Source organism: Aotus nancymaae, unplaced genomic scaffold (assembly GCF_030222135.1).
Source record: "Aotus nancymaae isolate 86718 unplaced genomic scaffold, 86718_ANA_hifiasm-v0.15.2.pri h1tg000051l, whole genome shotgun sequence".
Taxonomy (NCBI): domain Eukaryota; kingdom Metazoa; phylum Chordata; class Mammalia; order Primates; family Aotidae; genus Aotus; species Aotus nancymaae.
The window spans coordinates 24,142,312-24,284,668 of record NW_026988465.1 but is presented as its reverse complement, the minus strand read 5'-3'; the positions used below and the strand labels follow the sequence as shown (position 1 = coordinate 24,284,668).

Below are 142,357 nucleotides of genomic sequence, written 5' to 3'. Positions count from 1 at the left end.
TGGGGAATACTTCCCAACTCACTTTGAGGCCAGTTTTACCCTAATACCAAAACCAGATAAAGAAAGGAAGGAAAGGTGGAAGAAGAAAGGAAGAGAGGAAAGAAAAAAAAGAAAACTACAAACATCCTTCATGAATATAGATGCAAAAATACCTTGTACAATATTAGTAAACAATTCAGCCATTTTATATATAAGAATTATTTAAAATAAGGCAGCAGGATATAGAAGTGAGGAGGAAAAGGGAGGAGGAGAGGGGAAAATTGATAGAATGAAAGTTCACATAGAGGCAGCCAGAATGAGCAATGTACATAAGAGAAAGATACAGCAACTGAGGATAAGAGAAATCTTATCAAAGGATGCAGAATGTGGGGCCAAGTAGAATATTCATATAGTAGAGTTCCATTAATTTGCTCAGAGCTCACTATCAGTAGCATCTGTTCCCTAATCAAGTTGTAGATGAGAAAGTAGCCCCTGCTGCAGAGGGGTCTTGAGACTCCCCTTTGACATTATTCCGTTCTTGACATTTTCTCTCGCTTTTTTGTTCGTGTTTGTGTTTTTGTTTGTTTGTTGTTGTTGTTGTTGTTTTTGTAAGAACTCGGAGGAGAGGGACTAACCTTGGCTTGAAGTTTTTCTTATATATATTACATTTATAAGACTGTCTTCCAGTACAAACTTTCTTTTGTTCAGTGAATACTATCATACACGCTGATAAAACTATTACATTGATATCCATGCTATGTGAAATTTTTTGGTAGGTGACTAATATTTTACTGAAAATTCCTTTCCTCACAAAGGCATTTCCTGTGATGTGTTCCTACATAATTTTTTTTTTTTTTTTTGAGACAGTCTTGCTTTGTCACCCAGGCTGGAGTGCAATGGTGTGATCTCGGCTCACTGCAACCTATGTCTTTCGGGTTCAAGCAACTCTCCAGCCTCAGTCTCCTGAGTAGCTGGAATTACAGGCACTCGCCACCACGCCTGGCTAATTTTCATATTTTTAGTAGAGATGGAGTTTCACCATGTTGGTCAGGCTGGTCTCCAACTCCTGACCTCAAGCAATACACCAGTCTCAGCCTCCCAAAGTGCTGGGATTACGGGCATGAGTCACCACGCCAGCCCCTACATAATCACTTCTAAGTTGTGCTACTCTTCTCTCACCAATACAAGATTGTTCGCACAATGGGCATTAGAGAAGGTTCTCACTGTGTCTCTCTGTAACAGGCTCCAAAGTACTGCTTCTTCAGGAATTCTCTGCTCTGAAATCACTCACTTGGTCTCAGTTTTCATACCCAAATCTGAAACAAACAAAAAATACAAGGGCCTGTTCTTCTCTGTGTTCATTCATTTAAGTCCTTACCTTTCCAGATCAGAAAGAACACAGAATAAAATAAATAAAAATCCTTTCCCTTGTGAGGCTTACATTTCAGTGGGGGAGACAGATAATAAATTTGTTTGAAAGTATAGAGTATATACTATGAAGAAAAATAAAGTAAGATGGGATATAAAACACCAATGGGTATGTATCATAGTTTTAAATAGGGTAACAGGAAACAGCTTATTAAAAAGATGTCATAGAAGGTGAAAGAAGGAAACAGCCATCTGGATATCTGAGCATAAAGCCCTGCAAGTAGAGGGAACAGCAAATGTGAAAGTTCTGTGGCAAGAGTGGCTTGGTGTGTTTAAGAATGACAAAGAGTCCAGTGTGGCTAGAGTAAAGTGAATGAGAAGACAGCAACAGGAGATTAGACTCAAGAGGTCATGAAGGGCCACACTATGTGGGCCTTGTAGGTCACTGTAAGGACTTTGGCTTTTACTATGAGTGAGATGAAAAGCTACTGGAAGACTCTGAGTAGGCGCAGCATGATTTAACAAACAATTAAAAAGGATTCCTCTGGCTACTGTATTGAAAATAGGCTGTGTGAGCAATGTGGGTGATCGAGAGAGACAAGGATGAAAACAAAGAGATAAGTTAGGCAGTACTCTACAGAGATATGGCGGCAGCTTGGTTCAGGGTGAAATGGTGGCAAATGCTTTGATTAGAAAAAACTTGAAGTAAAGCCAACAGGATTTGCTGATGGCTTAGATATTTTTAATTTTGGTTTCCATACATTCATTGTTCACTGAGGAATTTCAGACTATGAAGTTGTAAGGAAATGATCAATGATGGAAACAGGCTTATCAGAGAAGATGGACAGTGAACGAGAGTATTAGAAAGTGGTTCTTGAGATCTCAAATCTCCAGTTCCCGGGCAGGAAGCCAATGTTCTGAAGGATCCACTGTGTTCAGCTAATGCAATACTACTCCAGGATCTGAATAGAAAAGGTAAGAGTCACATGAAAGAAAGGTCCAGTCTCAACCCATAAACTTAGCATGGATCCACATCCAGACCCAGGGTTACCTTTGTTTCTTCCAAATTTCCCAAACAGAAGATGTAAGTCAGGTTGTGTTTTATTTACAAAATGAAGGTACACCAGGAATTACTGTTAATTTTGTTAACTATGATAGTAGCATTTTGATTATGTAAGAAATTGTCCATGGTTTTTAAAAATGCATAATGAAATATGCAGGAATGAAACTTCATGATGTCTCAGTTTTATTTAAAATATCAAAAGAATAAAATGAAGAAAAAAGGGACAAATAAAGCAAATGTGGCAAAATTTTGATAGTTGTTAAACCTGAACAATGAGCATATAGGAGACCATTTTACTAGTCTAATTTTGTGTATGTTTTAAATTTGTCATAATTAAAAATGAGTGAACATTATATCAATTTAAATATTTCTGAGAGAATATTAAAATGAATTTGATTGGCTTTATGATCTGAGATAAAAATTAAAACATTCCCCAAACCATAAAAGGTATAGATTTAAGTGTCTTGAGTTCCCTCAAACTCATTTTCTTAAATCATATTATCCTATGATTATCTTTCTATCTCCTTCATATCCTTTGCCATACAACTTTTATGTATTTATTTACTTTCAGAGACAGGGTCTTGCTCTGTCACCCAGGCTGGAGTACAGTGGCATAATCATAGCTCACCCCCTACTGTGGTGCAGCACACTTCCTATGTTGCCTGTGCCCCTGCTAAGCTGCAGGAGTTAAGCAAGTAATGTTAGCAGTCATGTACAGACTGGGTGCAAGTCATTCAGGAGAAGAACGTTGCTGCGCAACCTGGTCCTGCCCGAGTGTTCCAGTTCATAGAGTACCTGCTGCAGTTGGTGGAAGTGTAAAGCCTTTTCTGTTTGATAAGAGAACTGGCCCAGGTACCCGGCTTGGTGGGGGACACCAGCCAACCAAAGTCCATATACGGACTTGGCAATCCACTGGTACCTGCAGCCAGATCCAGGCAAGGCTGCACAGACAGCTATGAAAGCTGGTCAGTGAAAGGGAAACCTGTTTTTGCACCTTGGCATTGGCTGCTTGGCTCTCCACTTATGCACTGTGTATATCTGTTGCATGCCTGAGGACATTCTTGGGGTGGATATTTTACATGGCTTGGCAGCCGTGCCGTCTACCATGGACTTGATGGACTATTTGAAAAGGGAACTGGGATGGTGCCACTGTGTGGTGGACTTGACCAATGCATTCCTCTCAATCCACATCGCTCCAGAGAGCCAGGAAGAGTTTGCCTTCATGGGAGGGCGACAGTGGACTTTCACCGCGTTGCTGCAGGGCTATATGCATAGCCCTATTATATGTCATTTTCTTATTAATGATGATGTTGTGTTAACCTCTGGTTCTTCTGCAGGTTTGGAAGCAGCAACACCCCTCTTGCCAGGGATTGGGATGATGAGGGTGAAACAGCCTTTCTGAAGGCCTAAGCCCTGTGGGTAGTTAACCAGGGGTGCCCATTTAAAGTAGATGTGCATGTAACCACAAATAGTGTTGGCTAGGGCCTATAACAGTGTTCGGAGCACTTGGAAGTGCCAGCAAGCTTTTAGTCCCAGCTATGGAAGGAAACTGGGCCCCAGTGTTCATTAATAAAGAAGCAGTTAGTAACTGTATATGCTGCCCTTCAGGCTCATAAGAGTGTGGCTGGACGGGTTACAGTCATGCAAATGACTCACCCAATAGCAGGATGGGTACGTTCATGGGTAACCCCCAGACTGGGACAGCACAGACATCCACTTTAGCGAAGGGGGAGCCTACTTAGAGCAGTGGAGTATGCTGAGTACAAGTCCCTTAGAAGCAGAGTTGCAAGAGGTCTTGAGACCTATCGTCCTAATACAAGATAAGGCCATGGGGCCTGAAGCACCCCTAGACCCTGAGCCTTCACTGTTAGGAAGGGTGTCCTCCTATTCCTAACAGGTCATGGTACACAGCTAGATCTAGCTGGGTGCTACTGCTGCCTGGTCTGCTGGTGCAGTCCAGCCTAGTACTGACACCATATGGTTTGAAGCCAGGTGTAGATAGAGAAGCTAATGAGCTGAACTCAGGGCAGTGTGAACAGTAATCACCGAGGTGTCTATGGTACCTGCTATGGTAATCTGGGCTGATAGCTGGTCAGTTTATTGAAGCCTATGTGTATGTATCGGGCTTGTGTGCCCAAAGCCTATGTGTCAGGCTAATATGTTAAGCCTGTGTACGTATATTGGGCCTGCGTGCCTAAAGCTTATGTGTCAGGCTAATGTATCAAGCCTATGTACAGGCCTGTGTGCCCAAACCCTATGTCTCCCTCAGCCTGGGGATGGAGGGTAAGGTACGTGGATGTGTTATGGTCAAGGAATAGGCTGAGGCGGACATCCAGGCCTGCATGACTCAGCAAGTTTGGCATGCAGGTGCATACCTTCACTTGTTATATAACCTGTTTGTGTAAATTCATATTTGGATCTGAGCCATTATTGTCTGTAAAAGGTATAATTGCCCTGCTGACGCTGTGCACAGGGCCCAGCTCAACATGGCTCTTGTGCAGGTGCTGGTGCCCAGAGAGAGAGTGAAGCTACTGGTCCCTGAAAAGGAGAATGACCAACTGGCAGATGGGCAGATGGGGAGTCAGGAACAAGCTCATGCCCAGAGAGAGAGTTAAGCTGCTGACCCTGAAGACGAGGGAGAGCCAGCCCTGCAGTTGTGTGTGGGAGTGGCTCGTTCAAGCAGCCAAGACAGGGCAGACAGTGTGAGAGAGCTGATGTAAGTGAGCTAATGTGAGTAAGCTGCTGATGAGCGCTGCTGCTGAATAAAATCATCTTTCACTTGCCTACAGTCCCCTGAGTATTCTTTCAGCTGTTTGCCCATCCACCTAGTCCCTGCTAGACCCTGGCATTTCAACCTGACACCCTCTAAATGCTCCATGATATGCTCTTGCTTATGCACTGTGTTCTTATCCAGGCCCATGCTGCCGGGTTGGGAGAAGCTGGCTGCAGGGTCCTTAGCCCTGACGCATGGAGCACAAAAGCCCCAGAGCAGGCCACATAGGAAGGAGGTTCAGAGCAGGGATCTTATCACCAACATCCTGACGATTTCCGCTGCATGACGCAAAGCCCTGTAACATTTTTACTTTATAAGCTTTTTAATATTTTAAACTTTTGACTCTTTTGTAATATCTTAGCTTAAAACATAAACATTGTACCCTTATATAAAAATACCTTTTCTTTCTATCTTATTTCTATAAGCTTTTTTGTATTTTTAAATTTATTTTATTTACTTTGTAAACTCTTTTGTTAAAAACTAGGACACAAACACACATTAGCCAAGGCCTCTGCAGGGTCAGGATCATCAATGTCACTGTTTTACAGCTCCACATCTTAGCTGACTGAAAAGTCATCCAGGGGCAGTAAGATGCACGGAGCAGCCATCTTCTATGATAACAATGCCTTCTTCTGGAATACCTTCTGAAGGACCTGCCTGAAGCTCTTTTACAGTTAACTTTTTTTAATAAGTAGAAGTACATGCTAAAATATTAGGTTGGTGCAAAAGTAATTGCAGGTTTCTTCTATTACTCTCAATAACAATAATCACAATTACTTTTGCACCAACCTAATAACTGTAAAAACTATGGTATAGTAAATACACAAACTAGTGACACAGTGCTTTCTTATCAAGTATTACATAGTGCTATACTTTTTTTTTTTGAGACAGAGTCTCACTCTGTTGCCCAAGGTGGAGTGCAATGGCATGATCTTGGCTCACTGCAACCTCGGCCTCCCAGATTCAAGCAATTCTAGTGCCTCAGCCTCCCGAGTAGCTGGGACTGTAGGCATGAGCCACTACACCTGGCTAATTTATATATTTTTAGTAGAGACAGGGCTTTACCATGTTGGCCAGGCTGGTCTCCAACTCCTGACCTCAGGTGATCCACCTGCCTTGGTCTCCCAAAGTGCTGAGATTACAAGTGTGAGCTGCCGCACCTGGCCTTTAGTGCTATATTTTTATATGACTGGCAGTGTACTAAGTTTGTTTATACCAGTATCACCAAAAACACATAATTATGCTATAATGTTACTAGGTAATAGATATTTTCCAGCTCCGATTTAATCTTATGTGATCACTGTCATATCTGCAATCCATCATTGACCAAAATATCCTTGTCTCTTCTGGCACCCAGTAAATACTTTATTACTTAATATACTCTACCTCCCACTCCTGCAAACCTCACTCCATCCTAAAAACAATCTTCACATCTGCCTTTCTGGATCTTCTTCTACTATGGACTAAATATTTATTCACCAGAGAACCTGCTATATATACTAGGTGTTATAAAATATATTTTTTATATCATGTAATTATACATTGTATAATTACATGAAGACCAATGGAGGAATTCATCCTAATTCTAAGTGTTAGAAAAGCTTTGTTTTCCTTGAAGAATGGACATATTTTTTTCCTTCTAAAACAATGTAAGCAAATTACCTTCTCATTTTGGTTGCCAGAATACTCAGTTTGTAGCCCTAACTGAATACCTGTGTAGGTTATCATAACTTGTCCTGATCTCTTAATACTCATTTGTATGTGTTTTTTTTTTATTTTTTTGTATCTTGTTCGCAATCTTGAGTCATTTTTTACATACAATGAAGTTATAATAAAATAGCTATTGCCTATTATGATAAAAGAAATACCTTCTAGCTTATTTGACTGTGATCCTAGTTTTCCGTTACTGGTAATGAAGTTAAAAACTCTGCAGGGAATAAAATAAAAACTATAGGCAGATGTGAATCAGTAGAATTATAATAATTAGAATTTATTGAGCTTTTACTATATGCCAGGCACTGTTTTATTACTTTACATGAATAAACTCACTTATTCCTTACAATAGTCTCATGAAATAGAAAGCCAAGAGGTCAGCATCCCAGGAGACCTAAAGGAGTCAGTCTAAATAGTCAGTTATATACATAACTCAAGGAAAAATAAAATGGGCCAAAATACCTATGAGGTTACCTCATCATTCAAAAAACTAAAAAGATTATGCTGCTAAATTAAACCCTATGCGTTTAGATTAAAACTAGAGTACCGGCTGGCATTGTACTACGTATTATATGGGGCTTATAAAAGATTTGGGATGATTTACAACTTCAAAATGGCTAATGTAAAGAAGGTGCCTAATATAGGACAATAATCCAAACCATCACTACAAAGGATTTCTAAGAAGGTAGGGAACTGAAAGTGTCACAGAGTCAGGATATGAGCGTGGCCTTTAAAAAAGGGTAGGGTTTCTGGAATACAAACAAGAAAGCAGAACATGTAAAAGTGCTAAGGAATAGTTTGAAAAGAAGCCAAGTGTGAGAAGAGGGTATAGTAGGATAAAACCAGGCCTGCCTGCATGCATTATCTTTGAGAAGAGAAAGTAAGTAAATAAGTAGATTGAACTATGAAATACCTTTACGTTAAAGAAGTTTACATTTTGGGCAGAGCTCACTGGGAAACTGCAGCCTATTTTTAACAAAGTAGTCGTTTAGTAAGGAGCTAGATAATGGTAGTGAGTCAACAGCGATCAATTTAGTAATCTACGTACAAGGTACCATGAACTTGGAAGCAGCAGTATAAAGACGTCGATTATTAATCTATATCAAATAAAGGCAAGCTGTTTGATACAAAAGGATAAGGAATCAGTGAGCAGTAATTACAGGGCATTTAGTGTCTACTCAGCACTTTGTGATGTTTTATATCAATCAAAAACAAGATTTCTGGCTGGTGTGGTGGCTCATACCTATAATGTCAGTGTTTTGGGAAGCCGACATGGGAGAACTGTTTTGAGTCTAGGAGTTCAAGATCAGCCTTGCCGACATAGTGAGATCTTGTCTCTACAAAAAGTGTTTAGCATTTTGGGTGTGGTGGTGTACACCTGCAGCCCTACCTACTCAGGAAGCTGTGGCAGGAGCCCGAGAGTTCAAGGCTGCAGTGAGCTATGACTGTGCCATTGCACTCCAGCCTGGGCAACAGAGCAAGACCTTCTTTCAAAAATAAAACAAAAACAAACAAACCAAGATTTCTGTCTTCAAGAAGTGTATAATCTAATTGCACTACCTCAAGTTTTATAACTTGACGAAATGAGATTATTCTCGCCTAACCCTCGCCGCATATCACAGAGCTGATCATTGACAATCAGAGAAGTGCTGGGAGGCAGGAAAAGGTAGATGAGCACAGAATCATGGATCCTGAAGGAAGCTTAGGCTTTAAGGCATAACAGTGACAAAAAGTGCCAATTCTGCAAATGTCAAGTAGGAATAGGACTGAGAAACAGGTACTGGGTTTGTCCTTGAGAGATCAACCTTCCAAGATTAGTGAGGGTCAAAGCCACAGAGTATAAGTTTTATGAAGTCTGTAAATAGAAGAAAAGGATTAAAAAAAAAAAAGGCTGAGCAATTGGCAACTTTTTCTCCCAAGATCATGAAGAAATGTCTCCAAGATTTTTAGAACATTTTTGGTAAAAATGTGATAAAGTAACACTAGGATGTTAGGCATTAGGCACATTAGTAAAAAAATGAGTTATATTTTGAGGAAAAATGCTACAGCAAGAAAGGTGAGTGAAAGCGGAAGATGAGAAAAATCTGTCTTTTCAAGTCAAAAGAATGAATTTGCCTCAACACTATTATCCCCAGACTGGTGAGAAGTTTTTAGTCCTGTTCTGAAGCCAGATCTCTCACTTCTGTTACTAGAGCCAGCAAGTATGAAGACACACACACAGGATTTTCTCTTCATGTGAAGGGGCTGATGTGGTTAGAGAACAGAGCATTAGCTGGCAGGTTGGGGATGCATGCTTGATGGCATGATTAGTGGAGAAACTACAAGGTGTCAGGTAGCTTTATATTCTGAAGTTGGAGCCTTTCAGAATATTAGATTGCATATGTTAAGTTTTTTGAGTCATCTCTTTGTTTTATTGCGAAATCATTTGAGAAAAGAAAAAGAAAAAGGGGAGGGAGAAAAAGTAAGAGGGAGGGAGAAAAGGAAGGGAGAGGAAAGAAGAATAGATTGACAGAAAGGAATGAAAGCTTAAAATGGGTACAGGTATCTAATAAAAGAAAATTAGAACAAGTACATATATATACTTGAAATACATGTATTTCTATGGTGGGAGGTTAGGTATGTGTGTTCTTGTGTTAACATTAATAAAAGCTCAAGATATTACTCTTAGTATGTAGGTGCTGATGTCTGATGAGAGTTGAACTCTGACTGAAGGCTTTTCCGCAGTCATTACATTTGTACGGCTTCTCCCCGGTATGAGTTCTCTGATGAATAATAAGGGATGAGCTTCGACTGAAGCCCTTTCCACACACTCTACACTCGTGGGGCTTTTCTCCAGTGTGGATTCTCTGATGTTCAGTAAGAGATGAACTTCGACTGAACACTTTCCCACAGTCTCTGCACTCATAGGGGTTCTCCCCAGTGTGTGTTCTCTGATGTTCAATAAGCGATGAGATCCAACTGAAAGCTTTTCCACATTTACTACATTCATACGGATTTTCTCCAGTATGTATTCGCTGATGCTGAATTATGGTCGAACGGTCACTGAAGGCTTTCCCACATTCATTACATTTGTAAGGCCTTTCTTGAGTATGAGTTCGCTGATGTTGACTAAGGTTAGTGCTTCGGCTAAAGGCTTTTCCACATTCACTACATTCATATGGTTTTTCTCCAGTATGGATTCTCTGATGTAGACTAAGATGTGTGCTCCGGCTAAAAGCTTTTCCACAGTCATTGCATTCATAAGGTTTCTCTCCAGTGTGAATTCTTTGATGTTCAATAAGATGTGTACTTCGGCTGAACGATTTCCCACATTCATTGCATTCAAAAGACTTTTCTCCACCACGAATTCTACTGTGTATAAGAAGGTCTGATGGGTAACTAAAGGCTTTTTCACATTCATTGCATTTACAAGGTTTTTTTTGTGAGAAAAGTCTTTGGTGTTTAATTAAATCTGAATTATCTTTGGAGTTTTTCCTAGATACTGGGGATCTGTCGCCCTTTGGAATTTTCTGTTGTGTGTCAAGGTTTGGGCTTAGACTAAGTTCACGGGATTCGGGGCCTCCCTCCTCCATGAAAATTTCTTTGAGTGTCACTGACACTTTTCTGATCACTGTATTCTCAAAAGAGGATTTCTTCTGTGCAGGACATTTTGTCTGCCTTGAAAATTTGCCTTCATGTTTATAGGCTTCTTCATTTGTAGGACCCTGAGCGGTATTCCCTTTGAGGTTTTCCATTGCTGACCCTGAAAACTCTAGTTCTTCGGAAACAGTGTGATTGGTGTTGATGCTTTGGTTCAGTTTATATCTCCCTATATGAAAGATATTTAAAGTACAAATGTCATCTGTATCTACCGTGGAGAGAAAAGAAAATAAACCAGCAAAGACAACTAATTTGAATTCATGCACACTAGCAACTTTAAAAGGATAGTGGAGGATCAGTGAACAAAGCCAGAAAAGATAAGAGGCAGAAGTTTTGCAGTGGGCATGGTGAACACAGAGACAACAAGAAATATGGAAAGAGTTACTGGGTAACATGCTAAGCCAAACAAATGGAAACGAGCAGGTGTAAGCTGATGACAGGGTGTTGGGCATTAAAAGGTAAAATGACCTATTATGGTAGCTTGTTAGCCATGGAAAATGAGAGCAACAAGAAGGATGACAAGAATCAAGACTCTCAAGTGTAGGAAAAAAGGAAAAAGAAAGATGGCTTGATCAAGCTTGAATGCAACCGTTTTCCTGGGATTGAGACAGAATAAACATTTCAGAAATGATAACTACCATACTGCTAGCCCCATTTGTCCCTCAACCTTCTTCCAATTATTATACTTCAGGTATTCTTCTAAAGAAGCATGCAGTCATAGACTATCAGAGATTTAACAGAACTTAGACATCATCTACACCAACCCACTCATCTGACAGAAAACAGACTGAGTCACTTGCCTGCATGATCCAACAAAGTGCAAGGGCTTGGACTAGAACTCATCTTGCAAACATCAAACTGGTGGTCTTCTTATGACACTACTCACCTAGACAGCTATTTCTGGATACTGCCCTCTTCAACTTCCTGAAGATTCAGCAACTACTGTTATTCGTCCTCCAACTGGGTCCAATTCACATGCTGGTGTTCCTGCATATTAGAAATGATTTGACATAAGGCTGCTGGTGCTGAAGACACAGAGCTATTCGAGCTCAATCCCAGTGTTTTTATCTACAGAAAAGGCAGAGTGAACTTGCACAGGATCTATGGCTGGAGGGGCTGGAGATAATGAGTCTCCGAAAGGGACTAAAATTAGATGCCAAAAGATGGGTTACACACACACACACACACACACACACACACACACAGATTACATACACGACACATACACATCATAATTACTTATGACACTTGTTACTCCAGATATCTGAGCCTTGCTTTGGAGCCAGTAAATCTGATGGGGCCAAGGCACTTGTATTTTAATAAGTTCATGTGACTTGACAAGTGGAATGTCCAGAAAGAACCTTAGAAATACAATCTAGGGTGTATGAACAAAGTGCTAGCTTAGACTGTCTTCTACCCTCCAACATTCTACTCACAGCATGCAGGTATAAAAGAGAAACTCAGCTTTCCATAGAACAAAAGACCCCTTCTCTCTACAGAGGGACTGAAACTTCCCAAAGATCTCAAGCTTCCCAGGTACTAGACTGCTAGCTTTCCCAGATGGCTCTTGTTTAAAAAGCAAACACCTCACAGTCATATTGCCTGGCACCAAGTAGTGAGTTTATCTCCACAATGACAAGGTTGTTTTCTACTTGTATTATAAGAAGGGAGAGCAACAGGGAAGCAAGGCCCTCTCCTGGAAGACCAACCTATCAAGAGTGTCCAGCAGAGCATCCTGGCTCCAGCAGCCTTTGTCAGAAAAAGGGCTATCTGGGAACGTATGCCTTTTCTTCTTGCCCATCCCCAGACTCTAAATTTCCTCATTAAAGCTTGATTAACCCCTTCTCTTGTTAATTCACTTGGAACCCTTGTGTATTAAAGGAGGCAATGAACTGTATAACAGTTCCCCAGATATTTCTGCTCACAGCATAATTTGAGATCCATGAGATTAGGGAGTTAATCTAGCTTCATAAAAGTCTTTCCTTTCCCATAGACTGAGACCTCTCAGATGTGGAGGTTAGCCTTGGAGGATATGCACCAAGAAGCCATACATGGAGAACTTCACGTAACATGATGATGCTGTCTGTGTTCAGCTTTGCCAAGAACATGCCTTTCAACTGAAGACAGCGAAGACAAAAAGCCCTACTACTAGGTTGACGCAGGAGTCAGAATTTCTTGTTGTAGAGTATCACATTAAGATCCCATTGAGGCTGGGTGCAGTGGCTCACACCTGTAATCCCAACACTTTGGGAGGCCGAGGCAGGTGGATCACTTGAGGTCAGGAGTTCAAGATCAGCATGGCTAACATGGTGAAACCCCGTCTCTACTAAAAATACAAAAATTAGTTAGGCGTGGTGGTGCACGCCTATAATCCCAGCTACTTGGGAAGCTGAGGCTGGAGAATCGGTTGAACCCGGGAAGCAGAGGTTGCAGTAAGCCGAGATCACACCACGGCACTCCAGCCTGGGTGACAGAGTGAGACTCCATTCACTCTCATGCTTATTAATATTTTAATGATTGTTAAACTGTGCCAATTTGATATGAGATTATGTATAATCAACTAATGTGTATACACTGTGTATTAGGCTGTTCTTGCATTGCTACAAAAAATATCTGAGGCTGGATAATTTATAAAGAAAAGAGGTTTCACTGGCTCATGGGTCTGCAGCATGTGAAAGCATGGTGTTGGCATCTTCTCAGCTTCTGGTGAGGCTTCAGAGAGCTTTCACCTATGGCAGAAGGTGAAAGGGGAACAGGCATATCACATGGTGAAAGCAGGAGCAAGGCAGGGGAGTAGATGCCACACACTTTTACACACCTGATCTCACAAGAACTCACTCATTATTGCAAGGACAGCACTAAGCCATGAGGGATCTGCCTCCATGATCCAATCCCCTCCCATCAGGCTTCACCTCCAACACTGGGGATTACAGATCAACATGAGATTTCATGGGGACATATATTCAAACCATATCATTCTGCTCCTGGCCCCCAGGTCTCATGTCCTCACATTGCAAAATACAATCATCTCCTGCTCAATAGTCCCCTAAAGTCTTAAGTCACTCTGGCATTAACTCGAAAGTCCCAAGTCCAAAGTCTTATCTGGAGATGAATTTCTTCCACCTATGAACTTGTAAAATCACAATTTACTTACTTCCAAGATACAATGGGGGTGCAGGCATTGGGTAAAGCTTTTGGCTGATTTCTCCCATTGTAAAAGGGAGAAATCTGCCAAAAGAAAGGGGCCACAGACTCCATACAAGCTTGAAATGCAGCAAGGCAGTCATTAGATCTTAAAGCTCCAAAATAATCTCCTATGTATCGTCCCACATCCAGGGCACAGTGGTGCAAGGGGTGGGTTCCCAATGCCTTGGACAGTTCTACTCCTGCAGCTTTGCAGAATTCAGCCCCACACTGCTCTCCCACGTTGAGTACCTGTGGCTTTTCCAAGCACAGGGTGTAAGCTGCTGGTGGATCTACCATTCTGGGATCTGGATGGTGCCCCTTTTCCCACAGCTCCACTAGGCAGTACCCCAGTGGGGACCCTGTGTGGGGCCTCCAACCCCACATTTCCCCTCTGGACTGTCCTTATAGAGGTTCTCTAAAGGGGCTGTTCCCCTACAGCAGGCTTCTGCCTAGACATCCAGGCCTTCTCAAACATCCTCTGAAATCTAGGCAGAGGCTGCCAAGCCTTCTTCACTCTTGCACTATGCACATCCACAGGCTTAATGCCACATGGAAGCCACCAAGGCTTACAGCTTCTACACTCCAGAGCAGCAGCCTGAGCTATACCTGGGCCCACTGGCACCATGGCTGGAGCTCGAGCAACCAGGATTTAAGAGCAGCCTCCTGGAGTGGTGCAGGGCAGTGGGACCCTGGATCTGGCCCTAAAATCCTTAGTCCTCCTGGGCCTCTGAGCCTGTGATGGGAGGCATTGCCTCTTAGATCTCTGAAATGCTTCTGAGGTCTTTTTCCTATTTTTTTGACTAGTAGCACTTGGATCCTTTTTTTGGTTATGCAAATCTCTCTCACAAGTGGTTGCTCCATGACCTGCTTGAATTTCTGTCCTGAAAAAGCTTTTTCTGTCTCTGCAAATTTTCCAAACTTTTATGCTCTGCTTCTCCTTTAAATATAACTTCCAACTTTAAGTCATTTCTTTGATCCTACATCTGAGGACACACTATAAGAAACAACCAGGCTACATACTGTTTTGCTGCTTAAAAATTTCTTCTGCCAGATACCCTAAATCAACATTCTGAGGTGCAAACTTCCATAGATCCCTAGGGCAGGGGCACAAGGCAGCCAAGTTCTTTGTTAAGGCCTAACACATATGACCTTTGCTTTAGTTCCCAATAAGTTCCTCATTGCCATCTGAGACCTTGTCAGACTGGACTTCACTGTCAATATCACTATCAGCATTTTTGTCACAACCATTTAACCAGTCTCTAAGAAATTCTAAACTTTCCCTCATCTTCCCATCTTCTGAGCCCTCCAAACTCTTCCAACTTCTGCCTGTTACCCAGTTCCAAAGTTCCTTCCATATTTTTAAATATCTTGATAGCCAAGCCTGCTCCTCAGTACCAATTTGCTGTATTAGGCCATTCTTGCATTGCTATAAAGAAATACTTAAGGCTGGGTAATTTATAAAGAAAATAAAGGTTTGATTGGCTCATAGTTCTGCAGGCTGTATGACCAGGGTGCTGGCATCTGCTCAGCTTCTGGGGAGGCTTCAGGGAGCTTTTACTCATGGTGGGAGGCAATGGGGGAGCAGGCATATCATATGGCAAAAGTAGGAGAAGAGAGAGGTGGAGAGGTACCACATACTTTTACAAAACCAGATCTCATGGGAACTTACGCATTATAGCAAGGACAGCACCAAGCCCTGAGGTATCCACCTGTATGATCCAGTCACCTCCCATCAGGTCCCACCTCCAACATTCGGGATAACAATTCAACTTGAGATTTGGTGGAGACACATATTCGAGCCACATCATACTGGATAGGGCAAGAGTCTCAAAGTGTATTTGTTTTTGCATTCAAATAATCTCATTATATATACAACTGTATTATGCATTAGATGTGTTTGTGTATGTGACATATATGATAGACACATAGAAACCCCACTAGGGAAAGTTTCTACCTGGAAGAAAAAAAAAAGAACTTGTGAAAGGAATCTAACTTGGAAGTACAGTCTCTAGAAATGGACTTTCTAAGCATTTCATGAATATTGACTCATTTATTCTTCATAATAACTCCGTGAGAGGGGAATTATTATTCTCACAATACAAATAAATAGTGTAAAGTACAGAGAAGTTAAGTAATTTGGCCAAAGGTCAAATAATAAATCCTAGATTCAAACTCATTATACTATGTAGTATGTGTTGCTTCTCAACAGACAGGGAAAGAATGCCTGAGTCACACTTTCTGTTTACGGGCTTGTAAATGGCCAAGAAACTAAACTCCACATGTCAGAAGGATATCAGCATGACCTTGACTTCAGAGCGCCGTAGGGGTGTAAAGAGTGACTACCTCCCAAAGGCAGTCCCTGAAAGGCTGCAGTAAATCTCAGCCACACTAACAGGCCTATCTATGTAACCTATGGATTAAAGTCTCTGGCCTTAGCCAGACATGATAGCTCACACCTGCAATCCCAGCACATTGGGAGGCCAAGGTGGGCAGATCACCTGCGGTGAGGAGTTTGAGACCAGCCCAACATGGTGAAACCCCATCACTACTAAAATATAAAAATTAGCCAGGCATGGTGGCACACACCTGTAGTCCCAGCTACTCAGGAGGCTGAAGCGGGATAATCACTTGAACTCGGGAGGTGGAGGTTGCAGTGAGCAAAGATTGCACCACTGCACTCCAGCCTGGGTGACAGCGAGACGCCATCTAAAAAAAAAAAAAAAAGTCTCTGGCCTCCACTGAAGCGCAAGTGGCATCCTCACCACAATTCAGGGAAACATCAGACAGAGGCCCAGAGCTATATGCATTGACTAGGGAATCTGGATTTTGGTCATAGCTCCGTTTGTAGCTATATAGAAACCAGGGAAAAATAAGCAATCTAGTTTTATGTCTCCTCATCTGTAAAATGGAGATGCTGGACTTGACTGGTCCAAAGCTATCTGATTCCCAGTAGTGTAACTTTAGATCCCAAACTTTGAAGCACATAGCCATCTGTCTAGACTAAGGGGAGAGGACTAGAATGAATCTCCTCTTTTTCAAATCCTCAGAGACATGTAAGATCTCAAGGTACATAACAGGCCAAAAAAGGCCTGTGTTCATTAATCATCTAATGATGAATTAGAGTGAAGGACTGTTGAAGATATTAAGGGCAATCAACAGGCAAATAAAGAATAGTCTCTTTGGCAAAATTTGGCAGACTCACCTAAGAAGGGAAGTTCCTTTAAGAGAAATAAATGTGTCTCTGTTTGGCAAGATGAACACTTTCAGAAAAGAGGGAAGAATACTTAACTCATGTGGGATATGGATCTTACAGAGACGCAGACAGTTGCCTTTCCCTCTTCTGCCTTCTCTTGGTTTTATTTTTTAAAAAGGCAGAAATGGGAAAAGGTCATACTCTAAGGCATCCAGAACTTCTGTCTAGTGATGTCCAGATCTGGCCTGTTGAACGCAACCCTAAGGATTAAGAAGTAAAATGAATGCCCCAAAGTAATCCCTTCTCCTCTCAGATAAAAAGAAAATGACAATGGACATTTATGTCTGGGTTTTAAGTTCATCTTTTACGACGAAAGATAAAGAAGACAGACCTAAGTCAAATCCAAACTTCCTCTAAACTCTTCAGGTGATCCAGCCTCTGACATTCTCTTCAAATGGGGCATGAAATCAAAGACACTATGGCACTGGTCCCCTTACTTCTTCCTGAGGGTCAAAATAGAAGACAGATGACACTGCTTAGAGCCGTGCTTCCCTGGTCAAGTCACCTTTCTGAAAAATCTTGTCCCATATTATAAAACACCATTATAGCATGTGCTTGTCTCTTCTTACAAAGCTTCTGTGAATACTGCAAGTTAAAATATGACAAAACATTTACAACAAAGAATATCATATATAACATAAGGGAGATGATGCTATTGCTATGCTTATCTCACATCGATGAATTTGAAAACTGTGATGGTGTATGTTTAAGGAAAGATGCTGTCCTGAGGATTTATGAGGCTCCCTTCAGCAGCTGCTGCTCTAGAGCATGGTGAGAGGCATTCTTTTTCCTGGCTTTGGAGGATGTATATGAGATGGGAAAGGGAAACTTAGTGAATGTGACAAAAGTTTCATGGATAGCCCCTAAACATATTTCAGAGAGGCCAGGAGGTTAGGGCTTGTCTCCACAATGTTAGGGCCGTACCTTTATTCAGATTCCATCCAAGGGATTCCTCCACTATGACGTGGAAAGTTGCCTCCCCTTTTCTCCTTTCTTCCTCATACTTTCATTATTTAGGTTACCTTACTGCCCTCTGGATACTGTATCCCCACAAAAACATTATTCTCTTAAGTGGTAACAACAGGCTGCAGTCCTAGCAAATCTGGTAGTTAGCTCTTCCTTTATGTGGCTCTAACTTTCTAGCACTAACAGCGTTGGCCACCACTGTTACCCCAATTAGCTAAAATTCTTTTGACAGTGTCACTTTCTCCTGTAATCAATTCCTGATCCAGGAATAATTCTCCTTTATCTTCTACCCCCTTCAGAAAGAAGAAGGTTTTGAAGGTTCTGGAATAGGGCTTCTCCAGGTGCTTTGTTTTGTGGCTCTAGGCTGATTGCTTCCTAGAGCCTTTGCCAATCCACAAAGCAATCAGCAAAAGTGCCTAGGCAGCCTCAGTTTAATCACAGAATAAGGAAAATCTTGTCCTACCAAAGGTGATCTTCAGGTAAGAATCTTCACAGAAATTGGCTCAAAGCACAAACGCACCCATAAAGCACAAACTCACACACAAAGATCCACAGTAACTGTCAATATACCTACCAACAAATAATTAACAACTACTTTATTTTAGTTCCAACCTTCATCATCAGAACCGTAAACTAAGAACTGGTACTCACTAGTCTCTGTAACTTCAAGCAAATACTTTTTTTTTTTTTTTTTTTTTTTTTTTTTTTTTTTTTTTTTTTTTGAGACGGAGTCTCGCTCTTGTTACCCAGGCTGGAGTGCAATGGCGCGATCTCGGCTCACCGCAACCTCCGCCTCCTGGGTTCAGGCAATTCTCCTGCCTCAGCCTCCTGAGTAGCTGGGATTACAGGCACGCGCCACCGTGCCCAGCTAATTTTTTTGTATTAATAGAGACGGGGTTTCACAATGTTGACCAGGATGGTCTCGATCTCTCGACCTCGTGATCCACCCGCCTCGGCCTCCCAATTTTTTTTTTTTTTTAAGATGTAGTCCCACTCTGTCACCCAGGCTGGAGTGCAGTAGCGTAATCTCGGCTCACTGCAACCTCCACCACCCAGGTTCAAGCGATTCTCCTGCCTCAGCCCCCTGAGTAGCTGGGACCAGAGGTGCGCGCCACCACGCCTGGCTAATTTTTGTATTTTTATTGGAGACGGGGTTTCATCATGTTGGCCAGTCTTGTCTCAAACTCCTAACCTCAGGTGATCCGCCCACCTCGGCCTCCTAAAGCGCTAGGATTACAGGTGTGTGCCACCGCCCCCGTCCGAGCAAGTACTTTATGTGACTCCATTTCCTGATCTGTAACATGGGGATAATAACAATACGTTATTTCATCGGGTTGATGCGAGGATTAAGTGAGTTAATGCAGTTAAAAACTCTTGGAGCAGCGCCTGCACTCATAAGCAACTGAGAAACAACCCAGCACGGAAGCAGGGAGGAACCCTCCCTCGCCCAGCTAGCCGGGAAGCAGGGCGCAACCCTGCTCTTGAATTCATCTCAGGGATACGCAGGGGAAACCACCGCTGCCACTGCCGCAGAGGGACCAGGCCGGCCCGCGCGTCAGACGAGCGCTGGGGGCCTCTTGAAGACCCCTCGCCACATGGCGTCCCAACCGTGGACGTGCCTCCTGACCGGACCTGCAGCTAAACCACCCGCGGCGCTTTCGCCCGTTTCCTTCGAAGAAACCGTGTTTCCGCTTTCCAGAACATCCAAGACCACCCACCCTGGTCCCGGGGCCCTGCGCGCCCCACTCACCGGCCGCCTCCGGCCGAGTACCCCGACAAACCCCGGACGGGTCCCGCACTTGGAGCGGAACCGGCGTGCGCGGAGCTTGGGGAAGTCGGAAGGATTAAAGAGAAACCCACGCGTCGAACCGCTGCTCCGACGCCCCTCGGGTTTCCTAGGATCGCAGGCGCTCCTCCATTCAGACTGCAGCTGATCATGCTCTGCTCCGTGTCCGGGGACGATCATGGTCTAGCAGCCGCCTGGACCTAAGTCTCCTGACACGGACGACCACTTGCAAAACAGGAAACATATTGGGAGTGGGCAACATAGCGGCAGCGGTCGCAGCTTTGCGCCTGCGCCGGAGAGCCAGAGCGAGCCGGGCTGTGGTGGGATTCACTTTCCTGGAGGTTTTTGCAAAGCCACTCCCCTGGTATGTGAAAGGCTGAGAGGCTCGTGCTAGAGGCAAGAGGAAGGGGGTCTGCGAGATCTCCCGAAGACCACCTTAATACACTGCAAAATACAGCCCAGACCGGTAGTTCATAGAGTTTTAAATACCATACACAAATAAATCACCAAGCGAGCTTGTAAAAATACAGCTTCACAAGGTTTACACTCCGAGACTGACTCACTGGCCTGGAAAATTACATTTTCAACGGGCATCTCAGTTGATTCTGATGCAGGTGATCTCCAGCCTGTCTGGAGAAACTGACTCCATTGCACAATCTAGATGTTTAAATACAGTTAAATGCAAGACACTTCTCAAGTTTCACCAAAAGAAAAAGATGAATAAAATCAGGACACTACCCTAATCTAGTGGATTTTTAAAAATTCTATTTATTTTTAATATAAGGCAATGAAGTTGCACAATTTGCCCTGGGAGTTTAGAGCAGGGGAAACTTACGGAGCGAGGTACATGGGAGTGGTTTGGCTAATGGAAGATTTAATGGAAAACATAGAGGAGGGCAACCGTACAAATAGTTGAGAAACTAGAAGAGTAGAAAGCATACGCAAAGCTGTGGATTTCATATATGACAGCTGTGCACAAGTACCATAGAAACATCAAGTAACTGTAAGACATGAGCCATGAAGTATAAAGGAGCAGGATCCAAATTATAAAGCTGGAAAGAATTAGATAAAATCTAATTTTATCAGTTCCTATTTTTAAAACTTTCAAATTGTGGTACTACGTTTAACACTAAAGTTACCATTTTAAAGTAATAAAGTTTTTAGTGTATTCACAACAGCACCATCACTATCTAATTCTAGAACATTTTCGTCATCCCTAAAGATGCCCATTGAACAGTCTCTATTCCCTGCTCCCCACAGTCTCTGCTAACCTTTATTTTACATTATGTTTCTATGAATTTTCCTGTTATAGATACGCCATATAAGTGAAATAATACATTTGTTCATTTATGTCTGGATTATTTTTAATTAGCATAATGTTTTCAAGGTTCATTCATATTGCAGCATGTATCCTTCATGCCCTTTAATGGCTAAATAATATTCCATTGTGTATATGTGTGTGTTTATACATAAACAGTATATAAATATACATACATAATATTTTGTTTATCCATTCATATCTTGTTGAACACTTGGGTTGTTTCCGCCTTTTGGCCATTGCGAATAATGCTGCTATGAATATTGGTGTACAAGTGTCTGGGTCACTCTTTTCAATTCTTTGGGTATAGAGCTAGGCGTTGAATTGCTGAATCATATAGTAATTCTGTAATCAGCTTTTTTGAGGAAACATCAAACTGTCTTCTACAATGGTTGCATCATTATACATTTTCACCAGCAATACAGAAGGATTCTAGTTTCTCTACATCTTTGCCAACACATTAATTTCAGTTTTTGTTGTAGTTGTTGTTGTAGTATAGCCATCCTAATAGGTATGAAGCTTTATCTCATTGTGGCTTTAATGTGCATTTCCCTAATGGCTAGTGATGTTGAGCATCTTGTTGTGTGCATATTGGTATGTCTTCTTTGGAGAAATGTCTGTTCAAATCCTTTGCCTATTTTTGAATTGAGTTTTGTTGTGTTGCACGAGTTTTTATATATTCCAGATATTAATTCTTCTTCAGATAAATGATTTGCAAATATTTTCTCCCATTCTGTGAGTTTTTTCTTTCTTTTGATAGTGTCCTTTGATGCATAAAACTTTTTAATTTTTATGACGCTCAACTGATCTATTTTTTATCACATGTGCAATACTTGAGAATTACATTGTCTACTAAAGATTTTTATGTTTTCTTCTAAGAGTTTTATATTTTTACTTCTTAAATTTAGGTCCTTGATCCATTTTGAGTTAATTTTTGTAGATGGTGTAAATACTACAACTTTGTTATTTTGCATTTGGATATCCAGTTTTTCCAGCACCATTTGTTGAAAATACTGTCCATTTCCCATTGAATGGTCTTGGCAGTTGTTGAAAATCAGTCCATCAACCATATAAGTGAGGTTTATTTCTGGGCTTTCTTTTCTATTTTATTGATCTGTGTATCTATTCTTGTTCCTGTACCACACTCTTTAGGTCACTGTAGGCTTGTGTAAAGTTTTGAAATTATGAAGTATGTGTCTTTAAACTTTATCCTTTTCTTCAAGATTTTCTTTGATTATTCAGGGTAATTTGATTTTCCATATGAATTTTAGGATGGGATTTTCTATTTCTGCAAACAAAGGTTGAAATTTTGATAAGGAATACATTGAATCTGTATATCAAATAGTATTATCATATTATCAATAGTCTTCCAATCCATGAACATGGGATGTCTTTCCAATTATTTATGTCTTCTTTAATTTCTCTAAGCAATGTATTGCAGTATTCAGTGTACAGGTCTTTCACCTCCTTAAGTTTATTCTGAGGTATTTTTATGCTATTTCTAATATGTACATATTATATATATTTTACACTATTTCTAATATGTATATATTAGAAATATATATATATTCAATGCCATAAATTCCCCCTAAGCACTGCTTTCACAGCATTCCATAAATTTTGATAAGTCGTGTTTTCATTTTCATGTAGTCAAAAGTATCTTTTAATTGCTCTTAGCATTTCTTCTTTGACATGTGTTATTTAGAAGTGTATTGCTTAATTTCCAAGTATTTGGGGGATTTTCCAATGATCTTCCTGTTATTGATTTCTAGTTAAATTTATTGTCATCTGAGAGAAGTCACTGTATGATTTCTAATCTTTTAAATTTGTCAAGGTATGTTTTAGGACCCAGAACATGGTCTATATTGATTAATGTTCCATGTGAGTTTGAGAAGAAAGAGTATTCTGCTGTTGTTGGATGAAGTCTATAAACGGCCATTATATCCAGTTGATTGATGCTGTTGTTGATTTCAACTCTATCCTTACTGATTTTCTGCTGCTGGATCTGCCCATTTTTGATAAAGAATTTTTGAGATCTCTGTGATAGTAGATTCATCTCTTCCTTCTTGAAGTTCTATTAGCTTTTGCCTCATGTATTTTGACAGTCTGTTTTTAGGTGCATACACATTAAGGATTATGTCTTCTTAGAGAATTAACCGCTTGTTCATCATATAATTCCCCTTTTTATCCCTGATAGCTCTCCTTGCTTTTGAAAGCTACTCTGTCTGAAATTAATATAGATATTTTTGCTTTCTTTTGATTAGTGTTAGTATGGTATAACTTTATTGATTTATGTTTTATCTATATGTGTCTTTATCTTTAAAGTGAGTTTCTCAGAGATAACTTATATTATTTCTTCACAATTTCTGCCTCTGTCACTGTAAGAGCTTTTTTGAGTTCCTGGAGGACTCACAAAAGCATGGGGAGGTGGGGGGGTGGTCCCTTGATAACTGGGTTCTCCTAGAGTTTTTAATCTCTCAGACTTATCCATGCTAAGTCCCCAGCAATTCATCAGTTAAGAGTTGAGGTTTTCTTGCATTGGCACTGGTTCCTGAAGAGGTTTGTGTTCATGGGTTTTTGCTCTCAGAAGCCAAAATACTCTTTTTGTCTGTCAGTCTCTCCAATTTTAGGGGCAGTGGTTTGCCCTGTGACCATACCTCTCTGATGAAAAAGAGTTGATAATTTTTTAGCTTAAACTTTTAACTTATTAGGATGAAGTGGTGACTTCCAGCATCATACATGCAAGACCAGAAACTAGAAACGTTTAATTTTATTTTCACATTGTTCATAGCAAATGCATAGAAATACAACTGTTTTTTTGTGTGTGTTATTTTATATCATGCAATTTTGCTAAGTTCATTTATTATTTGTAACAATATTTTTGTGGTTTCTTTAGGATTTTCTATATATATAATCATATCATCTGTAAACAAAATTTTACTTCTTTTTTTAAATTGGATAATTTTTCTTTCTCTTTTTCTTTTTTGTTTTGTTTTGTTTTTGTGACAGTCTCACTCTGACACTCAGGCGGGAGTGCAGTGGTGTGATCTCTGCTCACTGCAACTTCCACCTCCTGGGTTCATACAATTCTCCTGCCTCACCCTCCTGAGTAGCTGGGATTCCAGGCACCACCACCATGCCTAACTAATTTTTGTATTTTTAGTAAAGATACAGTTTCACCATGTTGGTCAGGTGGTTCTTGAACTCCTGACCTCAGGTGATCCACCCACCTCAGCCTCCCAAAATGCTGGTATCACAGACCTGAGCCACTGTGCTCAGCCAGTATGTATCTATTAAGTATAATTGTTTTATATTGTTGTTCAAGTCCTCTGTTTCTGTATTGATTTTCTGTCTAGTTGTATCTATTATTGAAAGGTGAGTATTGAATTTCCCAAATATTATAGTAGAGTTTTCTATTTCTTCATTCAGTTAACTTTTGCTTTATATTTTTTGGCTCTGATGTTAGGTGTGTATATATTTACAATTGTTATAGTATTGAATATTTTGTCAGTATATGAAGTCCCTTTTTATCTCTTGCAAGTTTTTTTTTTTTTACTTAAAAGTCTACTTTTTCTGACAATAATATTGCTACACAAATTGTCTTTGGGTTACTTTTTACTTTGAACCACTTCTGTCCTTATATCTAAAGTGAATCTCTTGTAGATATCATATTGGTAGATCTTGTTTTTTATTTAATCCAATCTGCCAATCTATGGCTTTTAGTAGAATATAACAAGAAATTGAGTTATATTCAATGGAATTACTGATAAAGACATACTTACTCTGCTATTTTTCTGTTTTCCATGTGTCTTGTGTTTTTGTTCCTTGATTCCTACGTTGCTGCCTTTTTCTGTTTTTAGCATACCATTTTGCTTCCCTTCTTCTGTCCTTTTCTGTATGTACTTTTAGGTTTTTTTTTAAGGGAATACCTTGAAAATTATAATTAATGTCTTCAACTTACAATAACCTAGCTCGAATAATGCCCACTTGGTTTTAATAATACACACTTTTCTCATACACATCCCCATATTTTCTCCTCAATATTGTTATTGTCAGAGATTACATCTTTTTTTTTTGAGACAGAGTTTCACTCTTGTTGCCAAGGCTGGAGTGCAATGGTACGATCTCAGCTCACCACACCCCCTGCCTCCCGTGTTCAAGCAATTCTCCTGCCTCAGCCTCTCGAGTAGCTAGGATTACAGGCATGCGCCACCACGTCCAGCTAATTTTGTATTTTTAGTAGAGATGGGGTTTCTCCCTGTTAGTCAGGCTGGTCTGGAACTCCTGACCTCAGGTGATCCACCCGTCTCGGCCTCCCAAACTGCTGGGGTTACAGGCGTGAGCCACTGCGCCCAGCCGAGATTACATCTTTACTCATTGTATGCTCATTAACATAGATTCACAATTATTATTTTGGGCCTTTGTCTATTAAATCACATAGGAAAAAGAAGTTTCAAACCATAACAAAAGCATAATACTGGATTTTATACATACCTCTGAGATTACCTCTCCTATTGTACTTTGTACTTTCTATTGCTTTGAGTTACTTTCACTTAATTTCATTTGAGTGTCCTTTCATTTCATTATAAAGGACTCCCTTTAGCATTTCTTATAGAGCAAGTCTACTGGTAATGAATTACCTCAGCTTCTGTTTATGTGGAAGCATATTAATTTATCTTTTATTGCTGAAAGATACATTTTCCAGGCACAGAATTCTTGATTGACAACTTCTTCCCTTCAGCTCTTTGAGTATGTCATCTCACTGTCTTTTGGCCTTCCTGGTTTCTGATAAGAAATCAGTTGTTAATTTTATTGAAAAACACTTGTACATTATAATATCTTGTCATGCTGCTTTCAAAAGTCTGTCTTTAGTTTTTGTCAGTTTGACTACTGTGTCTCTTAATGTGAATCTCTTTGGATTTATCATGCTTATGATGCATTAAGCTTCTCGGAGGTGTATATTCATTGCAAATTTGGGAAATTTGGATCACATTTGGTACATTTTATTATTTCTTCAAATATTCCTTCTGCTCCTTTCTCAATTCTTCCATGATGTTCCACAGGCCCCTCAGGCCCTGTTAATTTTTCTTTTTACTCTGTAGACTCAATCTTTTTTTTTTTTTTTTCTTAGAGATAGTCTTGCTCTGTTGCCCAGGCAGCAACAGAGGCTCAATGCAACCTCTGCCTCCTGGGTTCAAGCAAAAGAGATTCTCCTGCCTCAGCCTCCCAAGTGGTTGGGATTACAGACACCTGCCACCACACCTAGCTAATTTTTGTATTTTTAGTAGAGACAGGCTTTCTTAATGTTGGCCAGGCTGGTCTCAAACAGATTTCTTGATGTTTTTCCCATCTGATCTAATCTGCCATTGTACTTCTCTAGTGAATTTTTTATTTGAGTTATTGTTCTTTTGAGCTTCAGAATTTGTTTCTTTTTATGATTTCTCTATATTGATACTTCATTTTGTTCAGACATTATTTTTCTGATTTCCTTTAGTTCTCTACTCATGCTTTCCTTTACCTTTCTGAAAATATTTAAGATAATTGATTTAATGTCTGACTAACAGTTCCAATGTCTGGGCTTTCTTGGGGATGGTTTCTGTCAAGTATATATATATATGTATGTATGTATTTTTTTCCGTAAATGGATCATGCTTTCCTGTTTATGTATATTATGTTTTTTTAAAATAGAGACAGGGTCTTACTCTGTTGTCCAGGCTGGAATACAGGAGTGCGATTTCAGCTCACTGCAGCCTCCATCTCCTCGGCTCATGTAATCCTCCTGCTTCAGCCTTCCAAGTAGCTGGGGCTACAGGCACATGCCACCATGCCTGACTAATTTTTATATTTTTTGTAGAGACAGAGTTTCACCATGTTGCCCAGCTGGTCTTGAACTCCTGAGTTCAGGCAATCTGCCTGTCTTGGCCTCCCAAAGTGTTGAGATTACAGGTGTATGTCACCATGCCTGGGTATTATGATTTTTTTGAGAACTCTGCATTCTGAGAATTACTTTGTAGTAACTGTAAATCCAGTTCTCCCACTTCTCAGGGATTGCTTATTTTTGCTTGTCAGTGCTGGCGCCACTCAGATGTGAGTTTTCCAAGTTATTTTTCCAAAGTGTATATTCCTTGCTTTGTGTGGTCACTGAAGTTTCTCTCCTACTGCCTCTGCAGTCAGCCAATGACCCAACAAAGTTTTCTTTACATGTCTGTTTTCCTTACATCTAAGTTTTCCTTACATATCAAAGAGGGTAGATGAGGGGGAAGTACTGTTCCTTGAAAAAAAAATTTTTTTTGAGATGGAGTTTCACCCTTGTCGCCCATGCTGGAATGCAATGGCATGATCTCGGCTCCCTGCAACCTTTGCCTCCTGGGTTCAAATGATTCTCTTGCCTTTGTCTCTTGAGTAGCTGGGATTACAGACGCCCACCACCATGCCTGGCTAATTTTTATATTTTTGTTAGAGACAGGGTTTTACTATGCTGGCCAGGTTGCTCTCAAACTCCTGACTTCAGGTGATTTGCGTGCCTCGGCCTCCCAAAGTGCTGAGATTATAGGCGTAAGCCACTGCACCCGGCCATTTCTTGAAATTTTTTAGACACTGGGAAAGGTTTCATCCCTTTGGAGTTGAAACAATGGCTACCCTCTGTGCTGACTCCTCAACAATAAACAGTTATAATCAGCAATGAAAACAATCATGATTTTTAGAATACAGTCGTTACTGCTCACCTGGCACTAGCAAGGCCCCACCTGGCATGAGGCCACAGTCCCCGCTGGCTGCCTGCCACGGCACTGGCTAATGGATGATGGTATGTGAAACAGGGATAGTAATCGCTTCTCGGCCTTTTGGCTAAGATCAAGTGAAACAGGGATAGTCATCAAAATTTACCAACCTCTTCATCAGTCTCTGCCCTGGACTCTGTAAGTGCTTGACTCAACTCCAGAATTCCAAAATAGTTGCTTCAGACAGTACTTGCAGCTCATTAGTTGTTTCATTTCATGGAGAGACAGGTTCCTGGACTTTCTTACTCTGTCATCTTGTGTGACATTATGGTCATTTCCTTTTACAAATGATGAGATGTACAGTGAAATGACATGCCCAGAAAACAAGACTAGAATTAAACTGTATGTTCTTTAAGGGGAAGGAGTCTCCTAGATGTAAAGAATTTAAGCAGCAAAAGGAGAGTAATTAGTTGGAAAACAGAGACACAAAAACAATCTTGTTTTATCTTAGGTGAAATGGTGTACATGATAATTAACTTTCTTATTTCTATGTGATTTTTTAAAGACTTTTTGCGTTTAACATTTCTGGACTGCAGAGAAATTTGAAAACTATTTGCAAGCAATTTCTGTGAATTGTGAAATGGGACATGTATGAATCTCTGTCATACTTACCTTTAAGATTTCTTCTATTCCTTTTTTTTTTTGAGATAGAGTCTCACTCTGTTGCAGTGGTGTGCAGTGGTGCAATCTCAGCTCACTGCAACCTCTACCTCCTGGGTTCAAGCGATTCTCCTCTCTCAGCCTCCCGAGTAGCTGGGACTACAGGCACCTGCAACCACGCCCAGCTATTTTTGTGTATTTTTAGTAGAGACGAGGTTTCACCATGTTGGCCAGGCTGGTCTCAAACTCCTGACCTCAAGTGATACGCCCACCTTGGCCTCCCAAAGTGCTGGCATTACAGGCGTGAGCCACTGCGACAGGCCGATTTTTCCATTTCTGTATCTGTTTCTTTATGTGAAAGAAACTTTTGAAATTTAACTTAATAAAATAAAGCTTTCTTCAGTCAACTATGACGGATGACAAATCTGGCTCTACTGCATATTGAAGATGAATATTTAACCAGGATAAATTTCTTTCAAAATCATTAGGAACTTTAAAGAAGACATGAAAACAGAAACTATGATGCCATTATTCATTACAGTGACAAACTAATATGTATGTATAAAGTCATCCTTTTCAAAACATATATTAATGTAATTAAAATATTAATCCATATTTTGAAAATTTTTTGTACTATATTTTAAAAATTTTTACAGGCATAATTGTATGTGAAATTCAATAAGGAAGATTTCACTTCAGGGTTATTACCGGAAATAATTTTTCTCCTATAGAGGAAGAAGGTGTTAAAAACTATCTGCTTTGGATGTCAAACATGCTTGCTGAAGGTACGCAGGTTATCTTCCTAAACAACGTAAAAGGAACCTGAGACTATTCGGTGTACTGCAGGCGTTATTCTTGCAGAAGCCGAGGGTGTGAGAGGATAGACCAAGACCACCCCACGGTGGGCAGGAAGACGGGCACCCAGAGCGCTCCCAGCACGACCCTCGGTTCCTACGAACTACAAAATTAAGAGCGCAGCTGACGGCAGTGGAGCCAATCGGTGACCTTGGTCTCGAGCTGTTGTCATAGAGACGTCGCTTCCGGCGCCTACAGTGCGTCATCTTTCGTGGCCAGCCTTCGGGCTCCGGCCCACCGGCCCGCGTTAGCCAGAGGGGGTGGAGCGTGTGATGGCAGTATGACTGATGTCGCCTGAAATACTGGTTGACAGAACACTTTTCAACTAAGGAAAAGCGAGCTGTCTGTGGAGAATGCCCCATTCTTGGTCGGGAGCTTGCAGCCCCGCCGCGCGTGGGAGCTTCTGGAAGGCTCGTGACGCAACCTGGCAATCGGCCGGCCTTATTGTGACATCTCGGGTGCTTCCGTCAATGTCGGGGTTGGTTTGAGGGGGGTTTGCACATGTAACATTAGTCTGCCCTTTCCATTCTCTTCTTCTGCTTAGGTTTTTACGGAGGGAGGAATCAGCAGGTTGGCACCAAAAGATAAGCTTCTGGGAGGCGCCCTGTTCAAGCCATAGACTGGGACAAACTCTGTGTGGCTGTTTCTATCTGGGTGGTTTAAGGGATCCGTGCTTATTCTTTAATAACAACGCCCATGCACCAGCATTGCGTCCTTAATGGGTTTTATATAAATCGCTCTGTCATTCTTGTGACATCCTGAAACTGATAGGATTTGGGGATGAAGGCTGCAGGGTCCTTTCTCCAGCTGTGAGTGAAGATCCTATCCATAGAGATTCATTCTCCTAGTTGGACAGTTATTGTTTGTTTGAAACTCCAGGCCCAGGGCCATAGACATTAAATACTTACCAAGAGTGAAAGCATAAGCAGTATTTTTCAAATAGAATAGAAAATACTGGAGTGCAATACTTCGTAAAGCTCTTGTGTATTCGATGTGTGTACTGGTTGTAAAATGTATTTTGTACTGTGTGGTCGAAAGTTGAAAGACAAAGTAACGCTTCCGGTAAGCTGCATATCATTCAGTCCAGTAGGAGATCGACCCACAGACCTCCCTTTTTTAGACTTCAGAAGTTGACCTCTGCCTCTAAAGCAGAAAACTGCTTCTTGAAATTATCAAATGAACTAAGTTAGCTGGTGTTGAGGAATGCTCTGAGTAGCCTACCAGAGAAGATTAGCATTTACATGGGGGCACAATATTCAAAGAGGGAAGATGCAGTGACTAGTGTTTTTCAAATGTTGGGACGATTGTGAATCATCAGATTAATTCAGCAGCTTGTAAACGGTGTTAAAAGAGAAACAACAAATATGTCTATCAGAAGAGCTAACATACATAATAAGAATAACCTGGAGTAGCAAATATGTATGGTGAGAATAATGTTTTGTGAAATTTTGTTCCAGTTAGATACAACACACAAACACACAGTAGTTTGTAGTAGATTGCTCCCTTCCTTTCTTTTCTCTTTTTCTTTTATTTTTCTTCCTCCCTCCCTCCCTCCCTCCCTTCTCCTCCTTCCCTTCCTCCTCCTCTTGTTGTAGAATGTCTTATATGCAAGGTTCTTTGAACTGGCTGCACCATAGGCCAAATCCTAGTCGAGCCTTGGCAACCCCCCGTGACCCACACGTACACCTCTGGATGGCCTCCCAAAACCAAGTCTGAAGTAAAAGAAGGACTAGCTCCTGCAAAGCCCGATTAACTGACCTTGCAACATTGTACCATTGTTTCTACCTCAAGGGTTCCTGCCTTAACTGATAACCCAACCTTGTGACTCTGGACCTTGTGACACCCCCACTTCCCCAAAACACCCCCCTCAGCTTACAGAAACTTCGCTGAATTGTAACTTCTGTAGCTTTCCACTGCCTACCCCAAATCTATAAAATCAACTCCTATCACACCACCCTCTGCTGACTCTCTTTTCGGACTCAGCGCACTCGCACCTGGGTGAATAAACAGCCTTGTTGCTCACACAAAGCCTGTTTAGGTGGTCTCTTCATTCAGAACACCCCTAACATTATGAGGATGGAATTATCTTCCCCATTAATCTTAATTTTTTTAATGTATTATTAAAAGACTCAACTACAAGAAAACAGAGCTTTGTACAATTAATCACCTAATACCAATTACTCACTTTCAACAACCAGGAATTTTCTTCTGTTGATCATGTATATTTGCTTTTTGGGTTTTTTTGGCACAGATATTTTGAGAGGTAAGGTAAGGCATATAGAGGGAAACTGAGACATCATCGTTAGCAGAAAGGGGGTCCCGATCCAGACCCCAAGAGAGGGTATTTGGTACCTCCTACAAGAAGGAATTTGGGATGAGTCTGTACAGTAAAAAGTAAGTTTATTAAGAAAGTAAAAGAATAAAAGAATGGCTACTCCATAGGCAGAGCAGCTGCTCAACTAAGTATACTTGTTATTTTTTGATTATATGCTCCACAAAGGATGGAAAATTGATGAGCTCTCTGGGAAAAGGTTAGGCAATTCCTAGAACCAAGGGTTTCTTCCCTTTTTAGACTGTATACATCATTTGAGTAACTTCCTGATGTTACCATGGCATCTGTAAACTGTCTTGACGCTGGTGGGAATGTCTTTTAGCATGCTAATTAATTAGCATATAACGAGCAGTGAGGATGACTGGAGGTCAGTTTCATCGCCATCTTGGTTTTGGTGGGTTTTGGCCAGCATCTTTCCACAACCTGTTTTATCAGCAACATCTTTGTGACCTGTATCCTGTGGCGACCTCCGATCTCATCCTGTGACTAAGAATCCCTAACCTCCTGGGAGTACAGCCCAGTAGGTCTCAGCCTGATTCTACTGAGCCCCAGAGCAGATGGAGTTGCTCTGGTTCAAATGCCTCTGACATCATCTCATTTCAGACAGCCTAAAGTCTTAGGACAAAGATGAAAATGCAGTCTAGGTCTTCAGAGACTTTTTTCTGTGGATCCTAAAACTTGTATTTGTATTTGTGTAATATTTTATCAATCACTTCATTTAAGGAAGTCAGAAAATATTTTTTCCCTGTATTCTTTTTGGGCTAGATGTGGAGGAGTTTTAACTCAAAAGAAAGAGTATTTTTAACACCTCCCTACCTACCTACTCTGTATGAGAAATCAATAATATCTAATAAATATATGTAATTTATTTTTAAAGAATTTACTAGTAATCAAGGTCTCGGATTTTTTTTTCTATGTTGCATTTATTTTACTTAACATGAACCTAAACATTTTCCATCCCACTCCTCCAAAGTCCCCACTCAGAAGGTGATATTTAAGCAAAGACCTAAAGGGGATAAGGAAAGGAACAGGGCACATATTTGGGGGAAGGAGTTTCCAGGCAAACAGCAAGTGCAAAGGCCTGAGGCAGGAGTATGCCTGATGTTTGAGGAAGAGCAAGGGGGTCTTGAGGGGAAGAAAAGGGAGAAGACCCCTCACAGGCAACGAGAAGCACTTTGGCTGTTACACTGAATGAGAAGGGAACCCTGGGAGAGTCTTGAACAGAGGCATTACTGCTGCGTTTAGAATACATAGTAAGAGGGCAGTGATAAACAGAAGCAGGAAGACCAGTGAGGAGCCTATTGTGAAAATCTGAGTGAGATATGATGATAGATTTTCTAGTATGGTAGCAATGGAAGTTGTAAAAATGGTTAGGTTATGGATATATATTTTTTGAAGCTGGAGCTCATGGGATGTAGGATCTGAAGGAAAGAGGATTCACAGATGATGGCACAGACAGACTGGCTGTTTACTGAGATGGGGGAGATTCATGGAAGCCTGTAACAATGATCAGGAGTTCATTTTTTGAAAAGATAAAAATTGCTTGTCAAGAAAGCAGTTGCAGACCAGGTGCGGTGGTTCACACCTGTAATCCCAGCACTTTGGGAGGCTGAGGTGGGTAGATCACCTGAGGTCGGGAGTTTGAGAGCAGCCTGGCCAATATAGTGAAACCCATCTCTACTAAAAATACAAAAATTAGTTGTGTGTGGGGGCGCGTGCCTGTAATCCCAGCTATCTGGGATGCTGATTTAGGAAAAATGCTGGAACCTGGGAGGCAGTGGAGGTTGCAGTAAGCTGAGATTGCACCATTGCCCTCTAGCCTGGGTCACAGAGCAAGACTGTCTCAAAAAAAAAAAAAAAAAAAAAAAAAAAAACAAAGGAGGTAAGTCTGGAGTTTGAAGCAGCAGTCCAAGGTGGAAAGAGGCATTTGTGTATCTATGGTGTTTAAGGAATGAGCCCTGAGTATGCTAATATTTAAGGAAGGCTCACACAAGTGATCGTTATAATTTAATATGTAATAAGTGCTATTAATATAACTAAAATAATATCAGGAATCATAGGCATATTCCAGGAGCTTCCAAAACCGCTCTTGGGGAGTCAGCAAAAGCTTTCAGAAAGAGGTCATGGGTTATATCTAAACAGATCTGAAGGACAAGTAGGAACTGGCAAATAAGAAAAGGGGAGGACCGTCCAGGGAATATGCAACTGCAAAGTCCACAAGCAAGAGAGGACATGGAACAATCAGGAATGTCACTGTCCCTTCCACTTCAACTTCTCTGTCACACTTGTTCTGTCGGAGGAAATACTACAGGAGCTTTTGGAATGTTAAATTGGAGAGATTTTTAAATTGGGGTTTGATGGGCAATATTACATGGTTTCTAGTCACTTCTGTGTGGAAGAAAGTTATTTGGCAGATAGTCATGTAACTCCTAGAACATACCAACCCAGAGGCAGCCTCAACAAAAGCCCAGTTCCCTGAAATATGCTCCGGTTTTCAAACACAGGAACTCCTGGTTCCTGTCAAGACAGATCCAAACGTTATCGAATTGGAAATGGAATTGTGAAAGTCTGGCTCCCTTGCATGCAAAGAAAACCCTTTGAGATTTTTGACAGGAGGTGGTTAAGACACACCCCAAGGCAGAGGTGTTAACTCCATAGCTCCCCCTGTTCTTCTCAACCAGGATTTCCTCGGGGGCTTTGCTTGCCAGGCTCCTCCTCGATTCTCTCTGTAGTTCCTCCTCTGAGCTCAAGCAAGATTTCGAAGAAGGGATTTCAAAGGTTAAATGTTTGGCAGATTGAGACTGCATAGAGCTGGAGGGACTGATGACACCTGCTTCCTGAGCGGGCCAATTTTAAAGAGGCAGAAAAAGGGAGGAGCGAGTAGGGAGGAAGGAATGAAAAAGACTCAGGACAGCAGCATTCAACCTCAGAGGCTGAGAGCTCAAAACCATCCCCCTACAGGAAACTCGGAGTTTCACTAAATCTACTTCTGTATCTTCCCTAAAAGTCTGAGAATCAAATCAGTGATGGCCCTCCATGGCAAGGTATCACTTGATAAATTTCTGGTAGTTGTTTGCCTGTGACACATTTGCCCCAGGCCTACCTAAAAATTCTCTCCTCTCAAGCTCCCAACATGGAAACAATTGGGAATACTAAGTCAGGCCCTCTGTCCATCACGGTGGATGCAATTTCATGGAGGATGGGGAATTACAAATTCCACACTGACTCTCATTACACCTTTCAGTAAAGGGGTTTTCAAATTGTTATTTGCCTGCTATGTTTTGATTATGTACTAGCAGTAGGTGCAAATATAACACAATCCAGAAAAGCTATTTTTAACACACATTTTGGGTAACAGGAAATAACATTATACTTCAATATTCATACCTATATTTGGTGCAAAGAAGTATCATGGAAGGATCAAGAAAAAACTACAAAATGACATTGTACTTGGATAAAATTCTATAAAAGGCATGGAGTGGCACTATGAATGCTGAGAAATAAAGGATCAATGTAAAATCTTCCACAACTAAAGACAGGGCACTGTTCACCTCTCTCTTTTAAAGGGATGTTGGTAACTATGAAATTACTATTGTTTTTAGCTTTCTATGATACAAGTCACTTTATCCTTAAGAAAAATTTAAACTTAATGAAAAATGTTAGATGTCCACTGAAAAAATGTGGCAGGTATCATGTTTGTCAAAATTCTTTTAGAGAGGCAAGAACACCCCAGAGCAGTGAAAAGTACAGAGTAGGCCCACTATGACTTGCTTTTTTCTTGCACCAAGAAAAAAATAATGGGAGATTTTATCCGATTTGTAAGGCTCTTACCATTGCTCTCCACTGGCGGCTTCCCACTTCTCTCTCTCTGTGTTTTAAACTGTTTCTTTGTTCATCTGTGTCTTTTTTTGGTTATTTCTTGTTGCCTAGTGAATAGGACAGTGCTGACAGATTCAACAAACATCCCATAAATATTTATTAGGAGCAGTTATTTTCTTGTTTATTTTTCTTTCCACAAACCACATAAATAAGAATTTTTTTAATGTTACTTATATTCCTTTTTTATGAATCTGCAGAAAACATAAACGAATGGTGGTTGAATTGATTCTGTGGAAGTTAAACTTCTACTGACTTACTCTTCTCGATGTAAGAATCAATGTGTGCTACCACTTAACTGTGATAATCATTGAACCTATTTGTAGAATTGAATAAAACAGTTCTTCAGGGAGCCTGGGTGGCTCGGTTGGTGGAGGATCAGAGTCCAGGGTTCAAGTCCCTGTCCAGGTGCTGGGAATATGACTTTTATTTGCTTAGAGTATGGAAACATCAAGAAATCAGTTAAATTTGACCTTAACCAGTAGCAACGATTTGAGGACATAGGACTTGGTGAAGAGTGTTGTATTATGTTTTGTTTTTGTTTTTGTTTTTTGTTTTTTGAGACGGGAGTCTCACTCTGTAGCCCAGGCTGCAGTGCAGTGGCACGATCTCAGTTCACTGCAACCTTCTCCTCTGGGGCTCAAGCGATTCTCCTGCCTCAGCCTCCCAAGTAGCCGGGACTACAGGCGCACGCCACCACACCGGTTAATTTTTTTGTATTTTTAGTAGAGACAAGGTTTCACCATGTTGCCCTGGGTGGTCTCCAACTCCTGAGCTCAGATGATCCACCCGCCTCGGCCTCCCAAAGGGCTGGAATTACAGGTGTGAGCCACCGTTCGCGGCCTGAAGAGTTCTTAGACATGACATCAAAAGTAATTCGTAAAAGAAAAGTTGGTTAATTGTGTGCGTGACCAGCAATTGGATGAGAACCCGTGGGCTCCCAGAGCAAGGACGCTTGCCACTTTAGCAAGGAAAATGAAAGAGGGCAGTCCTCCAGTCTTAGTGTGGTCAGGGAGATGGAGTAAATGAGGAAAAAAATACGAGCATGCTAGCCTTAGCCCATGTTCCTCATCCATCATCATCCAAAAGCTTACATTACTAGTGATAAAATATTTGCAATATTCCAGAACCGCCCTGTCTAGCGTCATCACAGAGGAAGCTGCAAGCTGGAGCTGCTGTTCAGGGACTTCCTAAAAGCTCTGTTCTCTGATTGATAGAAGCCACAAGAAGAGGAAGATCTTATCTTTATTAATTTATTATTATTTCTTCTTGTTTTTGTCAAAAGGGTTTCAAAACGGATCCAATCGAAATTGTAGCTGTCATGCAATAATTTGAGCTATACATTTGGTTTATCCTCTTTATTCCATGGGTACCGTTTTTGTTCTGCTTAAAATCTTGTGCCTTTGCAAGCAACTAAAAAAAAACCCTCTCATTTGATCATTACATATTTATACATGTATCAAAATATCACTCTGTACCCCATATATATGTACAATACTGTCAACTAAAAACCTTAAAATTACACTAGTAACACTAACAGTTTCATAACAGTCAAAAGTTGGAAGTTGTCAAGCTCATGGTAATGGATACAAGTTTTGCAACGTTCAAATTTTTGCTAGAAAGCCCCAGTCTCACCATTGGTCACAAATCCTATCAGCTGTTTTCCTTGAAATTGCAGGCTCACTTGGTTAATTAAAAATAAAATCATGTCTGCCAAATATCAGGTCTTAACAGCCATAGCTTGTTAATCATTCTTTCAAATAAAAATGGTGTTTTCTGAAAAAAAACACTAGTTATGCGTGTAACCGAATCGGCGGGAGGAATCTTTTTTCGGGAGATAACGTTGTGCTGAGGTATGCAGCGGAAGTCCTATATATACACTTTCTACTTCGCCACATAGAACACACACAACTCTAGTTGAACTCTAATAAAATTAATCATGATTACTGCATCAAGGGAAAAAAAATTCTTCTACGGTTGTCTATAAAATGTTTTGACAGAAACAAATGAGATGGCTAACACGATTCCTCTCGGTGGCAGCTGCGTTCGCTCCACGACTCCCTAGATGGTACTCGAGAAGATTACACCTAGTGATTTGCTTGGCGCCCTCCTCCGAGGCTCACCATGATAAACGAGGGCTAAGAGCAGTAGAAATACTTCCAAGCTCAGACGATCTTTGGCAAGGTTGGAAAAGCGCAGACCGGGAGGTTATGGCCTGAGAGCATCCTGATTATCGAGTAGCGAATCTTCTACTTCTTTGGCAGAGATAGGGATGGTGTAAACAATCAGATACAAAATGAAATAATTCAAAAATGAAAATGCTGTTGGTACTGAATTTGAATGACTGAAAACAAGAACAGTGGAAGCCAGAAATCAGTTAGCAGAGTGGCGCAGCGGAAGCGTGCTGGGCCCATAACCCAGAGGTCGATGGATCGAAACCATCCTCTGCTAAGAGTTTTACGGCAGGCTGCACTTGCAATATACAAACAACTCTCTAAGTTATACGTGAAAACTCCCATTTCTGCACTGAGGTATATGCTTCTTTCCCACCCCTGAAATCTCGCCGTTTCCCAAGAGTCACCTACTTCATTGTGCCATGCCAGCCTACATGGTAGAATTCCTTTTCTTCCTAGTGTCGGCCAAAGAACAAAAGTATACACTCAGCTGAGATGCTCTATTTTTTAAAAGAAATTCCTTCCTTCCCTGGTGTCGGACAAAGAAACCAAAGCATATGCTTAGCTGAGATGCTCTCACTCTTTCCTTCTCTCTCTCTTTTTTTTTTTTAGAGACAGAATCTCACTCTGTCGTCCATGCTGGAGTGCAGTGGCGCGATCTTGCCTCACTTGCAACCTCTGCCACCCAGTTTCAAGCGATTTTCCTGCCTTAGCCTCCTGAGTAGCTGGGATTACAGGCGCCTGCCACCGCGCCCGGCTAATTTTTTTTGTATTTTTAGTAGAGATGGGGTTTCACCATGTTGGCCAGGCTGGCCTTGAACTCCTGACCTCGTGATCCACCCGCCTCGGCCTCCCAAAATGCTGGGATTCTTTTGTTAATACATTGTATGAGATTTCACCATGGAGATGACAAAACCCACATTTACTTCTGTTAATTGTCTGGACATTCTCTTCCTTATTAATTATGTGCTTTAATAAGTATTTGACAAAATATAGTAACTTTATTGTTTTCAATTAGTTGCTCTCCACCTCTCTGCCTTTGTCATTACTTTTGTTTTCTCGGTCACCAGAAAAGTCCTTTTTGGGTGTCAATGTTAAGCCCCATAACTATTTGCTGAAGGCAATCAACTGGTCCCACCTCTTCAGTCTTGCCTTTGACAAATCATAGGTACATGAGTAAGGACTGTTGTACCGATCCTATTTACATTCATCCTTTATAGACCAGTAGGTTTCTTAGACTTAGCGCAAATAAAATAAATACCAGCTCACTAGCGAATACAGGTAGTGTTCAGAGTACATAAATACACTTCTGTTCAATGAATTGACTCCATGGAATTCAAACCACCTACTTAGCTGTCTTTTCTGAGTCCAAGAATTCCTTTACAATACCAGTCAACATTAGTGATATGTGCTAAAATCATTTCTGAGTATGAGTAAGAATCACTTCTTAGCACCTATGCAGCTTGGTTGGTACAATACCGGATTTTTACTTTGAGAGTCAAGGGGTCAAACTCTTGTCCAGATGTAGAGGCAGGCCAGGTGCAGTGGCTCATACCTGTAATCCCAGCACTGTCAGAGGCCAAGGCAAGTGGATCACTTGAGGTCAGGAGCTCGAGAACAGCCTGGCCAACATGGTGAAACCCTGTCTCTACTAAAAATACAAAATTAGGTGAGTGTGGTGGCGCTCTCCTGTAGTCCTTGCTACTCAGAAGGCTGAGGCACGAGAATCGCTTGAACCAGGAAGGCACAGATTGCAGTGAGCTGAGATCACACCACCACACTCTAGCGTGGGCGACAAAAGCAAAACTCCATCTCAAAAAGCAAAGCAAAACAAAATAACAATAACAAAAAACAGATGTAGTGGTGTTTTCTGGTTTGTGCAGCAAGGTTTCTCTCTGTGTATTTGAGTGGGCATACTTAAGAAACATACCCGAAGTGTCTTATACACACTTGGATGTGATTTAAGTGGTAAATTCTGGAACCCTCAGGCCCTTTTGGAAGGTGGTGAATGTACTTTGTTAGAGAGGCTGGGGTCATAGGTGGACAGAGGGCCTCTCTGGTAGGCAGACTCTAAGATGACCTCCAATAATCTCTACCTCCTGGTATTAATGTCCTGGTGTAGTTCCTTATCTACCAGGGGTGGTCTTTGTGTCTAATGTAAGTGATAGCTCTAACTCTAGAGGAAGCCAGTTACTATGTCACCAGCAGTCCTGTGTAGTAGCCCATTTAGGGAGGCAGTCAGCCTTCCTGCCAACACCCACTAGAGAGATTGGAAGATCTTCCAGGCTCAGTCAAGCCTTATCATGACTAGAGCCCTAGCTGGCATCTTGATCGCAACCTTATGAGGAACCCTGAGCTGGAACCACCCAAACACAACACTTTTGATTTTGATTTTCTGAGTTACAGACACAGTGAGGTAATAAATGTCTTGTTTTAATCCATTACATTTCAAGTTATTTGTTACAGCAATTGATAAGCAATACAAATCTTAAATTAAGTTCATAACTTAAAGCTCCCTGGACTATCCAGGAAATGCACATCCAGGACGCCTGTCTACTGTAGGTGACCTTGTGGCTTTGATGTATCAGGATGAGAATATTTTCTATTTTCTTTACTTGGTGCATTCCTAAGTGACAAGACTACTTTCTGGGCAGTTCACTAGGGATGATAGTTGAGCGTTCTCTCTAGATTGTTATGAGTCTGCATGGATGTCACTGAGGACATGTGGAGTGATACTTTATTCTCAGCAGATCGTAGTGACTTCAGTTTGCCTCAGTTTAGAAGCTGCTAAAGCACAAGTCAAATTTGCCTCCATGAACAAGAGCTCTAAAAGCATAAGCAACTGAGTGTTGTGGCGCTCTGCCCATCTGTGTTCTCATTTCCTGTTACATTTGTTTTACATATCTCTTAGGTTTCTTTAAGGTTTCATTACTTTCATTGTCGAAAACAACCTTTTGAAGAATTGATTTAGAACATATTTTAATAAAAGTACAAATCATATGGGTATAGGTAAATGAATTTTCACACAGGAAGCCCACAAGTATCAACCTCCATCTAGATCAAGAAATAAATATTACTAGCACCTCAGAGACTTCCCTGATGCTGCCTTTCAGTTACTTTTCCCTTCTGTCTCGCCTCTGTGGCCCAGGCTGGTGTGCAGTGGCACGATCTTGGCTCACTGCAACCTCTGTCTTCTGGGTTCAAGCGATTCTCCTGCCTCAGCCTCCTGAGTAGCTGGGATTACAGGTGCGCACCACCACACTCGGCTAATTTTTGTGCTTTTAGTAGTGACGGGGTTTCACCATGTTGGTCAGGCTGGTCTAGATTTCCTGACCTCGTGATCCACCCACCTTGGCCTCCCAAAGTGCTGGGATTAGAGGTGTGAGCCACTGGGACCAGCCAACCATCCCAACTTCTAACACCAGAGTTCACTTCTTCCTGTCCTTATAACTTACGTAGAGTCATATTGTTTTCCCTCTTTTGTATTTGATTTCAATTATGCCTATAAATTAATCACTGTTACTAAATATAGCAATAATTTCATTTTCATGGCAGTGGAATGTTCCATTGTATTTTTATTACCCAATTTATTCTACCATTGATGGACATTTATGCCGTTTCTATTTTGGGGCCATTACAAATAAACATAGAGGCATGAGCCACCGTGCCAGCCCTCTCTTTTTCATAAATTGTGTCTACAAATATTTGGTTCTGTTTCTGGATACTATATTTGGTTACACTGTTCTATTTTTATATCATTATGAAAATTGCCTACTGTCTTAATTATCATAGCATTATGATAAGCTTTGATATCTACCTATGTACATCCTCTCATTTTGTGCTTTTCAGGGTAGTCTTGGCTATTCTTGGATCTTTGCATGGTTATATAATATTCAGAATGAGCATGTCAATTTTCACAATAGTGTCTTTTAATTTTGTTGCATAGACTTTATAATTCATTTTAAGGAGAATTGTAATCTTCAATTCTTCCATTCAATGAATACAGTATATCGTTAGAATAATTTAGGTATTCTTTACATTCTTTTGGCAATGTTTTATTGTTTTCTGAATAGAGATCCTGCACAGTTTTGTAAGAGTTATTTCTAGGTTGAAAAATGTTTTCTGGAGCTATCACAAATAATATCATCTTAAAGATGTTATTGAGGCAAACATACGTACGTAAAACTCCACCTCTAAGTGTAAACCTTGATGAATTTTTACAAACAGAACACACGCATGTAAACAGCACCCACTGAATCAAATGATAATGTATTATCAATGTGTTAAGGAGTGCAATCTCAGGGAAGGCTACTCGGGGGAAGAAACTGGGGAAAATTTATTGATCAGGGCCAGACATGGTGGCTCCTACCTGTAATCCCAGAACTTTGGGAGGCCAAAGCAGGCAGATCAATTGAGCTTAGGAGTTCAAGACCAGCCTGGCCAACACAGCAATACCTGTCTCTACTAAAAATACAAAAATTAGCTGGGTGTGGTGGCACACCTGTAATTCCAGCTACTTGGGAGGGTGAGACAGGAGAATCGCTTGAACCGGGTAGGCGGAGGTTAGAGTAAGCTAAGATGGTGCCACTGCATTCCAGCCTGGGAGACAGAGCAAGACTCATCTCAAAAAAAACAATTATTGGTCAGCCACTATATCTAACTGATCAAAGGTTTTCTCTGCAGAGCATCAATAGCCCTACATATAGAGGTTGTGCATGTGCAGATATCAAATATCTCTCAGTAGCTCATGTCTCAACAGCATCTCAACAGCAGCAGAGAAGCCTTGTAGCAGAACATGAGAAGGTCACAGAGGTCAACAGTGAAGTCCTGTTGTTTTCTGCACAGAGGAAATTGGTTGCCGTGACTACTGGGGTAAAACAAGTTGCAAGGTAAGATGGTAAGAGAATCCGAAGTGACATGTAAGATGGATCTGAGATCCAAGAGTATGCTTGTCTTACAAAATATTTTAGCAAGTGTTTCTTTTTCTCTCTTGCTTGAGAAAGTTTGTGCAAGATTCATCTTATTTGTTTCATAAATATTTGGAAGAATTCACCTTTGAAGCAGTATGGGCCTGGAGTTTTCTCTGTGAGAAAGTTTTTAAATTACTGATTCGTTTGTTTAGTAGGTATAGGACTATTTAAATTTTATATTACTTCCTGTATCAGGTTTTGTAACATGTGTCTTCCTAGGAATTTTTTTCATTTCATCTACATTTTCAAATCATTGCCATGTTATTTATAATATTCTCTCATATACTCTTTTTCTGCGTTCAGGGATGTATAGTGGTGTCCTTTTTTATTTCTGATATTAGTAATTTCCATGACCTTTTATATATAAGAATATACCTAATCAGACCTGCTAGGTAGTTATCAATTTTATTAGTATTTTCAAGTAACCAGCCCTTGGCTTTGTTTATTTTCTTTATATGTTTGTTTTCCATTTCATTTTTCTGCTTTTAACTCTGTTGTTTCCTTCTTTTATGATCTATAACATTATGATTTCCTGTTCTTTCTAAAAGTCCTTAAGAGTTTATATTTTTTTAGCATTTTGTTTTTTTTAAATGTATTCAAGACTATACTTTTGTCAACTGAAAAATCATGAGATGTATAAATTTGGAAGAATTATTTACTTTTTAAAAATAATTACAGCCTGTACGCTGGCTATCCTGATAGGCTGGAAAGTGTAGCTTCCAGCCAAAGCCAGAAGGAGATACTTTGAGGGAGGAAAGGTTGGGCAGGAGTTTTATGCTGAACAAGTTTGCTAAACATACATATTTAACAGGTTATAGGAGGAGTTATGAATATTTTTGAAGGGGGAATATGCATATATATAAATGTGTAAGTTACATGTCAGTTATGTTTACTATGTTATGAGTTGAGACTTAATATTTTAAAATATTACAATTAAGCCCTATTTGTCAAAAGGTAAAGCAGGGACATGAAGATAAAGCATGGACATGAAGCAGCCTCTGTAAACTGCCCAGAACCAGTCTATGGTTGGTGGTCTTTTTATTAGGAGAAAGTTACTGAAACTAGTCTGTGGTCTAAGCAAAGCTGTAGTTATGGCTTGTGGATGGAGGGGTGAGTTAGTCATTGCTTGATGGGTGGTGAGCTGTAACTTTTTTTTACTGTGTTCTCTCATATAATTTTTTACTGTTTTTTTTTTATTATTAATTGTTTATCTTGAAGCTGGTGTTTGTTTAGCTGTTAGAGAAAAAGGAAAAAATTAATCTTGTGTCGATTAGAATAGAGTTTATTTTTTAAGTGTATTGGTGTGTTACTTAACCCTTGTCTGGCATGGCCTTAGATCTTGTTTATAATTTGCTATCTTATTGCCACAAAAAGTTCATTTCTTTTTGTTTTCTTTTTTTGGAGACAGAGTCTCACTCTGTTGCCCAGGCTGCAGTAGTGCCCTCTCAGCTCAATCCAACCTCTTCCTCCAAGGTTCAAGTGATTCTTCTGCTTCAGTCTCCTGAGAAGCTGGGATTACAGGCACCCACCACCACACCCGGCTAATACAAAGAGTTCATTTCATCAGTCTTAAGATTTCTGTTTTAACATTAATGCTGTTCAGTTGTTGTGTCTAAACTACAAAATGGAGGAAGTATGATGAGGTGTATCTAACTTCCCATCCTGTAACCTCCCTATATTTGAATCCTTTGAAATTTGCATAATCACATGTCAATGTGTCTACTTAGAAACAGAAATAAATTGTGTTCCATGCCAAGCATCTTTTGGGAACCTACAAATCTAATCAACTCTATAAGCCCAATGAAAAATTTGTACAAATATGCCAGTCCTTACATTCAGTAAAAAGAAAAAAAAGAAAAAAGAAAAATTTGTGCCAATAAACGGCTCATAAATTTGAGAAATATACCGAGCAAGTATAGAAATAAGAGCAAATGTTGTTTATTTTAAACTCATTTACAGGGTATTTTGGACATATACAGATGTGAAGTACTAATAAACATACAAGCCAATTCAAGAAATGAAAGATTACAAATGAAGGTGAAGTCATCTATATCCCCAACTCTTTTCACATTTTCTTCCAGACTTCTTAAAGATAACCACTACTTTGAATTTGATTTTTACCTGTCCTTACATTTATTTTTACATTAGAATTTTTATTGGTATAATTTTCCATGTTTTTAGTATCTGTACGTATTTTATACTTTGTGTATTCATCTGCTATGTGCACATTTATGCTTGAAGAAACTTTCATAGAAAGTTTCCAACCACAGTGGATTACTTTTTTCTGTATTTTTTACCTAGGTGCAATCAGGATTAAATTTATTTTTTATTGTATTATATACTGTATTTTGTTTCTCTTCAAGTATGACAACCAAATGAATAAATTTCTTTTTCTTTTTTCTATTTTTTTTCTTCTGAGATGGAATCTCGCTCTGTCGCCCAGGCTGGAGTGCAGTGGCACAATCTCAGCTCACTGCAACCTCTGCCTCCCAAGTTCAAGCAATTCTTCTGCCTCAGAGTCCCCCTAGTAGCTAGGACTACAGGTACACACCACCCTGCCTGGCTGATTGTTGTATTTTTAGTAGAGATGGGGTTTCACCATGTTAGCCAGGCTGGTCGCAAACTCCTGACCTCAGGTGATCCACCTGCCTCAGCCTCCCAAAGTGCTGGGATTACAGGCATGAGCCCCTGGGCCCGGCTGTTTTTCTTTTCTTTCTTTCTTTTTTTTTTTCCTTTTTTTTTTTTTTTTTTTGTTGTTGTTGTCAGACAGGGTCTTGCTCTATCACCCAGTCTTGAGTTCAGTGACATGATCTTGGCTCACTGCAGCCTTGGACCTCCCAGGCTAAAGGACTAAATTTCTGAAACTCAGAAAAATTAAGAAACATGTTCTCTTATAGTTAATTTTTATCAGGATTCTTTTGATGCAATAGAAAGCTGTGTGGTGAGCAGGGGGAAATAATCTTATTTAAAATGGCACAGGTTAATCTGGAAACTCTATTATCATAATTAATCAACATCAAAGTGCAGATAATTGGGTAGGAAGATGAAACAAAACTAGGAATGTTCCTCAGCATTAGGTTGCTGTCATATATAGAGCTAACATAAATGGAAAGACACACATTAGTCCCATAAAAGAAAACAAAGCAGCTCACCAGCAAGAAGAAAACGTGAGTGGCTTCTGCTTCAGGAAAAGACTATGGAGAGAGACTGAAACTGTGAATATGAAAAACTGTCTTGTGATGCCTTAAGAAAATAGTCACCACATAGAAACTAGTCCAAATCGTGAGGAACAAAAAGAGGAGCCTTGAGTAAACACGGCACTTAGAAATATCATTGCATGGTAGCGTATAAACTGCCTTGTTTTACAGTTTACAGAGACTATACAAGTCCAACAGTAGTGGCTACAGTGCTTATAACAACCTACATATTGATTAGCATCTTGTTTATTTAGGAATAAATCAATAAGGGAAAAATTTATGGAGAGATTTGAGGTTTGAGCGATGCCCACTTGGAATGGCAAGGACTGATAATAACAGCCTGAAATGTACTCATGAGAGAAGAAGTACATATGCAAATGCCCTGTGTCATTTTACAAATGTATAGCCCTGTTTTGCAACCAGTATCAACAAAGTGCTTCTAATTCCAAAGGATGATATTATATATGGAACACCTCTGATGATAACGGTTACAACATTAGCCGGAGTCAGGTGCATGAGAATCATCTCTAAAGGCTTCTTCTGACGGGGCTGAAATAAGAAGACATGCATACATGTAATGAATAGCAGTAAGTTCCCCATAAGCCCAATGCCAGCTTGAAAGACAAGTAAGATTCCCAGTGTTGTGTCACTTAAATACAAAATCTCATGGTTTTCTTGGATCTTTTGATTGAAGCCAGCACAGCCTAAACAGCAGCATACATATATTCCACATATGAAAGTTTAGCAATCGCTGAATTCTTAAAGAAATTTCAACTTCGACATGAAAATTATCATGAAAAAGGGACAAATACTCAACTGTTCATGAACTTGTTACACTTCTGTGGGATTTCCAGAGGCTGGATGCCGTGTATTGTTCAAATATCTGAGAGCAGATGAAGTTTACGTGGCAGTTGGACTTTGCATACACATTTTTAACATTTGTTCTAGCCCATTTTTCAGGATTAGTCTGTTCTATTTTAAAGACAATTTTGCATATAATAAAAAACAATTTTATCTCAAATTCTAGTATTGCATTTTAATTATAAACTTATAACAAAATATTTTCTACTTTTTATATATGGGTAATATTTGTAACCTATAAATAGCAATATATGAATATGAATCTACTTTTTAGAATACTAATTGTAGCACACTTATTTTATGAATAATAAAATGTATTTATAGAATATGGTTAACTATTGATTAATTTATGCCATTAAAATGCTAATCTTGCTTGTTCTGAAGAACTTTCTTTGCTTGGGAAGCATATTTAATATTTTTACAAATATAGTAAAGGTTCAATTGAAGTTGACAAAGTGATCAAATGTAATAAGATATTAAATCAATTTACTTTCCAGTTAGCCAAGAGGGTTGATGAAGTCTTTTTCATTTAACAAATAAACAGTTCTTCTCCTGACAGTGAATTACCATCTAGTTATTACATAACTTCCTATGTTTCTTTACAGCAAGGTATATTAAAAACTTGGTCTCCAGCTTGCCCTGCAGTATTCGGAATACTGTACACACGCACACATATCCTATTGATTCTGTTTCTCTGGAGACCTCAAACTTAGACACAAGGGAAGTGGAACTGCAACCTGCATGCCCAGGGCCAGATCCATGCTCCAAGAAGTCCTAAGAGGACCTTTTGCTTGTACCTCTGATTGATCTTCGGGGTCCATGCAAGCAGAAGATTATAGCTAAAACAGTTACAAGTGGCTTGGCTTAAAGATAAGGAATACACCAGCTCAAAGCCCATCTGCAAAGACCAGAGTGTTGGTTTTTTCCCTCCCTCTAGGTGTTTATGAAAATCTTTGTCAAGGTAACAGTATTTAAAGCTGGGAGGCAGAGGTGGATCCCAAAATTGGCTGTGCGGCAAATGACTGGCACCCACTGAAGGCGTCAAGAGCTGCAGAAAAGGAGAAACGTGGCCGGGCGCGGTGGCTCACGCCTGTAATCACAACACTTTGGGAGGCCGAGGCGGGTGGATTACGAGGTCAGGAGTTCAAGACCAGCCTGGTCAAGATGGTGAAACCCCGTCTCTACTAAAAATACAAAAATTAGCCGGATGTGGTGGGGCGCGCCTATAATCTCAGCTACTCAGGAGGCTGAGGCAGGGAATTGCTTGAACCCGGGAGGCGGAGTGTTGCAGTGAGCCAAGATCCTGCCACTGCACTCAAGCCTGGGCGGCAGAGCGAGACTCTGCCTCGAAAAAGGAAAAGGAGAAACGCCGGGATCCTCAGTCAGCTGCCTTCCCGACTGCCAGTGCCACAGATGCCATCCGGGCGGCGCAGATTCCCCGGTGCAGCTCTCCAGTCCTGCGCACCTGCGAAAGCCGCCCGCACTCACCCCGCGGGGCGCGGATAATGCTCCCTACTCAGGTTTAGGGGATCCGGCGGGCCAACAGATCCACACCGGGGCCCTGAGCCCCCGAGCCCCCCGAGCCCCCCGAACCCCGAGCCCCCCGAGCCCCCCGAGCCCCCGGAGCCCCTGGAGCCCCCCGAGCCCCCGGAGCCCCCCGAGCCCCCCGAGCCCCCGAGCCCCCCGAGCCCCCCGAGCCCCCGAAGCCCCCCGAGCCTCCCGAACCCCCGAGCCCCCCGAGCCCCCGGAGCCCCCTGAGCCCCTGAGCCCCCGAAGCCCCCGAGCCCCCCGAGCCCCTGAGCCCCCGAAGCCCCCGAGCCCCCGGAGCTCCCTGAGCCCCTGAGCCCCCGAAGCCCCCGAGCCCCCGGAGACCCCCGAGCCCCCCGAGCCCCCGGAGACCCCGGAGCCCCCGGAGCCTGCTCCTTCGAGGCCCGCAGTAGTTGGAGCCTGGAAGCTGCACCGGCTCGATTCCGAGGGGCCGTGCGCTTCCTCATGAGTTCCTCTCCCCGCACCAACTGCTGCGACTCGCTGTGGAGCAAGCAGAGGTCCGAGCACCCCGCTGAGGTCTCCAAACAGCAAAGCAAGTTACTGGGGCTGCCGAAGTCCCCCCGTGTCCCCAGTTCCCGCGGGTGCCGGGCCTGGAGGGTGCCAAGCCCCCTGAGACCCTCGTGCATTCCTCTCGCGTGAATTCCAACCGTCAACGGAACACTGCGCTCTTGGACTGGGTCAGATTCTGCAGACGTTGGAAACCTCGGAAGCCAAAACCTTGCTGGAAGTCACTGACTGCGCCTCATCTCTCCTCATGGGCGGTCTCCTGGGCAAACTGGGACTGTTGCCCTCGTCCCCGGCCCAGGTGCGCACCGACTTGCCCGAGAGGCACACGAACCGCCGGCCAACTCAGCCCCTTCGCCAAGTCCATCGAGTTCAGTTTGTCCACCGCGCCCACCCTGCCCCGCGGCATAGACCTGCCAGGAGGCCGCAGAACCTGGATCCTGCCAATCCAACCACGTGGCCGGTCAACGAGGCTTGGAGGCGCTTTCCCATGAAGAAGGCCCAGTATTCCACCCTGGGGCCTCTCCCTTCAGACTGGTGGGAAAGTTACTTAAAGCGCACCATTTGGTCTCTTCGACACCCCAGGCCAATTTGGAGCCCAGTGACCATCAAGATCACTCCTCCTGACCAGAGGGTGCCTCCTCCCATTTCTCCTGAAGGTGTAATCGACACTGCAGGTCCCCCACCCTCTGAGGAGCCCCCAGATCCATGTTCAAAGGAGACTGTTGAGGGCTCTCAGAGAGTGCAGAAAAGGGAAAGGGAGGTTGGAAGAGCCACTATTCCCTGAGAGTGTGGACAGTAAGAGAAGGAGTCCAGAGACCAGACCATCCGCATTTAAGCCCCTGATGAAAAATGGAACCCTCACTTCTTTTGTGCCCAGGCCTGGGCCTCTGAAGAGAAGCCTCCACTCCCGGAGCTCAGATCACAGCTTGACTAAGAGACCCGGTTGCTCCTCCATGAGATCCTTGTCCAGCATATACACAGGTGGCCCCCTCAGCTGCAAAAGAAATGCCATTTCCAGCTCTTACAGCTCTTCCAGACATTTATCAGAGCCTCGGAAGAGACGTGTTCCCAGTGTATCAGTCCAGACACCAGAGTGGCCAATAAAAAGGAAAAAGAGTGGTCATCGGTCTTACTCTCCAGTCCTACTGGTATCAGATTTTGCGTCCCCAGGAGAATCTGGAAGTTTGGGGCAGCAAGATCAAAAGAGTCCACTGCTGCCATCTAGCCCTGAGAACACGCTCTCGGAGATCCCACCTCCCCAGCTTGGTCATGCAGTCTCTGATGAGAACTTGACCTTGAGGAAGAAAGCTGAGCTACACTGGAGCAACAAAGCAAGAGAAGACACAACTGACGTCACCACAGACCCTGTCCCCGAGACTTGGCTTGCTATTGACCCTTCCCTATCTCCCACTCTGCCTTCAGAAACAGATCTAACCCGGGGGACAAATCCTCAGTTGGAAAACTTAAGAAAAATGCAGAAGTCTCCAGGTCCACTGGCCTCCCCACAGTCCACAAGAGAGGCAACCAGTGTGGCCCATTCTCCTCTGTCCCATTCTCCTCTGAAGACACCCAGCCTGCCGACCCCACCTGGGTGCTCACAGTCAGAGCTCCTTCCAGTCACCTCTCTGGACTCCAAGCCCACAGCTACTTTCATCCTGCTGAGCCCCACCCCTCCCACATCAGCAGTCACTGACACCACCTGGCCACCTTCGAGCTCTCAGGCTGACAGTTCTGCCATGCCCCCAGACCCACCTGTACCACCCACCATCCAAAGCATTTTGCTTGGAGTGGTGAGTAGCCCAACTCCCCATCTTTCTGCATCTGTACCTTCTGATGCAACTTCTGCTCATCTCATGTTAAAACCGATTTCGGGGCCCCTGCACAGTAGCGACACTGGAAGCTCCTCATGTTCCAGAATTTCAGTCACAGCCACAGCATCTTCAAACTCTTCCCTCTCCACAACTCAGGGAACCTTAACTCCTACCTTCAAGCCTATCTTTGGCAACACAGATCCACTTAAAACTGTGCCCATGATAGCTCCTTTCTCCTCCAAGCAGATGCCTCCTCTGTGTACTCCTGCTTCTACCCATCACTTCCACAGCATGGTCAAGGCTGCCTCTGCGGTCGTGCCCACCACCGTAGCCAGCACACCTAAAGACTCTGCTTTCAAGCCACCTTTGGATTTTGGTGTGGTGAATGTTACCAGTGCCATAGGCAGCACTTCTTCTACCCCTTCCACTTGCCACACTTTCCTGCTTGGGACTGCCCAGGCTTTCAGGGCCGACTTCGCCCCAGCCACAGGCTTCATGTTCCCACCACACCACCATCCTACTATTCCTACTGTCCACACAGTCACCATCTTTACCCAGGTCCTTTCCAGTGCTGTCCAGATATCTCCTAGAAGTAGCACTGCTCATTGCAGGGGTGTGGGCAGCCCTTTGTCCACCTCAGCCCTAGTACCCACAAACTGGTCTGCATCTTCCCCCAGCATCTCCAGCCTGACCCCAACCATCACAGTTCCCTTGGGATCAAGCTCAAGGCCACCTTTCCCAGTATCCCAAGGAGCCAATCCCCAGCCTGCATTTGGTGCCACAGATGGACAGAAGCAAGGGCCTTCCCAGCCAGCCTTTACCCCAAGTGTCAGTAGCTCTTTTCTTTTTGGGAGTTCAGCAGTGGCACTGCCAACCTCAGTGCCAACTCCAGCTCAGCCAGCCTTCATTGGTACCACTCAGTCAGCCTTGGGGGGTTTGACACCCTCAGCCTCTACCTCTCAGACCCCTGCCAGCATCTGGCCAAGCATTGGCAGCATTCCAGCAGGTTTTCCCATTAGTCAAGCTAGTACAACGGGCTTTAGAATTGTAACTCACACCCACCAAAGTGGGGCTTTTGGCTCAGTGTTTGGCAGCAGAGCCCCACAACCTTTTGCTTTTGGAGGATTTGTGACCCCTATGGACTGTGGTGAGTCTGGGATCAGAATGACTGGCCCAGACATGAGCTCTACCTCTGGAGCTGTCAGCATTGGAGCATTGCCTAGTGGGACCACTGGCACCAAGATCCCCTTCAGAAAAGGCTGGAGCCAAAACACTCAAGGCCTGCCTAGCCACAGCACAGCTTTTGACTTGGGGAGAGCCAGCATTTCTGCAAAGTCTATGGCCCTCATTCCTCAAAGCACCCCTGTCCCCGGACAAGCTAAGGCAGGCAGCAGTGTTGGTGCTGGGATGGCTTTTCCACCTGCCCAGGACTCTGTCAGGAGAGGACCTTTTAGATCATCAGCCCCTTCATTTTCCATTGGTACAAAATCAAAAACCCCAAAGAATCGGGAGCGAGGGCATTCCCGAAGGCATCACTCCTACAAGAAGTAGTCTGTGTTCCCTGTCACTTCACCTTGATTTGGACCTCAGCATTGTTTCTGAAAAACCTCAGTGTCTTCCAATTTTCTAAAGTAAACACACTCCAGATCTAAAGCTGGAGCTTTAGATGTTCACCCTGTGTGTCCTAATCTACATCCTTGAAGAACGTGAAGGACTAAAGCATCTAGTGGCGATAGCAGATTAAGGCCAGGTGGGACCAAACGCGTTGGACTCGAACAGAACCTCACCTTCTCCTTCCTGTCCACTTCTCTCTGGGTCAGGTGTGCAGTGTGTGCACAGCAGCAGCACATATAATATCCAGACTTATGCAAACAAGTTGAATGTCTATCAATAAGCATTTTTTCATACATCCCACAATCCCCACTGTTGGTAAACACTAGCATGGTCTCTGTCACTCACCACAGGTTGTCTTTTAGAGAGTGTCACTTATCAAACAATATGGAACCCTCGGAGATTGGCTTCCTTCATTCAGCGTAATGCCACTGAGATTCATCAAAGTTGTTACATATGCCAATAATTTATTTCTTTTATTGCTGATTAAAAATCAATTTGAATTGTATTCAATTGTATGAGTATACCACAGTTTATTCAATCACCTGTAGAAGGACATTTAGGTTGTTCCTATTTTTTCTCAATAGTAAAGTCACCATAAATATTGATGTTCAGATTTTTGGGTGAACATATGTTTTCATTTCTCTAGGAAAATTTCTGGGAGTGGTATTATTGCTGGGTCATATGGTGTCTATTAACCTTATGAGAAACTGTCAAACTATTGAATTCATGACAATCCTATGAGGTAGGCACTGTTTCAGTTGTTATTTTACAAATGGGGACAGAATAAATGAAGAAGCCAAATAGCTTGTCTAAAGACACACAGTGAGAAAGTGACAAAGGCATGAGTTGTGTCTGGGGTGTTGGCAAGGATGCCGAGAAAACATTGTACATTGATGGTAGAAACGTAAGTTAGTAGAGCCGTTATGGAAAATGGTATTAAAGTTCCTCAAAAAACTAAAACCAGAATGGCCATATGATGCTCCAATCTCACTTCTCAATATATATTCAAAGAAATTGAAGTCACTGTGTTGAAGGGATATCTGCACTCCCATGTTTATTGCAGCATTATTCGCAAGAGCCAAGACATGGCAGCGGCCTAAGTGTCTATCAGTGACTGAATGGATAAAGAAACTGTGGCATAGATACACAATGAAATATTATTCAGCCTTCAAGGTGACTATAAATCAACAAAAACGAATTGCCTATTTCAAAATAAGAGAGTAAATTTCAAACATCCCACCAGAAAAAATGATAGGTAAGTCAGTTCATCTGGGTATGAAAAAAAAAAGATAGGCAAGGTAAGTACTAGATACGTTAACTGGCTTGATCATTCCACTCTGTATACATATATCAAAACATCACATTGTACCTCATAAATGTAGACAATTATGATTTGTCAATGAAAAATAATACTAAATTTTTAAAAGGAATTGTTTCCAGGTAGTTTGACTCCAAAGACTGTGCTCCTCGCCCCTCACCATGGGTCCTTCCTGGAGCGCAGGGTGGTGGGAAAAATATGGTACAGCCCAAGCCAAGGCTGACACAGCTCGCCTCACAGAGGCAACTTTCTTGACCACGCTGTGCCTTTTGCCTAATTATGACAATCATAGAAAATAGCTCATGGGAAAATTAAGCATGTGAAGCCCTTTGACTAGCACCTGTACACAGGGAAGAGACAATACCTCTTAGCTGATGGAACATTCCACGGTCCTTTTTCTGGACACCTAACACCTATGATGTCTCTAACTTTCCCCAGTGTAGAAAGTGTGATATAAATATGGGTTATTTTCAGTCTACACCTGGAAGGCAGTCATTTTCCTTAGTCAATAATTCATAATCTAGGAATGGTCCAATTGCTTCAGCTCTCTTTTCTGGATCAATAGCAGATGCTTTGCTAGTTAGTCTAAAGAATATCAGAAATGAGTTTACAAAGGTAAAATTAGTGATATATTAATGAGTGGACACTGAAAAGAGGTCATGATAAAAATTTATGGTACACAAGATGCGGGCTGCCTACGCCAGCCATAGTCCAACAAAATATAACACAAGCCACAAAAGTGAGCCACGTATATAATTTTAAATAGTCTAGAAGCCACATTAAAGAATAAAAAAAAAAAAATGGGGCTGGGCATCGTGGCTGACTCCTGTAATCCCAGCACTTTGGGGAGCCGAGGCAGGTGAATCACGGGGTCAGGAGTTCAAGATAAGCCTGGCCAACATGGTGAAACCCCGTCTCCACTAAAAATACAAAAATTATCCAGGCATGGTGGCGTGTGCCTGTAATCCCAGCTACTCAGGAGACTGAGGCAGGAGAATCACTTGAACCAGGGAAGCGGAGGTTGCAGTGAGCCTAGATGGCGCCATTGCTCTCCAACCTGGGTGACAGAGCGAGACTCCGTCTCTAAATAAATAAATAAAAATAAATAAATAATAAAAATGGGAGATATGTATTCTTTAAAATATCCAAAATATTATAATATTTAATTAATTTGAAAAAATTATCATTGAGATTTTTTCACATAAAGTGTGCAAAATCTGTTGTGTATTTCACATTTATATCACATCTCAATTAAATCTAGCCACATTGCCACATTTCTTTCCTTTTTTTTTTTTTTTTTTGTTAGAGACGGTTTCACTCTGTCACTCAGGCTGGAGTGCAGTGGTGTGATCTCGGCTCACTGCAGCCTCGACCTCCCGCACTCAGGTGATCCTTCCACCTCTGCCTCCCAAGCAACTGGGATTATAGGTGTGCTCCACCATGCCTAATTTTTTGTAAAAAAGGGGTTTCAACATGTTCCCCAGGCTAAGTCTAGCCACATTTCATGTGCTCAGTAGTCACTGTAGATAACGAATATACAAATAGTGCAGGTCTAAAATGTTTGAGAGATACTTCTTATCCTGCATCAACACAGCGTAAGAATATAGTAAGACTTACAGCTTGCTCCCTTAGGGAGGGCACCCCAGGTTCAATCCCCAAAGATTCCGTGTTTGGCAATTAGATTGGAAGTCTTCTTATTGGCTGATACCCTAGCATAAAGAAACGGAATAACTCCCCTTGAATGTTGTTGTGTTTATTTCAAGTGAAACTTCCATGCAAGATACGACTGGATTCTCTAAAAGAGAAAATGCTGGAATTTAATACAATTAAAGGGCTGGTTAAAGGATAGCTATAAATTGTTTGGTGCCTGTGTATGTGTGTCTATATGTCTACCTATCTGTGGGTTTGTGCGTGAGCATGTGTGCTGTATGCATTATTTCGCCACCAATAATTTTAACTGACTTCCCCACCACTGTCCCGGAAACAGCCTGACTCTCTTTACTCATTATCCAAAAACCTCAAGATATAATCTCTGCCCCACTCTTGGACTCTCACAGTTAGTACTGAACTTGCCTAACCACTCACAACAATGCATGAAAGGAAGTCACAAAGAAAGACAATAGAAGAGCATGTGGTCTTCATGGAGCAGTTGCAGCCAGCCACAGAAGAGATTGAGAGAGCTCCTGGCCACACTCGGGAGATCTTTCTTTGGCTCTGAAGTCTAGCTCTGTGGTCCAAATGGACATGTTTTCCTGAATATTGAATGGATTAACATTGCCCTTAAGAAATACTTCTTAGTTTTCTGGAGCTCCATTTATTTTATATTTTTCTTTTGGAATTAATACATTAATAGGAAACTTTCATTTTTTTGTTGTTGTTTTTTGTTTTTGTTTGTTGAGATGGAGTCTTGCTCTTGTTGCCCAGGTTGGAGTGCAATGGCACAATCTCGACTCACCACAATCTCTGCCTCCCGGGTTCAAGCGATTCTCCTGCCTCAGCCTCCTGAGTAGCTGGGATTGCAGGCATGAGTCACCACACCAGGCCAATTTTGTATTTTTAGTACAGACGGGGTTTCTCCATGTTTCAATCTGGTCTTGAACTCTAGACCTCAGGCGATCCGCCTGCCTCAGCCTCCCAAGGTCCTGGAATTACAGGCGTGACCCACCACACCCCGCCAAAAAGGAAACTTTCTCCTTTAAGTTGGCATTAATCATTTTCTTTTCTCATCTATTCTTGCAGTACCTTCCCTTATCACTCATTTCAAAGAGAGATGACAAATTTAACATTAATTTCCAACAGATTCAAGTTCTGTCTTCCAGTGAATAGAATACACACCTATCTTTGGTATGTCAAGGTTTTATAATTTTTGTACACACAAAGGAAAAGCATTTTTTACTTCTGACTAATAACTATGCAGTCGTCCTTTGGTATCCATGAAAGGTTGGTTTCAGGACCTCCTGTGGATAGCAAAATCTACCAGTGCTCAAGTTCCTGATATAAAATGACCAACTATTTGCATATAACATATGTACATCTTGCAGTATACTTTAAACCATTTCTAGATTATTTATCATACCTTATATCAATGGTCCCCAACCCCCGGGGTACCGGTCCCATCCGTGGAAAAATTGTCTTCTACTAAACCGGTTTCTAATGCCAAAATGGTTGGGGACCGCTGTCTTACATGATGCAAATGCTATGTAAGTAGTTGTTATGTTGCAATGTTTAGGGAATAATGACCAGAAAATTTCTGTACGTGTTCAGTACAGACGCAGCGTTTCTTCCAGTATTTTAGATCCGTGGTAGGTTGAATCCATGTGTGCAGAACCCATGGTTACAAAGGGCCAGCTGCTTTGCATTTTTACTTAGGTTAGACTCACCTGCTCACTGTCACTCCTTTATACACTTCCACGCGTGATTTGTAAACTTTAGATAGTTAATGAGAATGTTTTGTGAATTCTTCTCTAAAGCAATATATGTTAATCATGATGACACCATTTTCATCCCCACATACATAAACTAGAGTTATGTGGACTTTACACGAAAAAACAAAAGCAAGTTAAATCTGAAATGGTAGGGGCAGAAATAGAATGTATTGTTTAAAAAGTTTATGTAATGTTTTAAGTTTATGTTAAGGATTCCATAGTTAAAATCGGGGAGGGGAGTCTTAGTAAGATATTTGCAATTTTTGTTGTTGAGGAAATGAGGATTTTTTTAGCCTACAGACGTGCGCTACCGCACCCGGCTAATTTTTATATTTTCGGTAGAGACAGGGCTTTGCTATGTTGGTCTCGAATTCGTGGACTCAGGCTATCCGCCCGCCTTGGTCCCTTAAAATGCTAGGATTACAGAAATAACCCCCCACGCCCAGTCCTGAGGAGAAAATTTAAAGCCCTCTTTAGTGAGTCGTTACATATGGCTAAAAATTTATATAAATTCTTCTAAACAATAAGCACCCTCATTAATGAGAACTTATGCACAAAAAATGAATAGGGCAAACAGAAATAAGATGATGAAGGGAATACGCTTTATTCCTTTAATCTTGCTGCTTTGAAGACGTTCTTATCTGGAGACCCCCAGGCCAACAATCTTCAATTTATTTTTACCCACTGACCCCCAAAAGCATTTTGAACAGATATCCAATCAAAGGAGATTAGTTTATACCTACGAGTGTGTATACATTGGAATACTGTGAAGCAGAGTGAATAGAGACGACATTGATGGTAGAAACGTAATTTCTGGAAGACATTGTTTTCGTTTATTTTTGAGATGGAGTCTCACTCTGTCGCCCAGGCTGGAGTGCAGTGGCGCGATCTCAGCTCACAGCAACCTCCGCCTCCTGAGTAAAAGCAATTCTCCTGCCTCAGCCTCCCGAGTAGCTGGGACTACAGGCGGGCACCACCATGCTCAGGTATTTTTAGCAGAGACGGGGTTTCGCCATGCTGGCCAGGCTGATCTTGAACTACTGACCTCATGATCCGCCCACGACGGCCTCCCAAAGTGCTGGGATTACAGGCGTGAGCCACCGCGCCCGGCCGAAGACATTGTCAAGTGAAGAAAAAGCAAAATGCAAAGGAGTATTTATAGTTCTATATTACTTTCTGAGGTGCAAGAAAAAAAGGGGAAATAAGAAGGCAGACATGTAGAAGAATAAATCAGGAAGCGGCCAGACTCGGTGGCTGACGCCTGTAATCCCAGCACTTTGGGAGGTCGAGGCAGGTGGATCACCTGAGGTCAGGAGTTTGAGACCAGCCTGGCCAACATGGTGAAACCCCGTCTCTACTAAAAACACAAAAAAATTGCCGGGCGTGGTGGCAGACACCTGTAATCCCAGCTACTCGTGAGGCTGAGGCAGGAGAACTGCTTGAACCTAGGAGGCAGAGGTTACAGTGAGCCAAGATCGCGCCACTGTACTCCAGTGACAGAGAGAGACCGTCTCAAAAAAAAAAAAAAAAAAAAAAAAGGTAGGGTGGGAGATAAATCAGGAAGCAATGAAGTCAGTTACCTAGAACTGTAGTGGTTGTTGGAGGCAGTGGCTTATGCCTGCAATCCCAGCCCTTTGGGAGGCTGCAGAGGGCGATCCTTAGATCAGGAGTTTGGGACCAGCGTAAGAGAAAGGGCAAAACCCTGTATCTACAAAAAAATAAAAATAAAAATAAAATACAAAAATGAGCTATTCTGGAGAGGTGAAGAGTGGCTTGAGCCTTGGGGAGGTGGAGATTGCAGTGAGCTGAGATCATGCCAGTACATTCCAGCCTGGGCTGGTATTCAAGCGAATACCAATCCATAGTATACAAAAAGAAAGAACCAGACCAAGTTATTTTTAACTTGGGGCAGGATGAGAACTGCAAACAAATCTTGGACTCTTTTTAATTGATTTTGTTCTCTGTTGTAATGTGGACAAAGCAATTCTGAAGCCATTTTAGGTGTATTATAGGATAGGGCACATGAGTAAATGTGTTGATTAATTCATTTGAGTAAATCATTTCAGCCAGTGTTCTAATTGTGGAGGAGAATCATAGAGATGGGAGATGGTGGGAAGGCATAGAATTGTAAATATCGGGCCGGGGGTGGTGGCTGACGCCTGTAATCCCAAAGGGGGCGGATCACCTAAGGTCGAGAGTTTGAGACCAGACTGAAACATGGAGAAACTCCATCTTTACTAAAAATACAAAATTAGCCTGGTTTCATGACTCATGCCTGTAATCCCAGCTACTCTGGAGGCTGAGGCAGGAGAATCGCTTGAATCTGGGAGGTAGAGGTTGCAGGGAGCCGAGATGGTGCCATTGCACTCTATCCTGGGCAACAAGAGCAAAATTCTGTCTCAAAAAAAAAAAAAAAAAAAAAAAATTGTAAATATCGCTAGGTACTCATTATTAAAATATGCATATATGTGTGCATATCCATGTATATGTGCACATGTACATATATGTGTGTCTATTTATGTATTATGTATGTGTGAGTATACACATGTATTTCCTAGATACTGTTGATAAAAGGTTCCAGAAGCAAAGCTGCCTTAGAAGCAGTAAGTACACATAGGCCCTAGATATTGGTCTCCAATGTTATTCCTCAATAAAAGATCACCTCTGAGAAATAGGAGACTTCAGGACTGGGACAGGGTAAATGCAGTCGAGCCTAGAACAAGTTGTTATGCCAGAAATTAAGAAAGTTTTAAGAAATATAATGGAAGAATGTCACAAGAACAGAGTAGTCAGCTTGAAGGGGCTCCCTCTGACAAAATCTGGGTTATACAGACTACCAAAGTTATTAAAGGCAATAATTGTAAACCACTGAAAAATAAGATTTTATGAGTCCATACAGATAATAACTCCATAAACAGACATTAAACGGCGACTCTTGATTACAACAGAATGCCAAAGTAAAAACTGGTAAATGTGAGAATAGTATAACGAACATTCAACTTCCCATCAATCAGCTTAAACAATTAACAATATTTTGTCAATGTTGTTTTCTCTATTACTCCCCAACACCAACTAGTGTTTTGAAGCAAATCGAAGACAGGAGATTCCAAAGCACTTTACTTTGACAATAAACAAAGGTAAAAATTACTTGTTCCTGTGTAAATAGAGAGGACAGTGACACACAAACTTGTTCGGAGAAGGAGAGGGTAATCAGTGCCTGACCAAAGCCTTTGGTTCTTCGGCTTTGCAACATGAGGCACTATGTGAGGAGCAAGGGATCATTGCGCCATGGGGACACGTTGGCTAAGAGCCCTTCAGGTGTAGGCAATGCCCGCAGCCCACGTGCTGGATGTAGTAAATTGTAATCTAAGAAGGGAGAGTAATTCCACTCAGATCTGCAAGAACTCTGTGGTACCTAAGGAGGAAATAAAACAGACAGATGGTTGAGAGAAATGAGAGGAAGCAAAAGGAGAAAAGATGTAGGTGATCTAATCTACGTGACTTTTCTCAGAACAACTCAGACCTGCAGCAGAAACCAAAAACCCCTCGTTTTCTTTAAAATGACCGACGAAGGTGGGATTCGAACCCACGCGTGCAGAGCACAATGGATTAGCAGTTCATCGCCTTAGCCACTCGGCCACCTCGTCATTTGGACAGTGCTTCCTTTTAGGGGGTACTCATTTAAGGCTTACTTTTGACAAAGCCTTGCAGTTTGATTCTGGTGATATGTTGATATGTATTGTAATGTCCTTCAAACTGTAGTCTCCTTAAAGATTCTAACACAAAACAAGCTCTTTCCACCTTCTTGTGGAGAGCCTTTCACAGTTTAACGATCCTACCCAGCTCCCATATGTCCAGTCCCGAGTGTCATCGTTCCTCCCTATCCATACTGGCTTTCCAGCTACAGTGATTTTTTCTTCTCCCCAAGCTCCATGCCCTCCTTCTTCTCTTTTTCTATGCACAACAGTCTTTTAACTCTTCTCTCTGCCCTCACTTCACCTGCCTTAGTTCATTGCTCATTGTCAGATCTTAAGTTAGTCCTTACAGCCCTTCTTATTGAAGGCTAAGCAACTGACAATTTGGGGGGCAGTTTTTTCTGTTGTAAACGTATTTCTGTTCTGTTTCCGCCAAGGAATTTTATCCCAGTATTACGTATTTGTATGCTTAGAGACCCTAGCATGCCACACAGCAAAGGAAAATACTTACAGAAAGTGAAATTTTTGTTATTTCCATTGACCATAAATCCCTAAGAGTTTCATCGTTTTTCTTCTGCTTTGAATTACCTTTACACCCCATGGTGGCACAGAATAAAAAACCTAATCAACAACTTTGATAAATAATTTGGCATATATGAAAAGTTGGGTTGCATTGGAAATGCACCTTTTAGTGACATGCATGTTAATATTTTTTTCTCCATCAATTTATGTGTCCACGGATAAATACTTCTATAGCTAGAGTAAGAAAAGTTCGGTGGAATTAACAGCAAAAAGATCAGTAGATTGTGGTTTTGAGTAAGTCTGGACATTCCAAAAGGTGTTTTATGATCATTTAAGGTGCATTATTTAAAGTGGAATCTTCAACACATTTCCATTACGTTTATCTAAATTTAATAAACAGCAGCAATAAATAGAAGTGATGGCGAGCAGAAGATTTGGGACCATGTGAAATATATAACTTTATGGATATTCATATTTGTATTTGTATTCATATTTAACAAAAGTCAAAGAATTTTTCTACAAGTCTCAATAAGTATAAAAAAATGAAAATACTAACTTTCCATGGCATATGCACGTTCCGTTTTGTTGAAAATGGAGGCTGGGTGCGGTGGCTCACGCCTGTAATTCCAGCACTTTGGGAGGCCAAAGTGGACAGATCACTTGAGGTCGGGAGTTCGAGACCAGCCTGGCTAACATGGTGAAACCCTGTTTCTACTAAAAATACAAAAAAATTAGCTGCGCGTTGTGGATCCCAACTAATTGGGAGGCTGAGGCAGGAGAATCGCTTGAACCCGAGAGGTGGAGGTTGCAGTGAGTCAAGATCGCCCCACTGCACTCCAGCTTGGACAACAAGAGCAAAACTCCATCTCAAAAAAGAAAAGAAAAAAGAAAATGAAATATTATTAGTCGGAAGTAAATGAGAAATGTGAAGGTTCCTTAATAAAATCATCTAAAATATGCAACTGGGACATGACTGTGTCTTGTTTACAGAAGCTTTGGAGATGGCGTTTAGTTCCTTCGTAAAATCATGTAAAATACGCAACGGAGACACACAACTCTGTGTCTTGTTCTGTCACAGTAAGATGTTATGTAAAAAGTGAGAATGATTTGCAGGGGAAGACAGAAGGAGCTAGCGCGTTAGGGGAGACACATTTGGGGCAATGTTTCGCTGTAGCCTCTAGGATCTCGTGGTCGCCGGCCCAGCCACCCTGTCGCCGGCGCTTCCTTTTCGGAAGCGCTTTTTCCTGTTCACATTCCCTGCTTTCTCGCCTCGCCTGCCGCTTTCCTCTTTCGTACCCGCCCCTCCAAAAGCAAACCGCCCTAGCAATTTCCGGGTGACTGAACGTCTCCAATCTGTCTAAGAGGGCCCGAGCTCTGAAACCCCTTCTTCAGGAGCGGGTCCAAGCCCAGACGTGGAAATGCCAAGGAAGTCGAGTTGCTGCGCGCCAAGCACTGCGCTCAGGGAACCCTCGCTAGGAAACGCTGCAGGACTTGGGGGGTTGGGGAGGGGTAGAGGAGGGGCGGGAGGGGGTGTAGAGTAAACTCTGGTATCCTGGGACAGAGAGTGTTTTCCGCTCATTTCCCCCTCTTCTCTGTCCAAGTCAAACTTGCTTGTGCAAACTCGAAGCAGCATCTATCTCTATTGACTATGGACTATCGCCCGTTCTGTCTTCTCCGTCACCTGTTCTACCGGCTCAGTCCTCAGAAGTTGAGCTACTATCACTTTGTGGTCTCGTCTGAGGACAGTTTTCTCTTGGCTTCGGCAACTGTCAGCTCTCCTAGACCCATTAAGTAGGTGAATCCTTTTCTCAATTTCCATCCCAACTTTCCTCTGTCCGTTTCCTTTCTGTCTTCTCACCAGACTCCTGTCCACCGTCTCCTCACTCGTTTGCAGATCTTTTCTGGAGACTTTATTTCCAGTTCCAGCAGGGCTCGCGTGATTTCCCCTTGCATTTCCTTTTGAGGTTCTCTTTTTTTCTCCAAAGAACAAATTGTGCGCAGAAAAAAATTAAGTTATTCTTTGGTTGACAGCTAAAGATATTCCGCTCAAGAGATGTGACGTGGGAATATCAGGAATAAAGTTTGGTAGAGTGATTTGTGTGAGCACCAGGACAGACTGGAGAAACGATGGCGATTCCAATGCAGAGGACAAAAGTTAAGGTTCCACCGAGATTTGAACTCGGATTACTGGATTCAGAGTCCAGAGTGCTAACCATTACACCATGGAACCCACGGCAGCTGTTTTGTTTCCTGAAGTCATAAGTGACATATTTCTCCACCTTAGGTTCCTTTTCTATGTCCCATAGTTAGCGAGATGGGTGCATTCTGCTTTTCCTCTTGGAGGATTAAGTCACGAAGACGCTTACCTGCCATATGCCTACGTTCAACACCTTTTACACCAGAGTCTTAGTGGAAAACATTGACTTCCAAATGTTCGGAGTCGTCTCAACCCCTATATTTCCTCTCAAGTGGTTTCAGAGCTTGGCGCCCGGGCCCCGGGCCTCTATTTTATTAATGGAAAACAAGTGAGATTGTTAAACAAGACTGTGTGCTAGGTGCCAGGCACACAGTGTGCCAGGTGACCTTGTGCCGGGTTTTGTGACAAGTGTTTTCTATTGTTACCTCACCTGTGAGGCTCACAACCGCGCTGTGAGATGAGACCCATAATCTCCATTTTACAGGTGAGAAATTTGAGTCAGAGACCTGAGATGCATTACTCCTTTTCGTTATAAATCTAATCATTTCTAGAAAATCGTTTTTTGCCAGGGTAACATCTAGCGTTTTTGACGACACCTTACGGAAAGATTTTACCGAAGTCATAGGGGAGACGTTGCTGTTTACAGAAAACTGAAGTAAATGCACTTGGAGGAAGATCCCAGCAACCCGAGGACAGCAACTCAGGGAAAGCAGGGGAGGGGCAAATGTCCCTCTGGAGTTTCCCAGGAGAGTACACAGCTCCCCTGGTCCGTCCACTGCCCTTCACCAATGAGAAATAGGTACAGGATAGACTTCCAAACTGACACAAAGAAAACTCCCTGCCCTTTGTGACACACACAGGAGCCCAAAACACACACACACACACACACACACACACACACACACACACAAAATCGGTTTCTGTGAACAAAACAAAACAAAAAGTTTGTGTTCCTTGTTTAAAGTGATAGAATCCTCACACGGCAATGTTGTCTGTCAGTTAAATTCGAAAGGGTTTTCAGAGATACATTTACAACCTTCCAAGAATTTCTTCTCTTTATCTTGTGTCTCAGCAATTTGAGAAAGAAGGTTGGTTTCAGGACTAATTTGGAAGGACAATTTGAAATCAAATAAGCTTTATTTTTTTAAAAAATGCAAAAAAAAAAAAAAAAAAAAGCCAGTTATTCTTCTACTTCTGCCCCCCCACCCCTTTCATTAAACAGGTTTCCAATCATTGGGGTCTCTGCTCTGAACAGCGTTTTGTTTCCAGCCCTTACTCCTGGAGGAAATAGTAACACCATTACCTGGGAAACTGTAGCATTCCAGATGAGTCAGAAACAAAGGTTCTAGGTTAGTTAAGAAATGAGGTCAGTGAATTTGGATCGTCTTAGAGCATTGTTACATATCTTCGGCTCTTTACTGAAAACCAAGTTTCTCAGGAGAAAAACAACAAATGGCCCGTACGGGGATTGAACCCGCGACCTTGGCGTTATTAGCACCACGCTCTAACCGACTGAGCTAACCGGCCGCCCGCTTCATTTCTGCGATGTTATTCGCCTCATCCCCAACCCCACCCCTTCTCCGCGAGTGTTTAATTCAGCATCTTAAGTCTTGTTAGTCTTACAGGGAAGAACAATTTCTTAGTTGCTTTAGAGTCTTAATAGAATGAGAAATTTCCTCTTAATGCAAAACAAATCAAAGAAAGAACTTTGTTTTAAGCTGCATTCGTAGACTTGAAAGAGAACGCTTAAACATGTCAAACTGGCTAATGGCCCAGGAATTCGTGGAAATACTTGCTGCTTTCAGAATGTCTGGTCAGTACATGCAAACAGTGAACCAGATTCAGTGAAATATTAACTAGTCTTTGCTTCATAAGAGCCGCTTACTAACACAACAAATAAATTGGTGCCTGAAGAATATTCCCGACGAGTCTGATTCCGTACAGTCCCACAATCGAGATCATCCCAGATTTCTTATGTCCAGATCCTCAATTTGGGAGTCTTCCTACGTGTTCCCTCAGATTTCCAAAGTGACCTCAAATCAAAGGTCGCTTGCAAGACCTTGGTATTGGAGAATTCTAGAAATATGGTTCCACTCACCATTCCAGGGCCCGTTAAACCCAATCATTGTCTACCCACTCACTGTTTCCCAAAAGCATTACCATTGTTTTTAATGTCTTGTTTATCTTTCCAGAGATTTTGAATACATAGACAAAGTTACACACGTGTTTTCTTTTTTCTCTTCATGAATAGAGGGATTTTATCCACGTTTATACCCTAATTCCTGAGGTCTTGTGGCGATCAGGAGATGAGCCCAGCAAGGTAAAGGATTGTCGAGAAGCTGGCCACGCAGTATCCTCTGTCCTCATTAAGATTTCCCTGCAGAGTCTTATATATATATTCTCTCTCCATTCTCTCTTCTCTTCTTCCCCAAAAGTCATGTGATGTTTGAAAATATTGTCTGACAATAAATAAATTGCTGGTGACTGGTAAAGTTCACCTAAGTGGTCTAGAAGCGGAGATTTTCACTTGTAGAAATCCCCAAGAGCCTCTCTTTGAATAAAGCCAGCAGGCGGCGGTTCGCATTAGGAAGAGAGCAGAGACCCCTCCACCCGCAATCTCACCCCCTTTAAAGGCAGGCACCTCCTCCTATTTATGACACTGCTGACCGCATGCCGAGGGCAATACCTAACAGAACCGTAATTCTCTTTTTGAAAGCTGAGAGAGCTCGAGAGATAGTGCAATGGTGCCATTGTAAAGACGTCCACTAACAAGGTCAGCTAAGGGAATCTTGAAAAACAGAAACACCCTGAAAAATTGGACATTGTTTCCGCTCGGTTTCGAGCCGAGGACCTTTCGCGTGTAAGGCGAACGTGATAACCACTACACTACGGAAACCTACGTGCTTTACAAGCTTCCTTCATTAAAGGAGAATTAAATTCTTCTGTTTCAGCGTTGGTAATATCGAGTTGATTGGCCTTTTCTTTCAATAAATTATCAAGATTACCATGCTTTTCTTTATGGAAAAAAGTCCTCCATTAAAACTTTTTCTTTCTTTGTTTCTTCTTTCTTTTCTTTCTTTTTAAATTGTGACTGGAGAAGTTAAGGAAATTTCCCCCTGAGATGTGAGGTTCGTTACTGTGAACATTGAGATTTTTCTGCTTTTTTTTTTTTCCTCCTTCTCACCGGGGAGAGGCAGGAATTCAGAAGAGTGTGATTTCCTTGTTGTTGATGTTTATGGGGGAAAAAAATGCGAAGAGATAATGTAGTAGACAAGATTATATAGAGTGTAAAAGGAAGGCTTGTGGTGGCCAGAACACTGCGAACTTAAGTTGAGGCTCAAAGTGAATGTATGTCCTATCTTGATGACCAGCTGTCTGCATTTCCTGCCTAGAGGTCTTTATATTGTTCTGAATATATCACCAGGGTAAGCATGTTTACAGACTTTGGGAAGGGCAGAGGACTATCAGGAAACTGGAAAGGTTCTGTTGTCTATCAGATACCTCTCTACACAACATTCAATTTGTTGAGTTAGTGTCTCACTGTGATGATTGTGAAAATTCTGTTCAAAGACACCAGTCTGTGCATTTTTTCCTTAAAGATGCTGACCATGATGGCCATTGTTATTATCTATTTTCTTTAAAGGGAAGAATTCAATTCCTCTTTCCCTATTGATTACACCGTTTCTGCAATTGAGTCCCAAATCCAAGAAAAATAGGAAATAATAACACTTTTACTAATTCTGCAATTTGGACAATTAACTATTAACCTCAGTTCCTTGTCTCAAAATAAGATTAACCTTTACCTTGTAGAAAGCTATGGGTTCACACATCATTCAGTTAATATTTATTGTGTGCCTATTGTGTATATGAACATTGCAATGCACAACGGGATTTTATTAGTAAACGAAACCAGGCAAATGCAGTATTTGTAAGAAAGAGAGACATATAGTGCTAAGAGAAATATGAAGATTAATTTAGAAAGTTTAGGGGAAGATTTCTCTGAGAAAGTAATGATTCTGCTCAAGTTTAAAGGTTGGGGAGATGTTCCCTAGGTTTAGAAGAGTGTTAAAGGTAAAAGAAATCATATGTACCAAACCCCATGGAAAATAAGAGGGACTGAGTTGCAAGTGGGACGGTGTGATTGGCGGGAAAGGGGCAGTGGGCTATGAAATAAAGCTGAGCACATGGGAGTCAGCCATGGAGAGGATTTCAAGTCACAATACTGAAGATGCCATGATTAAATAGCTATAAAATGTGTAAGTGATAATCAGCGCTTTTAAAATGCCAGTTTCTGCCCTTTATCCTTTTGTCCTCTCAAAGCACACAGAATGAGATCGAGGGTGACCTAATCTCTAAGTTAAAACCAGCTAAATTTTTTCTCCAACAATCTGGGAATACTCAGAGGAATTCAGATCATGTGTATACCCTTAGCCCACTAAGGACAAAGGCAATGGTCTCAGTTGAGAGCCCAGCAAATCTGGCTTCCCTACCTGGAATTCCAGTTCCGTGCTCTTTCCGCCCCCACGCCCCTCCCCATCTAGTGCTGGGCTCTGCGGTTGCACTAGGATTTAAGACACTGAAGTGTAGGTAGACTTATTTTCTAGCCTTGTACTCAATCAAGTAGAAATCCTGCGTTCCGGCTGGGCGCGGTGGCTCACGCCTGTAATCCCAGCACTCTGGGAGGCCGAGGAGGGCGGATCACCTGCGGTCGGGAGAGAGCAGCCTAACCAACATGGAGAAACCCCGTCTGGACTAAAAATACAAAATTAGCCAAGCGTGGTAGCCGTGCCTGTAATCCCAGCTGCTAGGGAGGCTGAGGCAGGAGAACCGTTTGAACCTGGGAGGTGGAGGTTGCAGTGAGCTGAGATCCCGCCACTGCACTCCAGCTTGGGCAACAAGAGCAAAAGTGTCAAAAAAAAAAAAAAAAGAAAGAAAGAAAGAAAAGAAAAGGAAAAAGAAAAAAGAAAAGAGAGAGAAAAAGAAAAATCCTGCATTCCATATTTCTAATTTTTTAAAAACCAAAATTTGTGACAAATACACTCCAGTAACTCGATATACCATTAAACCATTTCCTCCTCTCCTATCTCATTGCAAACATCCCGGCAAATCCAAAGCCCGCTGATTTTCCAACGCCCGTTCTGACTCCAGGGGGAGTAGGGTTCCCTCTTTGCAACCAGGACGCCTCTGTCACCACCTCAAGCTGAGCTGGAGGCTGAGTCCTTGGCAATGTCCTGCTCCACCAGCAGCTGCCAATCTAGATACCCTGCCTGCGAGGGCTCCAATGCCCGCTTTCGTGCTTGTCTGTTCCACAGACTTATTTCCAAATCACACACCCAGGTAAACTCATCCTAAGCCTACCTCAACCCAGGCAGGATTATTCTGTACTTAAATTAAACACGTTGGAGAGGCAGCTCTCTGGCTGTTGAATAATTGACAACCTCTGTCACAGAAAAGCCGCCCTACCCTGGAAAGGCGGTTCTGATTCCAGACCCCTGCGCGGCGCCCGGGATTCCTGGAAAGGTGAGGAGGCTCGGAGTTGACCCTGTTGGGGAAACACCTTAGCAGAGAGACGCAGATCAAGACTGGCTGCAGACCAAGTCCCTGGAGGAATTGCAGGTGGTAGGAACAGGGTCCCAGAGGCAACCGCAGGGAGGGAAAACAGAGTGGAGCCATTTCTAGACAAAGAGATCTGTCGCGGTTCCAGACAGGAAACTTTTCTTAGTCATCTCCTCCATTCCCTACTACATTCCACCCCACCCTCTCCTTGCACAAATCTCCTGTGGAAGGTTTCTGAAAATAATTCTGTAAAAGAAAGCAAAACAAAAACTGAGGTTTCCCAGAGAGGGATGGTAGCGCCGCACCTCGTTTTCCGTTTGTTTGCTTGTTTAGCTCTCTCCCAACCACCTTTTTTTTTTTTGACTGATTACTCAGTGGCCATTTGGCTGTTCTTGTGAAGCGCCTACTCAAATCTCTCACCCATACACCTTAAAGTGAAAATAAAAATAAACCCTATTTAAGAAAATTTAGAGGCCGGGAGCGGTGGCTCACGCCTGTAATCCTAGCACTTTGCGAGGCCGAGGCGGGCTGATCACCTGAGGTCGGGAGTTCAAGATCAGCATGACCAACATGGAGAAAACCCCGTCTCTGTTAGAAATACAAAATTAGCTGGGCGTGGTGGCGCTTGCCTGTAATCCCAACTACTCGGGAGGCTGAGGCAGGAGAATCGTTTGAACTTAGAAGGCAGAGGTTGCGGTGAGCCGAGATCGCGCCATTGCACTCCAGCCTGGGTGACAAGCCTGGGCAACAAAAGCGAAACTCCGTCAAAAAAAAAAAAAAAAAAAAAAAAAAAAAAAGCTAATACCCACTGTCTGGCCCGTTCCGGGATCCAATCCGTGACCTTAGCGTTCCCTCTTAACAAATTATATATGTATATAAAACGACTTTTCCCTCTTCAACTTCTTTAAGAAAAATAAAACCCTGAAACAATCAAAAACAATTTTTTAAAATCCCTACATTCTTCCTATTTCACTCACCACCTCCCTTTCCCCTCCACCCCCGTCCGCACTGTGGACCGCAGTTGTAGGAAAAGGAAAAGCTTAACATTTGGCCGGAAAAAAAAAACCCTACCACTTACCTGAAAACAGTCCTTTCCAAATATTCCAGGCGATTCTGATCCGAGAGTTTCAAGCTCAAGTCCCCGAGCGGGGCATTCTTCCAACGACTCGAAGAAGGCCGAGGGCAAAAGCGAAGCTGCTCCAGGCCTGAGACTACGGCGAGCGGAACACGGAAGCGACCTCTGAGCAGCCTCAGGCCTCAAAGTACTCGACTCCAGCGCGCAGGGTACGGATTCCTTTTCAATCTTGGAGACCATTCCGGAAATAGGCTCCTCTCAGAGGCCTCGGAACCAGGGAACTTCCAGCCTCTCACCGCCTGGCCCCGAGGTGGTTCTGCGGTCGCCACGACCCTGATGTGTCTCTGGTCCTGCGCTGATGGTGTTTTAAAGACCATGGTGGATGGCCTCTCTCCAGAAATCTGGGTCCTCATCTCCAGGCAGGACCAAGACCCCCAAATCAAGGCCAACAGCAAGGTGCTTGATCTAGTACCAAGAACTTTCTCCATCACTTGTGCCAATACACACACACACACACACACACACACACTCTTCATCATGACAACCCTGGAAGTGAAATAAAGGTTTGGGGCATAAAATTTAGATGACTGGATTTAAATATGAGTTCTATGGCCTTCGTTTCTGTGAGACGCTCAATAATGTCTTTATGAGAACATGTCAAACTCCTGGCGTGGAACATAGTTTTATCAAGTTCTGATTTTTGCTTGAAAGCTTAAAGTTTAACACTGACAACCATTACTATCCATTATTTTACCTAGCAGTGTCTGACAAATACCTCAATTTGAATGATCATAGTTGTCTGTTAGTCATTCTTTCAAATAAAAATCAGATTCCATCAAAAGGCAGCTGGCTAGTTCATCACACAACAGAAACAATCACACAAGTGCTTTCCCTTAAGACAATCACCCAACTGCAGAATGCAGCAGAATTGCTTTATGCATTCTTTCCATTGTATTGCATAATTTAAAGAGGAGTATTTAAGGGTGCAAATTTAATAAATTAGGACGTTCTTTTTTTTTTTTTTTGAGACGGAGTTTCGCTCTTGTTGCCCAGGCTGGAGTGCAATAGCGCGATCTCGGTTCACCGCAACCTCCGCCTCCCAGGTTCAAGCCATTCTCCTGCCTATTTGCCTAGTAGCTGGGATTACCGGCATGTGCCACCACCCCCGGCTAATTTTGTATTTTTAGTAGAGACGGGGTTTCTTCATGTTGGTCAGGTTGTTCAACTCCAGCCCTCAGGTGATCCTCCCCACTTAACCTCCCAAAGTGCTGGGATTACAGGCGTGAGCCACTGCACCCAGCATAAAATAGAACATTCTTTAGTGAAACTGGATTTTTTTTTTCTTCTTCAGTTGCATGGCGGTGAAGAATGAAGTGGCTACTAAGACAGTTTGGTGCCACTGCCTTAATTCATGCTCAGGTGCCCCACCATTGTTTTCATACCGTTAGTGCAAATATCAACAGTGTGGAAGGATGAATAACCCTCTGCTATTACTACGAAGCAGTTTATTCCACTCAGCAGTCTCCTCCAGATAAGCACTGACTTTGCAGAAGTTTGGGTCGCCTCCAGGTCTCAGTGGTCCTGGCTCCCCAAATCTGGAAGAGAAATGGAAATCAGAGCCATGGGAAAACATCAAAGAGTTCCTTGAAATAAAATCCCCCCAAAGTCTGAGGTTATCCCGTCTGGCTTTGGGGAAGGAATATGGACTCTAGTTATGAGCTCTGTTTGTTATGAGCCATGGAGTATCAAGGTTGGTGCAAAAGTAATTGCAGTCTTTGTATTGTTGAAATTTACTGTTTGATATTGGAATGCATTCTCAAATAAGTGTGGCTATGTTATATATCATTAATGCACATTTCTCGCTTTATTTATTTATTTTTTTTTTGCTCATGACATTACTTGCTGTTTATTTTTATTTTAGACTATGGAAATGATGTTAGACAAAAAGCAAATTCAAGCAATTTTTCTTATTCGAGTTCAAAATGGGTCATAAAGCAGCAGAGACAGCTCTCAATATCAGCAACGCATTTGACCCAGGAACTGCTGATGAAAGTACAGTGCAGTTGTGGTTCAAGAAGTTTCCCAAAAGAGAGGAGAGCCTTGAGGATGAAGAGTGTAGGGGCGGGCCTTGGGAAATGGACTAGACTAATTGAGAGCAATCATCGAAGCTCTTACCACTACAAGAGAAGTTGCCGAAGAACTCAACGTCGACTGTTTTACCATCGTGCGGCGGCGTTTGAAACAAATTGGAAAGGTGAAAAAGCTTGGTAAATGGGCTGAGCGAATTCTTTTTAAAAAATTGTCGTTTTGAAGTGTCATCTTCTCTTATTCTACGCAACAACAGAGCATTTCTCCATCGGACTGTGATATGCGATAAAAAGTGGATTTTATGTGACAGCCGGCGACGACTAGTTCATGGTTGGAGCGAGAAGCTCGAAAGCACTTCCCAAAGCCAAACTTGTACCAGAAAAGAGCTCATATTCACTATTTCGTGGTCTGCTGCTGGTCTGATTCACTACGGCTTTCCGCAGACCCGCGAAACCATTACAGCTGAGAAGGATACTCAGCAGATCGATGAGAGGCACCAGAAACGCCTACAGCCGGCAGTGGTTAACCGAAAGGGCCCAATTCTTCACGACAACACTCGACTGCACGTCCCACAACTAACGCTTCAAAAGATGAACGAATCGGGCTACGAAGATTTTCCTCAATCCATCATATTTACCTGACCTCTCACCAATCAACTACCACTTCCTCAAACATCTCGACAACTTTTTGCAGGGAAAACGCTTCCACAACCAGCTGGATGCAGAAAATGCTTTCCAAGACTTAGTCCAATCCCTAGGCACAGATTTTTTTTTTTTTTTTTTTTTTAGATGGAGTTTTGCTCTGTCGCCCGGGCTGGAGTGCAATGGCGGAATCTCGACTTACCTTAACCTCCACCTCCCGGGTTCAAGCGATTCTCCTCCCTCAGCCTCCCGAGTAGCTGGGATTACAGGTATGCGCCACGACGACAGGCTAATTTTGTATTTTTAGTAGAGACGGGGTTTCTCCATGTTGGTCAGGCTGGTATCGAACTCCTGACCAACCTCAGGTCATCCACTTGCCTGGGCCTCCCAAAGTACTGGGATTACAGGCGTGAGCCACCGCACCTGGCCCGGAGCACAGATTTTTACCCTACAGGAATAAACAAACTTATTTCTTGTTGGCAAAAATGTGTTGATTGTAATGGTTCCTATTTTGATTAATAAAGATGTGTCTGAGCCTAGTTATAATGATTTTAAAATTTGTGGTCCAAAAGTTCAATTCCTTTTGCACCAACCTAAATATTAGTTTTAACGAATTGAAAGTATGAAGGAAGAAACAGACTGTGGGTAAAGACACAGTAAAACAAAAAACATATTAAAAGGCCTAGGTACTCCATGGCTCATAACAAACAGAGCTCATAACTAGAGTCCATATTCCTTCCCCAAAGCCAGACGGGATAACCTCAGACTTTGAGGGGATTTTATTTCAAGGAACTCTGATGTTTTCCTATGGCTCTGATTTCCGTTTCTCTTCCAGATTTGGGTAACACAGTGAAACCTAAAAATACAAAAAGAAAAAAAAAAAAAGGTGGGCGTGGTGGCATGCACCCGTAGTCCGACTCGGGAGGCTGAGGCAGGAGAATCGCTTGAACTTGGGAAGTGGAGGTTGCAGTGAACCGAGATCGCACCACTGTACTCCAGCCTCGGCGACAGCGCGAAATTTCGTCTAAAAAAAAAAAAAAAAAAGAAAAAGAAAAGGGATTTAAAAAGTGGATAAAATGCCACTATGTGTGAAGAGAAAAAAGAAAACATTTGTTTAACTTTGTCTATGCGTTCAAAATCTCTGCAATGACGAAGAAGATACTAAAAACAATGCTAATATTTTTGGGAGACAATGGGTAGAAAGATCGGTGTAACCGTCCCTGGATGGTGAGTAGAGCCACATTTCCAGAATTCTCCAATACCAAGATCTTCAAAGTGGGCTTTGATTTGCGGTCACCCTGGAAATCTGACTCAACAGATAGGAAAACTTCCAGAATGGAGGCTCCGGGCAGAAGAAACCCGGGAGGATCTCGACTGTGGGGCCATCGAGAATCAGACTCGTTGGGAAGGTCCTTCAGGGGCCAGTTTCCTGAACCCTCTTACAACACAAGGACTTGCTAACATTTCACCGAGTCTGATTCACTGTCTGCACGTACTGATTACCAGACATTTAGAAAGCAGCAAATATTTACACAGATTCCTGGGCCATTAGCCGCAGTTTGAAACTTTTAAGCGTCCTCCTTCAACTCTAGGAACACAACTTAAAAAATAAAAAAAAATAAATCCATTAAAAGCGCTTTTTCTTTGTTTTGTTTATGTTTTAGGAGAAAGTTTCTTATTTTTATTAAGAGTCTACAGCAACTAAGGAATTATTTCTCCTTGTGAGACAAACAGAAATTATATCGCTGAATTTAATACTTTTTTTTTCTTTAGAGAGGGAGTCTCGCTCTGTCTCCAGGCTGGAGTACAGTGGCTCTATCTCGGCTCACCGCACCCTCCACCTCCCAGGTTCAAGCGATTCTCCTGCCTCAGCCTCCGGAGTAGCTGGGACTACAGGGGCGCACCACCACACCTGGCTAATTTTTTGGTATTTTTAGTAGAGACCGGGGTTTCACCATGTAAACCAGGATGGTCTCGGTCTCCTGAACTCTTGATCCACCCGCCTCGGCCTCCCAAAGTGCTGAGATTACAGGCGTGAGCCACCGCGCTCGGCCTGAATTCAATACTTTAATAAGAGAGGGATGAGGGTCGGAATGGAGGGGGTGGAAAAAAAAAAAAGCTACTCATGACTTTGGCCGGTTAGCTCAGTTGGTTAGAGCGTGGTGCTAATAACGCCAAGGTCGCGGGTTCGATCCCCGTACGGGCCAGATGTTTTTCTCGGTTGTTCTAGAGAAACTAGTCCGTTTTCAGCCAGTGAAGAGCTGAGGGTGCCCGAAAATGGTCCAAATTCGCCGCCGTCGTTTCTTAATCCACCTGCAAACTAACTCCATTCCATAATCCCCCAAAATTCTACATGTCCTCAGGTAAAGCTCTTATTCTTTTCCCCCAGGTGTAAGGGCTGGGGACAGAAAGCTGTTCAGGGCAGAGGGTCCAAGACTGGGAGCCCTGCCTAATGAAAGAAAAAAAAAATTACTTAAATAAAGCTTGCTTGATTTCAAATTGTCCTTCCAAATTACTCCTGAAACCAACCTTCTTTCTCAAATTATCAAGGGATACAATATAAAGAGAAGAAATTCTCAGGAGATTGTGAATACGTGTCTCTGAAGACTCAAATTTAACTGAAAGACAAGATTGCCCTTAGAGGAAGCTATCTCTTTCAATATGGAACACAGACTTGCTTTTTTGTTTGTTTGTTTCGGTTTGGTTTTTTGTTTAGTTTTTAGGAAAGGATGAACTAGACAGGAGTCAAATCTGGCCTCTTGTGATTAATAAACATGCATCCTGCATATTGCTTCCAACTTGAAAGAACAATTAAATATTTCTTCTCTTTATCTTGCATGATCTTGACAATTTGAGAAAGAAGGTTGGTTTCAGGAGTAATTTGGAAAGACAATTTGAAATCAAGTAAGCTTTATTTAAGTAACTTTTTAAAAGCCAGTAATCTTCTAATTTTTTTTCTTTCATTGGGCAGGGCTCCCAGTCTTGGGCCCTCTGCCCTGAATGTCCTTCTGCCCCAGCCCTTACACATGGAGGAAAAGAATAAGAACTGTACCTGAGGAGATGTAGAATTTTGGGGGATTTGGGAATGGAGTTAGGCTGCAAGTGGATTAAGAAATGATGGCGGTGAATTTGGACCATCTTAGAGCATTGTTACTTACCCTCCGCTCTTCGTTGGCTGGAATCCACAAAAAAGCACCGAGGAAAACAACTGGCCCGTACGGGGATCAAACCCGCGACCTTGGCGTTATTAGCACCACGCTCTAACCAACTGAGCTAACCGGCCAACACCACAGATGGCTCTTTTTGCCCCTCAATCCTGATCTTCATCCCTTTCTTGTGACAATATTAAATTCAGTGACATAATTCCTGTTTGTCTCACAAGGAGAAACAATTTCCTAGTGACTTTAGACTATTAAATGTCATGCTACCTCTGATCATTCTGGGTAGGCTTTTCTGTCCTGTATGGTTTCCATACGGGCACATGTTCATGAGTATTAGCTGAATGCTGCAGACGTTCTTTCTGGAGTTATCCCTTACTACACCTCTCGCCTTCTTGGTATGCTGTCATAGCAGCTCTAGATGCCCCAGTCTCCCAGTCTATCAACTCCTCATCAATGCTGGGAGTCCTCCAGGCTCTGCTTGGGTTCTGCCTCTTGCACTGGGGCCTGGAAACTCAAAGCCATAGTTAGGGGCTAACCCTAGTGTTCACCTCCCTGTCTCTCCAATCGCTCATTTTTCCCCTGTGATTCAGGGGTTACGATTCTTCCTTACCTGATATTCTATGTGTTGAAAAGTGTGGTTTCATCTTTTTGTTAGGTTTTAGTTCTTTCCAGCAGGAATGTAAATCTGATCCCTGTTATTGCAACTTGACTGGAATCATCTCCCAGCTATTTGGAGGATGAGGAGCTATTTGGAGGAGTTATTTTCTGATATGGGTTGGAGTTGCCCTCTATTATAGTAAGTGCATCAGCCTGTCTTCCAGGGCTGCCTGGGGATCTCAAAGCCTCAGGGTGCTTGGGCAAGCAGATATTGAGTTGTTGACTGGGACAGCATGTCTGGAGAGTGCAGGCTACAGGCCCTAGCGGGGCTAAATTGCCTGGAATACTCTGACAGATTGGGTGGGCACAGAGGTAGAGAGACAGCTTAGGGGAGGGCAGGTTGTGGGACCAGCGGTCTGGAGGATCCCATGTAACTAAAATGGGCATTCAGATCTCTGCTGGGCAGGAACTGGTACGTGGGATACATGCACTTTTTCTTTATCTATCTATGCCCTGCAGCCACCAGTAGTTCTCCTGCACCTGTGGGAATTGGAACACCTTCACCTCTGGGCTCTTATGGGCGCCTTCTGGTAAGCGAATCTGGGCAGTCCTCCTAGCGTCTGTACCCGGGATGCCCAAGGGTGATCGCCACCTGCCACAGCCTAGGGAATTTCGAGTGGATGAATGGGACCCGCCCAGAAACCGAGTCCCCCACAGCAAGTCCACTCAGTCCCTGTCTTAGACCATCCCTGTCCCTCTCCATATCAGAGGGTACAGAGACAAGGGATCTGTATAAACTCACTTGTGGACTGGATGAGTTTTGATTTAAGTTGTTCACTGACGACTTTAAATTACCTTTCTTTTTTTTTTTTTTGAGATGGAGTTTCACTCTTGTTGCCCAGGCTGGAATGCAATGGTGTGATCTCCTCCGCTCACTGCAATCTCTGCCTCCTGGGTTCAAGTGATTCTCCTGCCTCAGTCTCCTGAGTAGCTGGGATTACAGGCATGCACCACCACACCTAGCCAATTTTTGTGTTTTTAGTAGATACAGGGTTTCTCCATGTTGGTCAGGTTGGTCTCGAACTCTCGACCTCAGGAGATTCGCCCGCCTAGGCCTCCCAAAGTGCTGGGATTACAGGCGTGAGCCACCCACCTTGGCCTGCTAAATTACGTTTCTTGTAACAGTTACATTTTATCTCTATTGGTGGTGGTATTAGAAAGAGTTGCTTGTGTACGTCTTTAAAAGCTGTTTTGTTTGAAATTCTCAGATCAAGTATTCTAGTTGCTTTTATTATGACATAAATATTTAGCCACTAATTCAGTTAGATCTTATGGTATTTATACTAAAACTATAAAATCCTACTAATCCTACAATTGTATCCAGATAAAAAGGCTTTTGTGGCTGGGCGCGGTGGCTCACGCCTGTAATCCTAGCACTTTGGAAGGCCGAGGCAGGCAGATCATGAGCTCAGGAGTTTGGGACCATTCTGGGCAACACAGTGAAACCCCGTCTTTACTAAAAAAATACGAAATATTAGCTGGGCATGGTGGCGGCCACCTGTAAACCCAGCTACTTGGAATGCTGAGGCAGAAGAATCCCTTGAACCCGGAGGCAGAGGTTGCAGAGCCGAGATCGTGCCACTGCACTCCAACTCACGCGACACTGAGAGACTCCCATCTAAAAAAAAAAAAAAAAGGCTTTTGTTCACCATGTCAAATAGCTTATTTTTAAATTTTAAAGTGTATTTGTAGAAATAGAATTTAGCGTTTTAATTATATGCTCAGAGAACTTCTTCAGTTTCACTGAGAATCATTTTGTCGTAACTGAGCAAGTTAGAAGGAAAGCGCCACAGCCTGAGTTTCAAATTAAGAGTCCTTTATTTGCCGGCAACCAACAGACAACTAATGCTCAAAATTCTCTCCTCAAAATTCTCTCGGGCTAAAGAAGAGGCCTGGTTACTTTTTATACCTTGCTTAGAGGAGGGGACGGGGAGCCTAGCTGAAGCAATTTTTACAGAAGCAGAGTAAGCAGAAGTCAAGAGAGAAGTGGTGCCGGGCTAGGGGCTCTCCGTACTATCCATGGGCATTTTCCTAAGCAAGGTGGTACCCCTTGACCTTACCAGTAAGTGCGTTCCGGAGGGCCTCTGAGTACAGCTTGACCTCGCAATGCACTCCAAAGGGGAGTAGTGGGAAGTGAAGGGGGGGCTAAGATTGAGTCAGTTAGGCAAACACAGGGTAGGTTAACAAAATTTCACGTATCTAATTTTGTAAATCAGTTACCCTTTAAAAATAATCATAATAATTTTTTATTGTATTTGCCTTTTTTCATAACTTTCTTATTAGAAGTAATATAAAGGCTCCTTTTAGATATAAATCCACATTCCAAGCATACTTGCATTTGTTTTCAGTGAAAATTCTAAAAAGAAAGAACAGAAATAAATCTATATAAGAAATATGTGAGTGGATTTAGAGAAATTACATTCTGTCAATCAGACAGTGGTCGACTTGCAACTATTTTCCCAGGTGGTTGAGACAAAAGCACTTAGATTCCACCTCTGCAAAACAACCTGATTAATGCAAAAAGAGGAGAGCACCAACACAGAAAATCTCCCAGAAACTAAATCAGCAGAGACGTCAGGTTAAAAAACTGTTGACAGTTACCCATCTCCAACAAGGAACTTCTCATTGTTAGAAAGGTGCTTGAAATTGAAACATGAACCTTGTGCCTAGCTTATAATTTTTTCAAGAAACTGCAAAGAACCATACACTAGTTATTAATATCAGGTTTCCTCCCAAAATGGTTCAAGAACTTTTTTGAAATACTGAACATATGAACTGAAATAAACTTGGCAAACTACAATTATGATGAAGTTTTATACCAATAATTCAATCATTCCACTCATTTTTTTTCCTTTGTTTTTCTCAGGTGATTGGATTGAACAATTAGCATACTCCTAAAGTTTCACCATTGTAATTTCCCAGGATGTCTTTTCTCTATGATATACATGTCTCACATATGTTATATATGTTAGATATATATGTCTATATGACCATATATATGATAGACATATATATATATATATATATTTTAAGTATAACATTGCCCACAAACCTTTGGATCATGATTGTGTACGTGAGATGCTACGCTTAACTTTAAGGCAGAAGAAATTAACAGCAACTAGGTCTCAACTGTGACAACTTGTATCATAAGCACAGTACATGGAATTTTCTCATGAGAGGCATCTGAAGTACTATGCTACACTCTGCCCAATTACCTATGTTTCCCACATGGTTTTAAGACTTTTGTGCCTTGATTCTGTTAAAAATATCAACCAGTATGAACACTAAATCATACCCATTGATTTTTTCTTTCTTTTTGAGACAGAGTTTCTGCTCTTGTCACCTAGGCTGGAGGGCAATGGCATGATTTCTGATTACTGCAACCTCCACCTCCTGAGTTAAAGTGATTCTCCTGCCTCAGCCTCCCAAGTAGCTGTGATTACAGGTGCCCACCACCACCCCCAGCTAATTTTTGTATTTTTACTAGAGACAGCATTTCACCATACTGGCCAGGCTGGTCTTGAACTCCAGACCTCAGGTGATCCACTCGATTTGGTCTCCAAAAGTGCAGGGATTACAGGCATGAGTCACTGCCCCAGCCCATGTACCCATTGTTTTTGCATAAAGAAGTTAGAGGGCTTTTCTCCAAAATTCAATAGATACGGTTGTGGAAAATTTTACCTGACAGGAAACCCAAGCGGCACTCAGGGTAACAGAGGAACACACTTTACTAAGCCAGCGGGCCCAGAAGGGTTCACACCCAAAAGTCTGGACCCTGGCTAAGAAAAGTACACAGTTTTTATAGGTGAAGGGGCAGGGGAAGTAACTCAGAGCTTTAGACAGCGCAGCAGGGTGTAGACGACGCGGCAGTTTTCCTTAAGGTTTTTAGCTAGTAAGAATAAGCTGAGGTACAGAAGCAGAAAGAGGCAGTTATTATCAGAAAAACAGGGGCAGTTTTAAAATAGGGAAGTTGCTGACTATGTGCTAACAAAATCCTGGGCAAAACTTCCACTTCAGTAGAAGTCTCATCCTAGACACGAAGGGCAGCCTGTGAGGACCAGTGACTCCCATTGCTCCCATGAGCCCCACTCCTACTCCTTGGCAAGGCAGTTCCACTCCAAGAGTAGGCCATGGGGACAGGAAGGACTGGTGGCTCCTATTCCCACTTCCCTGAAGCTCCAACGCTTCTGTCCTAGTAGGCATGGCAAACCTTGATGACTGGCTGTTCAGGTCCCCTGCCTGAAGGGGTTGACTTTATTTGGAGTAGGACAAGGAAAAATCCAGCCCAAGGGCAATATTGAAAACAATAGAGGTCACAGTGAAGAGTAATCAGGGAAGGCTGACATTTCAAGGATACTAACAGAAGCATACAAATTAATATATTTAATTTAGAAATCTACCAGAAATTTCATCTTGGCTAACATGGTGAAACCCTGTCTCTACTAAAAATACAAAAATTAGCCACGTGTGCTGGTACATGCCTGTAGTCTCAGCTACTCGGGAGGCTGAGGCAGGAGAATCACTTGAACCAGGAGGCAGAGGTTGCAGTGAGCTAAGATTACTCCATTGTACTCCAACCTGGGTGACAGAGTGAGACTCCATATTAAAAAAAAAAAAATCTATCAGAAATTTTAAAAGGACATCTAGGGACAGCCAAAGAACACTCCACCCTTGCGCTGTGCACAGCCTTCCAGACCACCCATTCATCTCTGGAGGTCTGGAAGACTGCACATGCACAAATACCCAGGATCCAGAAGTTTGCTCAGTAAAGCTCATAAAGGGTACTATCCCTGGCTGAATGCAGAGTAGACTTGTAAACTCCCTGGACTTAGAGAGCAATCTCCAGCCACATTAGATCCAAGAGATTGAAGATATAAATGGATAATGACCAAACTAAAAGCAGGAATAAACCTCTGACCTAAAACCTGCAGTAACCAGCCCAGAAAGCCAGCCTACTATTTACAGTAACCAGTCCAGGAAGTCAAGCTACTATGTGTGGCAAACAGTAGGGGAAGACAAATAATAATACCCCTGGGTACTGATTGGCTCCAAATGGCCAGCGCTTACTAACTGTAATAACTCACAATTCCCTGATTTTTGCCCTTGCTTTCAACTTAGGACCAACGAGGAAAAGCCACACATACGCTCCCAACCAATCACATCTGATGCCTCTCATCTAGTTAGCCTGCCCACAACTTCCCCAGGCCACGGCCTCCAGTTAAGGCATACCTAGAACCTTCTTCTTCCACTATCCCACTTTCCCACTCCTCTGCCTGCTGTCAGTCACTGCCAAACACAAGTGATGATGGTGGACTCTCCTGGTACAAGAAGTTCTGAATAAACAGCCTTCACTTGTTATCATTTGGGGGTGTTATGGGTTCAACTGTGTCCCATCTTCTCCCCAAAAAAGATATGTTGAACTCCTCACCCCCAGTTCCTCAACCTGTGACCATATTTGGAAATGGGGTGTTCACAGAGGAAACCAAATTAAAATGAGGCCAATAGGCTGGGCTGTAGCCCAAGATAGCTGGTACCCTTATAAAAGGGGAAATTTGGACACAAGGACAGGCAGGTGCAGAAGGAAGGTGACGTGAAGGCACACAGGGAGCACAGCCATGTGACTGGAGTGATACATCCACAGGCCAAGGGACAAACCCCAGACGCTGGAAGAGGCAAAGAAGGATTCTCTCCTAGAGCTGTGAGAAAGAGAATGGCTGTGCTGACACCTTGATTTCAAACTTCCAGACACAAAACAGTATGTATTGTATGTTCCATTTATATAAAGATCAACAGCAGGCAGAACTAGAGTGGAGATTCACTCCAGCATGACAGCGTGAGGAGGCTGCCTCTTAAGAAGGAACTATGAAACTGGGTCAGACTCTACTACTACCATCTCTGTGCATACGAAGACGTACAAAGTGCTGAGACATATTTATTGCTGAAAACCATTGAGTGTTAGGAAAGAATGGTGCAAATCTACGGCAGTTTCTTGTCACGGCTAACACAGCCTAAGCAGGCACTCTTGCAATTAGCCCTATCTTCCCTGGCCCTGAAAGAAGGAGTCTCCACCAGAACCATGAACTCCTAGGGTTGGAAGCTGGAAGTACTAGGGAGTGATATTTGATTATGGGAAGAGATGGTGAGTGAAGGGTGTGGAAGGAAGGGTGTGGAGAGAGATAGAGAAGGACAAAGATGAAGTGACAGGAAGAGAAATAGAGACAGAGAAGAGCGTCAAAGACAGAAACAGAGGCTCAGGGAGACAGTTAGTTTGAGGAGACAGCAGAGGAGAGAGGAAAACAGAGACACAGAAAGAGAGAGAAAGTGACTAGGAGAAACGCAGAGAGCAAAAGTGAGTCAGAAATAGAGCAGTGGAAACAGCCCAGCACAGCAAGAGAGAGGAGAGACAAAGACACTGCCGGAGAGCCAGAGAACAAACACAGATCGAAGGACAGAAAGATAAACAGAGAAACAGACTAAAACACAGAGATAGAAATGAAGATGTTCGGCGAAACAAGATCAGAAAGACAGACAGTGACAGGGAAAGAGAGAGGAAGAAATGGACGGAGGGAAAGGGGTACAGTGAGAGAAACTGAGAAGCAGGGACAGGACCAGGGTCTGAAGTCCAGAAACAGAAACTTACAGCAAAGCCCCTAACCCAGGAGCAGGAGTGGCAGATTTGAACAAGAATCTGACCAGCAGGGGGAGGGCGTCAAAGAAATATAACAGGAGGGAGGGCATCCTGTCACATTTATTTGATATTTAACATGCAAAACACCAATATTTATTTACAATGAGAATAATCATCCACTTAAAGTTCTGTTGGGAAGCAGCCCAAACCTGTTTGTGGGTGCCCTGTGTCCCGGCAGTGACGAGGGATGAGAACAGAAAGAAAGACAAAGACACAAGAATAGAATTTTAAAGCATGGGTCCAGGGGTCCGATGCACTTTCACGGGGTGATCTGTGTCAGTTCTGGGCTCCAAGCACTTTTATTATGGTAAATTATCTTGTTAGTCTTGCAGGCTGTGGGGAGGGGGGTTGAGGAGGGAGATAGCCAGAGGAAGAGCATGTGTCTGCAGCATTCAGTTCAAAGCGGTTCTCCTAAGAAATGCTAAGGACACTGAGGTTTTACCATCCCTTGTCTATCCAGGTGTTTTGGCAAGAGAGGTGCAGTGGACAAGGTGCCATGAGGTCTGACCACACGCAACGCATCAAGGGGCTTTTATCTCCAGAGCACTGTGCAGCTAGAGCAAACGAAACTGCTCCACATTCTGAGAACACAGGCGGAGCCTGTGGTGTTCCGGTGTGTCTGCCCTGCAAGGCTTTCCAGCCTTACTAGCACCCATCTAAGAAGACCCTCCGAGTCTTAGGAGCAGATGTTGCATTTCCTTGCCAGAGTCTTTTGCATGAGCTCCCTTTACAAGATCCTTACACGAACTCTGTGTTGGGAAGAAGCAGCTTTTCTTTTCTGCTCTGCAGCCGCACCGAGTGTTCCGTGGTTGCAGGGCGCTCTCAGATGGTCTTCACCAGAGGCCTCCCGTTACTGCTTGATCTCTGCTTTTGTTTTACTGCACCATAGTTTGGATATGATCCGTGGCACAAATCTCAGTGTGTAAAAGGCAAAGCAAGCTGTAATCATTTAACTATAAGTAACACAGGTCTGCCCCTGGCCATCTCTTCCCACATAATTCCGTAACTTTCTGCAACAAAGCACTTTAAGTTGGGAATAAAGATGTTTGCCAACACATGCCAGTTACACGCGGAACATGTGCTGAATCCCAATTCTTGGGAGTTTCTTCTTTCAAAACAAGCTGCTGTCTTTTGTTCAGTGAATGAATATGTCCAGGACTGAGAGATGGCCATGCAGGGAGTGGAAAGGGCATGAGATTCAGACCTCACCTTTAACCTGGCTCTCCTTTGCCAGCTTCAGCCAGGTCTGTAGCTGCTGGAAGATATTCTGTGGGGAGGTGGGAAGAGTTCTGAAAGTCAGATCTCAGCACCAGTAGAAAAAAAGGAACACGCAAATACTTATTCAAATAAGAATGCAAATTATTCAGAGCCTTTTCCCTCTTACCTGGCGCCCTAGGCGGAGGCTGGGGGAGTCTGAGGGCCTTTCAGGTGCCATGTCCAAGCAGTGGGAGCCAGAAGGGATAAGAAGAGCTGATTCTGAGGATCCTAAAGCCTGTGTTACACTTAGCACATGCCAAGGGTCTGTGTCCCCTGGAAAGAAAGGAAAGGATGGGGCTAGGTAGATGGGGGCTGGGAGAGGATGGGGCTATGCTGAGCTGGGGCTGCATACATAGGTTTTGACAGCATGCTCACCGTTAACAAACAGCACTTGGTTAGCCCCAGGAGTCTGGCCACCATAGTAGGAGTTCGTCTGAGCCACAGCCTGGGCTACTGACAAGGGTGAGAGCCCGAACACCTGCTCACATAGGTCTAGCTGGGAGGGCAGTGCTGGGAGCTGGGAGAAAGGACATCTGGGATTCTCACAGGTGACATCTGTGTAGGGAGACACCTGTAAGTGTGGGTATACAGCCAGCCCACCACTCTCCTTTAATAATAATTTTCGGAGCTTTCCTTAGTGATGACCAAAACATTTCCAGTACTCCCTTCTAGGAGCTCATGATCCTAGCAGAGAGACTCTCACAGATCCCCTGACAGCGACAGCCCAGAGTGATCAGGGCTGTGAAGGAAAAAGGCCAGAAAGCAGGGAGCCCAGAGGAAACACGATGGGCTCAGGGAGAGCATCCTGCAAAGGATAAGACCTTGAGAAGTTAGCAGGACCGAGCCAAACAAAGACAGAGAAGAGGAGGCATAGTAAAGACAGGAAATAGCACGTGCAAAGCTCTGGAGTGCTCGAAGCTCAAATTGTGTCACGTCTTCCCTGCTTAAAACTCATAGCTCACCGTGTTTTCAGGGTAAAGCTAACTTCCATAACATCATTAATTCATTCCTTCCCTCCCTATTTGCTGACCACCTGCCACATACTCAGACAAATGCTGTACAATATTGGGCACACCAAGACAGCTCCAGGCTCTGCTGTCACAGGATCAGTCCAGAGGGGAAGAGAGGCAATAAAAAATGTATGATGACAGACTGTGTAAAATGCTAAAGAGCACAGAGCTATTGAAGTGGGAGGCTGGACAGCTGGCTTATCTTGAGGGATCACAGCTTCCTGAGGGAGGGCATCCTGTTTGTTGAGAGAGGAGCTGACCCATGATCTGCTTATCTGGCACAAGATGGGAGTTAGTGGAAGACCATGCTCTGTGCTCAAAGCAAGGAAGACCTCTTTGTAGCAACAAAATGTGGCCAGACTTGCTTGCTCTAGCTGCAGCTTTTTCCTCTGTTTCCTCGGTGTATGGAAAGTAAAGCGTGCTCTATGCCTCCCAAGGAGGTGCCAAATCGCCACAGCTATAGATATTTGCTTGATGCTTTGCTTCCTTTTCACACCCCCCATCCCTGAGCACAGGCTTCTTGGTTTCCACACTCAATAAACAGTGTGGGTCTCCAGTGCTCAGGGCCTTCGCATCCTCCTACACACATGGGCCTCCTGGGAGCCCACCTTCATGCATTCTTACTTTTGTCTCTAAATTTCTTTGTCTCCACCAACCCCAGTTACTCCCTAGGTTATGCCTGGGCTGGTTCCCTGACACTGTTGAGAGTTGAAGAGGAATAATCCAAGCAAAGTGAACAGCATGTGCAAAGTTCGTATGGTGTTAGGAAGACTAACATATTAAGAGGGTTAAAATATATAAAGCTTTATAATAATAATAGCAAGGGTTTAAGAAATACTTACCGTAGAACTGCATTATTCTTAGAATGTTACAAATATTCCCTATTTTTGTCCTTGAAACAACCCTATGAGAGAAGTACTGTTAGTATTCCCATTTTATAGATGTGGAAGCAGGCATGGAGAAGTCAGTCATTTGCCCAAGATCACATGAGTAGTAAATGAAGCTGGAATTTGAACATTTCGCGTTTACCATATGTAATATTTGGGACATGATTATACTAAAAAAAAAAATCTATTGGGCATCCAGTATTGTATCTGGCAACACTACCCTGGGGTCTTTGAGGAGCTGTGGTTTTGAGTAGAGGAGGGACAAGGTTATATTTAAAGATCTCTGTGGATGCTATGAGGAAGTTAGATTGTACAGATGAAGTGAAGGCCTGGAGACCAGAGAGGAGGCTGGAAAAGGATCCGAGCAAGAAAGGGTGGAGGTTTCTAGCAAGACAGCAGAGGTAGGCAAAGAAAGCAGAAGGGATAGACTACAGAGTTGTCCATGCAGATGGGGGAGGACTCAGTAACTGACAGGCTAGCTAGAAAATGGGAAGGCAGCAACTGAAACAAGGTTCAAGTTTCTAGTCTGGTGGCTGCGGAAAGGAGGCCATCCCTGGAATGGGGACACAGAGGAAGAACAGGCTGAAGAGAAGATCACTCAAGTGGAGACCAGTGTGTGCGTGAGGAGGCATGTGAGGGCCAAGCACATGCACACACCGGTATGGCTTCCACCCTCTCCAGCACAACATCTGCAGGTTACACAATGCCTGAGCGTTGGGTCAAAATGAGTCCAGACAATGTGTAAGACGACTTCTCTGGGCATAGCAAAAAGGTTGTTTGAGGGGATGAAATTAGGGTTAGGCCAGTCACTTACAGAAGCCAAACTCGGTACATGTCTGGTACAACCACTGACGGTCACCCACGCCAGACACTCGAGGTTCCGTGCTCCTCAGCTGTGCCACTGTCTCTGCTCGGGAAAAGCTTAAACACTTCTGGCCCAGGCTGTGCAGGACAATCTAGGGAACAATGTGCATACATTGTGACATGGTAAAAGCCACATAAAACTGCGTACCTCAACCATACCTCGGCTTTGTGTTGAAACTGCTCTCTGTAACCCTGATGTGACAGGCAAGCAGTCCAAACCCACGCCATCTTGGCCCCTGCGACTTGTAATAAGTAACTAAGGTCTGTAACTTCCACCCTACCCAGGCAATGTGTAAACTAACGCTTGACTTCTGTGAACCACTTAAGTAACAGCTGGAATGTCCAGCGTCCCCTGGCCCTCAGAATGTCCGAAGCCCCTCGCCCTCACACCTGCTGCCCAGGAGGTGGTAGTCCACTGGCCCTCGGAATGTCCAAAGCCCCTTGCCCCCACCCCTGCCCAGAAGGTGATTTATGGGCATAAAAGATCTTGACACCCTCCTTTCGGGGCCACGGGTTGGAGAGACGTGAGTCCTCCGTGGCCGCCGGCAATAAAGACCCTGCAATTTGGCATACTTTTGTCTTGGTGTTGACTTTCTATGCTCGCTCTGGTATAACACAAAAGACATTAATTCCTCCTCGCCTCTCAGCAAGCCAGGGCCTGTGTCCCCAGAGGTCAAAAGTCAGAAACAGAAGGGTGAGTTCGAGTTCTCCTGGGAGTCAGTGGTCAGAGGGTCCTGCGAGTTAGAGATCAAGGCACTAGAAGACTGAGACCTTATTACCTGTGAGACCTTGGGCAAGTGATACTCTTTCAGACCTGTTTCCTCTTCTGTAAGTGGGGATAATAATGGTGCCTATCTCTTGAGAATGTAACGAAATAACATACGTGAAGCACTTCGTACAGCACTTGGTCCAGACAGTGCTGGAAAAGCGACAGCCGGACTGTAGTTGTGGACTCAGAGGCTATAGGCCCAGATACCTAGGAAAACCCTATCCCCAGGGATACACTTTTTCATTCATTCTATAAATACTGAGCATTTTGCCATGTGCCAGGCAAAATGCACAGGACAGGGCAAGACAGGCAAAAGTGTGTAACATTCGCACACGGTGTGCCAGGCTCCCAGCTGATTGCTCTACAGTCCGCCTCATTTCATCTACCCTCGGTCCTGTGAGGTGTCATCCCATTTTACAAATGAGAAAACGAAGTCTCAGAGAAGGTTCTCGCTTGCCCAAGATCACACAAGGGAAGTGGGCAGGAAACTGTCCGCTAACTCCTGGGGCCGCGCCAGGGAGCGCTCACCTGCACCGCCCGGCGAAGACCGCAGTAGGGCGTGGAGCGACTGCGGTTGGCCCCGCCCCCGAGGAGAAGTCCGCAGAGCTGCCGCACGCTCAGGGGCGCTCCTGCCTGCCCATCATACTGCACGGCACCTCCCACCAGAGCCTGCAGCGCCCCCAGCAGCTCCGCCTGGTCTTCCGCGCGGCTCAGGGACCCGCACGCGCTCAGCTCCGCCCGCAACGCTGCTTGAGCCGCCCCACTCGCGCGCAGCTGCCGCTCCACTTCCGAGAAGGCGGCGGACACCGCCGCCCGGCACTGTGGGGAGCAAGAGGCGATGTCTGCCAAGACTCAGGCTGGGCTTCCGCTTTCCTTTCCCAGGACTTGCGTCCTCCTTAGGTTCCTAGGCTGGGCTTCCGCTTTCCCTTCCCAGGACTTGCGTCCTCCTCGGGTTCCCCACTATCCCGCAGCCAGACTCCGAACTTCTTGGCTCAGGCTCTGCTCACTTCTGGCGCCTCCTAGGGTTGTCCCTGCAGGCCCCGCCCTCCGCCGTGGCCCCGCCCCACCCTGAGCCTCACCTCCGGATAGGCTGGTCCCTGCCCAAACCCCGCCCCCTCTAGGGAACGCCTGTTTTCTTGGTGCCCCGCCTCTTCATCAGCTCCGCCTTCTTCCAAAACCTGCGTCTTTTTCCCTGCTCCAACCTTGCTTAGACCCCGCCCCACTGCAGGCGTCGCCCGTCTGAGGCCTTCTCTTCCCCGGCATCCGAGGCCTCTTTTCCCTCCCATCCGCCTCGGACTAGGCCCCACCTCCTACCTCCAGGGACCCGCCGATCGCCGCGCTCTTAAGGCTTCTGGACACCACCTGTGGTCGGACCGCAGAGGACGGTATCGGGAAGTGTCGGCCTCCGCCCACTGGGCCCCCTCCTCCCGCACCTGCTGCCCGACATCCTTACGTCATTATACTCGGAGAAATCCAGCACGGCCCGCACCGGGGCGGACGAGGCGACCGACGCGAAAATGAGATGCGGGAACTGAGGGGGGAGACGGCGTCAGCCTGCGGGTGAGGGGCTGAATCCCACGTCTTGCTGCCCCCGTGTCACTCACTCGCTCTAGTGAGGACAGCTCGTGCAGAATGCTTGGGGTGCGGGAGGAAGGAAGGGGCGTGGTGGGAGGGCATTCCTCTGATCGGAGACGGGGGCCCTGGAGTCCGAGTTCCCTCCCCCAGCCCACCCGGAGGAGTCCCAGGACCTTCAGCCGGGCCCAGGCGGCCAAGGAGCCGGCATAGGAGCCTCCAAAGCAGATCCAGGGGCTGGAGGAGGAGACGTTAAAGCGGCGGGAAAGTGCCAGGCGGGCAGAGACCACATCAGCCAGTCTAGGGTCAAAGGGGAGGCTCGGTCGGTCCTTATCGCTGGGAATCCCTGAAGATTTCCCCACTCTGGGGGAAACTCGAATCCAGAGACATGAATGGGTGAATCTGGCCAGAAGCCAGGTCTGTTTTCTCAGGATGTGTTTCCAAGGGTTCTCCAAGCCACATGCACTTCCCAGAACATGTGTGCCTAGGCCACGGGAGACCCTGTGCTCATCCACTTTCTAGAAACCCTGCACCTTCTTTCCCTTTTTGTTTTAGGTAGGAGACGAAAAATGTCCAAGTCAGTTTAGATGAAAACCTGACAAATGTAGGGAAGGGTTGAGGGCAGTCAAGGGGGCTACTCAGAGGAGGAGGCTCCTAAGCTGAAGAGTTAGAAGGCATTAAGAGAGGGAAGAGACACAAAGAGAGGTGGAGAGTGAACTGTGGATATGTCTAACAGCCTCTTTCTCCTCCCTAGGCCTGTCTTTCTTCCCTAACCTTTCTGAAATGGCTTGCAGTCAGTGCCATCCTGCTGCAGTTAGAAAACCGTTTAGCTTGTAGAAAAGACTGAGATGCAGAGAGGGAGATGGAGCCAAAGAGCCACAGATGTAGATACAGAGACAGAGCAAGTGAGACAGAGGCAAATAGACTGTTACAGAGAGAGGGAGATAGAGCCAAAGAGCCGCAGATGTAGATACAGAGACAGAGCAAGTGAGACAGAGGCAAACAGACTGTTACAGAGAGAGGGAGATGGAGCCAAAGAGCCGCAGATGTAGATACAGAGACAGAGCAAGTGAGACAGAGGCAAATAGACTGTTGCAGAGAGAGGGAGATGGAGCCAAAGAGCCGCAGATGTAGATACAGAGACAGAGCAAGTGAGACAGAGGCAAATAGACTGTTACAGAGAGAGGGAGATGGAGCCAAAGAGCCGCAGATGTAGACACAGAGACAGAGCAAGTGAGACAGAGGCAAATAGACTGTTGCAGAGAGAGGGAGATGGAGCCAAAGAGCCGCAGATGTAGATACAGAGACAGAGGCAAACAGACTGTTACAGAGAGAGGGAGATGGAGCCAAAGAGCCGCAGATGTAGATACAGAGACAGAGGCAAACAGACTGTTACAGAGAGAGGGAGATGGAGCCAAAGAGCCGCAGATGTAGATACAGAGACAGAGGCAAACAGACTGTTACAGAGAGAGGGAGATGGAGCCAAAGAGCCGCAGATGTAGATACAGAGACAGAACAAGAGAGACAGAGGCAAATAGACTGTTACAGAGAGAGACACCAATGAGGAAAGAAAAAGCTAAGTTCTGTGAGAATAAAACAGATGAAAGAAACAAAGAGCAGGTGAAGTACAGTTGGGAGGAAAATGGTGGGAGTTGAGATGCACTGAGGGAGGCTGGGGAGGGGCCATACACATATCTGGGGGAGGCCACGCCATGTAGAGGGATGAGTTCAGAGGCTCAAGGCAGGAATGTGCCTGTAAGTCTGGAGGACAGTGAGGACCTCAATGTAACTGCAGCCCAGTGAATCTGAGAGAGTGGAGGTCAGAGTTGACCAGAGGCCAAAACCCATTGAACCTCGTGGCCATTGTAAAAGCTTTGACTTTACTCTGAGTGATACAGAAGACATGTGGGGGACTTGAGCCAGGGAGGGTGATGACCTGCTTTATGCTCTAACAGAATTATTCCGATTTCCACCTGGAAGTCAAGGGCAGAGCAGGAAGAATGGTGAGGATGCTGGTTCTGTAATCCAGGTAGGAAATGCTGGTGGTCTGCACAGTGATACAGTGGCTTACTTCAGACAGAGACACAGAAGCAGAGATAAGAATACAGTCTAAGAGAAAGACAGATAGGGAGAGAGAGAGAGACCCAGCAATGTGAAGGAAAACAACGAGACACTATGAAAGACAGAGGAAAACAGGGAACCAGGGACTCAGAGGCTGACTTCAACAGTGGAGGAGAGAGACACAGGTGCAGACATGCCAAAGCACAGACATTCCTGTCCTTTGACCCCACTTTCCCTTCCCGCACTCACGCATGGCGGCTGGACAAGAAGCGGAGCTGGGCCATGTCCAGGCCTCCAGCAGGTATACTCAGGCCATAAAACCTGTGTTCCAGGCTTATCACCAGGGCACCCCAGGCTGGGGCCAGGGCTGCGGGGTGGCCTGTGAAGAGTGTATGGTTGGGGGGGTGAGATGCAAGTTGAGTGTCAGCCCTTGGGCCCCTCCCTCAGGTCTCACAGCATTGCAATACACAGCTCCCCTTCCTGGTCCCCACCAGCTTCCCAACTCTGTCTTTCTCTCAAACTTGCCTCTTACCTTTCATCACTGAACCAGGCCCAAGGCTGCCCTCGCCCCCCAGATGCAGGAATATGGGTCCATCCTGGCCAGCCCAGTGTTGGTCATTCACCCAGTAACGCTGAGGTGGGATGGGGAAGAAGAAGTGGCATCATGAGAGTCCTGACTTCTTCTCAATTCCTCGTTTGTTTCAGTCTCCCTAATGGATCTTTCCTTGTGTATTTAATAGTATCTGAAATGAGCTGGTTGATTTATGTGCTCAGTTTTCTCCTGTTCATCTCATCTACTTTATTTATTTTTTATTTTTTATTTTATTTTATTTCATTTTATTTTTAGAGACGGGGTTTCTCCATGTTGGTCAGGCTGGTCTCGAACTCCTGACCTCAGGTGATCCACCGGCTTAGGCCTCCCAAAGTGCTGGGATTACAGGTGTGAGCCACCGCGCCCGGCCCCTGTTCATCTCATCTAGAATGCAAAATCTACAAAAGTAAATTTTGGGCCTGCTTCTTCACTCTTTTCTCTTTTTTTATTCCTTTTTATTTTATGGATCTGAACTACTTTGTTCACATGTGGGCTTTTTGACTCTAGAACTGAGGGAGTGGCTCTCACATAGAAGGAACTTGCTATTTCTTGAGGTAATAATTGTCAAAAAAGTAATAAATGCAGATGGATTTAGGAATAAGATCCAAGTGGGATGATCTTTGGAGACTGAATACAGAGTAAGCAATGAAAATGGTGAATTTGTTCTTTCTTTCGGTAGGTATCTTTGAGTGCCTGTTGTGAGCTAGGTCTGATTCCAAAGCTGGTTCGAGTTTCTGCTACCTGGTGGTAGGTTTTGTGTCCATTCTGGACAGGGAGAAGGGGGTAGGGAGGAGCAGTGAGAGAGTGAGTGTGAATGACAGAGAGAAAGAAAGAAAGGATGCAGGGTAAGAGCTGAGGAACAGAAAGAGTGGGACCCTGAGAAGAGGGGAGACTAAGGCCAGAAGAACAGGGCAGGAAAGGGGATTCTGACAGCAGCCACAGCGTGAGATTCAAGCTGAGGGATGGGGAGAACGGAGGTGTGCAGAGGGAAAACAGGTGCAGACTGAGGAAGAGAGGAGGGAGACTGAGGGAGGGCAGGATGGGCAGTGGACTCCCCGTCTTTTGGCCTCACCTGCAGGAAGGATCGTCTGTTGGACACGTTGAAGGGATCCAGCAGCTGCTCCAGCCACCCCACTTTTGGGAGGGCCTCAGCACCCGGCCCCAGGCCCAGGCCCAGGGCAGAGCTCTCCTGAAACTGCTGAATGTGCTCACCCAGGCGCCTGAGAAGGGAGGCTGTGGGACACGGAGGGGAGGAAGTCAGGCTGGCGCCCTTAGGATGCCCTGCTTGACCCTCAGTCTCCTCTTACCTGGAGCCGAGGGTCCCCAGAGGGAAACCAGGAGCAGAGAGCCCAGCCACGGGACAAACCAGATGGCCATGCTGTTCAGGACTGTTCTCCCCCAGGATGACCTGTTTCTCATCCTCGGTGGCCGGGCTTTAAATTCATCACTTTCAGCAGAGGCTCAGGTTTCTTTCCAGATGGCTTTCCTGGCAGGTCAAGCGTCTGTAGGAACTGCTAAAGCGGGGCAGGGACGCCAGAGTCGGTGCGGAGCCTGCTGACGACACTGGAAATCCCAGTTTCTTCTCTCTGCTCAGTCTGTTCTTCCCTCAGCTCTCAGAAGCACCCCCATCTCATCTCCTCTCCACCCTTCAGTCTACCCCCTCTTTATCTCAGATTCCCCTTTGCATGCCTGACTGTCCTTCAGCCTCTGTCTCTCCCCACCTCGGTACCTCTCTGGAACCCCAGTTGCCCACTCACTCTGTCTTCTCTTTCTGCCCTTCCGCATATCTTCAGCACCCTCGGCGGTTCCCACACCCAGTCTCTCCCTCTCTCTTCTTAGCTCCATCTCTGTTTCAGTCTTCCTCTCCATTCTCCAGTCTCTGTCCCTCAATCTCACTGCGTCTATTCTGCAGCCCCTCACTCTCTGCTCCTCTTCACTGCCCCGAGCCCCTCTGACCCACAGTCTCACCTCTCCGTCGACTCCTTACGGTTCTTCGAACCTACCAGGCTTGCTCCTACGCTGTGGACTGTGATTTCTCCAGAAATGCACATGGCTTGCTTCCTCACTTCAGTCAGATCTGTATGCAAAGGTCATTCCCTGGGGGTTGTTAATAGGAGTGAGATGCTCTGAAGGAGGCTGGGGAGGCAGCCATACAAGGATCTGGGGAACTTTTCACTCCCAAAATTCAGAAAGGTCTTCCATGGTCATCGTTTTAAAAATTGCCAAACCTAAGGTCCTCATCTATACCTTTTCAAACTTTATTCCTAATTCTTTTTATAGGACTTATGGCAATGAGAAATATTGTACATTTAAAAAATTATTCCCATAAATTTTAAAAATATATCCAGAATCTGATGACTTCTCACCACCTCAGTGCTGCCACTGCTAAGCCACCATCATCTCTGACTTGGAATATCACAGAAGCCTCTGAGCTGGTCTCCCTGTGTCTGCCTCATGATTTATTCCACATTCAGCAGATAGAGAGATCGTATTAAATATTAGCTCAGTCATTCACAATCATTCACTTTCTGGTTCAGAACACTTCTCTGGTACCCCATCTTACTCAAAGTAAAATCTAGCAATTAAAACAATTAAGACAATTGTTTTAATTGCTAGTGCTTCCCAGTACGGGCAAAAATGTTTGTCACAAGCCACAGTCTGTAATAATGCAGGAACAAAGGAGAATTTGGTCTATACTGGCCAATAGCTTCCTTACGATTTTTTAGTAATTAGATAGGCAACCTTGTCAGATGCCAAACCAGCCACAAGGGTACAATAATTGTCCCCCGCTGCCTCAGGAAGTGCGGAGTAGATTGATGTTGTACGACAGCTATTTCTTTGCTACCTGGAGAGCCACCCATAAAAGTGCCAACAGGGGTGCAAGGGCCTTTGGGGTTAATTTTGGGAAGATCAAGTTTAAATCTAAAAGGTGTTTAGAGTCATACTGGAGTCATTGATTCTGATTACAAAGGAGAAATCCACTTGGTTGTTAGCTGCACCACACCTTGGAGTGCTAACCCGGGAGACAAAATAGCCCAGCGTCTGCTTTTACCATATATTAAAGCGAAAGACAGTTCAGTGGGGAAAAAGGGAGGATTTGGAAGCACAAATTCAGCAAAAAAGACTGTTTACTGGGTGAATCAAGTATCTGAAAATAAGCCCATTTGTACTGTAACTATTCAGAAGAGACAATTTGAAGGTTTAGTAAACGCTGGAGCCAATGTTTCAGTAACTGCCTTAAATCAGTGGCCCAAACAATGGCCAAGAGGAAGGGCCCCTGTGGGACTTGCAGGAGTCCGTACGGCCTCAGAGTCTATCAGAGCTCTTGAGTCCTTCCGTGCAAGGAACCGGACAAGCAACCGCGTGTTACCCCCATTCCCGTAAATCTATGGGAACCAGACCTGTTACAACAACAGGACACTGACATTTCTATTCCAGCTCCAAACTACACTCCCAAATGTAAGAAAGTAATAATCAACATGGGACATAAACCTGGAAAGGGATTGGGAGAAAGGCAGGGTGGTCTTCTTGAGCCGATTCAAGCATCTGAGACATTTCACAGAAAAGGCTTGGCTATCATTTTCAGGGGCGGCCACTGCTGAGCCTCCCCAGCCCACTGCGTTAAAATGGACAGCTCAGCGTCCAGTTGGGGTGGAGCAGTGGATGCCTTCAAAAGAAAAATTGGAGGCTTTGCAAGTATTGGTTAAGGCACAGTTAGAGAAAAGACATTGAACCAACCTTTTCACCATGGAACTCTCCAGTATTTGTGATAAAGGAAAGCTCCGGCAGATGGCGCATGTTAGCCGATTTAAGAGCTGTCAATGCCGTAATTGAACCTACGGGAGCCCATCTACCAGGCCTCCTGTCTCCAACCAGGATACCCAAACATTGGCCTTTAATTATTACAAATTTAAAAGACTGCTTTTTCACCAATCCACTGGCCGCTAAGAACTGTAAAAAATTTGCTTTTACGGTCCCTGCTATAAACAACAAGCAACCTGCTGCTAAATATCAATGGAAAGTTCTGCCTCAAGGAATGTTAGTCCCACTATTTGCCAGACATTTGCGGGAAAGGCTATTCAACCCGTCAGGAAAAAATTCCCGGAATGCTGTATTATCTACTAAGTGGATGATATATCATGTGCTGCAGAAACCCGAGGAAGCCTTCTTCAGTGTTACTCTTTTTTTTTTTTTTTGAGTTGGAGTTTCGCTCGTTACCCAGGCTGGAGTGCAATGGCGCGATCTCGGCTCACCGCAACCTCCGCCTCCTGGGTTCAGGCAATTCTCCTGCCTCAGCCTCCCGAGTAGCTGGGATTACAGGCACGCGCCACCGTGCCCAGCTAATTTTTTTTTGTATTTTTAGTAGAGACGGGGTTTCACCATGTTGACCAGGATGGTCTCGATCTCTTGACCTCGTGATCCACCCGCCTCAGCCTCCCAAAGTGATGGGATTATAGGCGTGAGCCACCGCGCCCGGCCTCAGTGTTACTCTTTTCTACAGAAGGCTGCGGCTGGCGCTGGTCTTATCATAGAGCCTAATAAAGTTCAAACAGCCACTCCCTTTCACTACCTTACAATGCAAGTGAAAAATAAAAGCATTAAATCTTAAAAAATCCAAATGAGAAAGCACCCTTTAAAAACTTTAAATAATTTCCAAAAATTACTGGGAGATATTAATAGAATTTGACCAACTTTGGGAATTCCAGCTTATGCTATGTCTAATTTATTCTCCATTCTTAGAGGAGACCCTGACTTTCACAGTAAAAGAAAATTGTCTCCCGCTGCCGCGAAAGAAACAATTCAACAAGCTCAGGTTTCTGGGATAGACTCTAAATTGCCTTTACAGTTTCTTGTGTTTGCTCCTGTCACTCGCCTACAGGGGTTATTGTTCAGGATAAGGATTTAGTTGAATAGTCCTTCTTACCTCACAAAACTGTTAAAACACTCACTGTGTACTTAGATCAAATTGCTTTGTGAATTAAAAACAGGCTAAAACTAGAATTCTTAAATTATGTGAGTTTAATCATAGCAAAATAATTGTTCCAATGAACAAAACTCAAATCAAACAGGCTTTTGTGAATTTGTTAAATTAGCAAATTAATCTAGCAGAGTTTACTGGGAGCTTAAACAATCCTTACCTCAGACAAAAAATTTTCAATTTCCAAAATTACCTCCTTAGGCCCTTCCAAAAATTAGTCACTCTGCCTCCATCAAAGGGGCCATTACTATTTTTACTAATGAATCTAATAATGGCAAAGCTGCTTATGTTGGGCCTTGTAAAAAAAATTATTCCAACTAATTTCCAGTCCGCACACAGAGTTGAATTACAAGCTGTCGTAGCAGTGTTAACAGATTTTAACCAGTCTATTGTTTCTGACTCAGCATATGTGGTACAAGCCACTCAGCACACTGAAACTGCTTTAACAAAGTTCCTTCCTGATGAGCAACTTAGCCAGCTCTTTCAGTCTTTACAAACTGGAGACAATTCCCTTTTTACATTACTCATAGCTGTAAGAAGACGTGGGAGCGTATACTAATCTCCCAGGTCCTCCTACAGCTGCTAATAATCAAGCGGACTTTCTGATTTCTGCTGTTTTTACAGAAGGCCAGGACTTACACTCTTTGACCCATATCAATGCAGCAGGATTAAAAAATAAATTCCAAATTACTTGAAAACAAGCAAAAAACTTTGTACAACACCGTCCCCAGTGTCAGGTTTTACATCTGCCCCATCAAGGCGCAGGAGTAAACCCACGAGGCCTAAGTCCTAACGCCGTATGGCAAATGGATGTAACACTTGTTCCATCTTTTGGCAAGCTTGCTTATGTGCATGTTAACTGTTAGGACCTTTCTCATTTCATCTGGGCTACATGCCAAACAGGAGAAAGCACAGCCCATGTTAAAAGACATCTATTATCCTGCTTTGCTGTTGTGCCCATTCCTCAAAAAATTAAAACCGACACTGGCCCGGGCTACTTATCAGAATAGAAAATTACTCGTACTACTAGAATTCCTCACAACTCACAAGGCCAAGCTGTTATCGAAAACACTAATAGAACATTAAAAACTCAGTTATTAAAACAAAAGCAAGAAAAAAACAGAGAATACTCCACCCCTCAATATGCAATTACAATTAGCCCTTGCAACTTTAAATTTTTTAAACATTTCCAAGGATCACATCTCAACAGCTGCAAAACAACACTTAACTGGACAAAAGATAAACTTCCAGGAAGAAAAATTGGGCTGGTGGAAGAACACAAGAGCAAATACTTGGGAAAAAGGAAGGGTAATCACATAGGGAAGAGAATTTGCTTGTATTTCCACAGAAGAAAATCAGCTTTCTGAATACCCCCCAGACAACTTAAGCTCTATAATTAACCAAAACCCAAAAAAGAAGAAAAGGAGAGGCTTCTGGGACCCTCACTAGCCCCCAACAAGCCTGATAGCCAAAATAAACATTTCCAGGAAGCAGGTAAAAACCCAAAACTCCTCAGGCGAAACCGCCAACCTGCAAACAGATCAAGAGGCTGACGCAGCTTGCTGAAAACAACTTAAAGGCACAGCAGCTACCTCTAACTCCTGGAAACAGTCCTAGCAGCAATGGCGGTAGTCACCTTGGCGGAGAGTCTTCTTGTAGCTAGGGCTGAGGGAAATTACACTTACTGGGCTTGTGTTCCTTTGCCACCCTTAATTAGACCTGTTACATAGTTAGATCCCCCTGTAAAGGTATATGTTAGTGGATGCCCAGACCGACAGGTGATCCAGGCCCTCCCACCCTAAACAGAAAGGTATGTTAATGAATGCGTCCATAGGCTATCGTTTCCCACCTATCTGTTTAGGACCTGTGGCAGAATGTCTAAGTTACAATATTCAAAGCTAAATAACTTATGTTCCAAGGCAAAACTGCTCAAGGCTCACTTATCATGTAATTAGCGAAAGAACATTGCAATCTTTAAATACAATTAAATAAGCACAGCTATGTTATAACACTTCACCAAACTAATGAATTTAAGCCTAATAAAAGCCCTGCCCTTTGCAGGCCACCAAATGGTCTAAAAAGTTAGAGGTGCTAACCTGGGAAAGTTGCATTGCAAATAGCAATATTGTACTGCAAAATAATTCCTATAAAATCATCATTAATTAGGTCCCTAGGGGAAATTTGCAGTAAGTTGTACTGGACAGCGCAAAGATTGTAGAAAAACTCCTTTAGCAGCCAACTTCCTGAATAATGCACCAAAATTATATAGAAGAATTAAAACAAATTACCCTATTAAGTGGTAGGAGGACAGAATAGCTCCTCCACCTCCAAAATGGTCAGTCCTATTGTGAGCCCAGAACACCCACAACTATAGAAATTAATAATGGCTCAAACCTCAGTTAAAATTTGAAAAGAAGATTACAGTCTTAGACATAGAGATAATAAAGCTTTGTTTATCATGACATTGCTTTCTAATCAGTTCCTTTCCAAAGTTGTCAAACCCCTTTTATGTTAGTGATAAGTATAGTTAACATTCAGCCCAACTCCTATCATGCCCAAATTGCCGCCTTTTTACCTGCATTAATTCCACCTTTAATAAAGACGCTAGGCCAGGCGCGGCAGCTTGCGCCTGTAATCCCAGCACTTTGGAAAGCCAAGGTCAGGGGGATCACCTGAAGTTGGGAGTTCAAGACCATCCTGGCCGACATGGTGAAACGCCGTCTTTAAAAAAAATAATAAAATAAAATAAAAATAAATAAAGACAATAGTATTTTACTAGTCTGAGCTCCAGAAAAGTTTAAATACCTGTTTCTCTTAACAGACCTTGGGTGGCTTCTCCTTCCATACATACTATAACTAAAGTAGTAAAAGAAATAATAAATTTAAAAAGTTATATTTGCTTTAATAGCTGTAACCATGGGTCTTGTAGCTGTCACAGCTACTGCTGCTGCTGCTGGTGTTGCTTTGCATTCTTCTAGTCAAACTACAAGTTTTGTAAATAATTGGCAAAAAAATTTCTGAAAGCCTTGGAATTCCCAAAGCCAAATAAATAAAAAACTGACAAATCAAATCAATGATTTACAATAGATGGTCGTTTCAAGGAAAAATTGTATCATGAGTCTTAAACACCATCTGCAAATGCAATGTGACAAAAATACTTCTAATTTCTGTATTACTCCTAGCTCTTACAATGCCTCTAAACATCATTGGGAAATAATTAAGCATCATCTACTGGGCAAAAAGAATTTTTTTTTTAAACATCTTGTTATAGCACAAAAAAGAATAATTTAACTCTGAATATTGCTACATTAAAGAGGCAAATTTTTAAAACGTCTCATGCTCATCTTACCCTGTTGCCTGAAGCTAATATTCTTGCTAAGGCAGCTAATCGAGTCTCCAATATCAATCCTTTAAAATAAATCAAAACTATTAAATAACAACCATTGCTAATTTTGCTTAAATTTGTATCTGCATATGCTGTTTGTTCTTAGTCTGCAAATGCAAAGAATGACTCTAGAAAGAAACCAAGAGCCACGAACAAGCTATAATAACAATGGCCGCTTTATATAAAAAGAAACGGAGAGATGTTGCGGGGAGCAGCAATGGAGGAAGGGTTTACAGTGTCTTCACATAAACTGGTGATGAGCAATGTATAACATACTCTGCTTATAAGTAATGTATAAAAGAAATCAGGAACAATAAACTGTGGAAGGCCTCTGAGGCCTCTGGGGAGGAAGGCCTCTCTTTGCCAGCATGTTCCCAGGAGCAGAGTGACCTAAGCTCTGATATTCTAAACATAGTGCCCAAGGACATCACACTCCCTTGAAGCACTGAAGTGTAACCAGACATGTGGGCTCCTTGCTAAGCCCGCTCCCACCAGCTGCGCTGTCTATTGATAAGTGTACACTTTTAGCGCCTGAGAAACTCACATAAACAGCCACTGCAGCCAATTTTATAGTTGATGCACAGCCTCCCTTCACTGATTCACCCTGCCACCTGCACTATAGACAAAAGTGATTGTGTTCAATAAATATTGTGGAAACCAGAGCTCGGGGCCTTCACTGCCTCCAGAGTAAGAAGTGGTGGTCCCCTGGTCCCGCTATCTCTCTTTATCTGTCTTTTTCTCATTCCTTTGTCGCCACCGAACTCAGGTTACCCATGGGTGGGGTATGCGTCTGCTTCCCTACAGATGGGCAATAAAGGCATTGGAAAAGTAAAAGGAAACAACGACTGTAGAAGACTCTTGAACTTTTTTTTTTTTTTTGACATGGAGTCTCGCTCTGTCCCCCAGGCTGGAGTGCAGTAGTGTCATCTTGGCTCACTGCGACCTCTGCCTCCTGGGTTCAAGCGATTCTCCTGCCTCAGCTTCCCTGAGTAGCTGGGACTACAGGTGTGGGCCATCACACCCAGTAATTTTTTATTTTTAGTAGAGATGGGGTTTCACCATATTGGCCAGGCTGGTCTCGAACTCTGAACTCGTGATCTGCCAATCTTGGCCTCCCAGTATATTTATAAATTTGTGAATTCTTAGCAGAATTCAGTGTTAGAACATTTTCAGTAACCCCCAAAAAGTCTCTTCATGCCTATTTGCAGTGAGTTCCCATTCGTATCCCTAGCCTGAGACAACCATTAATCTGTTTTCTTTATATATTTATTTGCCTTTTTGAACATTCCATATAAAAGGAATTCTATGATATATGCTTATGATTAATCACATCATTCTGGATGTGGGGTTACTATGCCACCACTTGCCCAAATTAAAGGGGCATTAGCCTCTGTTTGGGTGTAATGGCTTTGATTTAATTTCCATTGTTTTCAGTAGAAATTATGTTTACTGGTTGTCTAAATGTTTGCAAAACCTTAATTATCGCTGTAAACTCAGCTCTTTGGCTGACAACTAATGAGTCTGCCACACTTATTGTTTCAGCCCCACAACAGCAGCTTTGCCACTGCTGGAGTCGTTTGTAAAGACAGTGACAGCCCCTTCTATGGGATATCTTTAAAGGATAGAAGGTAGTACCTGTTAAAACCTGCTCTCTGAACAAAGAGACCCCCAAACAGGCTTTGTGTGAGAACATGGCTGTTTATTCACCTGGGTGCAGGCGGGCTGAGGCCGAAAAGGGAGTCGGCAAAGGGGGTTGGGATAGGAGTTGGTTTTACAGGTTTGGGGTGAACAGTGGAGTTACAGAAGTTACACTTCAGGGCAGTCTTTTCAAGCTGGGAGAAGGTCTTAGGGTGTAGAGTCAGGAGGCTGGGTCAAGGTCAGTTGTCAACTGAAGCTGGAATATGAATCAATAAATGTCTCATGGTTCTTCCTTCCAGCTATTTCAGGTTCTCTAATTCCGGAAGGCCCTCCAGAGGTGTGCAATCAGACCTTCCATTCCATATAAAGGAAAAAGAAGTGAGGAGTGGAGGGCAGTGGAGTATTAGGAAGGCCGGCACGGAGGGGTGATGGGGCGATGCTTCTCAGGGCTTCTTTGAGTGGGATTGGGGGCCGCGTGGAAACCTAAAAATGGAAAAGAATTTAGACTGCTGGGAGACCTCGGGGCAAGGGGTGGTATTGCACCCGCATTTGCAGCTTGGGCTCCGGGCTGAGGTTCTTGGCCTCCCTTGCGGGAAGAACGGAGCAGGAAGCCTTACCCCCACGGTGTGTTCCACCTCCAAACAAGAGTTCACGGACCCAGAGAGTGAGCAGCAATGCAGCTTATTGAGCGAGCGAAAGCGAAAGCTTCCACAGCATGGAAGGGTGGAAGGGGCTCGAGCGGATTGCCGTGATGGTCAGGGCCGCCTGGGCTTCTATCCCCAAGTCATCCTGAGTTGCTGAGTGTCTGTCCCTAGTCCTGTGTGGGGAGGGGCTTGTGACCACGAGTCACCTAATCTGTCCTCTGAGATGGGGCGTGTTTGCCCCGAGTCACCTAATCTGTCCTCTGAGATGGGGCGTGTTTGCCCCGAGTCACCTAATCTGTCCTCTGAGATGGGGCGTGTTTGTCCCGAGTCACCTAATCTGCCCTTGTGGTTGTTCCCCGGTTTCTATGTGACTTTGCAGGCAGCACTGGAATGTGGTTGAACAGCTACTGATACTTGAGCACGGCCTCCTGGTATAGTTGAAAAGTACCCGTGTCCACCCTTTCCCATGTTAGGATTTCCAAAGGTTCCCCATTGACCCAAAAGCTTTCGTTCCCTCAGTCCCCCCTCTGAAGAGGAAAACCCCACTGCTGCTGGGAAGGGGGCAGACAACCGCTCTTTACTACTTCCTGCTGAGTGGGGGCACAGAAGGGGCCCATAGTTGGAGTTTTCCTCCAGAGCGGAGGCTTCGGGGGTGGCGGGTGGATCCAGGGGTTCACGGTAGATGTTGGGGACTGAGGTCATCTGGGGTTCCATTTCAAGGCCATTTGCCATTTGAGGGATTTCATTCTAGAGGAACCAAAACGGATGAAGAGACTGAAAAGGTGTGGGCCAAAGGCAGTGCCAGGATGATTATGAGGAGGGTCCTGAGAAGGGAGGAGCCAGAGGAGGCTTCGTTGTGAGAACAGGAGGCAGTTTCAGTTCTTTTACCAGCAGGCAGTTGGTTGGCCCTATCCTGAAGCTGTTTAAAGCCTTCTCGGACTATCCCCGACTTATTAACATAGAAACAACATTCCTCATTTAGAAAATGGCAGTTCCTCCTTTTTCGGCAGGGAGAAGGTCTAGTGCCCGCCTGTTTTGAAGGACCACAGCTGCTACTGAGTCTACGTGGCCCTGGATTTGAGTAAGTCGGAGGGAGATTTTATCCAGGATGGCTTTAAATTTTTGGAGTGTTAGGGACACTACTAATCTAGGTGTCCCTGTGCCTAACGAGGAAGCAACCCTTAGCCCGGCCAGTAGGGAAGCAGCGTGATTGCCCTTGGCTGAACCTTGGCAAGAAAGGGCACAGCTACTGCCTCCTCTGAGGAGTAAGTCACGGGGCACTATGTCGGCTAGAGCGAGGTTCCTGTCCAGCTAGTAGGAAGGCAAACGTAGAAGGATCTTGCAAAGAAGACTCCTTGTCGGGCCTTAGTGCACGCTTGCAGCTGAAAGTTTAGCAGGGATGAGGGTGGTTTGCACTCATTTCTCCTTCCCACAATTTGAGTGTGACAGATGGGCTGCCCCTAATGGTTGGAGCTGGATGGAATTTGCCAGGGACATGTTATGGTGTCCCTCTAAGGCCACCTAGTGGTGAGCTGTGTTAAGAAAAACTTGGGCTCCAGAGATAACAGAGGAACAATGGCCTTGAGAATACTGAGGTTCTGCACCAATCTCCACCATCCATTAGGTTCTGGTACTCCTGAAATAGGAGCGTTGCAGGGATGATTACATGGCTTTACTAAGCCCCGGGCTTTCAGATCTCTAACAACTTTTTATAAGCCCTGCTGAGCTTCGGGGCTGAGAGGACACTGGCTTTGGTAGGGAAAAGAGGTAGAATTTCTTCGTTTAACCTGAACAGGAGGGCGTATTTTCCTTGCCCGTATTGGTTTTCTGTTGCTCAGACCTGAGGATTAATTCCCTCCTCTAGTAGAGGGCAGCAAACAGGTGTTTCCCCTCCTACATTTATATATATAATGACTCCTGCTTTGGCTAGAATGTCCTTTTCCAATAGAGGAGCAGGGCTCTCAGCATCATGAGAAACGCATGTGAAAAGAGTAGCGTTTCCCAGTTATAACTTGGTGGGTGGGAGAAGCACCTAGTGACTGGTTGCCCTAGCACTCCTCGGTGTTGACAGACCTGCAGGACAGCTGTCCAGGACAGAAGGGTAAAACTGAGAAGGCCACGCTGGTGTCCAGGCCCTTTATGGTCAGCTTTACCCGGGGCTCGGTGAGGGTGATGGCTGGTGCTGGTGCTGCCCCGGGCACCCTCAGTCCTGCTGTTGGGCCATCTGGTTAGCCACCTCAGGACCTGGGAACCTTCATCCCCTGGGACAGTGTGCCTTCCGGTGATCCCCTTGGCACAGTGGGCAAGGACGAGCAGGTGGTTTGTTCCTTGTGGGACAATATTTTTTAAAATGTCCCTGTAGGCTCCAGTGGTAGCAAGCTCTGCCACACTGGTGGCTAACCCAAGCCTTTTCCTTTTTGAGCCCCTTAGGTCCAGCTGCCTGAGGGCCATGACTAGGGCTGCAGCCTTTTTCTCATCTCTTAGCCTGTTCCTCCTGATCCCTGTTATAAAACACCAAGGTTTCCAAATTTAAAAGTGCTTCTAAACTTTGCTTAGGGCCCAAAGCAGACTTTTGAGTTTTTTTTTCTAAGTCCACAGCTGACTGAGTGATAAATATATCCTTTAAGATTAGCTGACCTTTAATGGAGTTAGCTGACAAGGATGTATGCTTCCTTAGTGCCTCTCTCAGCCTTTCCAGGAAAGCAGTGGATTCTCTTCTTTTCCCTGTGTTACAGTGGACATCACTGAATAATCATAGGCTTCTTCCTAGTCTTTCTTAATCCCTCTGGTATGCAAGTTAGAAAGTGCCTGCAATTCCAATTTCCCTGCTGAGTCCTGGTTCCAGTGGGGATCTTCACTAGGGACTGCCTGCTGACCTATAGGGAATTGCTCCCTTTCCTCTGATGTCATTCTATCATTTACCTGGGTTAGATACCAGAGACCCTCCAAATTCCCGTGCCACAGTTAAGGTGGCCTCTTTTTCATTGGGAGTTAATGGTTGACTCAGCAATAACGTAGTATCTCTCCATGCCAGATCGAAAGACTGTCCTAATCCTTGCAAGATGTCTATGTATCCATCAGGATTATCTGAGAACTTTCCTAGATCAGCTTAATTCACTTCAAATCTGGGAGGGAGAAGGGAGTATGGACTTTGGTTGGCCAGATTCCCCTCCTGCCACCTGTAGGGGACATAATTTGGGCACTCAGACTATTTGTGCCTCCTTCATAGTCTCCTTTTAAGTCCCTTTGGGTGGTGGGAGTTGAAGGGGGAGCTTGATAGGGGAAAAGGAAGGAGCAAAGGTGGGTTCCGGATACTGGGGCAATGTGAGGTCACCACCAATGGGACAGAGGTTACAAGCTCTGCATAATCATGGGTTATCCTGCAGGGAAATGAAAGTTTGCAGATATGGAATTCCATTTACCCTCCCTATTACAGAAAAAAGTCAATTGTAAGATAGTGTTGTAACTTATATTTTCCACAGGTGGCCAGCTTCTTTTTTAGGGTTTGGGGGTTAAATTGATTCCAGTTATCCAAAATGCACTTTAGGGGAGATTTGGCCTTTGGAAGGGTGGCACCCATGTGGAATTATAAAGCACAGTGTTGCCTGCATCTCTGATCAGCTTTATCCACAGTAACTGCAGCATCCCCTGGGTCTTAAAGACAGGTGCATAGTTCCGGCACATGCTGCATCCTGTGTTGCACAAGCGTTCAAAGACCTAAGTAGGAATGGTGGGGGATAAGAAAAGACACAGACACAGACATAGAGAAAACTGGGCCAGGCAGTCCAGGAAAGTGAGGATGTCAGTCTCCCCGACCTGCCTCAGGTACTTTATTTTATATGTTCACAAAGCACATAGCAGAGGGAGGATGCAGTTTCTTAGAACAGCCTGTGGCTGTAATTCTCATACTTCAGTTAACATATTTCAGCTAACAACTATCTTGCAGCAAGGTTAGTGAGAGCTGGTTATCTCTCTCTGGGCCTCTCTGCTCTTCTCCAAGACACACACGTTCTCCTATTACGGTTTTGCTTCTCTGGAGTTCCACCAAAGTTCACAGCAGCCTTGCTGCTGATGCCCCTGGGGGCGGGGGGGGTGGGGTGGACTACTCTGGCTCTCTACACCTCCCCCTTAACTTTAAATATAAGCATTACAAAAATTGGCACAACATTAAGCATTACTACTATTAATATATAGGGTGTAGTACATTGAAACAGACTACACAGGAATTTCATGTCCAAGCTGCATTCAATAGCAGGTATCACCTTCACAACGAAGGCAAGCTAGATTTACAGCATTGTGGGGTAACACTCAAAGCCTCAGGAGGGATTGCCGGCTAGGCACATCCTCGATGTTTGCTGGCCTTACTGCGGCTGTGCCTGTCTTAGGTTGTCCTCCTCTGAGGATCTTACCCGTCATTGACTAACCAGCCATCCCTTCAGGTCCAGCATCACAGTCAACATTATGTTTAGAGGCTAATGGCCTTGCAAATAATATTAGACTATATGTCACTGAGGAGCACATGCACCCACATTTTTTCAGCTTAAGCCCGCAACTTCTGCTAGGACTGACATTCTGTGTGCCTCTGTTTTGTACAAACACCTCTAATATTAACTAACACCTATTTTACTGTCTGTAATTTTAAATGATGCAGTTTAGCTTGCAGGTTTTTACTGTCTAGATTTCCTTGAATATGGACTGCTGCATATAACAAAAACTGAATAATTACACAGATAACATGTATCATGAACATCCAGAAGGCATGCCTCAGAATTCCAAAAGAATTAAATCCCTGTAATTGACCCAATAGTTTTTCTGCTAGTTTTGCAGGATCCTGTATATCAAGGTGTGCATATTTTATTTCATCAATTTCCTGATGTAATTTAATTAAGTCACTGGTTAAATTATAAGTCCATGAAGTTGCTTTTTAACTGTTTCCCAATTTGACTTTGTATAATTCCAAATTACAGGGGTCACACAGATAGCCACATAATTACTGTGACATCTGAGCCTTGTCTTAATCTTATCACCCCCAGCTCATCTCCTGTATACATAGTGGCTGCCTCAAGAGCTGCCAGTCTGGCCTCTAACCTCTGATCAATATCCTCCTGAGTGGCCATAAGCTGAGAAACATTTGATGTTCATTGACATAATGGGCTGTTTGAATAGTTTGAGAAAGTGAAATGGCAGCAACTGTAGAACTGGCAATAATTCCTGTCAATGTGACAACACCGAAAATCAATAATCCCAATGAACTTTTACGTCGAGACAACATTTTTTCCATGTGTTGGAACACTGCCAAACCCCTGTCCTCACACCACTCTTCTGTTAAATTGACAGGAATCATCGCACATACAGGCTGCTTCAACACCAGCAGACTCTGTCCCTTATTATAAGTAAATACACAGGGAGTAAGATTACAATTTATACAAGACACAAAAAGTTCCCTGACATATTGAGTTACATTGACCTCCCCTGTTACAATCACATAAGGGCTAGGAACACAAGCCTTTAATCCATAGGTGTCATTTGTGAATATGCTGGAATAATTGACATAAATCATGGCAGCGACCAGACGCCGCAGTTCCCTTTGTAAAGTCCCATGGTCTGTTGTTAGAACATTACTGATGAACGCTCCAAATGACATGTCTTCTGGGTAGCCGGCATGATTAACTATTGTAAGACCAGTCATAAATTGTCCAGTTTTTAGAAAGATTCTGCTTTACAGGGAGCACATTAGCACAGTCCTTCCACTCTGGAAAACCTTTAAATTCTATCCCAGTTTACAGTGGCAATATTCTATGGGGGGCGGGGTGCATGCTTGAGACATCACATGTATTGTTTGGAAACCCCCATTTACTAACCTTGGACTGGTAGCAAAAAAGGTCCCAAGGTCCTGAAAGATTGGCTACCTGACCAGTGGATGCTGCCATTTTATTTTCCTGTTTAGCCTTTACACAACCTGTTCTGTCACGGAGACTCACAAAGGAGGGTCAGTGGTCCATCCAGTGTAATTATAATTTCCATAATAGGGGGAGCGCTTCAGAGCTCCAGCTCTTCCTCCAAGTACCCGTGTGTCATTTACTAACACAGGAACTGATTTACCTGCCCAGGTCACAGGCTGTAAAATTGGGGGCTCTGGAACAAATGCCCAGTACACCTCTCCTCCCACAGAGCTCACCTGGCATGCTATAATTGCCATCATAGCCACAAAAGTAATTTCAGGAGTCTGGTGGCCTTGGCTGGTGATTGCTGCTCCAGCTCACTGGGTCAGCTGTTTGATCTGTTCCCAGATTGTTGGTGAGACTCTTGTTTTGTGGGTTTTGGTTTTCTTTGGTCCCTCCTTTTTGTCTTTCAGTTTCAACCTCCTCAAGGGTGTCACCAATTCTTGCTGGTCCATGGCTGTGTCAAACGCAGCATTCAGGGACCCACACTGGATGACTGGCATCTTCTGGAAAAACATAAACACAACCCTGCCTCCACATCATAGCAGGATCTGGTCTCTCCCAACATCCTGTTTGGAGGTCCTTCCATCGGACCCATGCCTTAGGTATTTCCCCAGCAGCAAAGTGCCTATCCGCAGGGGAATGTCCAGATTCATCACAGTTTAGCTGGAGTTCCTCCATAAACTCCTCCTCTTTATTTTTAATTTGAGTTTTTAGAGTACACTGAGAGCGCTCAACAATAGCTTGCCATGTCGGATTATTTGGAATGCCCTTAGTAAGTACAATAGCAAAAGTTGCATGAAATTGAGCAAAAGTAGCAGAAGTGACAACAAAGCAGACCAAGGATAGCAAAGGTGGCAAGGCCAAAATTAATTACGTTTGGCCACTTCCCCTGAGAGCAGTTGGGCAAAAATTAAACCAGAATTAAGTATCCACCAGCACATGTAAATATTGCAAATGGCCAAAAGAGGACATATGAGTTACATCTATTTGCCACAAGGCATTTGGCTTAAGACCCCTGGGATTTACAGCTAAGTTTTGAAATGGCAGGAAAGTTTGTCAGGCAGAGCAAGTTTTAACCATGTGTCTAGCCTGCTCTCTGGTAAGCAAAAACTGTTTGCGCAGAGCACTAGCGTTTTGATGAAATGTTGTATGGGATTCCTGCATCTTGGAAATAAATGAACCCACTAGATGGGGGGAGACAAGATTGTCTACAGCTGCGTTGCCTTCTGTCAGGGGACCTGGGAGCTCCAAATGTGATCTGATGTCCAATAAATACAGGACAGTTTCACTGGTGGAGCATGCACTGCAGAATTGTAAATATTTGAAAAATCTCTTCTTTGGCAGAGGCAATGAGAGCTGTGTCTAAATGATGAATGGCTCCCACCACATACTTGCCGTCTGAGTAGGTATTAACTGCCTGTGAGTGGTCTCTGAGAACCATATAAACAGCATAAATCTCAACTCATTGAGCAGAAGTAAATGGGGTGGACTCCACCTGAGGGCTGCCTGACATAAAATACGCAGGTTGTCCAGAATGGCTGCTGTCTGTAAACACTAATGGAGCTAAAGGAATTGGCTACATTTGGACAATTTAAGGAAAAATGAATGGATGTTGTTGTGCAAATGAAAGTATTTTAGATGAAGGATAATGACATACTGTCTATCCTGTAAAATCTGCAAAGGCTAGTCCCCTGTCCTGAGTAAATTGCCACAGTCATGATTGTTGAGTGGTATTATATGGCACAATCACTGTATTGGGGTCTCGACCAAAGATCTGATAGCATCGCTCTCTACCCTTAGCTATTAGAGAAGCAACTGCTGAATAGTAAGGTGTTAAAGACTTAGGTGGGGTGTTAGCCAAATGTAACCACTCCACAGGGGAGTCTGCCACAGCACTGCAGTGGGTGTATGAGCAGTCTGGAGGATAATTCGATCTAAGGAAGTTGCCGGTTAATGTGAGTTAACTGAGCCTGAGCTATGACTTCTTCCACCTGTTTAAGAGCAAGTTTTGCTGGGTCAGTTAAAGTTCTAGAGGAGGTGGGGTCAGGATCACCCTGCAAAATAGTAAAAAGTGATGTTAATTGGCCAGTAGTCAAGTTTAGCATGGGGCGAAGCCAATTGATGTCTCCAAGGAGTTTTTGGAAATCATTTAAAGTATGTAAACAGTCCCAGTGAATTTGCAGCCTGAGGACAGATGGTGTGACCAGAAACGATTGTTCCTAGATATTTAAAAGGAGCCAATTTTTGCACTTTCTCTGGTTCCATCATCAAATCTGACTTAATAAGGGCCAATTCTAAGTCCCCAAAAATTTGCTTTAAAGTTTCTTCAGATGAATATGTCACAAGAATATCATCCATATAACTAATGATATATGCTGATTTATATTTTTGTGTAGTACCAGGAAGAACTTGAATAATGTTGATGGAATACATCTGGACAAAAATCTTACCAGTGTAATTAGCATCTATAACTCCAGGAAGTACCAAAAAGCCTTTTTAAGTAATACTAATAGTAACTAGCCCCATAGTTCCAGGGTGCAGTGGTCCCCTATCACTGCCCTGAACTCCGGGGCACAATGTCCCTTTTTACCACACCAGAAAAAAGTTCTAGATTTCTTTTGAGGATGTTGTCCTGGAAGTTTACCCTTAAGAGTACAGGCTAAAGTTAATCCCTGGACTTATGCCAGACCAACATCTGCACAAAGGCCTATGAAGCTATTTGGAGTAGTCTTAGCCTTGTAAGGTTGCAGAATGGCCTGGCATGTTTTGTTGCCATTTGCTTTGCTAACACATTACTGGCTTCTGGGTCAGCTATAAGCTGTCCTACTGCCCAGAGGAGGTAGGCAACAAAGTCTGCATATGTTTTCTCTGGTTCCTGGACAATTTTGCTAAGTTCCTCCGACTTTTTACCTTTGGGTGGAAGAGCTCTCCAAGCCTGTGCAGCACAAATATTTATTCGCTGATAAGCCTCTAAAGGATAGCCAAGCTGATTCTGTAAGGGCTCAAAGTTTCCACTACTGACTAACATGTCCACAGATATATTCACACCATGAGCTGTATTGTGCTCAGCCTGCTGGCTGCATCTATCAAAGTAATCAGATTTCCATCTTAGATAATCTTCCCAATCCAAGTATGTTTTTGCAAGGTTATATCAATCCCTATGGGCCCAGGCATCATTGGCCAAGGTGTCCAACAGTTACCACAAATGGAGAAGTAGGTCCATAAAAGGCTGAAGCTGTTTTTAAATCTCTGAGTAATTTCAAAGACAAAGGATTATGCTGTCTCAGCATCTGTCTTGGGTTATTAGGGTTGGTGTGTACTAGCAAGGGAAAAACGTGAAACCCCTCAACATCCTCCGCTTGTGCCATCACCCCAGTAAAGCAGCCTGCAGGGGGGAGATCTTAAAAGGAGTTATATTATGTCCCTTGTGTTTTTCTTGTATGAGCCCTCTGGGCTTTGGGTCTGCAAAGAGCTGAAAACGTTTGAGGCCAATAGTCCCGCTCCTCTCTAGTTACTTCACCCTCTAATTCTTATTGATACTCAGGGCAGAGGCTCTTCTGAGCCTTGTCCATCACTCTGCTCTTCAAAAGAGGAGGAAGTTTTAAGTAAGTGTTGGGATGGTGGAGGGAAGTCCGTAGCTGGGGCGGAAGGCTCAGCAGACTCGGCACTTTCACTTGTCTCCTGGCCTTTAAGAGATGCCAAGATAGCCTGAACTCCCCTCAATGGATTAGAAAGGGCAGTAACAAGCTTATCCTTAATCTTGTCTGCCTCATGTTGGGGGTCTAAAGCATCCCTAATCAAAGACCACATAGCAAACATAGAAACTGGCATCATCTGAGGTCCCTCAGCTATGGATTTGTCATGTTACTGCTCTCCTACTTTCACCCATGTGGCTAAACTAACCGTGCCGTATTCTGGAAACCATGGGCAAATCTGCTGCACTAATTTTAGAAAATCCCCTGGCTGCTCTTTATGTACACAACATCCCCTGCCCTTAAGAAGGGCAAGCAGCACATCCACATGTAACGAGCGATCGATCGGGAATTCCTCAGTTTCACGCTGGGTGACACACACCTCAGTTCATTCACCAATTACTTTTTGTCCCTAGGGTTATGAGCATCCCCTCACCTTACTTTTTCCTGTTCCTTGTTCCTGTGCTCAGGTGCATGTTGGGGCACCATGTCTGGCACGTGCAGCATCCTGCACTGCACAAGGGTTCAAAGACCTGAGAGGGAACCATGGGGGATAAAGAAAGACACAAACATAACATAGAGAAAGCAGGGCCGGGCAGTCCAGGAAAGTGAGGATGTCAGTCTCTCCAGCCCCGATCTGTCTCTCAGTACTTTATTTTGTGTTTACAAAGCACATAGCAGAGGGAGGGTGTAGTTACTCAGAACAGCCTGTGGTTATATTCTCACACTTCAGTTAACATACCTCAGCTAACAACTATCTTGCAGTGGGGTCAGTGACAGCTGGTTCTCTCTCTAGGCCTCTCTGCTCTTCTCTGATAAACATACACCTTCCCCTATTATGGTTTCACTTCTCTGGAGTTCCCCCAAAGTTCACAGCAGCCTTGCTGCTGATGCCCCCAGAGGGGGTGGGCCACTCTGGCTCTCTACAGCTTGGCAGCTTCTTCTCAGTTATTAAACATCCTAAAGGTGAGGTTGAATTGCTTCCTGTTCTGGGGTTTGAGGGCCAGATTTAAATGTTTGTAGTGTTTTAATGTCAGGGGCTGATTGGGTGATAAACGCTCTTCAGGGGTGAGAGTAAGGATGGCATTAAGGTCACTCGAGGTGAGATTATAGGACTGAGTCAATTATTGGGGGATCTGATGAAAAGGAGCCTAAACGTTGGCCTATTTGGGAAAGGTCAGATGAAGAGAAAGGAACATGCATCCAACTATGCCTTCGGCTCCAGCCTCCTCTCGAAGGGGGAATTGTTGGGCAGGGGTGCAGGAGGTAGCCGAGGGACTAAACTGTAAGCCAGACTGGGTATGAGGTGGAAGATGACAGGAGGGCCACAGGCAGGTGGGGTGAGGGCAGAGGAAGAGGAGGGAGGCTCTGGGGGGGTTGAGCCTGGATTGGGGTCTGGTTTGGACAGGAGGGGAGGAGAAAGGTCAGAGGGATTGATGGACAAGGATTCTGGGTTACTGCTGGAGGCAGGAGGGGCAGATGGAAGGGGGAAAAGGAGCAGAGACTGGGGAGGGGTTAGTGTTAAAAAGATGCCTGGACGTCTGGCACCTTAGACCATTTATCTGCCCATTTGTTTATGAAAATTGTTTAGGTCTTGAAGAATAGAGAAATCAAAAGTACCATTCTCTGGCCATTTGGATTGAGGCCAGGCCATGTTACAGAGATGTTCAGGTTTCAGATCCGGTGACAGTTGAAGTTTTAGGGTTTTTAGGATGCAGGCTAGAGGTGAGGACTGAGGAATAGAGGGCTGAGTGTTGCCCATAGCGAATGAGGTAGTTTTAAGGAAAGGAGTAGAGTGGAGACTAGGAGGAGTGAGCAGCTCCCAGTGTTTCAGTAGGCGTCCCTGACTGATTCCTGGGCTACACATGGGAGAGTGATCAAGGCAGGCATGCCGAGATTGATCAGACACCAAGGGAAGAGTCTTGTCTTCCCAAGTCCGTGACCGACGTCGGAGTTCTTGAGCAAGAGGGAGAGACGTATCTCCTCTGGCTCCACACGAATACAGGGTGTCTCTTCATCTCTACTAGAAAAAGAAAGATGTAAAGGGAAGAGAGAAAGAGGGAGAGACGTGTCTACTTAGGATTTGAAGGAAAAGTGGGGAGGGGGAGGGAATTATCTCCCATTCTCTAAAGGAAAAGAGAGAGAAAGAGGGGGAGACTGCTTACCTGATCTGAAGGTGGCAGGAGCTCTTCGGCACGCTAAACGGGAGCTGCTGGTCTGGTCTGATGTGTTGAGGTCTCAGTTGGGTCTCTTCCCAGAAGGGAGGTGGGGACAGGAGGCTGATCTCCACAAAGGAGCACCCCTGTCCTGGGTTTCCAGCACCAAATGTTAAAAAGTGCGCTGTGAATGAAGAGACTCCCAAACAGGCTTTGTGTGAGCAACGGGGCTGTTTATTCACCTGTGTGCAGGCGGGCTGAGGATGAAAAGGGTGTCAGTGGAGGGCGGTTGGATAGGGGTTGTTTTTAAAGGTCTGGGGTGGGCAGTGGAAAGTTACAGATGATGGTTTTTTGCAAGCTGGGAGGGGGTCATAGGTTTTCCAGCTGGGAGGGGGTCATAGGATGTGGAGTCATGAGGTTGACCAAGCTGGGAGGGGGTCATAGGGTGTGGAGTCAGGAGGTTAGCCAAACAACAGAAGAATGTTTCAGGTTAGTTAGGTGCTGAAGGGTTGATGATTTCCAGAACTCATCTGGGGCATCTGTGCAGGTCACAGAGATAACCAAGCAGTTTATGGCGCAAGTCAGACCTTCCATTCCTGTCTTTTTATATGAGTAATATAAAGGATAAAGAAATGAATAATGGAAGGCACTGGAATATTAGGAAGGCCATCTTGGAGGGGTGATGTGGCGATGTTTCTCAGGGCTTCTTTGCGTGGGATTGGGGGTGGTGTGAACACCTAAAAATAAGAAAGAATTTAGACTGCTGGGAGATCACAGGGCAAGGGGTGATATTGTTGGGTTGTTAGAAGGAGCATTTGTCATATTGATTGATTAGTTATTGCTTACATATGATTTTGTAAGAATTGAGAGATTCATCGGAAAACATAGGTCCAAACAAAAGGAGAACAAAGATGCTATCACAGGACTAAGAATTTGACTCCCAGTTAGAGTGTCCAGCCAGTCCAGCCAGGACCAGAATAACCATCTGCCTGATTGGCAAGCTTTGGGGCTCTGTCTTTTAATTTACTGATGGCGTCTCATATATGAGGCCAGACTGGTTTACATTAAAAAAAAAAATCTTCATTTAGGAGTAGACAAAGACATCCTTTTTCAGCAGTCAGTAAATCAAGACCTCTGAGGTTTTGGAGGACAACTACAGCTAGGGAATTTACTTGAGCTTAAAGAAGGAACAGTGACTGAGTTAATTCTGCAATGGTAGCAGAGAAATCATTAGAGGCTACGGAAGGTGACGATTGAAGTGCTGAGGCCTGCTGTGCCTGTGCGAGTGCAGCAGTAATTCCTAACCCTACAAACAAGGGGATTGATGGAATGACCCGCTTGCATCTCGCCAGGACCACAAGGGGAACAGGGAGGCTTTGGTCCCTGTTGGCAAACTGAATTTTGGAAGAGAAACTAGGATACAAGTGCCTGTCCAGTTGGTAGGAAGGCTGAGGTAAGAAGTACCACAGAGGAGAAAAAGCCTTTGGCTGAGACAGAACTGTAGGGTTCAGCCCTACAGGGCCCTGTGAGCCCCTCTGTACTGGCGTGGACATGAGAAACTGTGGAAATCAAGACACAGGACACAGAGATCGAGAGAAAGAGTTAGGGCCCAGGGGTCCACTGCCAACAAAAGCTCGGCGTAGGGCACTGGCCCCAAGTCCCTGGACACTCTGACTTTTACTGAGTACAAAGCAGGGGGCAGGGTAGGCAGGATGAGTCACTGGTGGTTCAGTGATAGGCTCCGGTAAATCACGTGTCTTGGAGATAGGGGCCCAGGTCTTTCATGTAAGTGAGGTGAATAGAAAACCTAATGCATCAGCACTTTTCTCATACTTGTCAAGAAAGAACAAAGACATTAAGGTTTATGTTACTTTTACTGATTCTATCTTCTAAGAAAAAGAGGAACCAGGTGCAGAAGCAGAACATGAAAGTAGACACGGAGCGTGACCGCTGAAGCGCAGCACCACATAGACACAGTCAAGCCCCCGGATGCGTGCGAGCCTCCCTAAAGGCCACCAGGCCCACCGCAAGAGCTTGGAGGAGCGGAGTTTTCTCCTAACTCCCCAAGGAAGGAGGCATCTCAGTCATTTTGGACGTCTCCTTCCCTAGCTGGCTAAACAGAGGCACTTTCCCAGCGCTGGCACTGCCGCACAGCCGAGGCGCCCTCCAGCAGCCCTTATGCCGGCGTAACAGAGGGCTTAGAGCATCATGCCTTAGGATCACTTTGTTCACAACGTCACCTCAGTTCCATGCTTCATAACCTGATAATCATTAGTTAAATTAAAAGGTTATACTGAGTATATTTCTGTGATTAAATATGAATAACCATGTGATTATCATTATATACAGGAATAACTATGTAACTATATCTAATTCTTTGCTAGTTCTGTATTCATATGGGAACAGGCTGAGGCTTCAGAACCTTGCCTCGGCACTTGCGGGGTCTCCCATGGGGTCCCCCCACTCAGAACTGTAAGTGTAAACTGAAAAGGTGAGAAACTGTTCTGAGGGGGCTGGGGCTTTGGACCCAAATGCCAAGGGAGCCAGCGAGGGCTGCGGCTGTTAAAGGTTGTGGCGGATTTGGTAGGGTGCCTGTGTGGACGGAGAGCTGTTGTTTTCACGGTGTATGAGGAGCGTGTGGTATTTATAAGTAACCACTCACTTTGATTAACAAGATTGGGTATGAGCAGAGCACGGGAGTGAGGTTAAGAGTGAAATATCGGCTGTAATTTCCTGGAGGAAAAGTGTAAACCGGCAACTTAAACAAAAGCAGGGCATGTAAAAGTGAATGATACAGTGAATTTGAGCAGTGAGACAGAAAATAGCAGCAGAGACTTTCTGAGGTGTGGTTTAAGCCGTGGGGGCGGCTGCAGAAAGCTGGAGAAGGGGCGGGGCTAAAAGGAAGCGTGTGAGGTGTAAAGAGAGACTGAACTTTGGAGGCCGTGAGAGCTACAGAGGGTAGGTGGGGCAGAGCCTGTGATTTTGAGGGGTTCTAAGAGTATCGGGGGGCAGCTGCTGCTGCGTGTAGGCATGAGGGCCAGTCCAGGACTGTGAGGTTAAGTTGTTTGTATAAAAAACCTACAGGCCGTGGGTCTGGCTCCTACGTGAGAATCCCGATGGCGTTAGTAAAGACCATAGAGACAAGCGCATTTGCTTTGTGATTAAATTTAGTTAAAGGGCCTGGCAGAGTTCTGTGCTCTGATGTGAGTGATATAAAAAGGAAACTTTTTGTTGTGCTGCTTGCTGTAAGGAGGTGAATAAAAAATTAAGTTGGTCATCTGTCACATTCGGAATTAAAGCACATTCAGTATTTTGAGCTGCCTGCACTACACAGGCTGAATTAGAAATTATGTTTACAGGTTGTTTAAATGTTTGTAAAACCTTGATTTCTGCTGTTAACTGGGCTCTTTGTGCTGACAAATAATGGGTTTGCCACACTTCCTGTTGCAGCCCCACAAAAGCACCGTGGCCACTGCTGCAGTCATTAGTAAAAAGTGACAGCCCCTTCTATGGGGTACCTTTGAGTGAGAGAAGGCAGTACCCATGAGGTTAATTTAAAAAACTGAAAACATTTATTTTTAGGATAATGATTATCAATTATTACAATGAAACCTGCCAAGTTAACCTACCAATTTTGTGAATTAATCTAGGCTTGTTGAATTTGATATTTGTCTAAAGGAACAATAATTTTACTGGGTTATATCCATGTAATTTTGTAGTTCAGTTTTTCCTGTCCTACAAGCATGGCAATTTGATTCAAATATATGGTAAGAGCTTTTGATGTATTGTGAGGCAGAAAAAGCTATTCTACTAAATTATTCTGTTGAACAATAACTCCTGCAGGGAATGTTTAGTTGGGAAAATTAACATCTGTAAAAGCTGGTGAGGATCTATGCATTCTACCTTGGCTTGCTGAATTTTTGCTTCAACTAACTGAATTTTATTTACTGCCAGGATAGTAAAAGCAAATTTTTTATAATCTTCAGTAGCTAAAGGAATGGTGAAAAAACAATTTTTAAGATATATTACTGAGAGGTCAATTTTTTGGAGTCATGGTTGGAGAAGGTAGCCCTGGTGGAGCCCTCCCATGGGTTGAATTACTGCAGTAACAGCTTTTAAGTCTTAACATTCTCTGTTTTCCTGACTTCTTTGTAATTACAAATACACGTGAATTTCAAGGGGAAAAGGAGGTTCTATATGTGCTTTCTGTAATTGCTCCTTGTTAGGGACAAGCTGCCTCAGAAAACCTGCTCCACACAAGCTGACCCCTTCCCCCACTCTGCTTGCTCTGCAGCTGCATTCCTGAACCCCTACCAAGGGGCCACATCAAGGCTGCCAGACATACTACCATTAAGCAAAGCCTGATTACAGACATCCAGTCAGCTCCAGGAGGACAGGGAAAACACATGTTGGTTATCTATACTTGTAAATTCCTATTTGACACGTTTGTAAAAAATCCTGGTTTCTCTCTTTTTTAAAAACTGCCACCATAAAAGTCACAGGATGATGTATTGTAGATCTGTTACAAGTTGACAAACTATCTCTGTGCCTGTTACCAGCAGATAGATGACCTCAGTCCTGAAACTCCCTTATGCCCCATCACCCCTTACGAACCCTTTGTTTTGTAAGCTCAGAGCTGCCTCCTCTAATTGTCACGGAGCAGCCTGGCATGAATAAAACCTGCTTGCCTGACTTTGGGTCTATTCTCCCTTCTCTCCACCATCCTTACACTCCTGAACAAGTTCTTTGAAAGCCTCCAGCTTTTCTTGTTTCAGCAGCCATTGTTCTACCCAAACTGGTTTGGCAGTTAGCCAAGGAAGAGGAATGGGAGCTGGAGGCTCAAGAATGGCTGCTCCTAAAAATGATATCCTAGTCCAGTTTGGTCTCTGTCCCCGAATTTCTAAAAGCTTTCTTCTGCCATTTTTGTAGTTAAGGGCCCCACAGGGTGGTGGGGTATCCCTTATGCTGTACAGAAGTGCAGAATCTGAGAAATAAAGAGAGGACACAGAAGTATAAGGAAAACACAGCTGGGCTTGGTGGGGGGGGGGCATGACACCTAAAAGCAGAGACAGGTGAGGCCCTGAACGTCCAGAAGGGTCTGTATTTATTGTGTATAGGTTAGGGGGCAGGGTAGTGAGTGAAATCATCTTTAAGGATAGTGATAGGGTCCTGAGCAATAAAACAAGGGGTCCACCCCCATTCAGTCACCTAGGCTAGGAGATGGACAGTGCGCAGCAAGGGGTCCATTCCCATTAGGTCATTGAGGCAAGGAAGTGGGCCATGTGCAGTAAGGGGTCCACCCCCATTAGGTCACCGAGGCATGGAGGTGGGCCACGCCCAGTAAAGAGGGTGCAGTGTGCAATGCCTCTATCTATGAGCATGCTACTCCTAATAATATCTATAGGAGGATGCTTAAGTCACACAGCAGTGACAGAGCTGTCAGGATCTACCCCCACCTGCTGGCAACTCCCAATGAGTTCTATAGGAAGATGCTTTTTGAGCCAGCACAGTAACAAGAGCTGATAAAGTTCACAGTCACCAAGGTGCGATTATCCGGAGGGGTTTTGAGCCCTCGGATGCTCAAGGGATTGCTGGTCTGAGGGCAGCCCTCCACAAGAACTGGAGCAAGGTCCTACAACTCCTTTATCAGGAGGAGTGGCTCTTGTCCCAAGCCTGCCATACAGCGGGTATCTTTACGATACTGAACGCTGCCGCCTGGGCCATGGATTCTTGTCCTGGTATAACTGTTTTTCCCTTAAATCATGCTCTGCCCTGTGTCTACTCTAGACATTCCTCCAACTATAAGCTGCTTATTTCTTAATTCATGCTCTGTACCATGTCTACTCTAGGCATTCCTCCAATTATGAACTAAGATATAGATATATCTAGGGAAATAACTGAGTGGTAAACTATTCTTTGGGCACTCATTCCATGAACTAATATATGATCATATATAGAGGATTATATAAAAGGAAATAACTGAGTAGTAACACTGTAAACAGATATTCTTCAGGCCCTAATTCTATGAACTAATATATGATTATATATAGAGGATTATATAAAGGGAAATAACTGAGTACTAACACTATAAACTGAGATATTCTTCAGGCCCTAATTCTATAAACTAATATATGATTATATATAGAGGATTATATAAAAGGAAATAACTGAGTACTAACACTATAAATTTAGATATTCTTCAGGCACGAATTGTGCCAGGATTCTGCTTAGCTCTCCTTCCTCGGTGCCTATATGGGGAGTTACCCACAGTTTTCATCTTTTCCAAGACCTTTTCCTGGCATACAGCCCGTGTTTCTCATCAGATGTTTACTGGGGCCACTATATTGATCCAGTGGGATAGATATTTCAGCACCCCACTGCTGTAACAAGTCTCTGCCCCACAAATTAACAGGAAGGTGAGTGGTAATAGGTTGTTCGGTAATATCACGGTACTCTGAAAGGTAATATCACGGTACTCTGAAACACCTCAGAGGCGGTTCCTGCCCCCACAATACCGATAGGAGCTTTTTGTTTTGACCACTGCTGTGGCCGCTGATCCAAGGGTGTAAAGAAACTTCAGCTCCTGTGTCAACCAATCCTTCAAAACTTTTTCCTTTATTATAGTACAGATAGGTCTCTTCAGAAACTTGATTGACCCAATAAATAACTTTGCCTTGTTTATTAGTGCTGCCAAAGCCTCTCCTTCTTTTTTTCTGTGGTATTTTTTAATTTAACATATGGTAAAAGCAATAATGGAGCAATCCTTCTCCTTGGGGACATGGACCATGGGACTGATGAACTAATAGGCAATTGAATTTCTCCGTGTAATCAGAATTAATTACTCCACAGTGCACAGTAACACCCTTTCAATTTAAACTTGATCTACCAAGTAACAATCCAACTGTTCCAGAAGGCAAAGATCCCCTATCTCCTGTAGGAATTGTCTTTGGAGGCTCCCCTGGGAGGAGGGAGACTGGGGTAGTGTTGCAGAGATTTACGGCAGCACTGTCTGCTGTGGCGGGGGACAACTGTATGTTTGTAGAGGTATTGGCTGAGCTGGACATGCCCCGGTTGCTAGAGGGGCCCGGGCCCTCTTCCCGTTTTCCAACAATGGCTGCCCATCTTTATCAAACTTAGAACGACATTGATTTGCCCAGTGGTTTCCTCTTTTACATCGAGGACATACACCAGGATCCTTTTCCTTCCCCATATTGGGAGTTCTCATTTTAAGATTTCCTTTTCTGCATTCCTTTTTTGTATGTCCAAATTGCCCACAATTGTAACAAGATCTTGAAAAAGGAGGCATATTTTTTCCCACTTTTAGTCCTGCGATGGCCTGGGCACAAACGGTGGCCTTGTGCAGGTATCCTCCAATACCATGACAAGCCTTTATGTATTCTGCAAGATTTGCCTTTCCTCTAAGGGGCCCAAGAGCTGCCCGACAGTCAGCATTTGCATTATCATATGCAAGAAGTTGCGTGAGCAGGTCTTGGGCGCACCTGTCCGTGACAGCCTTCTCTATTGCCTCCTGAAGTCGGGCGACAAAATCAGGATAAGGCTCCTCAGGTCCTTGGCGGACAGAAGTGAAAGAAGGATATCTTTCCCCAGGAACATTTATGCTATCCCAAGCCCGTAAACAGACTAGGCGCAGTTGATTAACGGCCTCATCTCTCATGGCAATTTGATTATCGAGTCTCCCCCAGCCAGGGCCAGTTCCCATCAACTGATCAACAGTGATAGGGATGAGGGGCTGCGCCTGTGCATTCCATCTTGCTTGGTCCTGAGCCTCAACTTCCCACCACCCCTTAAATTGTAGGAACTGAGCAGGAGTAAGAACAGATTTTGCTAGAGTGTTCCAATCATATGGAACAAACCTATAATCAAAAGCCACCTTTTTTAGCAGCGTTTGTACAAATGGTGAATTTGGGCCATATTGACTGATGGCTTGTTTAAACTCTTTTAACAACTTAGCCGGAAAAGCGACGCTTTCACCCTGTTGTTGAGGTATGGTGACTGGAATCTGCCACGCCTCCATGTCTCCCTCAGCCCTTGCCTTCTGAATAGAGGCTTCTAGAGGGCTCCTCATAGTACCCACCACCTGGGCTGCACATTTTGGAATGGGTTCACTTTTCCTGTTTATTAAACGTACAGGAGGAGGTGGGCATTTGCTGACCTCAGCAGGCGGAGCAGAAGGACGAGTAAAACCTGTTTGTTTCTGTTTTACTCTCTCCTCTTTTATTCCCTCTTTCTCTAAGTCCTCTGGCTCCGATTCTAAGAATAAACTTTTACATTTCTCCTCCGATTCAGCTTCATCGCCAGTTTGAAACGGCTCAAGAGCGGTTTTAACAAGCGTCCAAACGGACCAAACCGGTACTGGGATCTTGGCTCCCTCTTCGGAGGCCTTTTTTAGATCCCTGCCAATTCTTTCCCATTCTTCCCCAGTTCCTTCTTCTGGAAACCACGGACAAAACTGCTCAATTGCATTAAACAGCAACAGCAAATTCTGAGCGCTTACCTCCACTCCGCACTTTTTTAACAGCTGTCTTAACAAACTCAAATAAGCGTGATGCTTACTTTCACCCTGACCCATAGTCACGCTGCTCTCCCGAAGCGCCCAGCCTACCTGCAGAGCGTCTTTGTTTAGCACTCGGGAGTCCTTTGTCGGTGCGTCCTCCTCTTTAACTGTGTTAAAGAAACTTATCTTCCGGGTCCGCTAGGGGAGCGTAGGGTTCAGCCCTACAGGGTCCCGTGAGCCCCTCGCTACTGGTGCAGAGACGAGAAACTGGAAATAAAAACACAAGACCCCGAGATCAAGAGAAAAAGTTTGGGCCCAGGGTTCCACCGCCAACGGAAGCGCGGAGCCCGGCAGTGGCCCGAGGGCCTGGACGCTCTGACTCCTACTGGGTACAAAACAGGGGCAGGGTGGGCAGGGAGAGTCATGGGTGGTCGGTGATAGGGTCAAGGATATGACGTGTCTCGGAGATCGGGGCAGGTCTTTCAAGTAGCGGAGGCGAGGAAAAAGCATGATGCATCAGCACTTTTTCCATACTTGTCAACAAAGAACAAAGACATTAAGATTTACGTTACTTCTACTAATTCTACTTCTCAGGAAAAAGAGGAACCAGGTGCAGAAGCGGAACATGAAAGTAGACGCGGAGCGTGACCACTGAAGCGCAGCATCACAAGGAGACAGTTCAGCCCCCGGTTGTCTGCGGCCTCCCTGACGGCCCTCAGGCCCATCACTAGAGCTTGGGGGAGTGGAGTTTTCTTCTAACTCCTCCGGGGATGGAGACATCTCCGACATCTCCTTCTAGCTGGCTAAAGAGCGGGCGGTTTCCCAGCACTGGCGCTGCCGCACAGGGGAGGCACCCTCCAGCAGCCCTTACACAGGTGTGACAGAGGGCTTAAGGCATCTTGCTTTAGTATCACTTGTTTCACAGTGTCACCTTAGGTTCACACTCTGCGACCTGAGCATCATCAGCAAAATTAAAAGGTTTTACTGAGTATATACATCTATGATTATTTGTGAATAATTATGTGATTATATCTCTAACTCTTTTCTATTTCATTATTTATATGGGAACAGGCTGAGGCTTCAGCCTCCTGCCTCGGCTCTTGCAGGGTCTCCCATCCACAGGGGAGGGGTTTCAAATGCAGGAATTTCCAGGCTCCGCCCCTCCTTTGGAGACCAGAAGGCTTTCAAATGTAAAGTTCTTTGGTTTTCAATGCCTTTCTATTCTGGGTCAGTCATATGGTTTTTTTAAATCTATGCTGTATATATGAAAATTTCATTATTTGTTAATCTGCTTTTTAAAAAATACAGTTGACTTTTTTTTTTTTTTGGTTTCGAATCAACTGACAAGTGTCACTGTCCTTTTTCTTCTAAAGTGTTTAGAAGTGAGCTCCATTTTCTTGCTTGTAACTGAAAGGTTTTTTTTATGGCGAGGCAGACCCTCACAAAGGTGCTCAGAAGTAAGACTTTTTTTTCACAAATTAGAAATCATTTGGGATGTCATGAAATGCCTTTTCACATAAACACTGTATATGTAGTTCACATAGTAAGTTTCCTTTGCCCTGTTAATGTACATACTTAATATATTTTCTAGTGTTACTCAGAGTTTAGTTAAACCTGTCCCTCTCACTCCACTAATTACAAAGGCACAATTCAAATATGTTTCAATTCTGATTTCCAAAGGCAGCAATGGGATGACTTTCATATGCCGTGGCTACTTATTAACCAAGTGCCATGGTGAAATTACTTAACAGTCAATAATACCTATCCCTAAGGAGTATGGGTACCACAAAGTAGGGAGACATGCTAGATGGTGGATATCTACTCTTTTCAGTGAGTGAGGTCCAGTGGTCTACTGCAGCAGTTCCCAAGGGAACACGGGAGGACCTAATTTTAAAAAGTGCAAGATCCCAGGTTGCCTAAGTGACCAGTTTCCTATCACCATGTAATTTTATCTAAAATTGATCTGTTTGAGAACACTCCTGTTATTGAGGTGTGCATTTTCTAATGGCCTTTATTATATTCAAAAAGGAAACAAATAAACAACAAAACCCATGCTTCTCTCACTCTTCTCAATAGCACCAAGGTTCTTTATCTCCAAGTGCAGCAAGCTCTGGGCTCCAACACAGGGACAGTTGGAAAGACCTGGGAAGTCTTTCCCGGGTAATTGAATTGATCTAATTAATATCTAACTATCCTTTAGCAAGTCAGGAAGTTTCCAATCATTTGCTTTCAACAAATTAAGAGAGAATCTAGTCAAGTTCTCAACTGGGATAGAATGCAAAATATAATTATTTATTGTGGATTACTATGCAATTTTTGGCAAATAACTTAGAAAGTGTGAAATAATTCTGAGACATTTGTATAACAAATCTGATCTATTTTCATTTATTTGTATACTAAAATGCAATTTCTCAGCAGTTATAAATTGGGCATAAAATTAATGTTAAAATGACTTATCATGGCAATGTGTATATTTATCAATAATTACATGAACTAATTATAAAAGCCTAATTGTATAATTTAGATAAATATCCAATTCATTTCACCTTTATACTTAAAGATTACTCTCCAAATTCATAATATTTTTATTGCTATGCTTGATTGTATACAAGTAACAATTTTAATGATGATTCAATGCAGAGGAACTCATAACAATGAAAGCCTATGCCATCCCCCAAGTTGATTGTAATGTGCATATCTATTTTTGTTGTTGATGCTGTAGTTAAGTAGGCTATGGAAAGCTTAAAAGAATTATAAGCATAAAATTATTTTATGTTGTATACTTGCAAGTGGAGGTCAAGAGAAAACAGTGACAAAATTAGAAGCTATAAAAGAAGTTTTTGTTCATACATTTATTTTTCATAAATAATTGTATTACATTATTCAGAATTTATAATCTTCAATGTATTCAAGAATGATGCAACACTTTCTTTCTTTCTTTTTTTTTTTTAAGATGGGGTTTCACCATGTTGGTCAGGCTGGTCTTGAACTCCTGACCTCAGGTGATCCGCCCGCCTTGGCCTCCAAAGTGCTTGGATTACAGGTGTGAGCCACCACGCCCGGCTGACACTTTCATTTTTTAAAATGTCAGTAAGTATAATACAAAGAAAAGCATCTGTTTAATCTTACGATAAATGGTAATTCATCAAAAATGTGTGTGGGAAGGTTCATAGTTTTAAAAAATTGGGGAGAATGGTGGGTAACAATATTTTGAAGCCTCAGGGCCCAACTTGGCTAACAAGTAAGCTCCATTAAATCTTCAGTTTTTATCTTGTGTCTATTGGAAACTGCTGGGAACAAGCCCCAACCCTGTACATGGTGCTCCCTGTTCCGGCGGTGATGAAGGAGTGAGAAAAGGAAATAAAGACAGAGACACAAGAGTGGAAGTTCACAGCATGCGTCCAGGGGTCTAAGGCACTCTCGCTAGGGGTGGTCCAGGTTGGCACTGAGCTCTGGGATCCACATGCTTTTATTAGGTATATACATTTGTTAATTGAGGGGTGTGGGAGCAGGGAGGGATGACGAGGGGAGGCCTTGAAACTATTGGGAGATGCCTTGAAACTAAGGTGGGCAAGATAGCCAAGGGGGAGAGGTGTGGTCTGCAGTATTCAGTAGCAGAAGTGATTCTTATGCAAACCTAGAACACTCAGTTGCTACCTGGGTACATTTGCATCAGAAACGTAGAGGATAAGGTGCCACCAGGTTTGACCACACCCAAGGCACCAAGGGGCTTTTATCTCTGGAGCATTGGGGACACAGAACAATTACAATTACTCCATATTCTGAGAACCTAGGCAAAGCCTGTGGCATTCTGGTAATCTCTCCCCTGCAAGCCTTTTCCTCCTTGCAAACACCTGTCTGCAAAGACCCTCCTGGATCTTGTGAGCAGAGATTGCCTCCCTTCTCAGAGATCTTACACAAGTCTTCTTGATGAGATCCTCATGCAGCCTCCATGTTGAGAAGGGATTTGTGGGACCAAAGCAGTATTTCCTGCTCTGCAACCACCCTGTGGTGTTCCAGGTTTTACAGCGCTCTCAGATGGTCTTTACCTCAGGCCTCCTGTTGCCGCTTGACTTCTATTTTACTGCACCAATATTTGATATAGCTTAGTCAGGATATAAACTTAACTGTACAGCAAGCAAAGCAAGCTTATAATTATTTAACTAGAAATAACAAAGGTCTGCCCCTGGCCATCTTGACCCAGAGGAAAGCCCCTCCAAATCCAAAGAGGCCTCACTCAGACCAGATATTAAGACACAGCCTCCCTCAAATACTTGGAAGTTTTCCTAGAGGCTCAGCAGGGTCATGGAGACTAGTTATCCTCTTTGTCCTCAAAATGGAAATCCCAGAAACCTGAACATGGCCTGAAAACTTAGAGCGCTCACTCGTGGGTGCCACTGTCACTCCAGAAATGGTATGAATTCATCTTTCCACTTGAAATTTACTTGCTGGCCACCAAACTAGGGCTGAGCTCTTGTGGAAAATTTTACCTGACAAAAAACCCAAGCGGCACTCAGGGGAACAGAGGAACACACTTTATTAAGCCAGCGGGCCCAGAAGGGTTCACACCCAAAAGTCTGGACCCTGGCTAAGAATAAAGTACACAGTTTTTATAGGTGAAGAGGCAGGGGAAGTAACTCAGAGCTTTAGACAGCGCAGCAGAGAGTAGACGATGCGGCAGTTTTCCTTAAGGTTTTTAGCTAGTAAGAATAAGCTGAGGTACAGAAGCAGAAAGAGGCAGTTATTAGCAGAAAAACAGGGGCAGTTTTAAAATAGGGAAGTTGCTGACTATGTGCTAACAAAATCCTGGGCAAAACTTCCACTTCATCCCCCCTTTGATGCTCTCTTATGGATATTAGGGAGCGTCACCTTTACACCTGCTGCCTGTATTTAGTGGCTTGTACCCCCTGAGGGCCAGCAACTGAGCATTTGTTTTTCTAATTACCATGGCTTCAGTGAAGCACGGAAGTATGTTAATTAGGCAAGGGCTGAAGGCAAGGGCCAAGAAGATTATTAATAGCAAAACAGGAAGTGACATTTTACACCAGACATGGACAAGGACAGTCCCTCAAGGGACGACAATGATGACAGCACAACAGTAGAAAAACAAATGCTGTCAGAAGAGTTCCAAGTACTAAGATTTCAGTCCACATTTGCTGATTCGGTGGAGGCTCCCCAAGCTTCGGCCATGCCTTGACTAGTGAGCTTCTGGTTGTGTGACTAGAGCAGGGCTTGATGAGTTCTCAGGATTCAGCTCATGGGAGCATGATTTTCCTGGGGTGCCAGGGGTCTGATGCACAGTCCACCAGTCCAGCGATGTGTCCGGGCGAGCCCTCTTGGCTCTGGAATAGTGTACCTACAGAGCGACTCCTGAAACTTTGAGAGCAGTTGGGGTGACAAGGATTACAGTATGCGGCCCTGTCCAGACAGGCTGGAGGGGTTCCTTTTTCCAATCTTTCATGCAGACCTGGTCCCCAGGTTGGAAGGCATGTACTGGATTGGCTAGGGAGATAGGTGCTGTTTCCATTTCAAACTGACTGACCTGGGACAGCACCTTCCCCAATGCCTGCAGCTGGGACATCCTGCTTGTTTCCCCTAGCTGTCTGAGGTCCCCCCCAACTTTGTTAACCAGAGCGGGGGCCTCCCAAATAGGAATTCAAAGGGTGAGTAGCCGGCGGGTCCTGGTGTACACCGTGACCATAACAGGGCTAGGGGAAGCCTATCTAACCAGGAAGCCTGGGTTTCCTGACAGAGCTTTGCTAGTGTAACCTTCAGAGTTCGATTCATGCACTCCACTTTTCCTGAACTTTGTGTCCTGTAGGCTGTGTGAAGTTTCCACTTAATCTTAAGCACGCTGGTGAGGGCTTGGATGATCTCTGCCACAAATGCTGGCCCACTGTCACTGTGTATGGTGAGTGGAATCCCATACTGGGGAACAATTTCACAAAGTAGGACTCTCACTAATTCTCGGGCTCTTTCCATTTTGATTGGGAGTGCCTCAGTCCAGCCTGAGTATGTACGTACAAGGACCAGTAGGTATTTGTACCCTTCACTGGGCTGGACTTCAGTGAAGTCCACCTCTACGTACGTCCTCAGAGGGGTAGCCCCCCACCTGTTGTACCCCTGGGGCAGGTTTCAGCCCCTGAGAGGGGTTGTTTTTAGCACAGGTAAGGCACTGATTGCTTACCGCAGCACGGAGTGTGGGGAGGGTTGCATTATAGTATTACCTGTTGAGTAAGCTCTCCAGAGCAGTTTACCTAGGTGGGTGAGACCATAGCACTGAGCAACGATGGTGTAAGCCAAATTCTTAGGGACCACTGGTCTGTTGTCAGGGAGTAGTCACCATCCTCCAGCACTCTGCTTTGCCCCCTTCTGCTATGCCCACTGGTTTTCTTCCTTAGAGTACTCCGGCTTCCCCACATCCTCTCAGAGCCAAGGGGTGACTGTGAACAAGTGGGCGGCGGCCTGCACAGGCCCTTTCTTCAGTGCGGCTGCCTTAGCTTCTCGGTCAGCCAGCGGGTTTCCTGTAGAGATAAGATCAGTGCCTCCTTGGTGACCCTTGTAATGTATGACAGCCACCTTTTTGGGCTTCCAAACTGCTTCTAGCAGTCTGAGAATTTCTTATTTTTGATTCCTTTTCCCCTGCTGTCAGCAGCCTTCTTTCCTTGTATGTCACCCCATGTATGTGGACACTTGCAAAGGCGTGTACTTGGAGTCAGTGTAAATACTGACCGCTTTACCTTCCGCACGGCACAAGGCCTGAAGGAAGGCATGTAATTCCGCCCATTGTGCTGACCAGCCTCTAGGCAAGCAGGCTGCCTTGACCACTTCAGTGGCGGTGATGACTGCATACCCTGCATACCTCTCTCCCCGTTATGGACATAGCTGCTTCCATCAGTGAACAGGTTTAAGTCTGCCTTAGGGAGGGGACAGTCCTTGAGGTCTGGCCGACTAGCAAACACATCATCTACCACCTGCTCACAGTCGTGGTCCAGGGCTCCCTCTTCTGTGGGTAGAAATGTGGCCTGGTTGAGGCCACACACGGTTTCAATGGTGACCCATGGGTTTTCACAAAGCAGCCCTTGCTAGTGGGTTAAACGGCATTTGAAAGCCACTGATGCCCCTGACTTCTCTCCTCTCTCTCTCTCTGTCTCTCTCCTCTCTCTCTCTTCTCTCTCTCTCCTCTCTGTATCTGTCTCTGTCTCTCACCTCTCTCTCTGCCAAGGCCCCATGGTCTGGGTGAGGTCCCCAAGTGCTGTTTAGTTTCTCTCCTGAATGAAGAGATTGAATTGTCGGGTGACATCTGGAAGTCCTAGTGCTGGGGCATTTTAGAGCAGTTCCTTGATTTCCCAGAAAGCCATGTCTTGGCTATCATCCCACTCAAGAGGTCTATCTTCTGGCCCAGTTAGGACCCCATAGGGGGGCCTTGCTATGCCCAAAAAGCTGAGAATCCATATGAAGCAGAAGCCTGCCTCCCCAAGAAACTCCCGGAGCTTCCGCTTGGTGTTGGGAGTGGGCATGGAGGAAATCACCCTTTTTCTCTCTGGTCCCAGGGACTGGTGTCCTTTGGTGATTATGAACCCCAGGTTCCTCACCTGCTGTCTGCAGATTTGGGCCTTAGTCATCCCTGGGGTGTTCGTCTCTGCCCAGACTATAGGGAAGGTGTCCAGGAATTCTGGTGGGTTTTTCTCTGACCTCTCAGCAGTATGCAGTTTCCATTCTTCCTGACATGAAGTGTGACTGCCAGGACCAGGCCCCGCTTTGGCTCACTCAAAGTCAGACTTGCTGCGTCCTTTTCCAACCATATTGCGTGACAAGGTCCAGATGTGGAGAAGAGGGCTTCAAGGAAAGCTTCTTCTGGGAAAAGGACGAGGCATGGGGATTAATTTTCTTGGGTATGTGGGAGAATTCCTGTGAATTGTTTGCCTAATTTACTTTCTTGCTAATCAGAAAATTAATTATTCAGCTAATGTAACACTGAAAAAACCCTCTCTAACAAACACACGACCACCGAATGTCCAGAATGCGTCATAGCATCCTAGATGTACTAGGAAAATAATTTAAGCCTGGAAATCCCATTAAGCAATTTATGTTAAATTTACAACAGGCAGAAATTCTACAGAAAAAAGTCACTCCCTCACCCATCCTAAGAATGGAAAAACAAGTGAAGAAGCATGAGTACAAAAATCTACTCCCACCGTTCAAGGACCACCAAGGGTAGCTTATAAAAGACATGAAAGATTGTGGTACCCCCCTAAGGGAGCCATGTTAACAGCAAAGTAATTAGGTTCCCAGAACCACCCCTACCCTACACAGGAGTTTATAATAAAAATGGAATAGAAATGATCAACAAAGACGGTATCCGGGTTCCCTATTACACATTAAACTTTATGGAATGCTTAGCACGATCAGGACCCCCCTGATGCTTATGCACTAAAGAACAGAAACTATCCATCCTGAAACAAATAAAAAAATATTTTAACAAGTGCTGCCAAGGAGAAGGAGACCTGTATGAGAAAATTAAACAGGACATAAAAAATTTGGAACAGAATAAAAACCACAAAGTGTGGTCAAGGATACACTAAGTTCAGCTTGACATCAGTGTCTTATCACCTGATAGATCATGCACTCAATACCTCTTTAATCGAGATCATAAAAGTTACACATTAACATAGAAATAGGACAAGACAGTAATTAAAAAAATTCTTTCCCAGAACTATCTTTGAAACAAATTATTCTGATGAACTTTCTATACCTATAAATCAGTAAAACATAAATGATTTTTGTCTACTTAATGTCTAACTCTGTAACCACAAAAGTCTGATGACCTCTGGGCTCCCGGTCAGCCAGCACATCTGCCGGGGACTCTTGGCCAGCAAGAGGGTTCCAACCTGAATAGGGGAGTGCGCTGGAAGAAAAGAGAGAAAGAATAGAGAGGTCCGGAGGGTCAAGTGGGCTTTTGCTCAAATGACAAATTTATTTTGCACACAGTTAGTATATATATCTTTGTACTACTTCGTTTGCAGGAACAGACACCAATATCTCATACATCAACGGGAACAGAAAGTCCTGGGATACAAGCTTAGGCAGCAGATAACACAATAGTAAAATCAGGTACATAATCCGATACAATCAAGTCGTCCAGACAGGTCTCATTATCAGGTTGGGGAAAGCTAAAGTTAAAAAGTTAACTTTCTATGCAGGGCACCAGAGAGGCAGTAAGCCTGTTATCTATGCAAACAGCAGTCACAAGAACAAGCACAGGACTCAGCAAATGGGTAGACAAAGTCATAAAATGCAGAAACAGAAAATAAACACAATGTCTTCTCAGACCACATAGGTATCACCTTATCGTCTAGCAAAGTTGCTTTTAGATATCCTTTGATCTCAGTTTAACTTTCCCCGATCTCGACTGCCTCCAATGGGAAACTGTGTCTGGGCTCAAGCTCACCATATGGGGAGGCCCAATTCCGAGGGGCTTCACATGGGAGCGATCCCCACAATGACCTAAATAGCTTCCTGCTTAACCTGTATCTAAGCCAAAAATAAAAGTATAAAAAATCACTGTCACTCGCAATAAATTGGAGCAGATTTCACACAGCCTTCGAGTCGTATAGTTCTTCTGCTGCCTGTTGCTGACACCTAGCCCACCTCAGGGACCCCTTGGACTCTGCCGCGGTTGGACCGCAGCACAGACTGGCTGGTACCCTGGGGTTCAAAGGTGATTTGCACCCCCAGTTTGCCTAACAAGTCTCTTCCTAGAAGAGGGACAGGACATTCCAGCAGGTAGAGGAATTCATGGCGTACCTGGTGCCCCCCTAATTGGCATATCCGATCTTGGCAGAATGGCCCGGGCTATACCTGGTCACCTGTTGTTCCCACAACAGTTGCCTTCTGGTTGCTAAACAGGGCAACCAGAGTGGTGACCACCGAGTACTCCACTCCGGGGTCTACCATAAAAGTTATTGGGTGGCCCTCGACCTTCATCTTGACCATGGGCTCTCAGGGTCAAGTTTCATAGAGCCTGGCCCGTCCTAGTCTGAGTCCATCCCGGCCAAGCTGATCAGGTGGGCCTGGCTAGGCTCTGGCTGGTATTCTGCCCTCCCTTGTTGGGGGGGAGCAGTGTCCCATCTGGGACCATCCGCTTGGGGCACTCGTTCTTCCAGTTTCCCACCTCTCTGTAGCATGCACACTGATCTAGCTACAAGGGAAGGCACTCAGATCTCCCCCTTTTGTGTGTGGGGTGTCAGGCAAGATTGGTGGGCTGGGGGCTGATGGTGCCAGGACAAAAGGCAGTGGCAGCTCCTTCTCCAGGTCCTGATGAATGAGTTGCTTGGGTCCCTTAGTTTTTTGGGCTGCGAAGACCTTGCACTGTCACTTCCTGCCAGCGCAGAACTGAAACCAAGAGGGAGGGTCTGAGCTGTCTCCAACCAGGAATCAATATATGGGAACTGGTCCGGGTGGCCGGGGTTGTCAGTCACAGCCTTCCAAGCATCCTGCACCGTGGAGACTTCCAGGGTGCCCTCTGGTGGCCAGCCGACGCTAAGCGCCAGCCACTGTGATCTGCAGAGGGTTTTTAGCTTTCCTGGGATCATTTTAACCCCATAATCATCTCCAGAAAAGCCCTTCCTGAAGTTTTTGACCATACAATCTAGGACCGCGGGCTTAGATTGACTTTTCCCCATGATGTGTGTCCCCTTTTGAACGGTGACGCAAGACAGACAAAGGAGTGTCCCGTGAAGGACCACTCAGATGCCCACCTGGCTGCGCCCCGTGCGGGAACTTAGGTGCCTCTTAGCAGTCAGGGGGTCGGTATAATCCCCGACTCGGATGGAGCTCAGCTTGTGCTCAGCTCGATACCGCCATGAGCCATAGGAGGTTCGCCACGGAAACGCAGGCTCGGGCCCTGTCGAGCTCCGTAGTTTGCACTGTGGAGCTACAGACTGGAGGTTCAAAGCAGGCTCTTGAGCTCCCCACACGCTCACACAGTCACTCAGAGGTTATCACGTTCCCACCCTAACCCGAGAAATCCACCTGCCGTCTCCAAATGGAGCCCTTGGGAGGTGACCGGGTTCCCCTTCCGTCCGCAGACGGGCCTGACTAAATCCACCTGCCGTCTCCACATGGAGACCCCGGGAGGTGACCGGGCTCCCCTTCCGTCCGCAGACGGGCCTGACTAAATCCACCTGCCGTCTCCACATGGAGACCCCGGGAGGTAACCGGGCTCCACTTCCGTCCGCAGACGGGCCTGCCTAGAATTGGTCCCGGGCCTTACCTCATCCGGAGTTCCCCTCAGTTCCGTCCGTCTCCCCCGCGCGTCCGGCGAGCAGCAACGCCGGAGCAGCAGTGGTTCCCCTTCCAGGGAAGGAGGCCCTGTAGCAGCTTACGGGGTCGGGGGGCCCCTGCGAGCCGTCCGTCCTGACCCCAAACTGGTGGCTCAAGGGGCCAGCACGGTTGAGTTTCCCGGTCAGGGAATCAAATATTGCGGAAATTTTTACCTGACAGGAAACCCAAGGGGCACTCAGGGGAACGGAGGAACACACTTTATTACGCCCCAAAGTCTGGACCCCGGCTAAGAAAAGTACACAGTGTTTATAGGTGAAGGGGCAGGGGAAGTTACTCAGAGCTTTAGACAGCGCAGCAGGGTGTAGACGACGCGGCAGTTTTCCTTAAGGTTTTTAGCTGGTAAGAATAAGCTGAGGTACAGAAGCAGAAAGAGGCAGTTATTAGCAGAAAAACAGGGGCAGTTTTAAAATAGGGAAGTTGCTGACTATGTGCTAACAAAATCCTGGGCAAAACTTACACTTCAGATCCAGACTCTGAATTCCTGGGAAATTGTCCAGAAAGGAGAGCTGCCTGTTCAGGATCTTTGCGAGGGCTCCAGGGCGCAGACTTGTCTATTTCAACACATGCACACCTGAACCAACTCAACCCTGTTTGCATCGCCAGTGCGTTCCCTGTCTGAAGAGAACTGTGTGCTGAGCTTGCTGAACTTGAGAACCCTTAGGCTGCCCGAGGTGCAGTCAAAGAGTACCAGGATCCATAGGCCTGGACAGGAAGAGGCGCCAAAGCCCAGCTGAGAGGAAGTCCTTAGCCTTCCAGCAGCTACAGCAGCAGGAACTGGGAGGGAAAAGGTACACGCAAAGTCGTTTGCTGGGGAACGGGACCTCAGAACTGTTATTAAAGGACAGCTTTCTCCACCATTTTCCCATTCCACCACCAATGAGGAGGTAAATTGATTTCTGTTGAAAATATTGTTTTTTGGGGGGAAGACGTTGAGACTCCTGATGACTTTTGCCTGACTCCTAGAGGATCCCCGTGCTCCACTTAGAAGACCTGAAGTCTTGATAATCAGCAGACCTATTCCCCATTCGTTAAATTATTGAGCAGCCTACCTTGCTGTACAGGAACCCGAGATATCAGAAGAATGAAGAACAAGATAGTACGAAGAGGAACAGAGGCAGGTAATTATAATAATGCGCAGTGGGCAGGGCACGGTGCTCACGCATGTAATCCCAGCACTTTGAGAGTCTGAGGCGGGCAGATCACGAGGTCAGGAGATCGAGACCAGCCTGGCTAACACGGTGAAATCCTGTCTCTTCTAAAAATAGAAAAAATTAGCCTGGCGTGGTGGCGGGCGCCTGTAATCCCAGCTACTTGGGAGGCTGAGGCAGGAGAATCACTTGAACCCAGGAGGCGGGGGTTACCGTGAGCCAAGATCGCACCATTGCACTGCAGCCTGGGCGACAAAGAGACACTCCGTCTCAAAAAACTAAAAATAATAATAATAACGTGTAGTGGAGCAACAGACATGCCACTGGGCATTTTGGGGGGCACGGAGGATTATCTCCCCAGTCATTATGAACCCGCAAGGTGTATCCGCTGGAGTTTTCTTGCTTCCAGTATGAAGCAGATTCCTCAAGCTGCAAGCCAAATCCACCAGCCGTTCCGTGTGATGTGTCAATTTCATCATCAAACCATTTGGTTGGAAAACTCAGAGCAACCAGCTTCTGCTTCCAGTTCGTGCCCTGGGTCTCTGGACCCTTCCCAGGATCAGAAGGAAGGAAGCCCCTCTCGTGAATGGTTCTCTGCAGTATTTTTGCCGGGCAGAATAGGTGAGTTTGAGAAAATCTCATTTCCCACCTGAGAGACGAAATTCCCTACCGTTGGAGGTAGAGGTTTTGGCCCTGTCCTTGCTTTTGTTTTTCTTCTTCCCTGGTGGAGTGCAGGAAGGGAAAATGCAAAACACCAACAAAGGTTTGAAGAAACAGAATTACGGTAGTCGCAATCAAAATTACTTAAAAAGACATGGTTTCGGGAAGAGGAAAATAATTTCCTTTAGTTTTAAACAAAGAACAGCAACAAACTTTTTGGTTTTTTAGAATTAAAAGAAAGCCATTTTTCATGGGGCTGGTGAGCTCAGTTGGTTAGAGTGTGGTGCTAACAATACCCAGGTCGTGGGTTTGATCCCTGTATGGGCCAGAGAGGATGTCACCTTTTCTCTCCAGTTTTGCTGCAGTCACTTCACATTCAGCTACACGTTGGAAATAACAGCCTCTTCGACTTAAAGTCGGAATTAAATGTTGACGTCATTTCCTCATCTTCAGCAGCGACACTTACCCATTTCATTCCTGTTCTCCTCTAAAGGGCTTGGGAAAGAAAACAGAAAATCTTATGGAACAAGTGACACGATGCCTTGTGGGCCCAGATGACCAAGGGCAGATATATGACGTCTCTTCTAGTACTGATTAAACAAATCTAAGTTTGATTTGCTTATTAGCTTACAGAGTTCTCGGTACACTGAAGTTTATACCCTGAAATACAGCAGTGAGTGAAAAGCACAGCACAAAAGAGAGCAGCCTGTAGCTTGTAAAAGCACGAGCAAAAGCGGTAAAGGGAGGCCTAAAGTTAGACCGCCTGAGAGCGCCCATTAACCGGGGCACATCCGCAGTGTGGTTCCAAAGCAGGAAAACACTGCCTTGGTCCCACGAACTCCTTTCCAACATGGGCTCTGCATAAGGGTCTCATAAAGAGGGCTTGTGTAAGCACCCGGGAAAGGTCGTCGACCTCTGCTCACAAGATCCGGGAGGCTCTTTGCAAGTGGGAGCTGGCAAAGCTGGAAGGCCTTGATGGAGCACCTCCTCCTCTGCCTATGTTCTCAGGACGTGGGGGAATCTTGGTTGCCCTATGTCCACAGTGCTGAGGAAATAAAAGCCCCTTGATGCATTCATTGTGTGTGGTCAGGCCTGGTGGCGCCCTATCTGCATTTTTCCAGTGCAGCTGCATATGGATAGTGATCACTGGTAAAACTTGGTGTACTAGATGAGCTTCTCTTAGAAGACCCACAGTTTCAATGTATTCTAATGATGCATGCTTCTCCCCCTGGCTATCTTGCCCCACAGTACTTTCAAAGCCTCCCCCAGTAGTTTCAAGGCCTCCCCCAATAGTTTCAAGGCCTCTCTCGATAAACCCTCCTGCTTTTCACCACTCAATTAACCAGTATGTGCACCTAATAAAAACCTGTGGAAACCAGAACTCGGCGCTAAAGTGATCCTTGCACTTTACGTTATTCTCCTGGACCCACACTTTATTTCTGTGTCTTTATTTCTTTCTCAATCTCTCATCACCGCTGGGACTCGGGGCACCCACAAACAGGGTTGGGGCTGGTACCCAACAACGCCCTAAGAAATTTTAGTGAAGAAATGAGGGTGTTGGAGTGGGGCTAGCATATGTGTTGGATGTGTCTGATGCCCACTGACCATCTGAAGTCCATGTTGTTTTGATCCCTTTCTCGGGATCCAGCCTATGGAGTCTGCTTGTGGCTGTCATGTGCTTCCTCTACCTGACGGTCTCCTCACCCTCTGCGCTATTTTTTCAACACTGTTGAAAATGATATTTTTTTTATTAAGATAACCACAATGGGAAACAATGCATACATATTTTGCTTTCCTTTTTTTCATATTAAATTCTCAGTCGGTTCTCATGAGATTTTGGTCTTTGAGGACAGAATTTTTTTTTTCTGTCTTCTAGATCACGAGGTCTCAGAATGGCTCTGAAGACAGAGTAGGCATTCAGTAAATATTTGTGACGTGACTGTTGAAGACTCGCCATTAGAGTGTATTTTCAAACATTGGGATTTAGTTTGCCCAATCTGACTGATACACATACAGAAAGGAGCAAAAGCCTGCCAAGGTCTACATTTACAGCAATGTGGTTGTAAAGACCATACCATTTTATAGAATACACAGAATTACAGATGTGAAAAATAAACGGTAAAAATCCCAGCAAGAAACAAAACTTAGACATTTCAGATTTCACAAAGGGATATTTTCAAAGGATGATGAAAGCACTGCTCAATACTTTAAAAAGACAAAATGAACGCTTATTCAAGGGAGAGCTATATTGTAAAGCACAGTCTCTGCAAACAGAACAGATGGCTGATTTTTATTTATTAGGTTGATATAGTCTGTGGAAGTATGGTTACTTGGCAGAGACTACCATTGTTTGGTCAGCACTCACAAATCTGTTTACTGGAGTGAGTCCATCCCTGATCAGCTGACATTCAGAAGCCAGGAGCAGACACTAGTTCGTTTTCAAAAGTACTTACAGAAGCAATTGTTACTGACAGGTTGAACTGATTGAAAACGGGTTCTGGGCTGGGCGCGGTGGCTCATGCATGTAATCTCAGAACTTTGGGAGGCCAAGGCCAGCGGATCACAAGGTGAGAAATAAATTCAAGACCAGCCTGGCCAACATAGTGAAACCCCACCTCTACTAAAAATACAAAAAATTACCAGGGTGTGGTGGCATTCGCCCTTAATCCCAGCTACTTGGGAGGCTGAGGCAGGAGAATAGCTTGAACTCCGGAGGCGGAGGTTGCAGTGACCCGAGATCTGTCCACTGCACTCTGGCCTGGGCAACAAAGTGAGACTCTGTCTCAAAAAAAAAAGAAGAAGAAGAAAAAGGAAAAAGAAAAGAAAATCAGCTCTGATGGCTACTTGTTATGGTTACAGAACAATCTCTTTTCCTAAGGTTGTGGTTTTTATGTTCTCAACATTGTAATTTGGCCTAAAGCCAAATTGCATTAAAAATTGTTTTTAATATCCAAGTAATGTGTAATAAAAATATCAACTTTATGTCTGAGACTTTTAGTACATTTTAGACACCTTGGTTAACGTTCAGTTCAGCAATGGGATGAACAGCAGACCTGGAAGTAAGGGCAGGGTGAGGAGGGGTGAGGCTTAGGGATGTGACCAAGATCCTGGCTTGGGTGATGGTGGAGTTTCTGGAATGTATGTCGAGTGTATAACCAGGTAATAAAAAAATTATATTCATTTTGACCTTTCTGTATAAAATCAACAGAAATAACTGGCTACATCCTGGGGGTTTTATTGAATTAAGAACCTCAACTATGGTCGGGTGCAGTGGCTCACACCTGTAATCCCAGCACTTTGGGAGGCCAAGGTGGGTGGATCATCTGAGGTCAGGAGTTCAAGACCAGCCTGACCAACATGGAGAAAACCCGTCTCTACCTAAAATACAAATCCCAGCTACTTGGGAGGCTGAGGCAGGAGAATTGCTTCTGCCTGGGAAGTGGAGGTTGCAGTGAGCCAAGATCGCCCCATTGCATTCCAGCCTGAGCAACAAGAGGGAATTCCGTCTCAATAAATAAATAAATACCCCAACTATGCTCCCTTCCCTTTATCCATGCTGTTCTTCAGGTGACCTTGTAGTGCCCTTCCGCTCTTTCTTTTAGCTGAACATCATGACTTTGGGGATATTAGCAAATATGATAAATAAGATTCTTGAATAAGCCCTTTGTTCTTTCTGCTTGCTATTTTTTTTTCTTGTTTTTAAATAGACTTTATTTTTTAGAGCAGTTTTAGGTTCACAGCAGAATTGGGTGAAAGTACAGGGCGAGTTCTCATATATACCCTGCCTAATATACTCTGCTTGTAAGTAATGTATAAAAGAAATCAGGAACAATAAACTGTGGAAGGCCTCTGAGGCCTCTGGGGAGGAAGGCCTCTCTTTGCCAGCATGTTCTCAGGAGCAGAGTGACCTAAGCTTTGATATTCTAAACATAGTGCCCAAGGACATCACACTCCCTTGAGGCACTGAAGTGTAACCAGACATGTGGGCTCCTTGCCAAGCCCGCTCCCAACAGCTGCGCTGTCTATTGATAAGTGTACACTTTTAGCGCCTGAGAAACTCACATAAACAGCCACTGCAGCCAATTTTATAGTTGATGCACAGCCTCCCTTCACCGATTCACCCTGCCACCTGCACTATAGACAAAAGTGATTGTGTTCAATAAATATTGTGGAAACCAGAGCTCGGGGCCTTCACTGCCTCCAGAGTAAGAAGTGGTGGTCCCCTGGTCCAACTTTCATTCTTTTTTCTCTTTTTTTTTTTTTTTTGAGACGGAGTTTAGCTCTTGTTACCCAGGCTGGAGTGCAATGGCGCGATCTCAGCTCACCACAACCTCCACCTCCTGGGTTCAAGCAATTCTCCTGCTTCAGCCTCCCAAGTAGCTGGGACTACAGGCGTGCGCCACCATGTCCAGCTAATTTTTTTGTATTTTTAGTAGAGATGGGGTTTCACCATGTTGACCAGTATGGTCTCCATCTCTTGACCTCGTGATCCACCTGCCTTGGCCTCCCAAAGTGCTGGGATTATAGGCGTGAGCCACCTTGCCCGGCCTCCCAACTTTCATTCTTAATCTATCTTTTTCTCATTCCTTTGTTGCCACTGAACTCGGGGTACCCATGGGTGGGGTGTGGGGGCTGGTTCCCTACACCAAAATCCATAGTTTACATTAGGGTTCACTCTTGGAGTGGTACATTCTATGGATTTGGAAAAATACATAATGCAATCTGGAGATTGATTATTGTTCACCATACATGTGAGCCAGCCCAGCCGGGACACAAACTGCCTGGTCATACCCAACCTATCAGCCATGAACTAGTGAGCTAAACAGATCTGAATTGTTTTAAGCTACTGAGGTGGTTTATTAAGATGTACATTTGCAGCAATAGATAACTGATATGTACATTAAAATATCACTCATTCTGCTTCAGCAAAGTTAGCTTTTTGCTATTATTCTAATACATAAGATAAACACACCAAGATCTTTGTAGGCACCATTTGCTATTTTTGGAATGACTTTACCTAGATATCGCCATAGCTAATTCATTTTCTCTCCTCATATTTTTGCTCAAACATAACATTTACTCCATTTAGAAACTGAAAATAAAAACTCAACCCTAATTTCCATTCTTGATTAATTTTTCTCTTTAACATTTCTCATCACATCAGGTATTTTATATACACTTTACTTGCTTTTTTTCAAGATGGAGTCTCACTGTCACCCAGACTGGAGTGCAATGGCACAATCTCAGCTCACTGCAATCTCTGCGCCCTGGTTCAAGCGATTCTTCTGCCTCAATCTCCCAAGCATCTGGGATTACAGGTGCACAACACCGCCCCCCTACCACCACCCGGGCTGCTAAGTTTTGTATTTTTAGTAGAGGCGGGGTTTCATCACATTGGCCAGGCTGTGGCTCACACCTGTAATCCCAGTACTTTGGGAGCCCAAGATTGGTGGATCACCTGAGGTCAGGAGTTTGACCCTATCTTAAAACAGCTTCTCTTGACTTAACGTTTTTCTCTAGTCAGTGCCCTATTTCTCAGATGACTTTAGTTAAAAATTTCCTATAAAGCATTATTCAAATTTACTATCTGCAGTTTATCTGTTCCTTTTCTTTTGTAAACACACTATCTTCAGGTTTTTTGGTACCAGCACTTTATGGAAACTTCTGGTCAAGATCATGAACGACCCTTACATGTCTAAAATTAATGATCACTCCGAAGCTCTTATCTTTCTTGACTTCTCAGGAGCAATAGACACATTATTTTTCTTGAAATATTTTATTTGATTTCCAAGACACTGCCGTCCTGATTTTCTTTCTCCTTCACTGGCTCTTCCATCTCAACAGCCAGCTATATTATTATTCTTTTAATTGAAAGTTGTAACTGGTCGGGCGCGGTGGCTGACGCCTGTAATCCCAACACTTTGGGAGGCCGAGGCGGGTGGATCACGAGGTCATGAGTTCCAGACCAGCCTGACCAGCAAGGTGGAACCCCGCCTCTACTAAAAATATAAAAATTAGCCAGGCGTGGTAGCGGGCGCCTGGTGGCG

At 44.0% G+C, this 142,357-nt stretch overlaps 4 protein-coding genes, 1 long non-coding RNA gene and 7 other non-coding genes across 20 annotated transcripts in view; 3 read left to right on the top strand and 9 right to left on the bottom strand.

Moving 5' to 3' along the window:
* Positions 1-19,957, bottom strand: part of ZNF391 (zinc finger protein 391) — a 98,804-nt gene extending 78,847 nt beyond the window's left edge. The window contains exons 1-3 of one of the 3 annotated variants that reach the window (XM_012465876.3): positions 19,691-19,957; positions 11,422-11,522; positions 6,355-10,704 (exon numbers count right to left, since the gene is read on the bottom strand). In XM_012465876.3, coding sequence (XP_012321299.2) covers positions 9,536-10,630 — 1,095 coding nt within the window. In that variant the 5' untranslated portion in view covers positions 10,631-10,704; positions 11,422-11,522; positions 19,691-19,957 and the 3' untranslated portion in view covers positions 6,355-9,535. Of the gene's footprint in view, positions 1-1,203; positions 1,268-6,354; positions 10,705-11,421; positions 11,523-19,690 lie in introns of those variants that run through there. The other 2 variants (XR_010337581.1, XR_002477812.2) reach the window with 2 other exon arrangements.
* A 17,908-nt stretch (positions 19,958-37,865) lies between these two features.
* On the top strand, positions 37,866-37,937 carry TRNAM-CAU (transfer RNA methionine (anticodon CAU)). Its single transcript has one exon. It is a non-coding gene; the product is annotated as a tRNA-Met (tRNA).
* Positions 37,938-48,990: 11,053 nt separating this feature from the next.
* On the top strand, positions 48,991-52,105 carry POM121L2 (POM121 transmembrane nucleoporin like 2). Its single transcript, XM_012465868.3, is given in 2 exon segments — positions 48,991-49,463; positions 49,465-52,105. Coding segments are annotated over 2 exon segments (3,114 nt in total).
* An 8,371-nt stretch (positions 52,106-60,476) lies between these two features.
* On the bottom strand, positions 60,477-60,558 carry TRNAS-GCU (transfer RNA serine (anticodon GCU)). Its single transcript has one exon. It is a non-coding gene; the product is annotated as a tRNA-Ser (tRNA).
* Positions 60,559-63,286: 2,728 nt separating this feature from the next.
* TRNAQ-CUG (transfer RNA glutamine (anticodon CUG)) lies at positions 63,287-63,358 on the bottom strand. The gene has a single exon. It is a non-coding gene; the product is annotated as a tRNA-Gln (tRNA).
* Positions 63,359-64,778: 1,420 nt separating this feature from the next.
* TRNAI-AAU (transfer RNA isoleucine (anticodon AAU)) lies at positions 64,779-64,852 on the bottom strand. Its single transcript has one exon. It is a non-coding gene; the product is annotated as a tRNA-Ile (tRNA).
* Positions 64,853-66,148: 1,296 nt separating this feature from the next.
* TRNAV-UAC (transfer RNA valine (anticodon UAC)) lies at positions 66,149-66,221 on the bottom strand. The gene has a single exon. It is a non-coding gene; the product is annotated as a tRNA-Val (tRNA).
* An 8,597-nt stretch (positions 66,222-74,818) lies between these two features.
* Positions 74,819-74,892, top strand: TRNAI-AAU (transfer RNA isoleucine (anticodon AAU)). Its single transcript has one exon. It is a non-coding gene; the product is annotated as a tRNA-Ile (tRNA).
* A 1,002-nt stretch (positions 74,893-75,894) lies between these two features.
* TRNAI-AAU (transfer RNA isoleucine (anticodon AAU)) lies at positions 75,895-75,968 on the bottom strand. The gene has a single exon. It is a non-coding gene; the product is annotated as a tRNA-Ile (tRNA).
* Positions 75,969-81,145: 5,177 nt separating this feature from the next.
* PRSS16 (serine protease 16) lies at positions 81,146-123,818 on the bottom strand. Of its 3 annotated transcripts, XM_012465873.2 has the most exons (14): positions 123,265-123,818; positions 94,172-94,300; positions 93,511-93,717; positions 93,276-93,436; positions 92,144-92,243; positions 91,861-91,990; positions 89,727-89,850; positions 89,432-89,509; positions 89,293-89,340; positions 88,507-88,797; positions 87,160-87,301; positions 84,824-85,003; positions 84,576-84,721; positions 81,146-84,458 (listed from the first exon to the last, which is right to left on the bottom strand). In XM_012465873.2, the coding sequence occupies exons 3-14, from the start codon at positions 93,620-93,622 to the stop codon at positions 84,390-84,392; spliced, it is 1,581 nt and encodes a 526-aa protein (XP_012321296.2). In that variant the 5' UTR covers positions 93,623-93,717; positions 94,172-94,300; positions 123,265-123,818; the 3' UTR covers positions 81,146-84,389. The 3 variants fall into 3 exon arrangements, 1 of the variants encoding a protein (XP_012321296.2); XR_010337580.1 differs by lacking the exons at positions 81,146-84,458; positions 84,576-84,721; positions 84,824-85,003; ... (8 more) ...; positions 93,511-93,717; positions 94,172-94,300 and adding an exon at positions 106,611-114,898 and having other exon boundaries at positions 123,265-123,349; XR_010337579.1 differs by lacking the exons at positions 81,146-84,458; positions 84,576-84,721; positions 84,824-85,003; ... (8 more) ...; positions 93,511-93,717; positions 94,172-94,300 and adding an exon at positions 106,611-115,378 and having other exon boundaries at positions 123,265-123,317.
* On the bottom strand, positions 106,611-123,271 carry LOC135269250 (endogenous retrovirus group K member 10 Gag polyprotein-like). 3 transcript variants are annotated; one of them, XM_064363099.1, is made up of 2 exons: positions 112,922-123,271; positions 106,611-109,296 (listed from the first exon to the last, which is right to left on the bottom strand). In XM_064363099.1, the coding sequence occupies exon 1, from the start codon at positions 123,229-123,231 to the stop codon at positions 121,636-121,638; it is 1,596 nt and encodes a 531-aa protein (XP_064219169.1). In that variant the 5' UTR covers positions 123,232-123,271; the 3' UTR covers positions 106,611-109,296; positions 112,922-121,635. The 3 variants fall into 3 exon arrangements, with proteins under 3 accessions (XP_064219169.1, XP_064219168.1, XP_064219170.1); XM_064363098.1 differs by having other exon boundaries at positions 106,611-114,508; positions 114,651-123,271; XM_064363100.1 differs by having other exon boundaries at positions 114,651-123,271.
* A 1,916-nt stretch (positions 123,819-125,734) lies between the features above and the next one.
* On the bottom strand, positions 125,735-135,200 carry LOC110567352 (uncharacterized). 3 transcript variants are annotated; one of them, XR_002477813.2, is made up of 3 exons: positions 134,960-135,200; positions 130,752-131,013; positions 125,735-129,680 (listed from the first exon to the last, which is right to left on the bottom strand). It is a non-coding gene; the product is annotated as an uncharacterized LOC110567352 (long non-coding RNA). The 3 variants fall into 3 exon arrangements; XR_010337585.1 differs by lacking the exon at positions 134,960-135,200 and adding an exon at positions 134,432-134,951; XR_002477814.2 differs by lacking the exon at positions 134,960-135,200 and adding an exon at positions 133,917-134,369.
* Between the last annotated feature and the right edge of the window lie 7,157 nt (positions 135,201-142,357).

Excerpts from the sequence above, each read along its gene's own strand:
- PRSS16 (XM_012465873.2), bottom strand. The coding sequence starts at position 93,622 with ATGAGAAACAGGTCATCCTGGGGGAGAACAGTCCTGAACAGCATGGCC. Across the intron at positions 88,798-89,292 it reads CGATCGGCGGGTCCCTGGAG|TGCCGGGCGGCGGTGTCCGC; the intron begins GTAGGAGGTGGG and ends TGCTCCCCACAG. Across the intron at positions 84,459-84,575 it reads GCCTCCGCCTAGGGCGCCAG|AATATCTTCCAGCAGCTACA; the intron begins GTAAGAGGGAAA and ends ACCTCCCCACAG.
- LOC135269250 (XM_064363099.1), bottom strand. The coding sequence starts at position 123,231 with ATGGGTCAGGGTGAAAGTAAGCATCACGCTTATTTGAGTTTGTTAAGA.